At 36.7% G+C, this 132,568-nt stretch overlaps 1 protein-coding gene across 2 annotated transcripts; it reads right to left on the bottom strand.

Moving 5' to 3' along the window:
• Positions 1-10,880: 10,880 nt before the first annotated feature.
• GABRG2 (gamma-aminobutyric acid type A receptor subunit gamma2) lies at positions 10,881-78,977 on the bottom strand. 2 transcript variants are annotated; one of them, XM_052684832.1, is made up of 10 exons: positions 78,120-78,977; positions 53,134-53,282; positions 51,230-51,297; positions 50,069-50,289; positions 47,136-47,218; positions 46,306-46,443; positions 17,996-18,148; positions 16,073-16,278; positions 14,248-14,271; positions 10,881-12,860 (listed from the first exon to the last, which is right to left on the bottom strand). In XM_052684832.1, the coding sequence occupies exons 1-10, from the start codon at positions 78,224-78,226 to the stop codon at positions 12,585-12,587; spliced, it is 1,425 nt and encodes a 474-aa protein (XP_052540792.1). In that variant the 5' UTR covers positions 78,227-78,977; the 3' UTR covers positions 10,881-12,584. The 2 variants fall into 2 exon arrangements, with proteins under 2 accessions (XP_052540792.1, XP_052540793.1); XM_052684833.1 differs by lacking the exon at positions 14,248-14,271.
• Positions 78,978-132,568: the final 53,591 nt, after the last annotated feature.

The following is a 132,568-nucleotide window of genomic DNA, read 5'->3' as shown; positions in this document are numbered from 1 at the left end:
TCTTGTATGTTTAAATGACTTAAAAGTTTCAGTCTCCTAATGGCTACCACAATTGGAGGCTGGAAAAGGAGAATCAGCTGAGGAGCAAAATACTAATCCTCCAATCTGAGAAGTTAGAAAAAGATTTGCAAATTTCTGTTTTCCTAGCAATAGATCATAACAACATTTATGACCTGCTGACAGACTGTTTAACACAGAACATCTGAAAACAGATGTGTTTGCAATGTTATAAACTGATGTTAAATCTTCAGGGAGTTGCAGATGTACAAGAAGAGAGAGATGCAAAAGCAAAAATGTACTATGAACTTGGAGTTTTTGGAGCTAAGAGCATCAAAATGGTGCTTTGCATTTCTGCAAGAGGAAACAGTGATTGAGATAGAGATGGATGAGGTTAGGTTGCCTCCCAGTTGCAGGAAGTTGTCACCCCCAAAACGATGTGTTCCATATACACTTTTTTCAAAACTCAAAGGAAAAGGAGGTAACATTCTATCCGGTGTCAGGCAAGGTCTGCAGTGCGTTGATATCAGATAGCCGTGGTTCTGAAAAGAGCAAAAGCAATGATCTTGTCACCTCAGTAGTCTTATCAGCACTGTAAAATGGAGAAGGAACTAACTGCCTGTGTAATTTGCAAAACAGTTAAATTGTTATAGGGAAACAGAAAATGGTGTCTTGAGTCAGATCACTGCTTGTACTGTGTAGTGTAGTGCACAACTGAAAAAGTTCCACTGCATCTTCCGAGTCTCCAGATGATTTTAAGTAGAAAGCAGATCAGGAATTCTGGCTGGTGGTCTGTTTTCTACTCTTAGTGAGACTTACTGTGACTCCATTCTCAATCATGGTCTCAGCAGTGCATGTGATGCTGGCGTATGCTCTCAGCAGGGCTGCTCTGAGCATAACTTGTACTAGAGGTAGTAATCTGTGGGTTTCCATCCAGTCTGGCAAAATGCTGTTGTGGTCCAGTTTGTGTGAGAGCTGTTCGTCGTTAGCTGAGGTGAAAGGCTCCCTAATACACTGCATTTAAAATTCTTTTTGCCCAGATTTACAGGTTCAGACACTGGGAGTCTTAGTGTGCTTTTATCCATGAGAAAATTCTGTTTACTTTTTTTTTTTTTTTTCCATCCCATGCCTGTTATTAAACCTCTGTGTGACCTTAAGATACCAAGAGAAGGGGAATTAACTGCCAAATCAATATAATTGTGAATAATTTTAGGGTTGTTCTGTGTCCTTCTTTACTCCAGGAATAGTTCTGGGGGGGGGAAATCACAAGAGTTGCAGTAACTTTTAAAAACTGCTCATTTATTTGGGAGAATTTGCAGAAAATATTAATTACTACTTGGTAACGCATGACAAGATTTTTTCACTCTTTTCAATTAAACTGAAAACTTCCACATTTGAGCAATATGCTGCTTTACTCACTTGCTTGATAGCTTACTCTTTTTGCTTTTATGTATTATTTCTACTTCTTATGCAGGAGCCCTCTCAACACTTTGCTCTCTCGAAGCAATTTGTTGTTTTTCACAGTTTGATCTTCAATGACAGTTTCTTTGCTGTGTTTTCTGTGCATAAAGAGCAAAACATACATTTCATTCTCAGTGACTTTCATTCAAGATTAGGAAAACTAAAATACAAAGTGAGAACAAATAAAATCTTCATGAGAGAGAGAGTGAAGAATCTGTAAGATCTGCAGTTTAAAACCCTCTGTAAAGCCTTTCATCTTTAATCTTCTTATAATGCTTTCACTGGCTGACAGGCAGGTGGTGAGATTTTTTATTTTCTGGTATAGAAAGACAGATATGTGATTAAGGCATAGATTGAGTCTCAAAGGATTCTAGTTCAGTTTACATCTTTTGGTATAAACTTTGTATGTGTGTCAGTTCAGACTTCACATCATCTGTATCTTTTATTTCTTTTCCTCTCCTCTGTAATATGGGGATAATAGTGTAACTCAGTCTACTCAGATGCTGTAGTCTGCAAAATGCCTATGTACTGGAAGAGCTAACCTTGCTATAATCTGAAATTTAGGCCTGGTTGGCGTTGCACGATATCTCCAGTTCAGGGGAGCAATTGTGCACATGCTAATAATCCCTTCAGAATGTGTGGCTGAGGGCATACTCATTGTAGGTCTCTTCTCTCACCTGAACTGATGAAGTATTTCTGAATGAAATAAAATGCCAGATATGTCTATTAGCAATATGAAATCTAGATAGCACAAAGTAAACATTAAGCAGACTTCAGTGATGTGAAAAGAATGAGGATATGTTTGTATTTCAACGTGTAGATGTCTCTGATGTGTAAGCACAAATGAAAATTCATCTTTCTGATGCTGCACGGACAGCAGTGGCTATTTCAAGGGCAATATCAGTAGCATATAAACGCAGGTCAACATTTTAAAACACTCCTATTGGAAGCTATTACTTTTCCACTCTTGATATCTTACTGAAGGCAATTTATTTTATGCCATTCTCATTTAGTTATGGATTGATATCTCATCTGACTTTCATCTTGTTAAACTCACAATGAAATTAGATTCCTTTTCAGCTGGGCATTTATCTCTTGCTTAATTTTAACCTATTTTTCTTTTTTGTGTATTGGAAGTATACAAAAAATAAGAAAGAAGCGCTTTGGAAAACAATGCAGGAACTCTAATGGTGTTCAGTCTTCTGTACTTACAGCATCAGTCAAGTGAAGAGTTCTGTGCTAGTGAATGAGTGAACCTGTGTCATTCTACAAATAATTTTTTTTTTTTTCCCCAGCTGATGAAAGTAGGATGATGTTTTTTGTTGTACATTAAGCAATCTTAAACGACTGTTTGAAAGCCATCTGGTATTACCTGCTGACAGTTTTAATACCTGTAGGAAAGGAGAACAGTGTGTCAAGCTGACTTTTACCTTCACTCAGAGTCTGTGAAATATGCTCAGGAGGAAAAGAATCAACCAAATGAATGGAAAAAGAGAATTAAGAAGAGGCTTGAACAAATGGCCATTACATTTACCACTGTCCCCAGGAGCATCACCATCAGAAATGTTCTTGATAGGAAGAATTGCATGGCAATACAAACCAATTTACCCGCTTTTTACTTGCAGATTGGGGAGCCTATACAAAAATACAGGAGGAAAGCTCTGCACAGATGCACAAAATTGCTGCAATTGCTCTGTCTCCCTGATTCTTTTGTCCTGCCCTAGAAGGCTAGAACTAAATCATTATACTTCTGTGCAAAAAGCTTTTAGCCATGGATTTTCAGTTCATCATGGACTCTGAATGTGAAACTCAACATAAAATGAGCAAACTCAGATGATAGGTGTATCTTGCAGATCAGCTGTAGAGTATGCATCCTTGGTTTATATTGTAGCAAAACTAATTTTTCTGAAGATAACCCATACAAAGCAAATCAACATACAGTTTATAATACTAGCCAAGTGTGATTACTCCAAGGAGGATTCAGTTTTAAGCTATTGTTTCTTGAAACAGAGAAAATCTTAACATTTTAGATTTAAAAGGGATGGAATAATGCAGTATAACTTTATATGTTACCCCTCAACCTGCAAAAAACACAAGAAGGTCACAGCAGATGTTTCTGTAGTTCTGGGGTCAGTTTTGGCTAACGCTGGTCACATTGTTCTCATTCAGTTGTGTCCTGCATGCTAAGCCTCACTGGCAATTTATCCGGTACACCATAGATCATATAAATGGGCATGTGAGATATCGGGCTAATCATAAAAAAATGAATAGGTTCCTTATTAGTTAAAGATAATTTCTTTGTCTGTTCTCCAGTAAACAGAAGGTAATTTTTTTTGCCATGAGATTATTATCTTGATAATTAATAACTTATTGTTTATAATGTTTTGTAGAAAAGATCGAAGGTTGTTTCTGAACAAGATAAATCTGAATAAAATTATTGATAGGTGTGAAGTTACTTTCAGGCGGCAATGAATTCATTGATACTTGTAATATAAATGCAAGGAATCGGATTTTTAATTGTAATATATTTGAAATTACACCGAAAAGGAGAGCATGAAGTTTTTCAAGGGTTCTAAGCCTTAAAAAATGTAGCTAGTGACTTTTTCATCTTGCAGTTTCCATTATTTTACTGTATTTTCGGTCATACTTCTTTCTGCAAGCTTTCCTTTGATTTCCTTTAAAGCCACAGAATTGTAGGGGTTGGAAGGGACCTCTGGAGATCATTGAGCCCAACCTCTGGTTGGACTTTTTCATCTTTTTCTTATCAACAATAATAATAAGGAGCCAAGTCTGCATTTTATTTATTTTAAAAAGATATTGTTCTTCATGACTGTTAAGCACCTTTAGAAATTCACTGTTGCTACCTTTTAACAAGGAAAAAAAGCATTTTGTTCTTCTGCACAAACTCGCATGATTTTTGTTTAGCATTTTGATCAGTGCTTTGCCTGCTACCTTTACATTAAACAAAGCTATAAAAGTTAGTAAAGTTTTTGTTACTAAAACTGAAAACTGGAACCCTTTCATTCTGTTCTAAATGTTCACTGAACACATGCTCTAGGTAACATCAGAATGTCAATCCACTTATTAGAACTGTGACAGATTATTCAAGCAGGATAGGATGATTTTAATGTATTGGTTCTCAGAATGATTTAAAAACTAGTGTACTTGTAGAACTGGTCATAATGGTATTACCACACCAAGATTCCTTTTCTCAATTACTAGCTGCTCATTCTCCTAAAATTTTAAGGAGAATGCAGACCAAGAATTAGACTGCCAATGTTTTATCTTTCTTTATCTAGAAATGTTGAAGGCCACCTTGAAGTTTTTTTCCTTTTTAAAATTTCCTCAAGTGCTACTTTCAGTTCTGTGATTTTTTTTTTTTTTTTTTCTCTAAAATGTGTGTAAAGAAGGGCTGTTTTTGAAATTCGTGTTCTTCCTTTGCACTGTGTGTGAAAGGAGAAATCCCCAGTGAGCTCACATCTACAGAGAGCCTGGTGGCCAGGCAGTGTGAGGTGGTGGAAGCAATAATGTAATACTTTGTATTTATGGGGCAAAATCCTCAGAAGAATTTTTTGCAATTATCTGAGCTGTACATGGGATGTGAACTTCCACCTGCTAACGCAATCAATGCCCACAATCTCTACAACAGCATTATCATTGGTCCTCCTTTGTACAGATAGAAAAAAAAATCTCTGGGGGATAAATTATATGCTCACACAATGAGCTTGTTTCCAACTCATCCCTTAGGAAATTTTACCACAGTGTATCTTATTTCAGATTTGAGATGAATATTAAGACCTCTCTCAGAAAGGTCAGTGTTTTGCTCTTTAACTCTTTGTGAAGGACAAAAATCATACAATGAAAAAAAAAATGGGGGGGACCAAGTGATTCTCAAATCTCAGGCATACTGAACAGAGCTATCCACTACATCTTTACTGGGTGGACTTCCTGCACTTTTGTCAACTTTAGAATAGCTGTAAATATGCAGTTACAGAGAAAGTTATGCTTACAGAAAGCTGCAGCACACTGCATGTGAGAAGGCTCTGTAAAAATTGTGGCAGAAAGTTATGATTTTGGCTAAAACAGCTTCACAAACTGTTTGAGAGTTCTGTTCAGTTCTGTTCCCAGATATTTGGGGCTTAGCTTTGTTTCCTTGCACACAAGTGATAGGGGATGAGGTCGGCCACAGCTGGAAGGAGGAGCTGCCCTACATTTTCTTTGAAGTGAACGTCTGAAGGACAAAAATCCCTAAAATGTTATTTTGTTAAAACATAGGCTAATCTACTAGAACAAGATGACTCTTCAAATAGAATAATTTCTGATTAACTATGGCAGATCGTGCAGAGCAGTTTAAAGCAAATATCTTTGTGCATATTAGGAGTTTGCAAGGTGGTTTCTTCCACACATTTGTACTTTCTATGTAGAAATTTTCAGTAGGTTTGTACTTTGAAATAATGCATTCCGTATACAGTTCTGTAACAGAAGCTGCCTGTTACCTGTCTGTCCAAATGCTCTGATGGACCTTCTCTATGGGACCAGGACCAACAGAGATGCTCCTGCCACTTCCTCAACTTTCTAAAAATTCTTAGGTTATCTTTATATTAAATTTGAAATTAAATTATTCTGACAAATCAAAACAAGAGCCTTCCTTCATATCTTTGTATTTTTTAAATTTTTTTTATAGTATCTTTACAAAATTATTCTCAGAAATAAGGGGAGGAAAACTCTTCAATAGCTAAATGGCCATCCCTTGAGCTGCGCCTGTAGTATCACTCAGTAAACGTTCCTATTCTGCAGAGCTGATATTTCTTCCCTATCCCAGGTGTTTAAGCCAAACAACAAAAGTTCTGTTATCAGTTCACTGCTAATAGGGGAGCTCCCTAAGTCTTCTTTCTCAGTTGTCAATGTCCTCTGTCAAGGTGAGCTCTCACTGATCTAGTCTATATCTGTGATTCTCAGACACTGTGAGTCTCCAAGAGCCATCAGGGTGTGCTCACTTGGTGCACACTGTTCCAAAAAGCACTGCTGGAGACTTCTGAGGGAGCAGCAAAATTACAGGATCCACTGAGGGCAGCCAAAAACTTCTGATGAAGTGTCGCTCAGGTTTGGAAGGAGGTCATGACAGCTGTGTCTGTGTGACCACTGTCTTTGTTTTCCAAAAGTATTAAAGGAGTTAGAGCACCTGGATGTAGAAGGCATCTCCAGGTGCTTGACACTGCAGGAGTGCTGCTGTATGAGGAGAGTACAGCCCTGGGGAGCTTAGGCCACAGCAATGTGCCACCATGGTTTGTAGGCTGTGCAAATGAATGTATTCTCTGGGCTACCAACATTCAGTCTATAAAGACTGAGCCTTATCACTAGCTGGCATCAGCTCTGCTGAAATCAAGGAAAGTGAAGGCAAGCTTGAATGTAGCAATATGTTTGTCTTACTAGCTTCTTAGTATTAAGCATTAACTCAATACTTTTTTTTAAAAGTGATAGTTTGCAAATTACCAGAATTTTTCAGAATTGAAGTGGAGTCAGAGAAAAAAAGCTGGAAGAAGCTGTGAATACAGTGATTTGTGGGACAGAAAAAGGATTCTTCACAGTGAGGGTGATGGAACATTGGAACGGTCTGTACACAGAGGTTGTGGAGTCTCCTTCTCTGGAGATATTCAAGACCCGTCTGGAAGCCTACCTGTGCAACCTGGTCTAGGGAGCCTGCTTTGGGGGGTGGTTGGACTCGGTCATCTCTGGAGGTTCCTTTCAGCCTCTAGAATTCTGTGATTCTGTGATCGAGAGCTGTCAGATAAAGCAGGAAAGATATCACGTGCATGTGAGTGTTCTGAGAGGGTAAAAGAGAAATGCTTTTTTTCTGTGATAAAAGAAATATTAATCTCACTGTGGCAGTGTGTTTAGCAGCCCTAATATAAATAAGAGAAGAATCTCAGAAACAGAAAAAGTGGTGAAATCCATACAGTTTTATGAGATTATACAATAGGAAAAGCTATCTGGAATTGTTGAAATTATAAGTTCAATCTTTTGCTTTAAGGCTGAAGGGAAATACTGAAACGAATTTTGCAAATCTCTGAATTTGCATTGTCTCTTCAACACAAGGGTGCAGGTTTATTTATTTAGCAAAAATTGCAATTTTCATTTTCTTTCACACAGCAAAGTCTCCTACCGTGCAAAATTCTCTTTGGCAGGACTCTCTAACTTTCAAAGAGTTTGTGGCCTAAGCTACTATTTTTATATGCACCTTATAAACGTATAAAGTTGACAGATGTTCCTGTGCTCTTGTCTGTCTTCAAGAATGAAATGAAAAGATTGTGTGTTGTGCTGCTTTTTTTTTTTCTTTTTTTCTCTTTTTGTGAGTGACTTAATGTGAAGCTTCTCAAACCAAAATATTTGAGTTTATAATTAGGCTTATAGCACATACCTGAAAATTCTAGGGAAAAATAGGAATGTCAGGAATACTTGAAGCTCATCAGAAACAGATTTCGGTGTGCTGGTATCACAAGCCATGTCTCTGGTGGGAAGATTAATATTTCTAATATATTTCATTCTAGTTGAATTAAATTTATACTCATGTTTCTTCATTTTTTATTTTCCCTGTTCTCATTCTGATAATGGGTATGAATTTTATGTAAGTCTAAATGAGAAAATCTTATCCAGTCTCATCATACTGCGCCTTTTATTTTTCCTATAAGAAAGGCAAACTTTTTTAATATTTCTTTTTCTGAACTAATTCAGCATTCCTCAATGAAATATTCAGAGAGGCTTTCTGATACGTAAGCAAGGCTTTTAGTTTATGGCTGTTATTCAACATCTTTTAAAGGTCATGAACTTTCTTTTTCATATTCAACAGATACATTTTCCATTTCAAATCTTGAATTTAAAAAGAAAAATATGGTGATGTGTAAATAGGAATTCCAAATCTTATCATCTGTAGGATTCTTCTAAATAAGTAAGGGAAGTGCACTGGCTTTTAATTTTTATAAGTGGAACAATAGATCTCTCATGAGTTTAATAAGCTGATTTACCTGTGAAGTTTTACATAAGATTTAATTAAATTCTCTTTACAAAGCAATTGAATTTTTTTATGGAAGACAACACTTGCATTTTAAAATGTCACTTTTTCCCCTGGGCTTTAATTAAGTTTCATCTTGATGGGTCTTATATTTGCATCTTTCTTTCCATGTTCGTACTTGGAAGAATTCAATCTTCCTTGTATCCCTCAGCTTATTTTAGAACTGGCATTTTTTTTTTTCTTCCAGCTGCTATGAATAGGCTTCATTTTTTCCCTTAGTCCTTACACTGGACATCCTCATTCATTTCTAAATAACATGAACTTTCTCCTATATTGTCATCAAAATCTGGTTCCTCACGAATGTAGTGAAAGCCTGAACCCAAACTGTGCTCTAGTTGGTTCAGAGACCTGCACCTTTTGTGGTTCTGACCTTGACAATCACTTTCTCCTGCGGATTATATTGCTTCTTATCTCCTCTTCTTAGCTTGTTGCTTTCAATTCCCTATTTAGTCCATTAATGCACACAATTTTTCCATAATTCAGCAAATTCTTTGTTTTTTCTCTAATTCAGTTCTCAGCTGCAGGCAGGGCAAAGCACATTAGCTCAATATTGATTTCAGCTTTTGTGTCATTATCGTGCTTTAATTTCATGGTAAAAAACATGGTAAAAATGAAAAATTACAGCTGTGAGACACAGAGGCTTAAAAGTCTTCAGTACTGACTGTTTATGTTCTGTTCATATTTTTCTGATTGCCAAGTTTTGATGATAGGAGGTTATATAGAAGTTATATACAAACTGGAGACTATATAAATTTTATAAACTTTTAATTTTGAGCCTTGAGTGTATTCTCTGTTGATGTGCTATGTTCATATGCATATTTGCCATGATTTCTGGGATAAAAATGTGTTGTGTTGATCGGGACATTAGGTATACTTGCAACGCAAATAGCAAATAAATAATTGCACTGCTAACCTCTACTTGATTGAATTTTAACAACTATCCGAACATCCAGAGACACATACAGGAGCAGCTGTAGCAGTCTGCAACATGAGGAACTTGAACGCATTTTAATAAATGTGATGAGTCAGGAGAGTGTTTCTTCCCTAAAATGCAGCAGGGAAGGTTAATATATGTAAAATATATAAAAATATTATATATAAAAATATGTACAAATATTTATATAGCTAGCTTTCTGAGCAGTTTTCTTCTGAATAACAGCCCTCCTTACACCAAAAGAGCATTTTTCTCACTATTTTGTTTGCTGTGATGGCAGTCTAACCACAATACAAAAGTCATTGTTTGATTCTGGGCAGCATAGCTAGTGCTGTCGCTGTTCCGAGGAACATTGTGCTTCTTGCTCAGTCAGCACTGCATCATGCACTTCCCTGCTATAATTACATGTTTCAGCATGAAATGTCTTTTTCAGACTCGTGCATCTGCTTTTGGAGGAAATTATAAATTTCCTAAATAGGAGTGGTAGAACCTGAGGTATTTGATTACAGTTGAGGAAGGGCTTGTTTGCTCTCCTTTCAGTAATGATACATGGTAAGAAAATGTCACTCAAATCCTGAGCTGCAGAGTTGGCATGATTCCTTTTGTATACCGTGCTTTATTTCATTGGGGGTATTGTGATTTTTGAGCTGAACTGCTGTCCTGCTGGGGGGAGACGCTGCTGCACAAGCAACCTGATCGTTCGATCCTCATTAGTGCCTGCAATTTGGTTGTGCCGTGGGCCTTCCATAGGCATGTTCAGCCTGATGGTTGAACTAGGCTAATGGGTTCTGAGCATCTGAATCCTTCATTTCAGTGACCTTGACAGAAAAACAATATAAGCATGTTAACTGAAATCCACCTGGCCTGAGGGAATTAAAGGTCTGATTTAGGCTGAGACTCATAATGATCTTTGTACAGGCTATTTGGGAGAAGGGAAAAGATGCAGGTAAAAATGGAATTCATAAATGTTTGACGCCTGCCACTCATTAAATGAAAGCTGCTAACAGAAAGCTGCTAAGTCACTGACCACTGCAGAAAATAATTAGCCAGCGATCTGTCTGGCAGCAGCTGATATGCATTTCCTTGTGAAAGATGATTGGAACCCATTCAGGGAGTAGAGATACTCTGCTCAAAATAAAGAAGGAAAAGTTCTCTCTTTTCATGATGATAAGTCTAGCTCAGAGATTTTTTTTTTTTTTTTTTGTAGAATAAGGTAATCTTCAAAATACTTTTGAAGATGCTTATTCTCAAACCATGAAAATGTGAGTGGGCCATTTGACTACAAAATGAGACAGTGCAGAGGGTTACGAGGATTATTGTCACTTTATGTTTAGACAGCTGATGAATCGAACTTCTTAGGGCCGAGTCTAGTCCTTGACATGTGCTTTTAACAAACTAATCAAAAGAAAACTCTAGAGCTGAGTGCAGCAGTTTTATTGGAAAAAGTCCACAGGTGTGTGCAATTCCTTTATTAAAAGATTTTCAAATACATTGGACAAGAAGCAATTGATGATTGAGTTATTCCTTTTTTATACATTTTTTTTATTTCCAAAACTATACAAACATTGGAAAACTTTCATTTTCCTCCATTTCAGCTATTAGTAATTCTGTAATGATAATTAAATATCTCCCATTTCAGTCTGCAAACCCACTTCTCAGGAGTTGACATTTTACATCTTTGACAGTAAAAAAAAAAAAAAAAGTCAGTCATATGTACATGTGCTTAAGGTTGCATAATTGAGCATCATTAGGTGCTGAAAACTAGTGAGTATGTGGGTTTCAAGATTCACCCAGGAGGGCTGAAGGTTCTGAATACACATAAACTGCGTACATATGATTTAGTAGCCAAGACACTCTTTGTTCCCTTTTGTTTTCAAGGATATATATCTGTGTGCTAGCTATGGTTTAAGGGTTTCTTTAGTAAAGGTACTCACGGAGTGAAAAGCAGCACTGGCAACAACTATTGCTGATCAAGGACATGAATGGGCAGAGAACTGTATGCGTATACACAATACAAATATTTCAGAAAGAAGTTCTTATGTAAAAATAATATCTAGAATAAAACCTATTTCTTGGACTGGACTAAAGGACAGGGAAAAGAAAAGAAAAAAAAGCCTTGTGTGAATATAATAGTTCAGCATGGGAGAAGAACAATGTAAACACGTGGATTAAATTCAGAAGCTGATCTTGCAATGTATAATTACTGGAAATTCATTTGAAATATAGCAACATTATCGATGGAAAATGAAGGCTACAACTGCAGCAGACATGTACAGTATACTTTATGAGCTATTATATTGGCCATACAGATTTGTCTACATGTTATTTATTTGAATCCTTAAGGCTTCTCTAATGTCTTACATGAAAGTGCTGTCTGCTTGGATCTTCCATGCATGAGGGAAAGGGGACATTTTCCAAGGAAAAAAATATGATTTTTATTCACATTTCAATTACAATAGCACAGCCAGAGACACAAAATAAAAGACAATACTTTATGGTACCTTTGTTTCATTTATTTTGGCCCCCAAAAGATGCATGCACTAGACTTTATGTACTACAAGGTATTGAAATATTTACAGCAATTGTACATGTGCTCTTAAAGGGATGGCAAAGGGAAAGGTCTATTTTTATCTGGATGGGAGTAAAAGTTATTTTCCTAGCTTATTAATACATATTCAAAGTGAGAGATGACTCTTCCAAAAAGAAAAGCCCACAAAGAATAAAGCTATAACATAATTATAGCCAATGTTAACAAACTGTACAGTACTTTACCTGGGAATTCTGCTCTCTGTCACTCCTGTTTTAAATGGCAGCGCCTACTAGTGAGTGATGTTGCCATGCTCCCCTTGCCCTGTCTGCCCTGATTCTCCTTATTCCATCAGGTATAGCTGAGTATTACCTGTTTATGATATTTTTGAGATATTTTAATATGTTGAATGGACAATTAATTCTCAATAACCTGATGGCAATTTTTGGATAAATGATATAATTGGTATTTACTGGGTTATGGCACTAAAGAATTCATACCACTATAAAGCGCGTCCTCAATACTTCAAGTGGACTTTGGGAACCATCTCTCTAAGAAATTCAGTGAGTAAGGCTTGTATCACTGATCTCCTGCTTTTAAAGGTAAAGATATGATACCCAATACACCAAGTTAAACAAACAGAAGGCAGTAGGGAAGAAGATGCGGGCATAGGAGTCCATTTTGGCAATGCGGATATGTATTCTTCCATGCCTCCATGCTCCTGTTCGACAATCCTCAAAGCAGCAAAAAAAACTAGCACAGTCCTTGCCATCAAGACACTCATACCCGTATTCTTCGTCCCTTTCTTGGAGGTGTGTAGCATTGTTCATTTGAATAGTAGCTGATCGAGGTCGGATGTCAATTGTGGGTGCCTAGGATGGAATGGCAGAAAAGAAAAAGATGGCAGGAGGGAGACACTCTGTTATTATCACCAGACCAACAGGAAACAGAAATTAATGGTCAACATGGGAATGATGGTTCTACAGGGGTACATGGGAGACTGGTAATATTACCTTGAACTTAAAAATCAGCTTAAATCAATTGCATCATACACTAACTTTACAGGAAAGCAGCACAAATCAAGATCAAGTTGACAGCTGAGGACAGTTAGCTTTAATGCCAGACTAAGTAAACCATAGAGGTTAAAAGAAACAGAACTGATGATATTTGGAATTGTTTTATACTTCACGTAACTGCCTGATATATGAAGGCAATTTGGGTGTTGAGCATGGGTGGAACGAAAATAATCAGTTGGAAATGCAGGATTATTTGTGTTACTGGGGTTTGTGCAAATATATATATATATGGAAAAAAGGCACAATTAAAGTATTTTTAGTAAGGTTATGAAAATCTTGGTAAGACTCTCCAATAGTTAATTTGAATGTATGCAGTTCATCTATTAGTGTTCACCAACTAGAAGATTCATCATGTACCCAACTTTATATGGCAGGCATACATTTATTCGAGTGACTTGAATGAGCTATGCATCTAAAATGCAGTTAAGCACTGGTGAACATTACTATGATGAGTCTTAAAATTTGCTGCAGATTGTGTAAAATAATTATAGTTTCATTCCATGAGCATGTAAATGGCTTTCATTTTACAATGGTTCTTTGTTTTGGACAAAATCTCTGCATTTCTGAATGAAGATAAGATTTAGACATATTACAAAGTTAGATATATTTGCTAATTTTGCTAAGAATGTGTTGGTCAAGTGTCAGCATTAAAAAATATGTGCATCTTAAACCCTTTCAAAACTCTGACTTTTTTTTGCATAAGGAACAGCATTTGAGTGATCGATGATGACACTGAATTTCATTCATGTCAATATCAAAACAAATTTAGTTTCATCATTTTGAAGTTAAGTCATAAACTGAGGGATCAGATCTGAGTTCTAAAAGGGTGTATTGCGGTTTCTGGTGTAGCTGGTGGCATTGGATCCCATGGGCAATTAACAAAGAGAGAAGCAGAAATACTTTGAACAGAAACTCTCTTAATTCATGCGATCCAATAATGTTGGTCACTCTTGAACTTAGTGTAAGTTCAAAATCATAGTGAATCAATAATTGGGCTGCTGAATCAACTCTACGTATTATTTAGAGAAGCATAAACATTCTACTTAATTAGGAAGTTACCTAGAGTAGAATGCTTAGATGTCTAATTTAAGAAAACAAACAAACAACAGCACTCTCATATATGCTCTAATCGTTAAATTCAGCAGTCGCATGCAGTGAATTTCCATTCCAAAAAACATTATACCTTGAAGGAAAACATCCGAAGAAGCTTTCATTTTGTAGACAGAAAAGAGAATCAGAGGGTTTTGGTTTAAATTAAAGAAAAAAAAAAAAGAAAAAAAAAAAAAAGAAAGAAAGAAAGAGAAAAAAATAATGTAAATTAAAAATATGTTTCTAAAACATAGTAAGTCAAAAAGAACTAAATTTATAGAAAGTTTGGGGTAACAGCCATTTAAACAAGAATCTATGCTATGAAACCCACACTTCTTTATCTTATCTCTGACTTGTAACTACATCCAGACCAAAGACAAAGTGTATCAAACTCCATTTAGATCTTTTCATATTCTCAAGGTATTCCAGTCTTTTATGTTGAACTGCTTTGAAAGAAGAGACAATTCAGAGCTTATGAAAGCAAATTTTAGAAAAAGCTACCTGAATACAGAGTACTGAAGACTCTACTTTTAAGTTTTCTAGACTCTAGGTTTAGATTTGGAGAATTGTTATTTCTATTTGTCCCAGGATTGTCCCAGAGAAAAAGTGTAAGAGCAACTAATCTCTAAGCAAGGTAAATAGATCTGAGATAGTTAATCTTTGCTCTCTTAATTGTCTGTGACACAGGTTCACATAAGCAGCCATTTATTTCAGCCTAAGACAGACATATGTGCCACCATCCAAAAGTGCTTTTTGATCTAAACACACCTATGATGAAATCCAAACTCACCACACCTAAAGTAATGTGTAGTCTTACGGATGTTTAGCTGGCTGTTTATCCACTGCAGTGTATATCTGTAATTTTAAGAGTGTATTTCTCATCAAGCTTTAAAATTGAAATTATGACAAGTAAGTGTAATGAAAACTAGTTTAATTTATATATTTTACTATTTTTTTTCTTTCTTGCAAGCTTTCTTGCTTCTGTGTAACTAACAGAGAATATCTTAAGGACTTTAGCAGAGCAAATCCAGACACTTTCATTATTTCCTACATGCCTGAAGTGGATTTGAAAATATTCTTAACTAATGTAAAACACTTGCGTTCGTCACATCTTGCAGATGCATATTTGATTTTTCTTTGAAGAAGATTAGGCTGCTTTTGTTCCCTGTAGTATTCTACACTCATTCCTTTCACCTCACAGTTTCTAGACAACACACTTCTCAATCAGCAGCAAAAGGCATGAAGTCTGCCCTGGACAAAATAAGACAATACTTTTTCCCTACCTAAACATACTCTTAGAAATCTCCTAAGGGTATTCCTGGGTCTTTTCTTTTTACTGTGGTTATTATATACATTATTTATTATTGTGTAGCATGCATCAATAAGAAACATTGCCAATGCTGATAAATCACTTTCAGAAGGAGTGAAATACATAATGGAGAGAGAGAATACAAGAAAAAGAAGATAAGGAAACAATAAAAAGGAAACGGGTGCTTACGGGGGAATTAGAAAGAAAGCACAGTCCATAGTTTGAACTTAACGTTACAAAAAGCAGAATCATGCCAATAATACATATGTAAGTTAATGGCAGAGAATATTGCTAAAGATAAGAAAGAGACACTGAGAGTTCTTCCATGGCGGTCATAGTAAAAGCTCTATCTATAACATAAATAACAATTTCATTGATAGTTATTTGTAGAAGAATTTGGCAAAAAGGGTCCTTGTTTTAAGACATTTGTTTCTCTGCTGTCTAGACAACTGTGATATACGCATTGTTAATTATCGAGGTAAATGATTTTATTCCTATTAATACAGAAGTGTAGATATGCTCAAATGAGAGTACAGGCATAGAGAGAAGATAAGTATTCCTTCAGATAATGTAATTTAATTTTATACCTCACTGGTAAAAAGATACATACTGGATTTTTCTTCTTTTTGTCTTTATCCTTGCTTGGCTTTCTGTTGCTGACAAAGTAGTGCAAAGTTCCGTATTCCACCAGTGCAGAGAAAACAAAAATAAAGCAAACTGACACAAAAAGATCCATTGCTGTCACGTAAGAGACTTTTGGAAGAGATTTACGAGCAATCGTACTTAGGGTGGTCATTGTCAGGACAGTTGTAATACCTGGTAGACAGATAGAAAACATCAGAAATGTTATAACTTCATGTAACAAAGCCATGCTGCCATTTCTCTCTCTGACTGTTTCTGAAGGATGCCAGCAGTTCTGATAGAGAGCAAAAATATCAACCCATCCCAAGCAGTGAAATGTGGATTCAGTGGGAGCTTCAAGGATGAATAGGGAGTGTGAATCATTTTTGCATAGTCATTGCAAGTGTTGCCCTGCAGATGGATTCTAATTTTAAAAAATGTATTGAATTCAGCTTTGTTGCTTTATAGTTTTGCTTTTAGGTATCCATTTTTCATTTCTAATTGAGAAATGCAGTTTTTAGGGTTTATGTTCTTGAATCCCGAAACTGATAGAGAGAAAAGAACTTTTTCTAACAGAGTGAGAGGTCAGGTGGAGAAAAAAATATACCTGTCACTTTAATCCATTCTTTGAAGTACTCCAAAGGCTAATATAAAAGGCTCTAAATATAAATATAATTATAATTTATATTATATATTATAAATAATATATTCTCATCTATTTATTATGTATTATAAATAATATAATAAAAATATAATATAAAAGGCTCTAATATAAAACTTTCCATGCTGTCCAGCATGTGTCATTTATGGAATTCATATCAGTAATGACAACAATGCCAGTAAGAAATGTATTTACAGCCATTATATGATTTAGAAATTATGAAAATTCTTAAGGAAGCCTGTAATCCAGATGAAAATTCAGATCAAAAAGTGTATTTATTTGTATGTGTACTGTGTAAACGAGACTTTGTTTCCTTTCTCTTATTTTTAATGCATTCTAGTTGTAAGCAAATGATACTAGCCCCAAATTTCCACACTAATTCTCTGTTGCTGCTTATTTAAGTGATTTCTTGCAAATAAAGCTGGAAGAGAGTCTCTCAGGACTGTTTACAATTGTCACGCTGTGAGGTCAGATTTCTCTCAGTAGTGCCTCCTCTGGTTTTCAGAAGTGACTGTAGCTCATAACTAAAAATTATTAGGACAGGCCTCACCTTCCCTTCTCCTTTCAGAACATTATTGCCTGTCCTGTGATGTAAATAACATTAAAAATGCATCAGAATGGTTAAAATTCATCATATTTTTATGGCAAATTTCATACCACTGATTTTATCTTAGAGATATGAATAGCCAAATTTTCAGCAGAGAGACAAGTCTGCATTGTATGTCTAAGCAAAAACAAAAATAACAGCTGAATGCCTTTATTCACTTTATACTTTAAGGCACATTTTCTTGTTTCAGAGAGTGAAAAAAAAGCAATAAAACACTTAAAGCATTATGCGTTGGGGCTGTTGGTCCTCTATTCCTGTATTTCTTTCAAGGGAAATCTGTAATGAAAATGCTGACCCTCCCTGCAGTGCTCTATTCTGTAGTTCTTGAGGAAATAAAAATGCAGAAGGAAAAACTAAAATGATTCTTAGTAGCACAGGTTTAAAAAAAGAAAAAAAAAAATCAAAAAAGGTAATCAGAAAAGATGCAAAAGCTTTTGGAGATGATCGTCAGTACTCCTAGTTAGGTTGTGACATGGTAAAATGGAAGAGAGACAAATATAGTCTAAGTGCTGTTACTCCTTGGAAGTGATTACATTATTCTAAACAGGAGGAACTTGTATTAAATTCTCCCCTCTTGCATTTAGAAACTGGTGTCAGTTTAACATCATAATGCTGAATGAAAGCAGGAAAGTAAAGCAACTCACCCAGTGATGTTCTGGCTGGAACTGCATCCTTGTTAATCCAGAAGGAGACCCAGGACAACACAACAATAAGTGTGCAGGGAATGTAGGTCTGAATAGTGAAATAACCCATTCTCCTGCTCAGGTTAAAGTAAACAGACATGACTACATAGTCTCCTGTAAAATAAAAAGATACTGAAGTAGAATAATATGTTAAATAAGTTCGTAGAATTTCTAGATGTTGGCTAGGACTTTCCTATTCTATGTCTGTAGTATATATGAAAGCCATGCGTGTTCACTTATGTAGCTTGAACTTCAGATTTCAAGGGTAATCTCTTTTGCATAGCACAGCAGACTTCTAATTTACCACTTCATTCATCACATCTTGCAGATGTATAGATATTTCTCTTCAGGATGCAGGAATAAAGCAAAGCTCTGGATTTTGATGTATTTCTTCTAAGCTAAAAAAAAAACCAAAAAACAAAACAAAAAAAACCCCTGGATCTCATCTTTGCTTCAGATTACAGCACTTCTGGGAAATCTTGATTGCAAAAGAACTGCAAAACCCCAGGCTGCAAAAGACTTCATTGCAATTCTATGAAATGCGGTCTAGAGATAATTCCCAAACTCAAACAGAAGGTTTGCACATCCAGAGTGAGATGCTTTCCCGGAGATACCCAAAAGACTCTATGGCTAATATGCATTCTGTTTAGATCAGTACTGCTCCTTAACAGAGAAAGTTCTGTTTTCAGATGTAATGAAAATGTTAATTTGCCCACCTTTGAACTTAGTCACAGAAGAAGCTTCAAAGTTAATTTTTCAGCTGGTGTGGCTTTTTTTTTTGTTGTTGTTATTTTTTCCCTCCAATATGAATGTCTGTTTACAAGGGATTAATTGGTTTTTAATTTCACTGCATTATAAGGAAACTAGAAACTTTAAAAAGCAACTTATGTACTTGGGATTTACAAGATCTGGTTGAGCATGAGCAACCAGTTTTAACAAGTAGATGTCATCTGATTATCCCCTCAATCCACAGATAAACTTGTCTTGTATGTTTGTGTCATTGCGCTAAGCAAGACATTGACCAGGAGCACAAGAACTGGAGCCTGTCTCATTCTTCATCTCTGTGGTACATCTACTGACTTCTTGGAAAGTGTCTATTTTATCAATTTGGGCAACCAATTTCTTAACATAGGTTTTTCAAAACCACTTATTTTTTTTCCTATTTTCCTCTTCTGTATTATTGTAGAGATCACTTAAAGCAGTACTTGTGTTACTTCAAAGTGAACAGTCTCAGAGAAAAGGCTGTCTTCAAGTTTAGTGTTACTGTATTGCTTTAGTGAATCAACAAATTACCAGAAAGAAGAGATGGGAAATATAAAGCCAAAAGCATGTGACAACATAACAAGTTAGAAAAGATTAGCTCAGAATTGAAACAAAATTTGGTTGTTTTCTCTCTGCTCTTGCTTCTTTTTAAGTTCCAGCTGCAGTAGACCATCCTGGGGAGTAGCTGAGCAGATATATCAGATCTGAGCTAACTACTTCTTTCATATATTTTGCCCATAATGTTTCTCCTGTAGTTGGGCACGTCTGTTTGCCTGTTTTGTTGGTTTTATACTCTTGCTTTGTAGGTTCTTTTACTCAAAAGAACAAAAAATATCGCAGTTAAGTACAGAAGCCAGCACTACTGCTCAAAGGTGTTAGAGCCAAATCCACAACTCGGCACCAGTACTGAAAAAATGAACAGTAAATCCATCTGACCCAGACTGGGGTGTGCTGCAGAGACTTCATACAGAGACTCCTTCTTCAATAACCATGTGTGCAAGAGCACCAAGTGGTGTGAATAACACACAAAAATGCGTTTATATCAGGGAGAGGAAGCGACTCCAATCTTTCAGTTTTTTAGGTGATTTTCACAAATACTATTTCACTGTTTTCCCTAGGAAACCTGGTGGAGATTATCAGGTCTCCAGTGAGATTTATTTAGATTTTTATTTTGATGGAAGTCGTTTTTTTTTTTTTTTTGGTGAAAAATGGTGAACTATTGTACTGATATTTTTACAATTTACGCATTTATTTAAATTTAACACATATTTTGTCAACAATGTAATGCATACCAGGTTTTAAAATGCTAACTAACGTGTGAAGGTCTTGGTCCATTCCACAGCAATGAGTTATTACTTCGAAATCTCTGTCATCTCAATGACATGCTCTGAGGACAGTCCATTTACACAGAGCGACAGCAGTATCCCAAACAGAAAGCTTGTGCTACTGGAGACAATCCAAGTGGAAGAAATTTATATATAATTTAACACAATTCCTTCTGCTTTTTTTTTTTTTTTTTTTTTTTTTTTTTTTTTTTTTTTTTTAATACTGACCTTAACCAATTTAGAAATAGCATATTTCTGCTAGTGTGTTCTCAAAATTAGAAAGTGATGTAATTGTTCTAGATAATGCTCATTTCCCATAAATGTTATTGGACTTTTCATCATGCAAAGCCTGTCTTTCTTAGTGCATCTGTACATAAAAAATTCCAGCCACTCCAGAACAATATTTAATGGAAATTCTTTTTGTCAGTTTCTGATACTTGTAGCAGAGCCCACAGCACTGTTTTGGCAGACCTTATTTCATACCTTGTATAATCTGAAACATTCTACAGAAAGCTCAACTAAATAAACCCCTATATACTTAACAAGCTTTAAGGTTTTTACAAACCGAGCAGTTAAAGCAGAGGAAGTCAGGACTTGAATATCCGATATAACTTGCCCAGCAGCATGGAGATTTCCAGTCTGAAGAACTATTTAAGTATATGTAAATTCTTTTAAATTACATGTTGCTTTCTAATGTGAAAGCCTACTGGTGCTATAAATGTTGTGCTGTGGAGTAAATACTACTACTTCAGAGAATCTTACTAGAGAAAGGAATAACATTAAAACCACAAAGATAAATAATTTTTCCTTATCTTGCTTTGTTCTGATTTTGGGAAGTGGGATGTAGAGATGATTTTTTACCAGTATATGACAGGAAAGGCTGTGTGACAAGGCAAGCCAATAATTCTGTAATGTGTTGAATATTTCCTCCAGCCTTTGAGTAATATGAACAATTATAAATAAAGCAGTAAGGAAAACAAGATTGCCCCGAAGAGGCATGATGCTAAATGTTGCCTTTATATGTAATGGTGCAATGTGCACAATGTAACGGTGTAGAAGCAGGACTTCGAGATGTGTGGTTTAAAATAAGGCAAGTAGTCTGGAAATAATCAAATACGTAATGCTATAGAAGCATACAAAGTAATGCAAGACCAAACATGTGCCATTTAGGACCTAATACCAGTTGTCGTAAGATGTACATCCAAAAGGTAAAGCATATTAAGTCCTCTGTGAGACATGGACTTGGCAGCATTTTGCTTTAATCCCACTTTTCATGACTTAAAACCATAGCCTCTTAAAATGGATTCTTGCCTCAGTGCTGTTTTTATCCATATTTGTTTTATTTCTGACTTTATTCATGGTCTTCTCTGCTCTTCAGCTGGGGCCAGCTTAAACACTTTGTTATTTTCAGATTATCTCTGTGCCTGAGGTGGTTTTCACTCCTGGTGTGATGCCTGCATGAAGCTGTCAAGCTAAGACACTATTTTAGTAAAAAATGACCAGAATTGATACTTAGCACAGTGTTATTCACTAGTTCTCACTTGGTAAATTGTTATTTTTTTTTCATTATTACCTCATCCTTGTTCCCTGAACTCTGATTCTTGTCTATCCAATCTTGCATACTGCAGCTACAGAGATTCTCAGACTGCCAGATGGCTGTTGGGAAGACTGATATACTTTTGGACTTTTTTGGAAATGAATGATAATGTAACCTGGCAGCTTCTCTGCGACACAGCATACCTACATACTTAACATTTGGCACTATAATTAGATAATTATTGGATTATTTTAGCCTTTCACTAGAGATATTACAGTCCTACTCTTTCTATGGTTTATATACATTACTATATATGTTTAGAAAACACCTAGTGTTTTTTACTTGTAAAGAAATACAGTATTTCTCTGGCAAAAATAATCCTCTTACATTGAAGAGCACAAGTCATTCTTAATATATTTACACATCATTTCTTTCTCCCCTCCACCCTATGAATATGTATATATCTTCCATTCCTCTATGTCAGAATATATACATAGCTAGATGTAGTCTACAGATATGATAATCAGTTCAACCGTTTCTTCAGCAACATGTATTTGAATTTTTAACCAGAATGCAGTCTCTTGGGAAAGTGTTCTTCAGATCATGCTTATATTCATGTACAAATACTCATCACATTTTCTACTAAGTGCATATTCCTGTTATTTATTTTCTGAAGAGCAGGAGACATGAAACAGGATTCTGACTTCAGGCACAGCCTCTTCATGATGCTACTTCTAATTGGAAATAGGGATTTCTGTTGGTGGCAAAAATCCTTGTTACATATAGAGAAAGTGTGTGGGCTTAAATTCACATCTATAGAGCAAGAGATATTTTGAAATGGAGATCAATTTTCCATCAGTGTCAGATGATCGTGACTTCTGTGAGCCCTTACAAGAGGATTTTTTTTCAAACAGTCCTATACCATTCTAATATACACAGACTCAATGCTTGGAGTGGGAACTTGAATCTCTTCTTTCCATATACTTGTGTAATACAGCAATTTGAGTACTCAGATTCTGGCTCTGTTAGACATAAGGGGAAGTGAATTCCTGATTTGAGGAACCATCTGTGCGTACGTCCTGGCCTAATTCCCAAAGGTTCAATAGAAGGAATTAGTTGTGCCAGGAAGTGTAGCCAGGGGGAGATGTACATTGCACTTAGTTGATTTAATCAGCACAGTGGGTGTGATCCTTCACTACATCCCACTTGTGGAATCAGTTATACCTGTGCAAAGTGGGGGGGAAATTATACCTACTAGTAATGCATGTTTAAGTGACTGTGCAATGTGTGAGGTGCTGGGGCAACAAGACTCTAATTTGTTCTCTAAACCTATTTGGAAGCTGGTACAAATGCTAGAGAGAAGAACAGCTTTCTATCGCAGGGAATTGGTGTCTTAATTATAGTTCAGGTAGCAACACTTACAGCTCAGATTGCCTCACCCTTACTATTATTATAGGATCCCATTTTCTGTTGTTTTAAACCACAAGTTTAAATTATAAAAAAAAGTTCAGAAGAGCTTAAAAAATGTTATGTTAGCAATTTGATCAAGTTACCCATATGTATCATTTCAGTTCATTCCCATAGATAGTTTTGGAGTGGGTAAAATTCAGTGTCACTCCTGTTAAATATACAGAGTTTCTAGCAAGAAAATTCAGTTAAGTGAAGGTCTGGCCTTTTCACATGATGGCATTTCTGTGGAAATCTTTTTAAGCTAACAGTTTGGAAAACAACCCATGTGTCCATAGACGTAGGCAGTTGTTTGAGAATTTTTGCTAAGACTTGATTCTGATAAGCTTCATGCTGCCTCCGCTGCCTACCAAACCACACACTGCTCTGCAGGATGCAGCAAAAAGAGACAAAAAGAGATGGATGCTCATACAGTGAGATGGCTCTGTTCTCCTCATACATTCTTTGTTCCTTCAGACAGGATGATACGTAAAATCTCCAGAAATTCTGTAAGTGATGGAAGTTTACAGAGCAAGAGCTCTTCAATTCGTGCCGATTCCGTAGTGTAGGAGCAATTCTCCCCCAAGAACATGAACGTTCTGAACATGAATTTCCTTCAATATTTTGGTTACCTTGAATATTTTCATTAGGTATAACAGCGTGAAAATCCACGAGTGCTTTAGTAAATCTTCATATTATTTATAATTTTGTACTTTTCATGCTTGAAATACAAAAATCTGCGGAGAAAATATATTCCATAGCAGAATAATAATGATGAATCAGTATCTGGCAGAAAAAAATTCTATCAAGTAGCTACATAATACTGAAGAAAGCAAGGGTAATATATGAGCCAAATTCCCCCAGAATTTTCCCTACAGGCCGTCATTTGTTCTTCAAGGATTGCTCAAATGACTAGCCACTGGGATTTAACATAAGTCACTGTTTATACAGCAACTAACAGGCACAATTTTGTTTACGCAGCCAACAGCATCCACATGGTGCATACAGACCCAGACACACACCAGCTGCCCAGATTTCCACTGCTGATTTTCTTTTTTTCTCCTAATCTTAAAAAGAAACCAAATAGCAGATTTATCTGGAAAAACATACGTATAGAAATATAGATAGAAATGGAAGGTTTTGTCATTTAACTGGTATAAACGAGTACATAAATGAGTCATTATATATGGAAAACTCTGCTTAGCTCTGTCACCGGATGGACTGTACATATGGAAAAAAAAAATCATGCCACAGGAGGGCACTGTCACCTCAGACTGGAAATGAGCAGCGTTTCCAAGTCTGCCCGTGGAAAACTGAATTGTAAAAATTTCTGTGATTATTTTCCATTTGACTTACACAAACACTGGAATGGCATAACTGATTCCTACAGCTGTGTTAATATAGCAACACTTGTATGAATAAAACTAATTTTTGTACGAAAGAAATATTACCAGAGGAATATCACCTTTGTGCTACACGTAATGAGTGTATAAACTGCATAAATTGTTAATGAGGAACAACCATAGCAGCAGAATTTATTTTCTTTTCCTCATAAATAAGTAATAGAAACATCCTTGTTCTCTCTCTCTTTTACTGTTAACATGGCCAGAGGTCTCATTTTCAGTGAGGAGGAGATCATAGCTAATGCTGCTTTCTTTTATTGTTTTGTTTGCTTCTTTTTTTAAAGAATGAACAGGTAAATGGGAGTTTAGTGGAATAGAGCAGCTGTAGTGATAAGTTCATTGCTGTCAGTGCTCAAGGTAAGCTGTCTCTGAATTAATCTCCGTAAAAAAGACAAAGGAAGGCCATTCACATTGTGAGACATTTAAAAGAATACCTTTGAAAAATGTCTACAGTATTTTTACAGAATTGAAAGGCCTTAGTCACTGATTGGTTTCTGTGACGATTTACCCACACATAAAACAAAATGTTCCCAGACCCAAACGGGCCATTGTTTGAGATGCTCAGATTTCTAGAATATATGAAAACCATCTGTTATTTTTCTAGAGCTGACAGAATTGCACCTTGCTGTGTATTAATTCAGTGCTGTAAGTATCTGGACTGGAGATATATACTTAAATCCTACTGAATCCAGACGAGATTCTAATTCTCTCAAGTTCTTAAAAATTCAGTTTTTTTAGACCAGTACTTAGTATAAAAATATTAGCAAATGGGACCAACAGAGATTCTAAATGCATCTATCTTTTTTAAAGGACTAGGTTTTGTGCCATTTTTAATACAAATATTCAGATATTTGTATATTCAGATATTCAAATACAGAGGAGGCCATGAGGATGCTCAGAGGGCTGGAGCACTTCTCTTATGAGGACAGGCTGAGAGAGCGGGTCTTGTTCAGCCTGGCGAAGAGAAGGCTCCAGGGAGACCTCACTACAGCCTTCTGGTACTTAGAAGAGGCCTAAGGGAGAACTTGGGGGGAACTCTATCAGGAACAAGCATAACTGGGTTTAAACCATAAAAGGGTAGATTTAGATTAGGCATTAGAATAAATTCTTCACTCAGAGGGCAGTGAGGCACTGGCACAGGCTGTCCAGAGAAGCTGTGGATGCTCCATCCCTGGAGGTGCTCAATGGCAGATTGGATGGGATGCTGGGCAGCCTGACCTGGTGAGGGCAACCCTGCCTATGGCAGGAAAACGGAATGAGCTTTAATAATAATAAATAATATGATAATGATAAATGATAATAATAAATAACTAATTGGTAATTAAATTGCCTGTAAGATGACAGACTTCTGGTATATTATGTATACTTCCACTTCTGACACATTGGAGGACAGCAGGGCAAACAGACAAAAAGAACTGGTAAAACATGGGGAAAGCCTTTTCTCTTTCATGTCAGAAAAGCGATGGCAGCTGAGCTCTGGTGCTCAGCAGTGGTTGGGGCAGAGTGCTATCCCCAGGGCAGGCAGGAGAAGAGACAACAGGAGATGGGACTCCGGTCTCTCCCAAACCAGGCCAGTGTCAGACTGTGGGCTGCATTGCACAGTGCATCTTTAATCTAGAAAGAAATATCACGTAAATAGTTTAAGATTGGTGTACTCATTTCAGTGCTTTTGTTTCCATCTCTTTTCTTGCCTTGACAGGGTCTGTGTTTGGAATTCTTGCTAGCATTTATTGTTTTGTTAGGGGTAAGAGGTCAGTGAGATGTCTTGTGATGTTACTGTGATATAAGAAAAACATATTCCTTTCTCAGCACAGAATTTTTTGTGTGGATTCATATTTAACCTAAACAAATTACTCTTTTATATAACACCTAATATCACATATTTTTGATATGTTATTTCTTTCTTACTGCAGATCAGGATGTCCTAAGGTTTGCCTAGTCCTGCAAACCCATTTTGCTAATGGAAACGAACTTCTAAGAGTGGTTATTTGTCAAAGGAAGAGATGATGACATTTACTTATCTTTGCATTGTGCTTTTACATATATCACAGTAAAGTCATTTTGGCCAAAATATTTGATCACAGGAGCACTTGAGTGAATTTTCATAAAGACAGATACTTGATCACAGTGCTGATCATAAGCTGATAATTATAAGATTTATTGCTTTCCACAGCCAGGTAAAATAAAAGACTGGGGAAGAGGGAGAATCAGAAAGAGTACTGCACCCTAGGTATCTGACCATGACTCCTCATTATTTCATCCTTTTCTAGATACCCTTTCATTGCTTCTGTACTTTACAATTTTAGATTCTTTCATCGACTCATTTTTGAAATGCATAAGTGCCAGACAGCTTCAGAAAATAATTAGGTCTTTTCCTTTTCAAAACTGCTCAACATTCTCTTTTCCTCTGAGTTTTAGCAGTGAAATACCAGTATTGTGTCATAGGAAGTCATGATGTGAAATAAAATACAGTGAATGTTTAGCCTTTGGGGCAAAGAAAGAAAGGAAATCTGCAATGGCATTGTATTTGCTTGCAGCAGACTTGAAGCACTTGGAAACAGTCTCATTTTCTACCTGACTGCTGGTGCTTGCTGTGCCTGGGTGTTACATAAAGGACAAGGCGATTCATAGTCATCACTGATCCAATGTGGCAGCTGTACTAGTGACTTCCACCCCAACACTAAATATCTAAGCCATGATTATAGCTTGATTATGTAATGGGGTAAAACAACATTAAGACTTTCACAAAGCTTGTACTATAGTCCATTTATATAAGATTATCTCTGGGATTCAGATAGCAGCAAGCCCGGTTTTCAATTTACATTCCAAAGGATGAATCCTAACTACATTGAACAGCAGGGTGGAAGGCGGAAAGAGATTTCCTCCTCTTTTTTTTTTTTCCTGTTTTTAAAGAGTAACACATGTATGTCTGTGTGTGGATGTGCCTGACGTCAAACACCTTGATTTCCAGCAGGACCAGGGGAGAGGAGCTGGAATTAGTTTGTGTTTGTGTGAAATGACAACTCGAGCTGATGAAATTCCTGCAAAATGAGATGAATCATTATAGCTATCCAAAGAAATGGAATTTCTTTATGTATGACATGATGTTCTGACCACAGTTCTGAATTTCTTTCTGGTCCTTGGCTGCTCGTTCCACGTGACGTGCTGTTTTCTCTGTTTGTTTGACAGAATGTGTTCCACTTTTCATTAGTTTCTAATTATAGAAGGAAAGAATGTAATGACTCTAGACAGTAATTAAAATCTATTATTGTTGTTCCCACCTTCCCTTTGAATTCACAGAGACAAGCTTCACCCTAACAATTTTTTGTTGCTAAGAAATATCACTACACAGGAATGGAGGTAAAATTCTGTATGTTTCTATTCCTCAGTCCATTCTACAGTTTTGAAAGAAAAATGTATGATACAGAGCCTTTCTTTTTTTTAACATATATATATATATATATATATTTTTTTTTTTCCTGATTAGGGATGTAATTATGAACTTTTTGAATTTGTTTTGGAGTATTTGTTATGAAGGCAGCTTAGCTACTACAGCGGCATCAGCAAATGCAGGAGGATTTTTAGTGTGCAGGATTAGTGTTCAGATGTGGCAGCAGCATGATGTAATAGGTTGCAACTGCTGTGAGGGAGTCATTAAGTGCCAGTGTGCAAATAATCTGCAAATTAAAGAACCTTCTGCTCCTTTTCCAACTTCTCTCTTCTCCAGGAAGTGTTAGCCTAGCTCAGCATCTCATCTCATCTCTGGGCAGTTAGAAGTTGGGTTTCTAAATAACTTGTTTGATGTACTGTGGTAGGAAATAGGAACAAATAGATGAGCAAATGTGAGACTGACAAAAATTTCAACTAAAATGAGAAAGCAGACAGCCACAATCCCCACAGGCAGGCATCTTGTGTCCTTGACTCTTTTGGATGTCTGTTTGTTCTCTGAACAACCAAGTAAAGCCTGTTCAGTTCAGCAAATAAATAATAAAACAACACTCCAACAGCTGACAGTCCACGTGTGTTTAAAGCAAGACTTGATTAGTTTTGAATTGCCAGTGTTATAAAAAAGGTTTTGAGATGCAGTGAGATCAGCACTATAAGCAAATAAGAAATATGATTTATTGTATTTAATTCATTTCAAAGTATCCAAGTCATATCCCCTAGTATATACATTTCCTGGCAGTATCCAAGCCTGGCTGCTCTTAAACACAGGAGATAACTACCTATGTACCTAAGTACCTATGAGAACAAGTCAACCGAATGGTCAGTCAAGGGAGACAAACAGATCCCAAAGTGAATCAGTTCTCAGGTGGGCTTGTGAGACTTTCTCATCTGAGCTGACATTGCGCTTAGAGCATAGAGTCTGCTGTGGTCAGTGAATGAATCTCAGGGCAGAACTACTCATGACTGAACAGGAAGGTTCACATCCTATCATGCATTTATATACCCTACTGCAAAGTTCTCAGAATTTCAGAAATGGTAGAAAACTAGATGCAAGCCTATTTGATGAAGAAGATAGAACAAAGAAAATAGACAGAAATATAGAAGGAAATAAACTATAGAAGGAGATAAAATGATGTAATATTTCTGATCTAAATAACAGACTTACAGGCATGTTAGCAAACTCCCTGAAATAAGCATTCTTTAACAAGCTTTGTGTGTGTTCTGCTTGCTGAATTGACTGCGCAGGACTAATGTAGTTTTTACAGCAGCGCTTCATAGGTTTGCTTTTAAATCTTCCTAAATTGTTTTGCATGGCAAAGGTCATTTTGGAATTCCTCTGAAGGCCTTTCATTCTGAGAGAAGAGGAATTTGAGGATACAGTACATTTAATCTTTTCTCTTGATGTTTCCAGTTATTTTCAGAGCCAAGAGACAGTATTACATAACCTGGGGCTGCAACAACACTTGATGTTTTCTTCTCTTTCCTCTCCAGAGGAGAGAAGACATGAGTGCATGGAGGCAAAGTTCTGCAGGGAAGCTATGGGTTTCACAGATTCATTCTGTCTTAACCCCCCAGCAAAAGAAATATTTATAAAAAAAAGTACCACTTGAACACCAGCATTTCTTCCACTGAATGCACAGGGAGATCACTAGAAAGACAGTACGATAAACAAAAAGCCCAAGGGATGCTGGGAGGAATACAACATGCTTTATTGCTTGACTTCCAGCAGTATGTTTATTTTAGACTCTTAATTTCATTTATTTTTGGCATCCTTTAAATATTTTAGAAGATTTAATCAGCAAATATTTAATTTTAAACCCTCGGGAAACCATTCTAAGTAACAAGAAAAGACTAAAATTCGCCCAGCTATGAGATCCTGGAAGGCAGAACATCAAGGAACAAAAGTAGCATAGATCAAAACCAACTTTCTTCAGAGCTCAGTGTGATCAGCTACCAAATGTCAGGGGCTGCAGAGAGCTAAGGCAGCTCAGTAATAAGAGAAGATGACTTTGAGCTCAAGAACCCAACACAGATACAGAATAAAAAATAAACTGACTTCTTGAAAGGCAGCAGAGCCCAACAATATCTCCAGCAGTGTGGATTATTGTTTAGAACATTGAAGCAACAGGCAAGATATCTCAGGTCTAGTCCCAGCACCTCCATGAACAATTTTAGGGCTGTAAAACAGCTGTTTTTCTTCTCTCAACCCCATCTTTCTTCCCATGGAGGTTTTGGAACTTTTGCCCACTGTATGCTTGAACTACATCTGGCAGATTCTATTTTGAGCTTAAGTGAAAATATTTAATGGGAGTGGCTGAGAAAAAGAAGAAATAGTCATTGCATAATATATGATTTATATTTTATGTCTATATTTTTATATATTATATAATATCTTTATTTTTGCTTTCACACCCTAAGGAAATTTCTACAAATCTGTTAAACACTCTTGTCTTCCTGTTGACACTGAAAGCCATTCAATATAGGTATAGTTGAGCAAAGAAGCAAAATAAAATAAACTCACTGCAAATAAGGGCCAATCATTATTATAAGAATGGGTCTGAAACTTTCTCCATTTCTACAAACAGTGTTTTCTTAAAAATAGAAGAAAAAAACTCAAACTTTCCAGTTTTGTCATGTTCATTACACTGTTTCGAAAAAGAACAGTTGTTTTGTAATATTTATATATATTTAACAACGTGGAAGTAAGGTAACAACTACAGATAACAGAACTTTGTAAAAAAATAACACTGGCACTTGCAAAATGTTAGAATGGCAAGATGAAAAATGCCAACACTTTTAAATTTGCATTATTTCCTGCTGCTGAGTAAACTTAAAAAAATAAAAATAAAAATAAAAAAAATTCATAGCAAAAGATTATTCTCTCTTAAAAAAAAAAAAAAAAAGACAAAAGGCAAAAAAACACTATCAAACATAAAAACCCATGGTTTAATTATAAGGAGTTTCAGTGTTGAAAAGCCTGCTAAATTCTGTAGGAATCCTCCTCAGCTTCCAGTTCTGCTTGTTGGCATATTGAGTTCTTCAGAAAGCTGTTATTTTCTGAAGTATTTCACTAGACAGAGTCAGGAAGAGAGGATGTTCATACACTTTCTTAAACTGTGATCTAATGCTAAATCCTTGTTTAAAACTTTCTTATTTGACTACATAGTGTGTATGACTATGATGTATATGACTATTCCTGTGTGTATCTTAGTATTCATTTGCATTAGCAAGACGTAGTGGAATTGGTTTCCTGTTATATAAAGCAAACACCAAAACATAAATTGTCAATCTCAGCACTGGCTTTTTAGCATTTAGCACTACTGAGTTAACATGGAATAATAACATCTATATATTTAAAAAACAAACAAATAAAAAAAAAAGAGAGAGAGAAAAGCAAGAGGAAATGGCAGTATTTAGCCTGTAGCATTCAGAATTTGTTAATGAGGTTTTATGAGGTTTTTGCTATGAAACCAAAATGATCAGCAGCAGACACAGTTTCTGGGAGGAAACTTTTGACCAAAAATATTGCATTTAAAACGTTAGCCCAAGCCTTGCATGTGGGATGCCCTTTCGTGCCTCAACTGTGCTGGTCTGAGCACACAGTGGGTTACTATTTCCAGGTATTTCAGTGTCTGCCCTGTTTAAAGATTTGCTCAGTCCTGGCTACCTCTTTATGGAGCCATTCTTGTAGCCTCCTCAGGTCATTTTTTAATTGAGCTGCCTCCACTTCCCAGCAAATAAAGCACTGGAGTAAGCATGAACTTTTGACATAGGGTAATCTTGATTCAGCACTTATCAGGTTTGCTGTTGGTCTGTACAAGTTGCCTACACCAGGAAAAGCTGCTGATGAAAGAGATCTGAATGTCTGTGTATGTAAGTGGAAAGGAAGAACAGAGAAGAAGGTGGGAATTTTAAGTAACTATTTGTGAAATATTGGTACCCATCAATGTTCTCAGAATTAGTATATGCTATGGGATGCTCTTGCTTTCTCTGCCTATATTCAGCAGTATGCAATTTGTTTTTATACCAGGAAAGTGAGCTTTATGCTATTACTAATGCTGCATGGGCACTTTTCTGAACTTGCAGCCAAATATAGTTGCTGTCAGGGCTCCAGTTCTGGTACAACTCCTTGATAGGCTTCTGTTTAATGTCATAGAACTGTTTCTAAAAAGGAATGATTACTTTCTGGGGACATGGGCTTACCCTCATAAACCATTAACTAAAGAAGCACTGGTGTCTTAGACTGCCTGGAGCAAGGAATCTTCCCAGCTATGCACACAGCATACAAATTTCCTTCAGTTTTGAGTCCCACCCCCACTGGAAGTAGCAGTAGTTCCTATATACAGATAATCTCAGGGCCTTTTTGAAGCTGCACAGAAGTGTACTTGGCTTTTTCCTCTTACTGTAGTATGTGATTGCCTGGAATTGAAGCTGAGTTATGTTTAACTCTCATTTTTAAAAATGAGTTTGTTTGCATTTAAATTGTACAAATAAAACTAGAAATTAATGTGGTCTATGGTTCGTTCATTCTCTGAGATTGGTGATTCTGGGGAGAATATGTTTCTATTTGGCTAATGTGGATATACCTTCATATATAGATTTGAGCTTGTTTCATAGAAATTTGGCTAATAGACTTCATAGCAAACAGTTTGGATTGGTTAGAAGAGCACTTTTTGAAGTAAGAGATCAGGTGAGACTTGAAAGAAATCAGTTTTCTAATCTGAAGGATAGAAAACCTGAAAATATGCTTAATTAGGCTATTATGGAGGTATGCATTGTTCCAAAGACCAATACAGCTTTCTTTATCTTGCATGGTCTGTCCAAGGTATGGAAATTACAGTGTTTTCTGTCTCAGGATAACCTGTAGCTTTACTTTCTTTCTGAGCACCTACTATCTCAAACAAGAACATTCTCTTCCACGAAAGCTGTGCTTTTATCTTTCTGTACATGCAAACCTGCTATGTCAGGTAAGGTTGCTCCTGCTCACGAATATGTTTTGGGAAAGTATACACCTGAAAACTGCATTATTTCCAATGAGGAACATGGAAGAATTTGAGACACATTCTCTTTTCTGATCATAAGTAGATAAATCCAATTTATTGCTATAAGAGTCTGCCAACCTACCTGGAGTGATTTGTTACTTCAGAGTTCACATCTAGAAATATTAAAAGACATTTTGAATTGCATTATTTTTTTAATGACTACTTAGAACATTTTTAATTAAAAATATCACAAATGCATTTGTATTCCAATTTGCGACATTCCTCTGAAGAGGCTACCATGGATGAGTGCTTGAGAGGTAAACAGTAGCAGTCATTCCCCTGCTATCAATTTGCCTGAGGACAATGACTGCTCTGTGAACAGATTCAAAATTGTTTCTGGTTTCTTGAGCATTTTGTCTCACAGAAGCCAGGTGCAAGTCTTCAGCAATGTGCAAATTAATCTTGTTCACAATCACAGCTAATGTCACAGCAGAAACATACGCTGACAAAAGTAGGTGTTGCAAACTAGTCCAAAGTGTGATTGGTGAGGAAATGGAATGGAAATAACTAGCTCTAACAGAGCAGTTATTGATATGCTAAGAAAGGATATAGCAAATGTCTGGGTATATTTTTAACCTCTTGAGCTTTTTACGGGGATGTAATTGACAGTAGGTAGAAAATAAAATCCATGGAGGAAGGAAAACTGTCAAATCCAGAATCTCTTCAGCTATCAGAGAGAAAGAAGAAATAAAGGCACTGAGCAGAAGAAACTAGGATATAGTTAAGTGCTGATACAAGAAACTAAAAAACCATACAAGAAAATGGTAAGCAGTGAGTCAGTGTTCTAAAATTAGCTTTACTACCTGGCATGAGCATCAGGTAGGCCACAGGTCTGCATGCAACAGGCCTGTTGAGAAGAATGGAGATGAAGAGAATGCTTAGTTTGTAGATCATGTCTCAGAAGAAATAGCTCTGAAACATGAATAATTTATAACTAGTAGCACTATTTGAAGTCAAAGAGATCAAGCTTAGGATGAAAAAAACTTCTTTAGAGACTGCAGATACCATCTTGAAGTTACCGAGCTTTGCAGGGATAAAGGTAGAACTTCTAGATGCGTGTAATCACACTGGTTCAAATCCTACAAGGTATTTAAATGACTTGCCCTTTTCAAGAGGATACTTTTGAGGATCTATTTATTTCTCAAATAGACGTATTCAGGATGATGTTCATGGCTACTGCAGAACGGGCTCCCTTGGGATCCCATTCCACATCACAGTGTGAATAGCATCACACTGTATGTTTTCAGGCCATGAAGTACAAACTCTTAATCTTTTCCAAAATGTGAGGTTATAACATTGTGATTCCTGTGGGTTATATCTTCTTAAAACTTTCTTCTGTTAACATTTGAAAATGCTATATACCGTAAAGCTTTTTAAAATGAACTGATGATACTGGAACTAAAATGCTGTGTGGCATACAGAGAAGGTTGCATTTGGAACGCTGTAGGACCCTCACTTCTGAGTTGATCTGTGTTACATGGGCTAGGCCATACCCTACAAAGAGGTGTTGTAGTAGGGTCTCCTAGACTCTTCTCTAGAAAAATAGCTGCTGTGTTTGTAACTCCATAAAAAGAAAAGGCTGCAACTTGGGCTAAGAACAAGAAAATCTTAAACATGCCCCAGTTATCTGTTGTTTTTTTCACTTATCTTTCTGTGGAGGGTGCTATCATAAAAGACTTGAGAGATGAGATGTTAGACTACATGAAGAAATGACACAGTGGTCATTTCTATCTCACAGGGATAGCTTGTTATGGAGTACTGCAGATCAGACTTGAAGTTACATCACTTAGCACAAGGATGAAATCATAAAATCGTAAGCAGTGAGTCCTTATGCTCAGGAAAACAATGTTTTCTTTGAAACTGGCTTTTGAGTTTCATGGAAAGGATATGGCCATGGAAATACCATCCAGTTTCCTTTGGGAAATCATCACTTCCTCCCCACAAGCACAGCATTGCTCTACCACAGGCTGTATCAGCAGCAGTCTGCCCTATGGGTTCAGCTCTGTTAACCCCATGTCCTATCAGCACCTCACACTTCCTTTGTGCATACAGCAGCTGGGAGAGCAATTGGAGCCAAGATAGAATTTAGAATACTTCAAAAGAAGTAGAGTCAAAAGAAGTTCATCTTTTTCTTTTCTTTCCTTAAGACTAGCTTTTACTGTGGAAACGACAGCAGTGTTGTTATCAAATTGCACCTCAAAGAGTTCCCAGACACATGAATCTTTATTTTTTTTTTTATTTCCAGTAGTAGAATAAGTTCAAAAGAAGATGACTGATGGCATATTTCTGAAAAATCTGTTGTATGATGTAGATTCTTTCATGCCAAGCTATGTGAATGTTTGGAAGTATGAACACAAGTGTAAAGTTCTGTAGGCAGGTGAACATGATATAATTTGTTGTTCAGTTGTACTACCATGAGCTAGCAATCCTGACTGTTGACTGAGATTCTGCCATAAAAGATATTACATCAAGAAGAAAAGAAGTTTTTATTCCTCAAGTTTATATTACCCAGAATTACAACTTTACCATATTAAAAACATTAGTCCTTATTGCCCTTTTCTGAAGGGCTACTTATTCATTTACATTTAGGTTTATGTAGTGTCTTACAAATTTTGTGCTTGGGTAGTACCTCTGGTACTCCATTCAGATAAGAAAATTAGTAATGATCATACACTTGTCTTTGATTTTACTTAGTAGAGATGGAATGAAGTCTCTGCATTAACGTAATCTAATCTGGAGGGTAGAGACTATATGAATCACTTCAGCTTGAGCTGAATTTCCTTTTTTTCAGAGGTATAGAACCAGATATTACTAATTTTCTATTCATTTCTTTATATCTGCTAGAGAATTTTCATGCAAGCATTCAGTGACTATTTGAATATTACCATTCCTTTGATTCCACAAACACTATATACTGATACGGAAATATGTTTATCTGAACTGAACATAAAATGATTTCCATTTTTCAACCTACAAAGATTAGGCTAAAAACTCAAGTTTCCAGAAAGCTCCCAATTGTTTCCCGGTTTCATTTCAATTCCCAGTATTCTCATTGCAGCATTTTTGCTCATAGACCTTGAGTCCCATCTCGGGGCTGAAATTACAATGGCTTGTGAAATTTAATTAAAAATGAAACAAAGAGTGAATAGACATTTTTTAGAGCCTCAAAGCTGATATTGTTTAAGTTCTTGGTAAAATGAAGAGATGCATATTACCTTTTATCCTGTTCCCGTAAGAGAAATCAAGGTTATACTATCTCAGGACCTCCACGTTTATAGTTCTGAACACACTGATCAATTGTGACTATTAAACCAGAAGTTGCAAGATGTAAAAATACACACAGAGGGACTGGAGAGGTTGTCAAATAAGACTGCAGTGCTGCTTTCCATACCATCCACTGCTCCATACGTTTCTGCTCCCAAGAAAGGTTAAAGCATGAATTTGGCTCTTATCAGACTCCAGAGAAACTGAGAGAGCACCTGTGAGGAATGCTTCAGCTGCTGAAAAAGCTAAGTTGGCATTTACATGTTCATTAGACAGTGGGGAATTCTGCCACAAGATCCAAATTTGCACGAAATAAGCTTTCTGCTCACAGAACTATTCATTTTTCATTTTTAATTCTCTATATGTAAAATCTCCTATCATGCTGCGAAATGAAAATCCATTCTAAACTTTTCAGGAGGTGACTGCAAGAAAGAGGGCAGGCCAGAAGGAAAGAGATAAGAAGGAGAGGATTTTTCACCCCAGCATTACGTCTGGGATGTGGCTAACCAGGATGGGCTCCAAAGCTGACAAGCTCAGCAGGTTTGTCTGCTTGGGGTAGCTTCATTCTGAGTTGGTTTGGAATGTAATGTCCAGGAGTTGTGGCAGCTATACTGTGAGGACTAAATGATTTATTCCACTGCGTGAAACAGGCGTTACCATGTCTAATGGCATGGGTTATTGCAGGTCAGCCAGTTGGTAGGACACTCAGTGACAGTCTCCATCATTGCCAAGCTCTAAGACAGTGCTACCAGGATGGATGGATGAGAGAGCGCCTTTACTTTCTGGTGTAGGGCTGGGATTGGATCTCCACTCATAAAATGAGCTATTTCATGAGTTGGCAGAAATGTTATGTTTCCATATTTCAGAATTCTGAAGGTTGATGTTTTTCTCTTTCCTTTTTCTTCTCTGACTTATAGATCCATAATTACTTTTTCCTATTTGCTTAGTAAAACATAATCCCAACAAAGTTCCTTGCTGCATGCATGCTATCTGATTGAAGGATATCACAGATTTCCCATGCTTGAAAGTGTACTTTTTTCCTGCAGCACTGCTGCATCTAGTCATTCTGTTTTTGAAAATTCTGGTTTTTAAAATAATAATAAGCAATATAAAATGTAATTTCTTCAAATCAAATAAAATCAAATAAAATTGATTTTCTTCAAAACTGAGATTTTTCCAGAATGAAGACAAATGATGTTTTTCATGAACTCTTATTTCATTGCTCAGACCCTCAGCTCTATTATAAACAGCAGGAGAGTGACAGTTGTGCTCTAACAAGTTATCCTAATTAGTTATTTATTTAGGATATAGGAATTGGTGCTTTTGTGTATGATTTTTACTTTTTTTGATTATTTCTGCAGCTCTGTTTCAGAACAGCAGTTTGCTACAGTAATATACAAAAACAAATTGTGAAGAGTGGTAGGAATCACTAGCAATTTCTATTTTATTTTATTATTTTATTTTATTAAATGTTACTAGATAACAGTAAGAAATAAGAACTTGCTACTAGTTATTTATTGACCATGGTTTTGCATTTTGCATATCTAGAGAAGGAATGTTAAAGTCAAATAGTTACTGCTGCTGTAAATTGAATGGGCAAGGAATGGGCTTTAGATTTTTGAGCTGTACAAGACAAGAGAGTTGTTTGCTTTTTTAACCCACATACTCACAGAATGTAAGCAGCTCTACACAGCTATTGCTACTAATATAATGATACAGCTCTACTTCCTCTTCAAACTTATGTTCTCAAGGTTAAAAAAGAACTAACGATGAGATACAGTCAACAAGAACACAGTATTTATAATAAAGGTATTTTGTTTTTTTAAAGTAATTTTTTCCATTTTAAGAACCATATACAAAACAGACAGCAATTTGATAACTAGCTGCATGGTCATTTCTAGTCACTAGCATCAAGGAACAAAAAGGGTGTTGTGATACTTTATGCATTACATTTTGAAAAATATTTTAAGGTTCTTCTATGTAGGTCATGAGACAAGAAAGTATTGTTACATAAATTTTATCCTGCAGCTCTTTGGCTTTAATTATGCAGTCTTCTTGAAAATAGCAAAGAGCTGACTTAATAGACTGTATCACATTTTGAGATAAGTGCCATATTTATAGCTTCTGTAATGTACATCAAAATGAGGACAATTATGCCTTGTCTAAAAAAGCAATGTTGAAACTTGCTATTTACAATTAAGAATTTATTTTTACAATGAAAATGAGGGAGTTAATAAAAATTGATAATGACAAATATTTGAAAGCTACTACCATGCTCAATGTTACTCTATTATGTTTCTCTTTGAGAGTATGTTGTCAAAATTGTTTTATGGTATTGCAGACCACATGGATCTAACGATACAAATAGAACTTACATTCATAAGGTACTGCAGAGAGTTCCAAGTTTTTACGTACTGCACATATTTTCATTTACCACTTTGATCTATTTTCTTTCTGTTTCTTCTGTTTTATTTGATGCAAAAAAAACCCCAATGCTGTTTTTAAACGCAGTCATTTTACGTTAGTTTAGTTTTCTTTTTAAGTCGATATTTGTCTGAGTTTGAGTATTATTAACTCCTAGCAATGCATCTGACTCTGATGTTTACAAAGCCTGGCATATCTTTTCCAATCAGCCTTACATTTATATCAATTCAAATACAGTGACAACCTGCCCAAACTAAACAGTATCTTAAATACGTAGCTTGCTGAGAATGCAAAGTAGTGATGTGAGATTGAGAAGTTCAGAAGTGTGCTTACAAACTGAAGAGACTTAGCTGTGCAAGCACAGCATTTGAAACATATGTTTTTTTTTATTTAGGACACGTATGTGCCCAAGGCAAATGCAAACTTATTTCACGTAACCTATCCCTACACTGTACAAATCATGAACATTAAATTGTCATCACCTTCAAATATCCTTCCTGAGTTTGTTTCTCTGAAACAAATTTTGAGCACAAAGATAATAAGGAAGTTAAGACTCATGGAAAAAATAAAGAAATTATCTTAAAATCACTGGACTACAAATGTGTTTTTTGAACACAAAGAGGGATTACGAGTGAAGCATCAGACTGAAAATCAAGTGCCAGTGCTGTGCTGACCAATTCACAGGCTACTAGAATTACTTTGACTCTACCATTGAAAGACTTATGTGCACACAAAACCTCTAATTTATTGCAGGATTGCTTGAAGTTTAATTTAAATAGCACAATAAAAAAATTATTCAAATCAATAATTTAAATATACATATTGACTATGACAAAAAACTTCTAAAAATGTTTAATATTCATTTATCTTATTGCTAAAATAATTGTAAGTAGACGTTTTTTGTTTAACTTCTAATCTATCCCACAATTCATTGTAATTAGATCTAACATCAATTAAGTGGAATTACAATGATTCTCTCTTGTGATATTGCAAAAGTTTCTATGAATGTTAATCAATAGGAGGAATGTGATGATTTCATTACCAAACATAAATTTAAAATAGACCTGGTATATTAATATACTTTGTGTCTCAGACTCATTAGTTTTTACATAAATATATTCATAGATATACTAGAGGCATTGCATACATTTTTGTACTAAGATATTTGCAGGAAATCCTTTGAGAGGATCACTTCATTAATTTGCTTACTTTGGCATAAATTTATTTTAAGATTGCCATCATTGGTTATTTTTCTATCAAAAAAAATCTTAAAATTCCGAATTATTTTCTTGCTCTTAAATGGACAAATATTTTCCTTAAATGCATTGTTCTTTTGTACCAAGAAAATTTTGTTTCTAGAAAATCACTCCTGCCTTTTTTAGCATTTGTGCTCTTGCAATTACATTGCATTTGGTTTAGCTGAAGTGCTTGTAAGGTTCCACATTATCCCCTATTCTCTAGCTCCTTGTATATTAATCCTTTTTATCCTTACCTGACCTTTCTAAAGCTCAGTTTACATTGGAGCAAACCATACTTTCACATATAGGAAACCTTCAGAAAGCCTTTTTTTTTTTTTTTTTTTTTTTTTTTCAGAAAGACAAACAAACCTTGAGAGTCTTTGTTCAATTGAGAGGTCAAGAAGTTTTGGGCTCTAACAGCCCTTTTCTTCAGGGACAGTCACTGCTGGGTGACTCAATTGACATTAATGAGCCTTGGAAAAACTGAGAGTAAAAGAGCTGAATTTCTGTTACTGGAATGTTAAGAATGCTCCAAACTCATCTCAAAAGATTGGAAAAAAAAAAAATCCACAAGACATTCAACTCTAATATGTATCCCTTGCATCCATTTTTTTGGTATATGATTTGTGTTAAATTCCCTTCCATCTGGCCTATGCAGTTAAGGTGCCATGGATCTTCATATTGCTTAGCTGTCACAGGAGTGGGTCTATAGTTATTAAAAACAGCTATGAACCAGATGATAGAAAGAGAAGTGTTTGAATGGATAGAGAAAGCAGAAAGACAACTGTGCAGATATCCTTCAGATCTTTAAAAGTGCCACCAAGCAGCTGGCACAGTAGAAGAGCTGTCACTGAAGTTGGCTTGAATTCTTCCCAGCCACTCCAGGAGCAGCCTCTCTCTGGTCAGCCATGGTCCTGTTCCTCAGAAGGCCTTCAGCTCAGCCCTGTCGTCTTGTCTGTCTGGCACACAGCACATGGGGATAAATAGATATAAGGTGTTCTGACTTTGCAGTTTTGAAATGGGACTTGTGCATAGAGTTTGGTAGTATAACAGGAATGAAACAGAAACCTTGCTTACAGAATTAGAACACTTATGCAGTTTTGTGTGAATTAATTTATGAATGCTCATTTGCCACACAATTAACCAACTTGGATGAGAAAATGTGGAGTATATAATAGTTTTGGGAGGTAGGGATGGAACTGTATTATATCTCTACTCTGGAGATGTGAGTATGAAAAATAGGCTATTTTCAGTGACCAAACTTTACAACATTATAACTTTAGCAGACATTCTTTAGTTTGATGAATTGCTGGAGCACATGTGAGTTATCTGGTTTATCTGAATAAAGTTTGCTATTTACACTCAGAGTTCCTTGTAAATAATTATGCAGGAGCATTTACCTTGTCTATTTTATTCCCCGACAGCAGTATCAAAATTGTGAGCCACAGCCATAACAAAAACATCTCCCTTCTGCTCACAGATCACCTGTAACTCTGTAATGGTTCATAATGGCACTATGTGAAAGTTAAATAATTGTGCCAGTTCTGTATTTTTTCCAAATAGTTGTACCCTGGATATGGAACTGCTTAGAAGTGGTTTATGTGAGCAACCTTGAATCGGTAAAATAAGGGAGAGTTGAAATGGCAAAGGGAAAGAAAAGAAATCTAATTTACTCACTGGTGCTCTCTTTGTACAGAAGTGATAAGAATATTTATAATAAGAATAAAATGTTAACATTTTTTTAAGATATTTTAAGTGTTAAGGATATTAGCTTGGGCTTGTGGGTTTCCTTCAGAGCAGCAAACATAATTTCAGTCTGTTGTATCTGCCTGCTGCTTTAAATATTTCACATACACAGTGAGTGTACTTTTGTGAAAGATAATAATATAGCATTCATTTAAAAAAAAAAAACAAAACACAAAAAAAACCCTAAGATATTGAGATAAATACCCTGTCAAGTTATCAGGAGAACAATGAAGGTGCACAGAACAACTTAAGACACAGTGTGGTAGGTTCTCTGACTTACAGATCACATCAACATTTACTCCTCTGCAAAGCTGAGTACAAAGCATGTTCAAAAGCCAAATGCAGGGACTTGTAGCCATTCCCTGGATCAGTATCGTTAAACAGGGAGTTTGTCAGTTTTCAGACAAACATTCTCCCTGACAAAGCACATATTGGAAACTAAAACAGTTTTAAACTATCTCTAAGCACAGTGGAAATCCACATCCAGTCATTTTTTAATGCCAGGTCTGTTTCCCAACAGAGGGAAATATCTTCGAATATTCAATGTGCCTGTCATACCATATCTTGACTTTATGAAAAAATATGAGAAAGGGCTCCTGTTCTTTTGGAGTGCTGTGAGACTGTGTGCCTGCCAACAGTTCAATTCATTAATATGGCATTAAGATAAAATATAAAAGACTGTAAATTTATCCTCTTCCATGAGATAACAGCCTTGACCACGTTTTTTAGATAAAGCAGAAATCAGACCCACATCTATTTATGTAGCTAAATAGATGCAGAGCAAGATAAATATTTAATTACAAATTTTACACTGTTTATCAGTTATGAGCAATACAAAATCTCTGTTACACCACTCTGATTACCTCTGCAAAACACAGAGCGGAAAGAAAGTAAAATGGAATTTAGAGATGTAAGCTTACCAGAGTCATGGGTCTTGCGCAGCTTGTTGAATTGTTGTTTATTGATACACAATGACTGTGTATCTAATTAAATAAAAGTTCAGGGCTTGCTCTGTAGCTAAGGAATATACAATATCCAATCCAAAAAAAGAACTACTCAGTCATGGAGGTGAACTGGGAATAGCAGAACCTCCCTAATAATAGCACATTCACAAACGATTTTGCAAAATACAGTATTCAGGAACACAATATTCACTGCAAAGCACCAAATAGCCAGCAGAACTAGCCTTTGTAACAGTATCACATTCCATATCTTAATGTGGTTTTTGACTACTGCAGTCCCCAGACTCTTTTTTCCTTTCTCCTTTTTAGCTTTATCCTTATCATAAATGATTGCTCTATCACATCTTTTTCCATTTTCAATAAGCTCATTCGGTATTGCTCTATATTTTTAATTCAAATGAAGGAGAGTTCTTGTTTTTACTTTAAAAAATATTTTATATCTGGTTTTTGACATTTTAGATTCAATGTGGATTAAAAATAAGAAATAAATGAGGTGGGAAAACAGTGCAGCAAGTCCGTCACTTTTCTTAGCAGTTCCCATTATTATTGACAGCGGATTCCTCTGGCTGAGACATAGTTTATTGCTTGGTCTGTGACTTTTGAAAAACATGAGAGTTGCATTAGAATGTTCTGTGCAGAGATAAAGAAGCTGACAACTCTGAATGGCTTGCTTCAGATAAAATAAACAGACAGGATGGTTTGTCTCTTCCAGTTTGCCTTGTTTTCCCATCTTTGTCTTATTTTGACAGGATTTTCTAACCGACAGGTAGTCACTCCAGCAAGTCCATCCGATCTTGCAGAGCTTACACTCAAACAATTCTTATATGCTTTTGCCCATAACTCAGCACAAACCTCAAATATTCAGCTATGGCGTGACAGAAATAGAGGTGACAGAGTTTTCAATAACCAAGTCACAGCCATCCTTTCTGATTTTATTTTTTTTTCTTCAGTCACCAAGCCAGCATGGCCCTCAAAGACTAGGATGTGTTAGTCACTGGGAGATGTGAAGCCAGAACCAAAACGTTATTTTGAAATGGAGTAAATGAAGTTAGAGAAAGTTTACCTGATTTTCTCACATGCCTGGATACTACCTGTAGGCTCCTCCTGATTTACATCTGTTCAATCCCGTTCACTTTTAACTCCTCCTTCTTGTGTTCAGGTTTTACTGATTTCTGTTGTCAGCCAAATTAAGTTAGGAGGAAGAGCTGTGGGTAGTCTTGTAAAACATTGAAGTGGGACTACTGGCAGTTTGTACCTAAACTACATTATCCACAGCACTGTAATTAGTTGCATAAATGGTTGTATCTCATTTTGGTTATGCAGGCATTCAAACTTGTAACTTGCGTACTCAGGGTGCACACAGGTTTCATGTTTTTCCCTGTCTTTCATTTTAGGGAAACTGTTACAAATGTGTGTATGTTAGAGTAATTATAGGTAGAGAATTTGTTGGGCAAAGGAATATTGAGCTTAATGCAGTTCCCAGCATGCTAATAAGAACTTATGTAACAATGAACATTCTTTGGGCCCTGCAAGCTATGTCACAATATCTGTAGGGGGTAGATGATATTAATGACAATCCCTATTTTAATTTATTTTTTCCCCATTTTCTAATTATTTAGATTCTGCACCTGGATCAAAATCAAATCTAATTTTCTTGCCTATTTATGACTGTACAACCCAAAGGATCAGGGAAAATCAAATGTAGGATAACTGCAGGAGGAGAAGCACAGGCTAGTTTTGCAAATTTTTGTACTCTGCAGATCTTTAAGGTAGTTCAGGAGGCTGAGTAGCTTTCAGGAGTCTTTTTTAGTAGCTGAGCGATTAGAGTGACTTTTTGCTTCTTTGAAGGGTGTGCTAACTGGTAATTACTTTTTTCATTTAAAAGGTGTGTTGTCATGTGAAAATTACTGATGCAACATTATGGTAGTACTCCAGGTTAGTATGACAGCCTTTAATGGCTATTTCCTGAAGAAAGTTTTACCTTTGCATGAGAAAGTATTTGTGTGTGTGCTTTACTACCTGTATTTTCCGGTAAATCTCATTACACAACAGCAGAACATCAGAGAGTGCTTTGGATTCACCAGTGCAAGATGTGGATCTGAATGTGTAGCATATTAAAATTGTAGTGCTTTCTATTTCTGACCAAAATAAGTTTATTAGAGAATGGGTCAAAGCAGAAAAGGAAAGAAAAAGTGCAAATAAAAGAAACTCAAGTAATTGAAGTAAAGCTAGTGTTAAGCCTGGGCAGGATGAGACCTTAGTGGTTACTGCTGCTTTTGTGCTGTGATTGCTGCAGGGGAGGTTGAGGTGAGATGCATTGTTTTGTGTTTGGTTGGGTTTTTTTTGCTTAGAGAGCAACTTCAACATGTCATGTGCTATGGTAGTTACTAGCAGCTATGGCTCCATACACAAAAGTGCTATCGTGTCCTCTTTTGCACCTTTATTTCTCTGGGAAAATGAGAAAGGTCAAATGCTTTCCTAAATAGCTGACTAAATATTTCCCTCAGCTAAAATGGCAGAAGACGCCATAAGGCAAATGTGACTACAGCTGGGAGGCTTCATCTCACTTTTGCCCTGCTCAGAAGACTAAACATGCCAGTGGTGCTTAATATCCAGTGACTCAGGAGTTGGGAGCTGAATTAATTCTCAAACTCTTTGTTTGCACTCCAGTGCAATGCACAGCAGGCTGCTCTCAGCTCTAGTGTAGCTCACTTGCCTTTTGAATATAACAGTGATGCTGACCTTTTAGAAAGAATTGTGTTATTCTTTCCAATGGATGGGGATATTTCTCAGGTCAGACTAAACACAGATATCTGAATTTGAATTAATATATTTGCCAGAGCAATAAAATCAGGTGAAAATCAAAAGCAATCTGAAAGAAAAAATGCTTTCATTAAAGTAAGGAATCAAAGACAAGGGATATCATGATGTACACGAACATTAAAATGTTATTCTTCTTTGCATCCTTTCTCATATTCACTGATTTCCTTTCTGCTGACAAATAAAACAATACATATGTCTAGAAGAATGTACTTTCTGCAAAGCTAGCAGGATTCAAATTGCCATTTTTATTAAAAGCAGAGTCCTTCCTCATTTATTATTTTAAATTCCATTACTTGTTTCCAAGGAGATAAAAATATGCAGGAAAGTCATCTGAGATTCAGGCTTGCAAGGCTGTTTTCTTTACTGAGAGCTAAATGTGCCCTGTTTTAATGAACAAAATACACTTGGAGCTGCTATAGTAAAAGAGGCTGGGACTTTGGATTTGATTTCTGTCCAGGTCAACTTTCTGCTTGTGAGTGTTGGGAACAGGACTATTAAATATTCAAACCAGTATCAGATAATTACTTTGTGACTCAGCTGTGCTGTTCCCTATGCTGACGCAGGCTAGGAAGTTCTTTTGCCCACCCACCCTTCGCAGTAGTGGCTGTCTCTTGGCAGTGCCAGGTATTTCAGAAGCACAAGGCAAGAACTGATAGCAGGCAGCAACTTTTTCTTCCTGTAAGTTCCTCTTAGGAATTACTAAAGCCTAGATAGTTCCTTATTTAAAAGGCTGTATCTGTTCTGTGAATTGCCAATGTCAAGTTCCAAACAGTAAGAGATTTCTTTCTTCTTAGTTTCCTTCAATAAAATCATAAAAAGAAAATATACTGGTAAATAGATCAGGTGTCTTACCTGATGTTGTCTTCACCACCTCAGTTGTATTTCTTAGTCCCGTAAAGGAGAACTGGTAGAGCCTCCAGGACCTGGTATCTCCCACCTCCACTGAGCTGCGCTTCCATTGGTAAATGATCTCTTCCCTTGGGTAACCATCTTATTGCAATGGAAAATACAGAATGCTTTGTTTCATAGTCATTGCTAGGATTTTAATGTACTCTGGGGAGTAAAAATACTATTTTCTATTTCTGGAAGAAACTGGAGAAGCATATCGCAAGTAAATTTATATATATACATATATACTTTTCCCTCTAGTTACGTAGTACTAAATGTAGTAGTAATGTAGCATTTTTACTATTGTAAAATTTGAGGTACATTTTTCAATATTGAATTTTGCACTTTATTGTGCAATAGGATGTAGTTTTGACCATCTGTTTGTTTTAAGGCCCAAATCACTTCAGTTGGGCTCAGTATTCACTCTTTGACCTAAACACAGAATTCAAACCCTTGTCTCCATCTCTTGGAATAGCATAGCACCCATTTGCAAAGAGAAAGAATCAGACCACAAGCCTCCAATGCTAAAGATACAACATTTTACTTTTGTGCTGAAATTTAAGCATAAATATTAATTGCAATGTTTGCAGAAGTCATATCAATTTTACATAATGTTCTTAAATTATCTTTGTGCACATGTGATTTCCGTACTTCCAAATAAATACAAAATAAAACTGAAAATTATTGCATTATGTTTAGCAAAAACATAACCCTAACTGACTCTAAGTATATAGGTTTTTAATAAGTAGTTCAGCACGGGTCAGGAAAGAGCTATTTCTAAGCATGTTACTTACAGCTTGAAAATTCCAGGGGGCAGGAATGGGCATCCATTGGGAAGTTGTGTAACTGTAGCTGACATTCAGCATCAATCGTCAGTCTGAGGAGAAAAAGATCAGATATACAGAACATACATGAGAAGCTTATACTAAAAGCTTCATAATGGCTAGCAAAACAGGATTGTTACGAGTATGGAACCTGAGTATGAAATATGCATACATACAATGAAATAGAAAGGAAGAGGAAATTATTAGTATGTGTGTATTAATTTGTATTCCAAACTGTTTTTCTGCTTTTGAAGCAGCATTACTCATGATTAACAAATCCCTAAGTGGATACACAGATCTTCTCATGAGTAGTAGCAAATTTCTTTGTCACAACATGCCAAAAAACACTATGGAAACATATTTTACAGGAAAAAAAAAAAAGTACTTCTTAAGAAGCAATAGTCAGGAGACCAAATTCAGACATCTGCATCCAAGATAGCCATCTCAACTATCTTCTTATCTAGTGGAAAGAAAGGCACTCTGGGGATATTCTTGATTTCATTCCAAAATAGACATCTAAATTAAATCTGAAGAGGAATGCACCAGAAAGGTTTTTCTCTCTACTGAATATCAAGTGGTGTAGGTGCTGCAGATCTTTATGAGGCAGACACATGTACTTTTAGAAATCCAAAATTAAACAAGATGCATTCCCTTATTTGCCTGCTGAAAACTCCATTATTTTTCATTTAATTAGCCTATATGTAGCCTCAGTCATGCATGACCTGCATGATACCTGAATTGTTAAGCAAATAAGCAGCAAAAGAAAAGGCTTTGAAAAGGAGGAAGGAGTGGGAGAGAGGAAAAAGCAGTAGTGTTTATCTGCTCCTTGAATCTCTATGAATGGGTTGCCCATGAGGATCCTCATGTCTTTTCCTGCAAGATATTTTCCAGTTGTTTGACCCCCTTGATTTGTCTTAATGCATAGGATTATTCCTCTGCTGTTACAGAACTTCAAATTTTCATATGCTAAACTCCATCAGAGTCATCTTGGCCCATTTCTCCAGTGTCTTATGGACCCAGACTTGGGATTTCTGAAAGCTAGTCTTAGCAGTAAAGTCTGAGGCAAAGAAAGCCTTGTGTACCTTGACCTTTTCTATGTTCTTTGAGACCAGATCCCCATTCCCATTCAGTGGTGTGCCCACACTTTTCCTAATCTTTCTTTTGCTGAAGATGCATGTGTAAGGACTCTTAGTGCTTTCCTGTCCATCACTGAATTAAATTTCAATTGAATTTTGGCTTTCCTAATCCTGTATCTGGGTACTTGGGCACTGTCTCTATATTCCCCCAGCTTTTATCTCTTGTATGTTTTCTTTTCATGTAGGAGTTTTGTCAGGAGCTTTGTGTTGATCCATGCAGACCTGCTTGCTTGATTTGTTTGCTGGTCTGGATTGACTGTTCTTGAGTTTGGGAGAAGGAATTGAGGAAATCAACCATCTCTCTCAAACAGAATCCCAGATCTGCAATGATACTACCACATTTCTCCTCAGGATTAAACCAGGTTGAATCCTTACTGGTGTTTGCTGTGACTCACCAGAGAAACTAGGCATACATAAATATTTGATACAACTATAAGTTTTGTCACATATATCTCATTGTAGTGAAGGAAACCAAGAGGTCTGAAGAGAAAGGTGACAAAGTCCAAAGAGACTGTAGTGTATCTAAGTCCAATTTAACATTTCAAAAGTTGATCTAGGATCTTCTTTATCAGGCTTACTTTGATTTACCTTGGATTTCAATTCCAGTCATTCTCTTATCTCTTGCAATGTGATGCAATGTGTAATGAATGTAAAATAACTACAAAATGAAACTCTTTTTGTAATTCAAATATTTGCAACATTAAAAGGTTGTCTTAAGGAAAGCTTCAAATGATTCATTAGAATGCTAATGAGCATACTTTTCTGCTTTTTTTTTTCTTTTTGCCACCCAATAAAACAAGAGCATAAAATCAAAATCACTTTGTAAAAATAGTCTGAAACTCTGATGGTCTGATAGTCTGTCTTACAGCTAACATCTTTGATTCTGTATTCTCCTTTTAAATTTTGAATTCTCTTGAACAGATACCATCTTTGCTTTACATATCTTTGCTTTACCTAGGCCCAACTACTATAACACTTTAGAAAAACAACAAAAAAAACATACCTAGAACTTCCACATTTAGGAAATATATTATAATTGAATATATATTATTTAATTAGTACACATTGCATATGTAACATCAAAGTATAGGAATGCATGTAACTTCATTATTTAAAAGATTTGTAAAAGTCTCAAAATAAAAATTATCCAGGCTGATGAGAAATCTGAAGACAGATGTTTCAAATTTGGATTCATGGAAATTTTAGTGAAACAGGGCATATCTGAGAATTTGACCTAAACTATAAATGACCAATGAAAAAAAGTTATTCCTTTTTCTCATAATATATTTGAGGAATAAAATATTTTGTCAAGGTGAAGCCTTATCTATCTAAATAGTAATTGGTTCAGAATACAAGGCCTCTGCTGCAGATAATACCTCATTTATAACATCTCCTTGATTCAAGGACATTTCTAATTCGTTATTTTAACCCAATAAAAAGTTAGGCAATATGGTCCAAACCACAGGTAAACAATAAAACACATGAAAATGAAGATGTGTTACTTTAACCGTGCTTATCTTCTTTTAAGTATAGAAATATAACTATTTTGAGAGCAAGGCAGTAAAATCTATAAGTAGAAATGAAACTATTTTACTGTGTCAGTATCAAATAAATTGCATGCAATTAGTGTATTCTAAATATGTCTCCGTTTTAGGGTGCACACGTAAGGGAAAAACAATGTGTGTTGATGTCAAGTGACCTGTATTCACAGAACCCATCTTTTTGGTTTTCCCTTGAGAAACTGAAATTAAAGCCAAGTATAAATACCTCAGTGTGTATAACACTCTGCCATCATTCCAGATCCTGAGCATCCTATTAGGAGTTGTTATCCAATGAGCATCAGCTTTCTTGGAATTTCGGAAAAATGTATCAGGTATCCAGATCTTCCCAACCATGTTGCTGTTTAATCTGAGCACTTTTATAGTGCTGTTGAACTTCAGACGTCTGTCATACCACGTTTGGGCGAAAAATATATCAATTGTATATTCCTGTTGTGTTAACCAGAAATACTGATGAAAACATAGCACTCAACATTTCACATTGCTTCTGACATACTTTCCTTAACGTCATATGAAAAACAAAAAATTAAATACAGATGATACTAGAAGTGATAAAAACATTTTTTAATCAGACTTTTGAGAGGGTTGTTTAACAAAGATTATTGTTTAAAAAATATTTGTCATTATTTTCCTATTGACAAATTAACCCACATTAAAATGGAGTTATGTATCTACTATACATATTCTGTACCCCCATGCCTCAACCCACACTTGATCATGTTAGAGTACAATTACTTATTCCCTTGGACCTAGAACAGCTAAGATTTCAGCTGATATGATTGTCTTTATTGGCTGTGACTGTTAATTAATGTCAAAGTGGTGAAAGTCTCACTTTCACCAGCATCCACCAGGCAGCCAATTGCTGCAAAGGGAATTGTAGAATTGCAAAAGAGTCATTTGAGATTTCTTTCTGAACATTAAAACTACAAGAATGAAGCAAGTAGCCATTGTTCTACTAAGGCTAGACCAATTTCCATCAGCTATCCGAAGACATAATTAAACTTTGCTCTTAGGGTCTAAGTTTTCCTCTTTTATTTCTCTATGGCAGGAATGGTAGTATCACTGGTGAATGCTTTTGCCTCTTTTGTTGTAATCTGGAAACTCAAACTGATCGGAGCTAATCTGTCACAAAACAATGCAAAATACGGTAGTAGATTTGTGAAGATATATTAAAATTATTATTATTCACAGTTTAGCTTGTTGTCTCATCCAGATTCATAGCTCATCTAGTCCTCACATCGATAATAATGAGGTTTGAAAATAATTTATATATAATATGACATTAAAACTATGGAAACCTTGTAATGTCAAAAATGATGGAGGCTTTGCAACAAATTGAACATTGTAGAAAAATGTGGCATTCACCTACCATATTGATAGCATTCACTGGCCCAATGCTGTTCACATACATGTCAGTGTGAATTACTGTTGGTTTAACTGTAAGAGAAACAAGAGTCACTACTATGAGTGAAGGTCAAAGTCAACTGCAAAAGAGTCAAAATGATGAAAAGATTGTTTTAATACCTCTCTTGTATAGCTATGGATGCCTCACATTAAAATATGCTGATAGAATAAATATAATTTTACAGCAATGTCTCCAGGTTAAAATAAGTTGAACAATACAACTTATTGTATAATATCTATTCTTGTATAATATCTGTCAGATACATAATTATATCAGAACAAATTATGCTATGAGAACTAATACAGAAACCAGCGTCATTACTTTAGTGAGTCATATCTAATGGAGAGTATGTGTATTTCATGTCAAATCACAGCAACACATCAGACAAAACACTATCAACAAAAGTAAACTTATTCCTCTCACAGTGCGTTGCATCACTAATTTAACGTTACTATGCTGAAAGCAATGTGACTGCTGTTGCCTGCAGAGATAGCTGTAGATAAGTGACAATTTCATGAACTCCAAATAGTATTAATACTCAAAGTTCTAAAACAGGTAATAAAACCAGTCGTTAGAATAATTTATTCTGAAATTACTTCAGCTTTATTATTCTCACGTACCTTGACTAAAACACGTTTGGTTGTTTTCCCAGATGCTTTTTATGAATGCTTAATTTCTCTCAGCCTTCTAATGTAGAGAGAATAAGGCAGATTCCTCTGTTAATTTAGACGTACATGTGCTGGAGGTTAAATGTCTTTAGTTTATAAACCCCTATAAACTTGTTAGAAGATTATTTCATTAACCTGGCTGTTTTCTGTGTTCCTCTGCCTACCAGTGAATTCTCTTCTTGTTTTACTGCAATCTTGCTATTTATGTATCCTCTTCTACAGACATATCTTCTGGCTGTTCTGTGCTCACATGGGGCCTTCTCAGTCTAACTCCTGTGAGCTGAAGGACCTTTATTTCTCAGGTCCCTCAGTAATCAATGGAAACATCCCTGCAAAAGCTGTTTCACTTCAAATAAGATTTCCATTATGGGTCTGAGCTCCAGTTTATATACATGCATTAGTTGTGGGGGAAATCTAGGGAAATAGAGTAAATTTACTTGATTGTATTTATCTTTTGTGAAACCTCCTGAGTCACTTCTTGCTCTGCTGAGCAATGATTCAACAGATCGACATGGAGCTGTGTCAGTGGAGGGTCAGGTTGGATATTAGGAAAATGTTGGTCACCAGAGGATGGTTGGGCACTGGAACAGGCTCCCCAGGACAGTGGTCATGGCAACAAGTCGCTGGAGTTGAAGGAGCATCTGGACAATGCACTCAGACAGGGTTTGGATTTTTGGGTGGTACTGTGTGGAGCCAGGAGTTGGACTTAATCCTTGAGGATCCCTTCCAGCTTAGGATATTCTTTCATTCCACAGTTCTAAATGGCATCAGTCAATTCAGACCTTACTTAGGCCTTCCTTTCCAATATATATATCTTTTGACATATATATATATATATAGATAAAGGACATATATATATATATCCTTTCGATTTTCTAACAACCTCTCTTAGGCACACAAAGAAGAAAAAACTCTTCCTAATTCCCCAAAATCCTGTGCAGGTGCATGATTACATGTGGCCTGATTCAGCAAATCACAACAGTCTTAGTAGCTGTTTCAGGAGAGATTTAGGAATCTTAAAAATGTATGCAGATTTCCAAAATCATGGCTTCTTTTTGTGCCAGTCATATTTTACTATCTCTTGTCTTGTTCTCATAACCACTTTAGATGGATTCTGCTTCATGCACAGTATAATATTGTATGAAAATGCTTTCCCTTCACCACTTAATCAAAGTTGGGCTTAAAAGAAAACCAACATACCTCCTATATCAGGTCTTAATTTGTTGTCATATCCTTCCAGCAAGCCATTTAAAATAAGAGTGACATCACTCTCATGAACTTTGGGAGTCAGAACCCAGGTCTTATTTGAAGTGTAATCTTCATAATCATCATCTCCCTTTTGTGTGGAACTGTTAAAGACATAAAAATGAAGAAATGGAAAGCCTTGAAAAGTACGAATTTGCAGGTAAACTCTCTGGAAACAATACACACTTCAGATTTCAATAGTATTGTACAAAACACTGAAAAGTAGCCTGCTTTATAAATGGAGACTCACAGGAAAGATCACACATTACTGCAGAGGTTGTAGTTCACTTTAGCAAAATCTTTTAATATGGTTGAGCTCATACTCTGTATATTCAGAGAAGCATCAGTGCTTACCACCTTTGGCATGTCTGTTTTTCCTCTCACTGACTCAGGTGGGACCTATTATAAAACAAATCTAATTGTCATTTAGCTTATGCAACTCTCCACCAAAATATCACTTAGTATGTACACAGTGTTGTTGAATTACTTTCCTTTGAGAGAACAATTTGATGCAACACATTACTGACAAGAACAATAATTAGATTCATTCAGTCACACAGCTTCTCTCCACTCTGATGAACTTGAGCTTATTGCGCATTTGGAAAGTTCAGCATAAATTTTTTCTAGTGTTTTTCACTTTTGCTAACTAGAACACACACACAAAAAAAATAGTCCATCCATCATTTTTTTTCAGCTTCTGCGCAGTATGGCAGCAGATGTAGTAAATTCAGCCTTCCTTGTGCAGTAAAAAAGAAGTTCAGCACCAGAAACATGTAGACTAGCATTAATGGTTGTTGTGCTATCTTGAAGTCTGTGCTGCCAGGTCTAGAGAAGATGACAGAATCTAACTTAGAATATGACATCACCAGCTATGTCAGTGCTTATCAGAGCGGAATGGTGCTGAACAGTTGTAAGATTGTTTCTGGCAGAACATACCAGTGCCTTCCTTCCCTGACCTTCTTCTACAACAAAGTTTGAGCTCTGCTGGATATTGAAACTGTTAATGACAATACAAATGTCTTAAGCAAGTGGGTGGAGTTTGGATATGAATGAGTCAAAAATTAATGTTCCTATTAGGGACTGAGTTTGTGTAGTCTCTCCTTAACAGCACGAAAGTGGGAAAGTGCAGGGAAGCATATTTGTAGGGGGTCAAGAGCACGTGTTTGGCACATGTGAAGAAAGCAGACACAGCCGATCGTGTTCGTGGGAGTGATAGCGAAGGAATAATTAGTCCCAGAGTCTAAAATCTCTGTTCTTCTAACACAGATCTTTGCTCAGCTTTGGCCTTGCATGTTCCTCCATACAGTGCTCTCTGATGCCTCCAGCTTAGACCTACCCAGTGTGAAAAGCCTGAGGGCTTCCCCTGTCTTGAGCCTTTGGAGGTGTAAGCCAGTGGCACAACTACAACTTCAGTAGGAAAGAGACTTTCAGTTCTTTGTCCTCCATCAGCACAGGCTACTGAGAAAGAGCCATAGCACTGCCTGGCCTCATCACATAAGACTGCTTTTTCCCAGGAGGTGCTGAAGGTATAGTGAACTTGGAAGCAGCATGAGACTGTGCACAGGATAAAAGCAATCAGGAACACACAGCACGAATGAGAGAGCCAGGCTTGCATTGCACTGAGCTTGCTGGTGAAGCTACATCAACCTGTACCTTCATTGCCTGTACTAAATACCACTACTGTAGCCTCCAGGCATCACCTTACCCATCTTGCATCAGCAATACATCCCTTGGAGCTTCAGCATTCCATGTCAAACAATAGCCATCCAGCCATCCTCCCTTTGGCAACTCAGACCACAACCTGTCTGTAGTATTTTACTGGCAATCAGAGGCTGAATTCTAAACAGCAGTATGCTACATAGTAATCTACTGGTAATGAAAAACAGGCCAAGATAATTAAATTGGTGAGGGAAATTTGTTTATTCAGCTGTCTAGGGTTGAAAGATCTAATTGCAATTCAAAAGAACATAATTGAAGCGGGGTTCCCCCTCCTGAAGGAAATCCTTCTAAATAGATTCATTCCAAACAGAAGGCACTAGATTGTATGTTTTTAGTCTTCAGAGTAAATGAAAAAATGATTTGAAGTATAAAAAACCATACTCCTGTTGTATAGTCAGCTAAATATCCCTTCTCCAAGAAGAAATCATTTTCTAAATGGAAAAGAGGAAGCAAATCAAATACATCCTTTCACAAAGACAGCGAGGCCCTGAATATGAAGGTGCTGCAAACGTGTCCAAAGTCAGGCAGACAGGACTGAGTGCGTTATATTGGACATTGTGAAATGAGAAGATGAAAAACCACATGCTTGTCTGGGACACCTCTCAAATCTAGAAAAACCTTATTGAAGAGCAGCCTGCAGGCACTTCTTTCCCTTGGTATTGATTTGTAGGAAAATAATAGCTATTTGTTTGCTTATCTGTCATTCCAAACCATTTTGACACTCTGAATCTCAAACTGCAACAAATATTTTATGAGATTAGCATGGAAGAGAGGGAGGGGAATACAGCCAATGCAACTAAGGATAAAGCCACCAAATTCCATCTTTTATCTGAATTCCAAGTAGATCATAAGTCAACATGGATATCCAATTGCCTAAATGTCTGTCTTTGTAAAATTGCATAGCAGCCAGAACGATCAGGAGTGCATCTATATCCAGATGAGCAGAGCTTTTGCAGTGCAAGTGCCATTAATACTAATGAAAGTTATAATGACAAAGCCCTTTTCATCTCCTCAAGACTTTCAGATCAGTCCTTCTGATTATATGGCCTAAATTCTGCAAGAGCTTTTAATATCCAGAACAAATTTGGTAAAGTCCAGATTATACTTAAATACACACAGAAATCTGTTTTTATTTTTGACTGCTAGAAGTTTTCATGTCTAGCAACAGAGACAAGCAAAGGCACATGTGCTTCCCTATTTGCAGATAACAGTAAGTTTTTTGAAAGTTAATGTTTTGGACATCACAGTAAAATCTCACTCATTGAGATATTCCTACTTCTCACATTAATGTTGTAGTAAGATGTGTTTGAGACCAATGTAGGTATGCACAGTTTTGCTATTTGAAAAACAGACAATTTAAGGGGTTGGAATGTGAATCTGAGACTTCATATCAGAGTAATTAGAGTTGGAAGGTGCTTTTGGAGGTCATCTGGTCCAATCCCTTCTCATCTTGTTACTTGAGACTGCAGGAATTAGCTATGCTTGTAATTAGTAGGTATATAACTACTATTCAGCCTGAAGTTCAGAGAGGTTCTTTGGATGTGTCACATTACCTGAAACACCTCATCACAAAGCAGATAGAGGGCAGAAATGATTAGACATTTATAAACATTTTTTAGTTTGGATTATAAAGTACATTCCTTTAGACAACATGCTTTGTGGAGAGAGGACAGCACAAGACTGAGTCCCTTTTTTCATTATTTTGTGATAAAATGTGTAAGATCTGTAAATTGGTAAACCACTCTACATTTGTATATGAAAGTCACTGTGTCAGTGAAGCTTTTACCGTAGCAGGGTCGAAAAAGTTTCAACTCATGTTCCTTAGCTTCCTCAGCTCCTCACTATAATGATCCTAATTCTGAATTCAATTGTTACTTGATTTATAACATTTACATAGCTCTTTTGTGAGGCTCTCATTGGTGAGGTGTAACTTCAGGCAAAACTGAGATTATATAAGCTAAAATTTTAGATTATCATCTCCTTTGCTAGTGCACATCATCCATATGTGTTTTTTTTGCAGTACCATCTGGGCAAAATTTTGTCATTGTTCTTCAGGGAGCGACTGTCATCTCTTTAGGCAGAGCTATCTACTGCAGGTAGAAATGGGTTTTCCTATCAAGGGATGAAGAACTAATAAAGAGAATGCTCTATTTGATTGTCACAGACACTATTACAGACACCTTAGCATCAAAAGCATCATTTCTACGCTGGAAATATGTTGAAATAGTGGAAGATTAGTTCAGTCACTCTGAGATGATACTTCTGCTTTGAAATTACTGATGCTTTGGGAAAGTCTTTTTTTCCATCTTTTCTTAACCTCATCCAGAATAGAAAGCAAAGCCTGCTTGTCAAAAACTTCATTAATGTCCTATCTTCTTAGCAGTACAGAGCTACAGTTCTCCACATAACAGTTTCAGAATCCAGTCTTCCACTTAATAGACTCAATTTGATGGCTTTTTCATTTTTGCTTTTATTTCCCTGAAACAAAATTGAGAGCTACGTAAAAATTATAATTTTTTTTTTTTATTTGGCAAGTAATAATATTAATGGTATTTAGCTGTCCCAAATTAGTATGCTTTGGAGCCCTCTGGACTAAATTCTAAAGTTCAAAATTCAAATTAAGAGCGGATTATCTTTTTCAGAGCCACCATATTTATTTAATTGCTAACTTACAGTCAGTGTTAAAACTTTTTACAATCTCTGATGTTCTGTGTCTTTATATGAAAGACACTCTTATGTGGCTTCCAGAAGCACCATATGTAGCATTTCTTGGAACGACACCACCATTTGTCAGTAAGGATGCACTACACATCATTTAAAATCACAGTCAACAGCAACAATTTTTCAGTCTAAACTGAGAGACAGATTGGGCACATCTTTTTTCATTAGTTAGCAAGCGCTCACAAAGGATATTCCTCTGAAACAAGGTAGATATTTCCTAATCTACAGGATGGTGATTTTCACAACTCGGCACTGCAGAATTTGAATGGTGGTACAGACAATAAAAGGGACATAATGCTCTAATCTGAACAGACACCTACCATGACAGCTCCACCTTTCAGCACTCAGATATGAAATCTTATATTTAACTGTTTAAAATGTCTAGAATTTGCCATTCTGTGATTCTGTGGAATTTCACTGACTTCAACGAAGATATTCTGAGTTTTACCTGATGTACCTCTATATTTAACTTTTCTAAACATAGAAAATGAATTTTAACCATTTGCACGTGTTCTGGTAAGAAACTTCAAGCAAGTGTGTCTGTTATCCCTGCTGGAATCCATGTGCTATTGCATTGCTGTTTGCAAGTAGAATCACAGTGGTCACGAAGTGCCTGAAGAAAAAGAAAAAGTACTGCAGCAGTACTGAATAGACAACAACTAATTAGTTTAACTACAGTTAAAATTTATCCGTCAAAAAAAATCCGACAATTTTATCTTTTATACCAAACATCTATGGAAGCTACAGATCCTACAACAAAGGCTTAATAAAGCACTCACGCACACAGTAAATCTCCACTTACAGCGCCAACGTTTTCTACCTCTCAGTGAAGGAGTGAAACAAAGCTTGCTGGTTTACTTCACAGCATTGTTTAACTTAATGAATAGTCAAGCTAAATCCTTTCCTGTGCACAAAAATTCACTGCAATCTGTATGTTATACATTATTCATGATGATAAAATGGTCACTGGGAGGGAAGGATATATTCTGTGTTTCCCTACAGATAAAAGATGTGAGTGTTCAGCGAATAGCATATTTGCAGGAGATTATAGTTCCTGTGGAAATATAACTGTATCTATTCTCTCTTCTGTTGTCTGCTGATTGTATTTTAAGTAAAACTATTTCATTTAAAGTAGAAAATGTTTTCAAACGCAATGTACCAAATTTTCTCTCCCTGCTTACATCTCTGCTCTATCCATTTGCATTGTTTAAATCCTAAAGTCTTACCCAGGACCAGACCTGACATAGAATCATACAGGTTAGAAAAGGTCCTTAACGTCAACCAGTCCAAGTCCTCACCTAACACTGTCCACTACTAAACCATGCCCCTAAAGCACTGCATCCACACACCATTGCCTTATTTTCTCTTTCTTGTCACCTGACAAAAGAGATTGAAATGTCCTCACTACAGTGATTCCTGTTCGCTGCTTTATTATAGAGTACACTACAGGACTGAATCATTTTCCTCAGAATTGTAGTTCATTTAATGTGAAGAGTATTCTCAAGTAACTTGTCAATTCCAACATCTGAGACAGAAACTAAGGATGATGCTTTGCTTAGAGAGAAAGATGGAAAATACAGTTATCTGAAGTTGCATAAAAGGAAATGGAAAATATTTTGAGAGATTTGGACTGAGAGAAAGTGTACTGATGTCTTCCTCCCTCTCCTAAAGCACTGGTACTGATAAGACCATGATTCTGGTATTCAGATGGATCTTTGTCCCAGAAGAGCCACACAACATCTGAAATTCTAAGATTCAATATTTCTAGAAAAGCCTTGTTTTAGAGATGGCTTTTAGTGTGTTAGCTACTTCAGGCCACTTAGTTGTGTCATGAAGGTGGCTAGAGAAGTTCACAACAAGGAGAAAGAAAATGTTTTTTATTGTTACTTAATGGTTTGGGTAGTTGGATTTTAGGTAGGTCACCTGTGGAAGATTATTTCCTGGACTACAGTTACAGCTATCATTCCATGAAATATTCTAATCATTTAAATTACTGAATAATTGATCGTGAAATGATCACACTAATGACTTGGATAACTAATGTAATGTTGCTGGTAGCCATGGCAAATGACACAGGTCTGTGAGCTCCCATTCACAACTGGGAGCCCTGATTTAAACAGAAAAAATCAAGTTGAGTTTTTCCATCATTCTTAAGTCACAGAACAGGTGAAGCGTAGAAGAAAAACATGATAAAAGTAATACAGTAAGATGTGCAGTCAGCTACTACACCTTACCACATCATAAGTTTTAGCCCTTAGTAGTTGTATTTAAGTAATCTATTTTCCATTTTTAAAGATTCAGCACAAATTGGTTATAACAAGTGTTTATAAAGAACAGATGAACTCAGGAGTTAAGTTATGGAGATAAGCATCCATAACTTAAAATGATTGTTTTAAATTCTTTTTTAGCTGTAATTTTGTGTGGATTTATTTTCTTACAATTTGTTTACAGGCTATATGATGATGTCTCTTTTTACTGTGGTTATGGCAACGCACTAAAGTAGTAAGTGAAGGAGAGCATTAGATAGAAATGAAAAGAAAATGAATAATAGGCTCAGGTATTCTGCTGCATGAAGTTTGAGTTTAGCTTCTGCTTTATCTGAAATTGCCTAGGCATACCTAATTGTTAAAGGAGTAAACCTGGAATTACAAAAGTCTCAGAAGATATATTTTTTGTTTACCTCTATCTCTCCCCTTTCTTTTATTTCCCCCCCTTTTCTCTTAAAACAGTACTACACAACTCTGTGTGTAAAATCTGAGGAACTTGGGGCAGGATTGTTGTTGTTCAATTGCTTAATTTGATTTGAAGAAATGGAATAAAGATTCTTGTTCTGTAATACTCGATGAGATGTTTATATTTATGGCTTGTCAGAATACTTGTGCAATTTTTCTGTATTTTGCCAGCATGGTAATTTCAACCAGAAGGAAGTCACTTCTGGAATCAGTCATTCATGGTGTAGTCATCTCTACCTCGTGATCTGTCAGTGTTTAGAAACAAACATGTGAGATGCCAGAAATTTCAGCAGTTTTTCATATTAAATAACCCCCTGAACTTTTTTTTGAGATTGGGAGTTATTTTATTTTTGTCTACAGATGTAAGCTTTAAAATTCAATTTGAACTCATTATAAATCTTCATTAGACTAAAATATGTAACACAGAATGTTTACATTGTCATCTCACATGTTCAAGAACACAGCAAAACAGTATAGTGTGATGTTCCCCATACTGGGCAGGGGGGGTCAGAAACATTGTATGCTTATCCCAATTAAGGAACTACTGTCATTCTACTTGTTTTATTAACCCAGGTCATTTAAGAAATACTGAGCTAATAATATTACACTGTACAGGATATCTTCTGTTTTGTACCTGACAGTACTGTGATAAATGTTATTAGAAGAGCAAAGCTATAAGCAATTGCATTGACAACTGAGAAAATAAAGAATCTTGCCTTGCTCCATTAGTTTTTAAGTGGATTATTTAGCTGAAGTCAGGAAATAAAAACCTTAAGCATAGCCTCCCAACTTTGAGAAAATCTTTTTGCTGGACACAACAGTTGCTTTTCTAACTATGGAACAGGAAAAGTCTTTCTGTGAAAAACAAACTTATTTTGTGCTTCCTTTGCACATCGTCTTAATAAGGTAGCAGTAAAAATTTTGACATGGAGATTATCACTGTATCAATGCTATGTAAAACCAAACTATCAATACTGCAATTTGAGCATTCAGAATCAGATCCTGAATAGCCCTACACAGGGCACAGGAATAATAATAAAAAATTATAGACTTCTCTTTCAAGGCTGAACTGGGATGTTTCTTTTATAGCTTAAGTGAAAGAAGGTGAGAAGGAATTTCTTTTACATGAAGAAAACTGTTAAACTTCTGTAAAATGCTGGGCTGAAGCATCTTTGTAACAAAGGATATTAGAGATAGTGCTTGTCAATGGGAACCCTCTCGTCTTTATCAAGGGTGTATTATCAACTTTTAGGCTAGTCAAGGCTTTCTTTTTAAGTCTGGAGAACAATGGTAATGGAGGATATGGATTTTGGAATGTCAATAATCTGAACAACAACACTTAGACACAGATGCGTGGAAATGAAATGAGTTTTCTAGCAATCTGCATTGTCAACATTTTTTCTTCCTTTTAACATACCGATTATCAATCAAGTTTAGGATATCAATTAGAATACAGACATCTCATCCTAATTGCTAGAACAGGCATCCACACTCTGACAAGTCCTGTCCTCAGATTTGCTCGTTCCAAAATAAATACTTTAAAAGGCTTTCCCAGCAGAGTTCCTGCTGAAGTAAACTTCAGATGTCCCACTCCTGCTAATTGATTCAATTAGGTCATTGACTTATCTTATTCAGGTATGCCAGTGCAGTACTGTTGAAGGCAAATTTGTTTCTGTCACCTGGAGAAACCTTTGGACTGTATCTCCTGAGTGAGCAGACAATCTAATCTTGGAACCTAATTGCTTAGTAGCAAGTCCATTTTCTTACTGTAAATGTGCTTTTCACTGAAAGATGTTGGTAAGGAAAAGTTACATCAACTCTGCGTGTATGTGTGTATTTTTACAAAATAAATAGGCACATAAATGTGCTTTGTTATTTGTGTTTGGTAAAGACTAGGCATGATGGAAGACTAGACATCTCATGATGGAAGAAGAAACAATCACTAGCCACACCTTACTGGAAATCAGATTTCATTGTACTTAATAGCCATATGATAGCCCTTATCTTTAGTCAAGTGCATTAGGTAATTCCAAAATATTTAGGGAGCCAGGCAATAATAAATTATGAACAATACAGATATATTTGTTTCTTCTATTTTTCAGTTCTTGTTTCTTTTGATCATGGAAGTGTCGTAAACAGTCATTTTTGTCAGAAAATGTGTCTTGAAGTAAGGGCTCGATGAACAGAAAACAGTTGCTTGATACATAGCTCTTTAATTAACTCATCATGAAACTAACTCATTCACAAAATGAGTGTAAGCAAATAGTGAAAATTAAATTATTATTTTCTTAAACAGTCCTGTTGATTTCACTTCATTTTTTAATGCACAGTAACCAGTAGTAACTGATGTGCTCCCACTTAAACCAACTTACACCATGCAAGACGCTGTTTGCACTCATACTCATAAAACAGACTGTGCATGGGTGGATATGGAGTTTAGTCCTAATCACAGGGTAAATGTGTGATACGTTAAGAATGTAAGTGTTGAGCTACTGTCTCTGTGTCAGCTGAGTAGGAAATCTGTCAACAAGTGTGCCTGAATTTTCCCAGCAGAATGCATTTATTTTGATAAAATGGACCATGTTGGTTTTGTCATGAAATCCCAGTGGACTTTCCTTGGTGGTTGGTACTATCGACATGTTCTGGTCAGAATCTCCTTACTTTTATTTGTTGTACAAGCATCCTGGCTTCAATATAGGAATTTTTAGCTCCTCTGCTGTTATATGCACGTTAGGGTGAATATAGTGGTAATATTATGACCTGTACGCCTCTGGAGTAGCCCCTTATTTTATGTTTCTTTTTTTTTCTATTGAAGAAAGAATGACCATAAATAAATCTTTATCACATAAAGAGGAGGAGTAAAATTCTATAATATTGTTAGAACTACATTTCAATCTCTTATTCTTACATAAGAATAAACTATCTCATTCAGAGGAAATTGTCACATTTCTTCCCTACCAGCAAGTGCAAAAGGAAAATTGCATCTTATTTCCAGTGCATGAGAAGAGACATGGAGCTCAATCCATGGCGTATGATACTCATGCTACATTGCAGTGGAGAACTGACATATTCTCTATTTAATTTTTATATAAATCATTCAATGAAATCTTTAAAAAAAAAAAACCTTCTAAAAATGCTATTTCTTAAACCCTTCCAATTTTAAGTCACTTTTCAAAAGAAAATAATGCACACAAACATTCACAGATCATGCTTCAGTATGTCAGAATATAGAGTGATCATTATAATACCTTTCAGATTTGCAACAATGAGAGATGTAAACTAATGATCTGTTGGTGACTTTGAGCAAACAACAGACTACTCACAAACAGAAAAAAGAAAAAAAAAGTGAATACTCATGCTGAAGACTGTGGCTATTATGGATAGGGAACATTTTTCACAGAATTGTCAAAGGAGACAGTTTCATCAAGCAGGATCTGATGTGTACATGTATGTACAGAACTCCATTCCATTTTTGCACAGTAACAAATTATTATGAACCCAAGTTTCATTTCTACATTTCCATTGCTGCTTTTGTGATTTCATGATGAAAGATTTGCTTTGTTAGCCTTACTCTTCTGTCCCTGACAAGGCTGTTGTCTGTATAAGATTTGGCTCCAAGAAGTAGAGCTCTGAAGATAAACTCTCAAGTATCAGTGGAGATTTATTGCATGCTTATGTAGCTTGCAGAGCATTTTTAATGTGTCAAAACTAGATTCCTGTAGGAGGAAACAACTCAGAAGCCCCACTTGATTATGCACACAAAGTTAATCCTCAGCAAAGACACAAACAATCCATCAGTGCTTTGACTTTTGGGCAAATTCAAGACCAAGCAAGAAACATTTAGTTCAGGGAATTAGAACATATGTTTCCCTGCTTAAAAACACAGCAGTTCTGAAGGCGAAACGTTTTGGACACCTTTCACACCCCGACAGGGAAGAAACAAAGAAAGAATCCAAGTTTGTCTCAGGCATTCTTACTTCCATCAAAGATCCTTTGAAGCTGTGGTGTGAAGGAAAGTATTCTCCAGTGCTAGCAAAGTATCCAAACTCCATGAGAATCACGATTCTATTGTGTTCTTGTGTGTGGACAAAGAAGCACACCTTACTGAACGAGCCAAGAACTTGTAACACAAATCACAGTAGATCAATACAAGAATCATCATCATCAGTGCAGATGTAATTGTGTAGAGAAATAATATTTTTTGAAGAAAAATTTTCAATAATAATAATAAAGTTTTTATATATATGCTACATATTCATTCTATGCCTTTTCCTGATGTTAGTTTCAGCTTTTCCCTCCTCAATTAGGTCCTGAGATTGGTGGTGTCATAATGCTGGCAGTAGGGTGTTACAGTGAGATCTAGCATTCTTGTCTGGAAGGAATGTGATGGTCATGTCAGTAGTTTCTTGTTTCTCACCCAAATTATCTATTTGGGATCAGTTTTTTTTATGTTTGTTAACATGCTTTTATATCTTTTCTTTTTCCTTACCATCTACAGCTCCACATTAATCTAGGCTTGCCACATAAGGTATCTAATTCATAGTACCACATAAGGTATTAATTTGTGATTCTTTTTACCTCTAAGCCACATTTGCCTAGCTCTATGTCTACAATTCTTAAACAGGCCACCAGTGACATGTTTCTAGCTATGGGCTCTCCATTCCCAGCCTGTGCCCTATCCCTTATCACCTCATGCCTATACTCCTCTATGCTGTATCCCATGTCTTCAGTTCTCAAGGCCTCAGCTATAGTACTATACTTTCTCTGCACTGCATCACTTTGTAAATTCTTCATTCTTCATAGTCACCACTTGTAGCTGTTGTCTATGAAACCATGGTTATACCATACAAAGATAAATAAAAGTCATACAAGTTAGCCATAGAGATCTGGTCAATTAGAGAAATTGCTGTGGCAGCTAAACCAGTTAAAAGAAAGCTGTAAGCAGGTCAAGAAAAGTCCAGACCCAGCAGGCCTGGTGCAGAGCTTATGGCTTGTAATAAGCAGTGCCAGGGTACAGAAAAAGATGTAAAAAGAAAATAAAAATGCTTTGTATATCTATTGCATAGAAAGATAATCATTTGTATTAAGCTTTTTATGCAAGAAACTTCAGTTTTTTCTGAATAAAAAAGCTAGTTTAATGATGAAACTAATTAGATATCTCAGCAACTTCTATCAGTCTCCAATAAATAAAATGTTAGGCATGTAATATACAAATTTTACCTACCTCTCAAATTTCTGACATGTGAGTGGGCTGGGCATAATGATCACTGCAAAGCCTATCTTCCCATCGCTTATGTTTATATGTGACTATTAACTCAAGTCAAAACACCAGGAAAATAGGAGCCATTTCTATTTCACATACACACACACATACACAAACATGTATCTCTCAGACTTCTTCCTCCAGAAATATTTTGGTAGATCTTATTTCACTCTCTCTCATCAGTTAAGTAGGATTTTATTTTATAAATAAATATACATTGCATTGCTTATAAGCAGAAAAATCTTTCTTTGTAAAAGAAATAAAGTTTTTTAAAGATAAAGCTGCTAGGAGCATATTTTAGAGGTAAAAGATACTCAGACATAGAGGAATATGGATACTTCATAAGTCAAAAAGAGGGCAAGAATCAGAACAGTCGCAGTGTACAAGCAGTAGCTAAGAAAGTTGTCTCATTGAGTTTGAGTAATGTGTGGAACTGGCTACAAGGGTCAGAAATAGCAGCAGATGTAACCATGACAATATTCCAAAAACAGAGAAAATAGCATTGGGAACAAAGATTATAGAGTACAACTATTACTGATTTATTTCTGGAATTCTTTCATTTCTGAAATTCTTTCATGAGAGTAAACAATAATATTAAGATCTCTAATGAGACTCAGGTAAATAGATTTTCAAAACTTATTTGTCATTACGACAGTAAGAAGTGCAGAACATATCAAAGAGAATTATACAGAGTAAGGAAAGACATACAGAAGTGAAAGCAATTCTTTCATTTTAAAAGATTATATAAGAGGATATTTTATTTTTTGGTTTTCGCTGCAGCTAAAATGAAAGACCCACTAAAGATACTGCAGAGCATTTTTCAAATATAAACCAAAATTCCATGTGTTCAAGACCACTGTGTCTAGATCCCTAGCAGGTTCCTTGGCCCCTTCTCAGAGCTCTAAGTAACCTCCACTATGACCATGACAGTCATAAGTTTTAAAGCTGAACAGATGCAAAACCAACCAGTGATGGACAGCTGCTAAAATCTAACATTACCAGCTCATCTAGAACTAGTTCATTCCCAGCTGCTGGGTCTCTGTTTAGAAAATGTAGGCACCAAATCCTTGAGGTGCCATTGGTGGAGGGTATACTATTTGTGAGCTCAGAAGGAAGATCCATGTTAATACCTGGGGTAGCAGCAAAACCATCATGACGTTGAAAAATAAGGTAACTGGCAAAACGTGTTGTTTCATAGCCCATTTTCTATGGGTGCAGAGAAGATTCCACAATAAAAAATGTAGAATACTTGACAACTCTATGATGCTTCCGAGCTTATGTGGGTACTTTGCAAATGGCATCATCAAGATCTCTTAAAAACAAGAAGTGTTTTCGTGGATTGAGCAGATGCCAGAAGGGACAATTAGCTAACAATGGAGACTGTAAAACCTGAAAAGAGGGCAAAGCCTTGAAATTAACAGAACATGAGCAGAAGCTGAAGTAGGATGAAGATGTTTTACTAATCATAGCGTATCTTCCACATAGCTAAATTCATATTCAGTTTTCCCTGCTCCAACATCCTTTTATGAACAGACTTATGCAGAGTAACTGGCAGAGGACTGATGAGAAGAAATTCCCCTGGGAGCCAGCAGAGCAAGCCTTTTACATGCAGTTTGTTCCCCTGAATCCCTAGGTAATTTGGCAAATATGCCTCAAGATATTTTATTAAATGAAGAACAGGTGCTGTTACAAACCTTACCATTTTCCAGGATACATTCTCAGTAAAATGATTTAGAAGAAAGGACGTAAGCGGAATACACTGAACTGGCAATGTTGCCATTTTTGCGTATCTGCATCAGATTTTTCGTGATTCTGCTCTTCACACTGCTAATTGCTTAGCATCATGATTCTTGTGCAGAAAACCATACTGGTAAACTTGTCATTGGTAGACATGACAACTCTATCAAAGTAATAAATGCTTCACATGCTTCACATTCTTCACAAATTTGGATTTTTGCAGGTAAACTGAAATGAGAAGTCCGATTTAAAATACATACAATTTATTCATTATTGAGCTTCCATTCTTTTCATCAGAACCTTTTGTTACTATTTAATTGAAGAGCTGAAACCACTGTGTGCGCAGGTAACAACTGCAAATAATACGTTTCTCATTCTCTAATCTGAATGCATATGACAATGAATTTAATCACCTCTGCTGCTAATCTACTATAACGAGAATAAAATAAATATTGCTTTGTGTACTCTAATTGAAGAATTGATTTTACAGATATAGTACTTGTCCTCTTCCTTTTTTTTTCCTTCCTTAACAGCTGTTGTAGCGAAAGCTGCAAATTGTTTTCTGTTCTAAGTCTCTGTGGAAGTCTTGAAACACTCAGAAAATTCTCAGAGTTACCGTGTGAGCCATAGTTCTTAGCTTCTTTCCAAAGATTAATTTTACTACAAAACTCCAAAAGTAATGCCTCCTATTTATTTCCATCAAAACTGCAACAGATGTGAAGAGCACAACAGTGCTATTTGAAAGAGCAAATTCTCAGCTACAAAACACTATTTTTCAACATAGTCACCACCATTAGCTGTGCATTTGTGCTAGCGATGAACAAGAACCTGCATGCTGTGAGTGTAAAAATCTGTACCAGCGGAGGTGACCTGCTGTCACTGTTGCCACAGATGGAACGCACCACCCACCACCTCATTGTGCTCACATCCACTGTTTGGTCTCCATAAACATTTAGCAGGCATTTGATGAATGGAGGAATTCAATTCCACAATTTTGCTTTATACACACTTCTGTGTCAGACGCCATTTTGTCAGACTGCCCCTCTGCCGCCATCTGTTGCACAGCAACAACATGTGATGGATACTGGTGGAAAGGTTCAACATCTACTGCTATCCCACCAACATCTGCTTCTGATATAATGGGTTGAAATAATAAAATAGGAGGCATTAATTCCACACCAGCCCTTGTAAAATACACTTTTTGAAATTTGTGAAAATGAAATTGTTCTTATTCCTCTTAAAATGAAGCCCACATAAGGTTTGTTTTCATACAGGCATTCTCCGGATAAATGAATGGTAAATTCTGAAACTCAAAAAAAATAACCCTTATGGCGATGCCTATCCAGAGTAAAGGGTCAGAAGTTGTTGGATATTAATAGCAAATATGAACTTGGAACTGCTTCATTCTAACACTGAGAAGCTACCACTCTAGAGACGGTGGTGGCAGCTATAAGATGAAAGGAACACTGTCCTCATGTGTGGAAAATTCAGGTACCTTAGCTTTGTAACCTTTTTGACAGCAAGCAGGTAGGGTTGAAGAACTGTATTACCATGACCAGTGGAAGAAGAGAATGCTTTCATGTTACTCTTCATTGCCTCTTAAATATTGTGTTCATAGCCTGATTAGTTACGCTGGACTTGGAAGTTAAGAATTTGGTTCTAAAGATTTGTGGCAATTTAATCTCATGTGTTGTATTAGAGATTTAGTAAGGTTTTAAGTCATTTTAAGCACATGCTTTAAGTCTTTAATGCAGCTTAGTAAGGTTTTTGAGCTTTTCCCATAGAAACCAGGGAGAGAAAATGAATATATATATATATGTATAAAATTAATGTAATGCTGATTGTCCTTGCCCTAAGGAGTTTACAAATATCAATATATATTTATTCACTGTAAAGCAGTCTTTGACTATAGCTAACTATTTTGGTCCAACAAAAGAGCAGTAATATTTTGGATTGTCCTTTAAGGTGCTCAGAGCTTTTAACAACTGCAATCTTCCCCTCTTCTAAATCCCAATCTGCCAATAAGACAGAGATTCCTTTACTACCTTACAAAACAGTAATGTAATATATAAACAGGTTAGGGTTCATAGGCTTCGTTGGCCATAGGATCAAATTGCATCATATCAGTTATTTATTTATACAGAAGCAGAAATGAGGGTTTTCATTCTTAAGTTCATCTACTAAGATAGTTCTTGGCAATGCAAATATTATTACACTATCACGTGCCTTCTTTCTTCCAAATCCTCTTACCACATCACTAGATCTCCAATCAAAGTTGCATGCTGTAGTAATGGATTTGCTTTGCTTCTCATTTTTCTGCGCAACTGAGATCTACTGTCAGCCCAACAACCTAACATATCAACCTTCCCATCTGTGTTCTCATTCCACAGTGGCCTTTCCCTTCTCTCTAATTAAAAAAAAACAACTGCCCAACTTCACTTCATACAAAAGGTTGCCCTGCATTCATCATTTTGGTCTCTTAATTTGATCATAATAACCCATCCTCTTGAATCCCTGCATCTGAAGTAACGCCAGGCTTCTTGCCGCTCTGTTTGAAACACTGTGTAATTCCTATTCATAATTCATTTCCATATCTCCTTCGGTTCTACCTCCAATTCGTAACAACTGTGCAGCCTTTCTCACAGTTAAAGCCCTTGCTCTCAGAAGTCTTCCTAAGAGCTATCAATGATTCATCTGCAGAAAGTCAGGCTGACTGTAATTTGAATTATATCAATTATTTGATTATATTCTTCATTCACTGGCATCTGCCTGCTTGTTTGCCTTAAGTGTGATATCTGTTTGGGCAATGGTTTCTCAAATGTTTGAAAATATTGCCTGTACCACAAATAAGTATGAGCCAGTAATCTGCACTGATCTATATTATTGATTTATTAGTGTTTTTTGGTCAGTTGAGTACATTTCTGTACACAGGCACATTTTGAGCGCCTAAATTTAGGTAATAATGACTCTTTGATGTATAAAAGTAGAAATAAGAGATTTAGTTTGGGATAGCAAAAGGAGAAAGATGCATGAACTTTATGAACTTAATGAACCTTAATCAGCTGTGCTCCCTTGCCTATTTGATGTACACCTAATCAAAGACTTTTAAGTGTTAATCTACAGTGAAAAGTTTTTTGTGCCTTCATTAGGTTTTGGAGTACAAAAGTAGAGTATGTCCTGTACCATCTTTTTAAAGATTGTACAAGAAGTGAGCAAGTGACTGATTTCTTTATCCGACCATTATGAGACTGGTTTGATGAGTTCCTTTGTCTTAGCCACCAATATGCATGGATCAGTGAGTTACAGAAAGAAGTGCAGCAGCACTTACTAGCATATTTAATAGTAACAAGTCTTTTTAACTTTACCTTATTAATGTTAATTTTTCTTAATTTTTTCTTTTATCATTCTTTTTATTTCTATCTCTTTTCCTGCTTTCTCTTGAAAAACAATCTGAAGGACATTTTTTTACAGGATAAATTAAGTGAAAGTGCAATTCAGTACATAATCCTCAATCTGTTGCAGCAGGCAGATTTCTGTTTATATCTGAAGATATTTCACTACAGATTAACAAAAGCTTCATATAACCAGAACATGCTATTTGTGTTACACAATACAGCACTGAATCACTATTGAAGGAAAGCATTTTCTGATTTCATCCGGTGTTTTCCAAGGAATTCTGTCAGACAGTTATTTTTGGGTATGCATGAGAATCTTTTTGAGATGCACTTATCAGTCTATAGTGCCATAACTATTTTTCTGTAAGAATAAAAAGCTCATAAAGCTTAATATAAGTGGTTCAGAGAACAGCTGGCCTTTCATCTCAAGAGTTCACACCAACATCCAAGGTGGCATTCAGTAAGAAAATATAATTTCATATGTGATTACCTGCATCATTTGGAATAATGCAGGCATAAAAAGTAAATATCTACTCCTCACATTCCATTCTTTCCAATGCTTACTATTATCTTTCATTTCTTTTAAATGTTTTTCTTTCCATGTACTGATATTTTATGGTAATAATCTGTATACATTGGCTTAGGTTTTATAAAAGTGCTATTTCTTTTATGTTTTGCTATTTTTGAACATATGAAAGTTCTATCTTGTAAGAGCAATATTTAGTTTGATATACAATGGCCAGATTTCACAGTTAGGCCTACGCATTGTGTTGTACATTACAGATTATGTGTGAAAATGTCCTTCAACTAAATCTGAAAAAAAATAGAACTGATTCTGTAGTGAAGAAAATATGACACATAAATGATTTTCTTACTTAATTGTTTGCTTAATTGAGATTCTTGTATAAATTACTGAACTTCTATCAGCTGCCGTCACTTTGCAGGCATGAGGATAAAATAACGATTACTCTGGGTCAGATCAGCTATATATCAGGTCATGTATTTTGCATCTGATATGCCAGTAGCAGAAGAGTGAAAACTGTGGCAAGAACATAGCAATTCTTCCCTAGTAAAATCTCTCTGCTTTCAGAAACATGCAGCTAGAGATTTCCTGTAATGAAATCTTGCACTGACTTTAATACTCCTTGGTGTATTTTTCTTGGTTTTGATTCTATATAAAACTTTAGACTTTGCAGTTTCTGATTAGAAAGAAAAACATTTTGTTAAGTTTTCACACAGCAGTGATCATTTCTTGAGGTGCTCTGTGCCTTTTATGTAAGAGAACACAAGCGCTGCTTCTGTCATGAACTTTTTTGATGTTGCTTAGAACATCATATGAAAAAGCATTATGCAGCTGAGGCAGTCATTTGAATGGGAAGGTGTTTGCAAGATTTCTTCTCTGCTTATGCAGTCACTGAATTACTTCTCCTCAGTGATGGCTTTCAGCAGCAGTAAAGCCTCCTTTTCATGAAAGTAGTTGCATTAAAAATATTATCCATTCAGATAAATAAGAGGATATCATTGTGTGCCAGAATGAATGCCCAATATTCAGTCTGACAAGATTCACATATTAATTTCCTGTCCCAACTATACAACCAACCCAGAATCACACTAACTGTAATCCTCACTGTTATCTCTACAGCTGTTTTCAACCTACTGCCTTACCCCTCTTTCACTTTGTCTCAGTAAATTGGCAGATGCTGGATCTTGTGAAAATATCTAACCGCGATCCCCCTCTTTTTAAATTCTTTTTTGAATGAATAAAATGAAAAATATGTTTTATATATAATTTTCTCACTTGAAATAGTTGCATAGTATGTTATAAATGAATTTCTAACCAAGAGCAATCCCTGCTCCTTAATGAAGAAATTATTTTATGGCCAGAGGGTCAGGACAAGACCTGTGTGCCACTTCAGATCAATTTATGTTATAGTTTGTGGGCAGAAGTGCAGTGTTAAGTTTATGCTGATATTCTATTGGGAATAAATTTCACCCTGGAAGAAAAAAAGCCTGTTTGTAGCTATTGTAAATCAGTTAGCAGGAATGTAGGTTGAGATCTTTTTGTGAAGAGTAAAAGCATTGTAAGTGTAAGAAACACTTCCTGAAGATTCTTTTAAGCTACAAGTTAACTTTGGGTTATTCCCAGCTCTGAGCTTGAATATAACTAGCAATAACATTTCACATCAAATAGGTCCTGGCTTTTCTCTCAGCAGCAGACTGACTTCATTTGGTCAAGCATTGCTGAGAGGATTAAACTAGGTCCATTATATGAGGCTGCTGAGATGTTCAGAATTAGATGTAGAATAAAGTGCTGAATTCTTAGGAGACATCACTGCAATGAAATGAAATTGAAAATGCAAAATCAAACCTTACTTATGATGCAATAAATCTACGATGCATCAAAACAAACAAAACTCAATTCTATTTTCCCTGAGTCAATCTTTCTGTGTGTGTGTGCATATATTGCAAGTCTGAATCTGTATTAAGGGAGCCTTTAGCTAGCATTGTATTCTCCACTGCCATACAGTAGTTTGTAAAGCAGCAGTTTATACTGCACTGGTGATGCAGAGGACGACAGTGCACTTTAGTCATTTTGTTGTATGTTTTCAAATAACAATCAAATGAAAACTATATTACAAATTTATAAATTATAAAATTGGTATCTAGCAATGTGTAAAACTTTTATAGCTGAGCATAACATGAGAAGGGCTACGAAGTACTGAGATAACTTTAAATGAACTAGTACACCTCTCTGGTGCAGGACAGAGCTGGAACAGTCTCAGCAGAAATATGAGATGAAAATATGAAAAAATCAACCTTCCTATAAGCATGTGTGTCAGTTGTTTCTCACCTATATCTAATGTTTTACCTACTCCTTATTCATAATTTACAACTCAGTTCTTTGTAGGAGCAAGAAGTGGTCATTACTTGAGTACAAAAGTGTTTAAGCATCGCAGGACTGACACTTGCAGTGAGTTTTCTTTGACCAAATATGTGCTTCCTTTCCTTTAATGCATTTGCTCCTGATGGTCTCTCTTTTAACTTTTTGTGCAGTGTTACAGTTTCTCAACCAGCCAACTGAGCAAGAAACAAGAAAACAAGACCACAGTCCAAATCAACAAGATATTTTTTTCCAGATCAGTTTAGACTTAAGACACAAAGCTGTGATTTGAATGGCCACTGAGAAAATATGTAATACAAACTGTATGGGAAATAGTACATTTAATGAGTAGATTCATTCCTAAGGCTATATTTTCTGTAGTTTGTTGTTATTTTTATTAGGAAGTTTTGCTTCTCAGATTTTCAAAGGCTTTCTAATATTACTTTGCATATTCATCACAGTAATTTGTAATAAATTAATTTTAGCATGCAAGTTATGGCTAAGTGGTATAAGTCACTAAAACAGAAGTTAGTTACAGGGTTTAATCTACACTTCCAAGTGCAAGTAGGGAAATTATGTCTACTATTTTTTACGCTCCCATCAAGATATCAGTAATGAGCAAGGGAGAATCTTGTTTAATTAATTGTTCAAATCTAGTTTATGTCGTTGCTTTTTGTAGTCTTTCTATTAGAATCATAGATGTTCCACGTTCCTTCTCTGAAACAGTTTGAATCCTGGCATTATAACTGATGTTTGATAGCAGTCAGAAATACAGTATGGCTGTAAAAACTCAAAGGCAGTTTTGCCCTCCTTGCTGCCCCCCACTATTCCAAGTAGAGTTCAGGTCCTCTTCCAGACAGTCTCACCTCTGCTCAAATAAACACTGTGTTATACAGGCCGGTCAGCACTAGATCTTCACTTTCACAGTAGCATGGACAAGTCACTGTTTAATGGCACCTAGATTCACATTTTCTGTCCTGATGCCTCTTTAGAAAGGACCATTCCTTGTTAGTTGAGAAACTCGCTCTTGCTGAACTACGTCATATTCCAGTAACTCTCCTGGTGACTTCTGCAGTACCTCTGGCTTAATACAAGTGCTGTGCACTGTGTGAAAGCATTGGAAGCTAGTGTATAAATGACTACATTTACCAGATTAATACCAAACTGATGTTAGCAATCTTTACAGTAATTCTAAAGGACTGTTCAGCTCAGGGATATTCATGCCCCTTTTAATCATTGTTATTGTATCACTTCTCACACAGCACAAGAAGCCAGCTGACACTGCTAGTGCTTTGCAAGAACAATTTTATTTATATCCATGCTAACAAATATGTGCACATTCACATACACATCAAAATAATTTGGTGTTAAAATGATTTTCTGACTTGTGTTTTTTCTGACCAATCTTGACAGTTTTCAATTTTAGGTATCTAGTGCAGCATAGAAACATTGCTGTTCCACTACTTGGGCACTTATAAGAAGAAAAATAAAAGTAGTCAGTGTCCAACATTTCACATCTAGGCATTGCTCTGTACTGTTCTCATGTGATTTTGCTGACAATTTGTTAGAACCAATGGCTGTGCAAAAATAACAAATAAAACCTGCATGTAAACAGTATGCAGGGTATAGCTCTAAATCTGTCTGAACCTTTGCTGGTCAGCAAGCTCTATTAGATGTAATAAGCATTAAATACTCACTGCATGTTTGATAAGTTTAATCAAATATTAGTTCCAATTAAACGCCACACTGATATATGCAAATCTTAAAGTATTATCTGTACATTTTTAAAACCTGTTCTCAAACACAGGATTTTGGTGCACATAACTTTGGAGTTTTGTTTGGTTCATTTTCACTAAAAGAGTGTTTCAGTCAAGAGGGTGGGCTGCACAATGCGGTGCACGTGTTTGAGTGATGGGACGATGGGGAAACTCTATGCAGTTTGTTACAAACATCATGAAACATGGAAGGAAGTGCTTCCTAGAACTTTTCTGTGCACAATTATAGGGATGTACTGTGCAGGTGTGATGAAACTAATTATATTAAATTACTGCAAAGGTAATATGCTACTGTGCAGTAATGGGACATTTATTCTGAAATTATTGAAATCATGGTTTATTGTTTTCAGTGGTGCTTGAATGGTTTTCTCCAATGAATTTCTCAAGAGTATAATCTTTTTATATTGAATTGGGAAAATACTCTACGCAGTATTAATCTGTGTAACTTCCATCAGATTCTGCAAAGACTGAAACTTTTGCACATACTGACTATAGCAACACTTTTGTTCACACGCATAACACGGAACATGTTAGTGTTCAGTTCCATAGGTCTGTAAGAATTTCAATGTCCAAGACAAGTGACACATATTGCAATTAAGTTCCCTTACATCTGAACTGTTTGATGAATTTTAAGAACGAAAAAATTTGCTTCTGAATGATGTCTATAAAGAAACACTATCTAAAATCAACATTCATAACTGTCAGTCCATGACTTTCCAAAACTAACACTGAAGTTTCTTCCACAACAGGAGGAGAAAGGTATTTTGATTATTAGAATTAGAACATCTTCATGCTGATCCATTGAAAATATTTTTGTAAAGCATTTAGAATTTTCCCCTTCAACTATATTTACATAATGTTTCTTCTCTGTCTGCTATTCTTCTTTAAAATATGATGTAAAGAAGGTGTTAGAGGAAACCATCTTGCCAATTAGATGATCATGAGCAGAAAACAACCCTTTTCTGAGCTGAAACTTTAATTTCTACTATAAAGAGTTTCTTTTAAAGCTTTTGAAATAATTTTGGCAAAATTCCTTGAAGGTTACGTCAATCTGTAAGATGAGTGAAAAGAAGGAAGTGTGTTGAAATAACTATCAGGGATTATTTTGGTGGAAGTTTTATGGCAAAATGAGACTGTGTTTGTGTAACCTGAATGCTTAATAATGAGAAAGAAGGAATAATCACACAGAGCCATAGAAGCACAGGTCTAGCCACCTCAGCTGAAGTCCTCAGCATTGTTCAGCTGAAGTGCTTTCTTGAAATCCTCTAAAACCTCATTTTCCATTGCTATATTCACATAGTAATCTTACTATGAATTACATAGAATTCTTACAAAATCAGAGAAGCCTTAAGCTTTTCCTACTTCTGATAATGAAGTATTTCTCCTAGTGGGCTCACCAAGTTTTCTTTCACTGTCTACTCAATTTTCATCCATTTTACATATATCTTTAGAGAAATTCTTCACAAAGTTCTCTTAATGTGATGAAAGTTACCATAAAACCCAGCAACTTTAGTTTTGCTGGCCATCAATTTTGGCCTTTTGTTTTCCTTGAAAGTAAAATCCTACCCCAGTAGCTATAAAGTTCAATTGTTCTTAAACAGAAAAACCAGAAAGAAAAATGAGTAAAGCCACGTTTTAGTACAGCAATGTCCAGGGAAAAGAACTGAGATAAGAAGGAAGGTAAATTTGAATGAGGAGACTGTATGAATACAGCATTAATAAATTAAAAGTAGTGGGTTCTAACTTCTGTGATGTATATATGACAACATGGCTTGTGCAGCTGTGAGGAAAAGTCTATTACCATTTAAAAGGCCAGGTACTTTGCAATGCAGTGCTACTTTCTCCTTCAAACTGTTAAATGCACAGTCCACAATTTTTTGCAAGAATGCCTAGTTCAGCGTAATGCTTGGCACTGCAGCTTTACTCACTCCCCCCCCATCCACTTTCTGCCCATCCGTATATAAACTCCTTCTTCCTCTGCTATAAATTTTTGGCTCTTTACATTCATGTTTACATTGCACACATGCAACATGCAGAGGTTATCTTCAAACACAACATGTGCCAGCCTGTGGGGGTAAAAGCTATTGTAAACATTCATCCAATCTAAGTGCCTGTGTGATTTGCAAACACTTTATTACATCCCATTGCTTGTTCCATCAGCATTAAAAGCATCTCAGAAACCTGGAAATGTGGGCAGCACCCCACTGCCTGCCCTGGGAGGGTTGCAGAGATCTGCATCCCTGTCCTTGGTCCTAAATCCTCGCGCTGGCTCCTTGCAGATGGAGCAAACTACAGTGCTTCTGAGCCCAGAGCCGGGGCACAGCCATGATGCGGCTGCTTCGGTGGAAACAAACATGAAGGCACAGACAATCTGCCCACAAAACACAGCTGTATTGTAACTCCTTGCACTCTAGCAAACAATAATTCAGAGACAGACGGCTTCATTAATATGGCATCAAATTCCATGAAACACCCGGCATGTACCATCGCTCACACACCCGCTGCTTACCCTCCCCATCCATTTCAGAGCAGCCACAATTGTAACAGAAATAAAACATTCTAAGATCTAGTCTTCTAGGAGACAGATGAATGCAATGCCGTTATACAAACCTCCGGCATTCTCACTATGGCTCTGCAAATTTGCAAACAGCATCTTCACCCCCCAGCTCTCCCTCCCCCCCCCCCCCCCAACAAACAGAATCAGAAAGCACATCTTACCACTGGATGAGAGAGATGAACACAAGTGCCCACACCATCATTTTGAGAGAAAATGCAGGATTCAAGAGTGCAGTGCTCCCCAGGCTTGTTGGATTTGAAGGAATCATCTCTTTCTCTCTCCCCCCCAACCCTGTTTTTTCCCCTTTCCTCTTGGTTGCAGATGGATCCGTCCCCTGCTTTAATTTTTTTTTTTTTTTTTTTGGTAGTGGTTCTCCCCCCTCCCTACCAGGTCCCGTCAGTGGGATGATACATTGCTCCCAGCTGCGGGAATTAATATGCAGGGGGGCAGAAATTAGATCTGCACAAGCCCTTTGCAGATATAATCAAAAAACGTCAGCTCAGGCAGCAGGCAGCAGCTTCTCGATCCAGGGGAATAATATAATCGGGAGAAAAGAACAGAAAAAACACACACACACATAGGCACTCACAGAATAAAAACAGTCAAAGGAAGGACAAACACATACACATGCACATATCTACAGAACTACTCACATACATGCAAAAAAAAAAAAAAAAAAAATCTGAAACAGCAATGGAAAGAGTAAATGAGAGGAAAAAAAAAGAAATGAAAGAATAAAGCAATGGAGCTTCTGCCTGAATGCAGATTAACTCCGAGGTCAAAGTGGAAATGATGCACTCTGCTGCAGCACAGATTAACACATGCGTGGTGTCAGCCGTGGTGCTTTTTAACCTTTGATTACACATATGCAGGCAGCCGGGATTTTCGTTTTGAAGGCGAGAAGGATTTGGCAGGCATAAAAAGGGAGGTTGGAAGGAAAAGCTTGCCCTGTGCTGCTGAGCATCCTCATTTTTCTAAACAGCTTGAAAATCGTGATTGCAAAGCGAAAAAATAAAAGGATGGATGGGGGAGTGGAAAGGGGAGGGATGGTTGTTGCTAAGTAACTCAGGAAATAAGGAAAGCAGCATTGGTGGAGTCAGTATGAATGAGGTGATTTAGTGTGTGATAGGATTAGGGAGAAATGCAAGGTTTTCATCTCCCCTCCCCCTAATAAAATCAGGTTAGACTAACACAGGAAATACTTCCCAGACAGAGGGGAAACATTCGATGCCCATAAAAGCTGCATATTGCCAAATTTTGGAATCCCAAGTTCCACTGTTCAAACCTGTAATCTAGCTGCTTTTTTGGCAGTAAAACAAATGGAATCTCATGATTTCCCAGAGGCAGGGCACTTCTTGCTAACACAGTCACTTGGACCACTAACAAATTGTTGACCCTCAATTTTTTTTATGCCTAAAAGCAAAACAAACATAGACAGCACTAAGCTTCCTCAAACCTGCTTAGGAGCTGGGAGACTGATGTGCAAACATAACAAGCAGGAAGCGATAAGTGTAACCTGATGCGATCTCACTTCCAAGCCCATCCCTCTAGAAGAGAGAAAAAAAAGAATTGTTTTAAGGAGCACTCAACAGAAAGCAAGTAAAATGCTTCAGATAGGATAAAGACATCAGCATTTACTTCAGTACCAAATTTGATGACTGAATCCTACTAAAACCTGCCAATATTTGGGCTGATGTGGCAACTCCAATGACCAAATGCAGAATGTATTTTATCCATGAAAAACAGACAGTAATTGTTCTGCTGACAGCTCAAAAAACATAGATCCAGCACTCAGCCATCAAGCTATGTATTTTTGTTTTTCATTTCCAAATACTGCATATGTAACTATAATAGGAGATAGATCAATGTCATCAAATGAATGAAACACATCTGGGAACTAGATACTATCTTCCATGATCATTCATGCCCATATCTAACATTGTCTCTGTATGTTCATCAGTATTTCCAAGCAAAGTACCAAGTTAGGAGCTTGATTCTTAATATTTCCAATCACTGATCTTATTTTTCATTGTCACTTCACCAATCTGTGAAATATTCACAGATAAAAAGCTATGATATATTCCAAATGCTCTCCCTGTATTCCTCTATCAATATATGTGTGTAAATATATGTGTATGATGTATGCATATTCAAACATTAACATTTGCTCATCATTCATTTTATTACTTGTCAGCATGACACTTTTGTGGTTTTACTACTGCAGTCTCTCTCATTAGTAACCCAAACATACCTTTGAAGGTTAACAATAGTGTGTATGTTTTGATGTGGGAGTCAGCGTTGTTTATAGTTGATCTAAGCATCTGAACTCTGCTCATGTTATCATTTTCACTACACTGTGTCTGCTGTAACATAGGGAGTACCAACTTTACACTACAGATTATTTACTGAAATTTGTCCCATAGCAAAATCTTTCATAACCTTTTTGTCTGAAAATAATTCCTCAACTCCCTGCAAAATTATTCTGCATGTTTACTCCGGAGGTGCAGCTCATTATGCTCTGCTGGAGAGGCTAAGGGTCTGCAAATGGAGAAAAAAAACTCCTGGTGTCAAGTCTTAAGGTTTTATGGGGTTTTTGTGTGTGTGCAGGATTTTTTTATTTGTTTGTTTTCTCCTTGCACTTCCCATCACAGATAGGGTATCTCAAAAGGAGTTATAAAGTGTTATATTAATCCTCTACCACTTGGAATTCATTAAGATGTACAAAGATATAGTCCATCAATAATATTATTCTGATAGGTGTGATGTTAACTGTACCTTTTATTTATATTGTTGATCGGCTGTCATTGCATTTTGATGAGTAAGTGTGTCCTAAAAATTGTATACATTGTTCTGCATATTAAAAGCAGCATCATTTTATGACACATGATGATTTTCAGACTTGTGCAGTTGACTATGGACATCAACTTAGGTAGTGGGAATTAAGGATTTAGCCTCTGGCACAGTCAGTGGACCACAAATCACATTTCTCAGAGCTCCGAGAGAGTAGATATCAGAGCTGACATCATTTCAGTACCTGAATATTTGACCATGATTCATAAAACATACCCACTGTTAATGTTGGTTGTAATTAGTCTTGAATGCAAAATCATCCTACAGTTCGTAGCCTGTCTTAGAGAAAGGGATAGCAAAACCAGGTTTTACACAGTGCATTTAAATATTGTAATTATATTATAATTCTGGATATGATGACAACCTTTGTGGGGAAAAACATTGTTTTGCAGCAGATATAACTGCTCCAGCAAACAAAAATCTAGTAGACTGTTTTCTATTCAAGTACATTGCCTTTGAAGCTCAGGTTTCTGCATTTTATATCTGCAAGCTTAAATCGTACAGCAATCTTCCAGAACTGCATCATAATAAATTATCACAAAGGACCAAATTTACATGAGGATGCTGCCTGGTGTCAAATGTTTATCTGGCACTTTGTGTGTGATAAATCAATCCCACATATTAACTTGTCCCTGAGCACAGACGTGATATCTTCACAACAAATGACTTAAAGGTTTTGTATAGAAAAAGATGTCTTATGAAAAATAACTGAACACAAATGTGATTGTTCCAAAGCATACTTTCTGTATCAGACCAGAATAATACAGCAGCATCCTACTATCCTTTAGCAGACATTTTGTTCATTTACGTATAGGTTTCCAGATCCCATTGATTTCCAAGGTGTCTTTAAGCCCAAAGAAAACCTGGCTCTTCCTTACTATTGAAATTATTTTTTCTGTGTATCAAATACTGTATCATACATTACCAGAGAAGAGAAAAGGATCCAATTTGAAATAAAAACAAAGTATTGAACTCAGGTCAGGCCCTCCATTCATTCCCTGCAGCCAGAGCAATTTCTTCCACAGCTGACAGCACCCCTTTGGATTCCGGAAAGAAATAATGGGAGAGAAGGAAGGGGTAAAGTGAAAATATACACACTGCCAATGTCAAGAGATTGCCATGTTATCACCAGAAAAGACTGCATTTATCTTTTCCCTATCTGGAAGTCCTTTCTGTATCAGCTTGTCATTTCTCATGACATTTTAGAAAAGAATAACAATCAGACAAACAAACAAAAACCTCCACAACAAAATATTCGTGAAGCTCATTTGCTACTTTTCAAGTGGCATAAAACTGGGATAAGAGGTAACATTGGTTTATATGGGTCATGATAAAGATGTTTCTTAAAGTCAAAAAAAAGAAGGGAAACATTGTCTTGGCACCTAAGCTGTCTAGTGATGATTTAGCAGACATTGATAACTACATATCAACTAATCTTTTGATCCTTAGAAAAACAGATGAAATGTTTAAAGTTATTTTTGTTTTCAGAAATATTTTTATTTAAGATATTTCATCAGGTTTCTATTCCAAGCTATCGATTTCTGAGCATCTGACTTACAATTCTGGTAGCCTAAATGCTGCCATAACACAATCCCAAAATACTGGCTTTGTTTATATGCTTTGATCTTCTGTTAGAACAGAAATATGTTTTTAACTACAAGCTCACTTACTGTACTTAGATCTTCGAGTTTCTGCCAGCAAAAGCCATACCAAAGGGTACTTTTTACTATAAACATCTACTATTCTTTGATCACCAAACCCTTTCAGCAAACTGTGTTCCACATATCCCAGACACTGGCCTTGAGAAAGCTGTCTTCCCTTGCTGTAATGTTCAAAGAACCTGCTCCATTACACTAACTCTTCTTGGAAAAAAATCACCATATCAAGATATGTTCTAGGGAGCACAATAATGGTTCTTTTCTAAACAGTATCATTAATGCCTAGGAGATATCTCAACTCCACAAGTGTTTCAGAAAAGTACTATTTTTAGGAGCCATATATAGATATATATTTATATATGTGTTCATCTTTAGCAAGGTTTCTTATACATAGTATTTTGAGTATGTTTGTATTGGACAAGCTTACGTCAAGAAACTGTGTTCGAACTACAGCTTCCTCAACATACCTTGTGCTAAATCTCTAAGTTAAAGACCAATGTGTTTTGAGACCACCTCAGGAAGGCAGTTCCTGCTTATGCTAGTCAGGTACTGAAACGAGGGGGAAAGGAATAAACTAGAGTTGTCTTCATTCTCTCATTCCTGAAAGAACAGCAGACAGGTAATGTCACTGCTGTCTCTGGGATCATGCTGGAACTTTTATCTGGAGTTATGAGGGAACTCTATGTTGGAGGGCTGCTCCAAAAATAATGCCTTCTATTTTGTTATGATGGCCCACAACATCAGAAGCAGATATTGGTGGGATGGCGAGAGAGGCTGAACCTTCCCAGCAATATTCCATTACATGTTGTTGCTTCAGAAGGGCAGTCTGACAAAACGTCATCTGACATGGAAGTGTGTATGGAGCAGAAGTGGGACAGTGAATTCTTCCAGAAAAAAATGCACCTGCTGACATTCATTGATTCTTATTGAATGTGACCAGACAGCGAATGTGAGCATGGTGAGGCAATGGGTGGTGCCTTTCAGCATTGATCACATAGATACGAAAGACATGCCATATTCCAGACAGCCATGCACAGCTGCCCCACCAAAAATGAAGAGCATCTTGATAAGGTTATCCATGCAAATCTGCAGATTATAATCAGGGAACTGCATACAGAGCTGAGTATCAGCTTCAGTGCATTGGAAATGATGGTAGTAATGTTGGAATATCTCAAAGTTTGCACCAAGTGGGTCCCACAGATGCTTACAGAGGAAGAGAAAGAACACCACGTGCAAGTTTGTCAGGACCTATTGAACCAATATAAGGCCGAAGCTGACAGTTTTCTGGATTGCATCATTACTGTTGATGAGATGTGGTGTCACTGCTGTGAGCCAGAATCAAAACGGTAGTCCACTGAGTGGTGAGATGTGAATTCCGCACTGAAGAAAAAGTTCAAGATGGAGCTCTCAGCATCTTGTGATTTACTGTTTTTTGGGATAGAAAAGGGGTTATCCTTCTGGATCTCCTGGAACCCAGACAAACCATCAACTCTGACCACTACATTGAAATGAGGACCAAGATAAAGGCTTGAACTTCCAGAGTCAGGCCAGAGAAGAAGGCAACCTTTCTCTTGCAATGTGATAAAGGCAGGCTTGGTAATTGTTTGAAGACCACAGACCACATCGTCAGACCACAGACCACGTTGTCAGTCTTGGCTGCACTTTCCTACCACACCCACATATAGTCCAGATTTGACACCTTCTGACTTCTATCTCTTTGGGACAATGAAAGACACACTGGGTAGAAGTGGGCAACATTTTCCTAGCAATGCTGCTGTCGTAGCAGCTGTGAAACATTGCATCAGCTCTGCTTGTACAGCATGCAGGCTCTTGTTCATTGCTGGCAAAAATGCATAGCTACTGGTGGTGACTACAGTGAAGAATACTGTTTCCTAGCTGAAAAACTGAAATAAATAGGAGACATTATTTTCAAAGCAACCTACGTACTTTCAGTGGGATGAGTTCCAATCAATCATTTCCAGTATAATTGGGATCAGTCATCATTCAACCTATTTACATACTTTTTTTAGAAGTTTGCTTTAAATATGTGCATAGCATAAAGTTCTAACTGCATGTATACTGTACCAATTAATTAAATTCAGAAAGAAAAAATGTAAGTCCTATGGCAGGAATCTTGGAACACTGGAACAGTTTGCTGAAGTCAAACAGGTATATAAAGGTCCCTTCACTGTTGTTTCTAAAGACTGACAGAGAAGTGCTGTGTATAAATTGTAGCTGAAGGCTTATATTAAAAAAACAGACTGAAATTAAACAAACGAGAATTTCTCAGATAAGCTTTTAAACATAAAAGTAAAAAGCCAATATCTTTTTATCTGTAGATTTTTTTCTTTCTTTGTTGACCCATAGAAATTCCTTCCTTTAGTAGGTTAAAGGGCAGTGAAAATATTTGAAGCCACTTAAATATAAAGATGTATTTTTGATGATTTAAATGAGAAAAAAAATAAGAAAAACAACACATATTGAAGGTAATGAGAAATTGGGCGTATGAGATAAAAAGCAAATGGAGAAAAAATGATGGGAAATGGGGAGTATTGTGAACAAGATCAAAAGAAAGTGAAGAAAAAAAGTGATTTCCTAGGATGTTACGTAAAGTCTATAGCTTCTTTTCATCTCTCCCTCTCAAGCTCAGTTTTCTGAAATGAAAGCCCACTGCTAAGTAATGATTTTCAGGATAATATTTCTAAAATAAACTCACTGTGTTTCATGGTATTTGGTCTGGCATTACTTACAACATACTCAGAACTGTAAGTGCATCAGAAATCTCTTCAGATCATTGTGTCTGCTAGAGAATTGCAATACACTTATTTCCCTTCCCTGTTTGCTTGCCTTTTTTTTAATAGTAAATATTAGTAATTTTTAATAGTGAATATTCTTATAGTAAATTTTCTATTACATTATCCTCCTTAGCACCTATAAATTATACAGACTGTATAACAATAAAATAGAAGTGAGCTCTGAATTATCTCTTTTCCACTGAAATGTAGGTTGTTTGATGATCTCAGTTGCAGACTTGATTTGAGCTTTTACATATATTTCCCCATAGAAGTTTACAAGAATACTATTGCCCCCAAATATAAATACAGTGCTATAGTTCTAAATATAGTGCTATATAGTTCTATGTCATGCATATATGTCACTCAGCAAGTCTAAGGTATACTGCAAGAAATGTTTCCCCTATTGGCTGCCACAGTTTATTTTTTCATATGAAATGATATTTTGGGAGATGCTATGACTCCGTACAGTAATAGGAAGATAAAAAATCATACTAATTCAGTATTTTACTCTCTTCAGCACGTCAGCTTTCACAATTGGGACTGAAAACACAAAATATTTCTGAAGAGCTGCTATAGAAACTCTTAACAGCTCAGGCTGAAATCTGAGGTCTGGGTAAAAAGAAAAGAAAAAAGAAAAAAGAAGAAAAAAAAACCACAAAAATAATTTGTAAGCTGCCTTCAGTTTCAAAGCTTGCTAGTTTAGTTTTCCAGTTCTCTTACTGCAAAGTCAGAGGAGCTGTTGTGATTAGAACTAATGGATTAATCTATCAACACAACCCCTTTAGTACTCCAGTGTAAACAAAACTAATTTTAGAGCAGAAATAACTGCAAAAATACAAATGTTCAAATAAATTTAAACATATTAAACACTGTAAGGTCTAGTCAGGTTAGGATAATGATTAGCAATGTTGATTATTAAACAGTTGAGCTGTTATTAAAATTGATAACGTCATAATCATGATTAGGTAGCTCCGCTTATTTTGAAGTCTGAAGGCCTTGCGATGTGTGTTCTATTATTCCAAAGGCTTGGACTAAATCAAATATTAATTTATATATTAATAAACACTAGAGCAAGACAATAGAAATGGATTTAAAAAGACTGCTATAAGAAAGACCTATTTTTACATTCCATGTGTCTACTACCACTCTCAAATATATAGGGTCAGAAATTAAAGTGGGAGAATCCCCAGATTTGCCCACTTGAGGTAGTACTGATCTGCTGCTGAACTGACACTGCAACAGGACTTTAGGAAGCTTTCAAGTACTTCTTAGTTATTGGGTTAATTGTACACACTCCCGTTAATTTAGAAAGATGTCTCAGGAACTAAAACCAAGATTTAATATCTTAATACTTTTGAGCTATTTCTTTCAGCAAACATTGATTTAATTCTTTGCACTTCTATCAAAGAAAAAGCCAAGAAACTAATGGACTGCACGCTTTCATATTTGTCAGACCACATCAACAACATCTCAGAAGGTATCCAGGAATAAATGCTATTTTGCTGCTTTTCTGTCTGCATGTGTAGCAGCAGACGCCTGTGTCCTTATTTAAACTAGTAATTCAAAATAAAGTGGCTGAATTTTTTCAGAGATGCTTTTTAATTAAGTTTTTTTATAATTTCAGAGCAACGCCCTCAGCAACAGAAGCAACGTGTTGTGCCTCTGAGGTGGCATGTTTGCATAACCACCGGCAGAAAGGCATTTATGTCTTTCTTTATTAATAATTCATCAGGTCCTACAAAACAGATTCTAAGAAAAACCCAGAGAGGTGGGGCCAAGCTCACAAGTTCACATCTAAAACTGAAATTTCCCAGTTCTCAGTGGGAAATAAAAAATTCTGAAGTTTTAATTTGTTTTAAAGCTAATTAGCCTAATGTCTCTGACATTAGCTTTTACAAACAAAATTTCTTTCTTTCCAGTCTTGAAACAGATAATCTTATCTTATGGCCCAGAGTTTGACTTTAAGTGCCCAGCCATGGAAATGGGCAGCTGCCCCAGCACTTCTTTGAGTATTTTTGCCCTGATGGATGTGAAAAAGCAACAAGTCAGCCCTGTTCTGCTGGCTCCCACACGTCTCCAGCAGAGCTAAACTGCTGGCAGGGAGAACAGAAAGTGGCCTTTTTTGCAGCAAACAATATTGTTGAGGTATCAAGGAATTTAATTAAAAGCCACAGGTTACGGTGCATTAAAAGATGCACTCTTTATGTGTATAATCTTCCATACGAAGGTAGATCTATTCTTATTCTCAATTAAACAAACACTGGTATTTGAAGCTGCTCCGTTCAGTTAGGTTTCCTAGGTGCTCCTTCTAGGCTTCTGCTGCATAGTGGAAATGGAATGTATGGACAGCTTTCCCAGGGAGGAAAAAAATTGCTTAACACTGTTTGAAAGAGACAACAGATGGAGAGACTGTTTCTCAGAATAATCCTCCCTAGTGGACGTTGAAGTCACAATCCTGCAGAAAGACAGAGGGCAAAATTTCTCTTGCAACATCTGTGAAAGGCAATCCAGGGAAAACAAATAAATTAGCCTCTTTTAAATGACAGATGACCGCACATGACCCAGAGTTATTTATATATGACAACATGTTTGCTTATTTGCATCCTTTCATTTTGTTTATGGATGGTTTAACTGAATTTTCAGATATGTTTTGTCAGATCACGCTCCCAACCCTGGTTCTTTTACACTGTTCAAAGTAGGGACAGAAAATGTACTTAAGCAGCTGGGGAATTCTTGGCATCAATATCTGAAAGGTAATTCCAGCCAGGTGTAGGCCAGCTTTTTTTTTTTTCTTTTTTTTTTTTTTTTCCCATTTATTCTGATCCTTCTCCCCAGCATAGAAAGCAAAATGCTAGAATAGAAAATTCTCCCTCCATCTTTTTTTTTCTTGAAATGTCATCCACATATGCAAATATTTCTCATCATTTCTGTTCTCCTTTTGGCAGTGAATAAACGATTAAACTGTAAAACTTTACAGTTTTCTACCTCTATCTCCATTCATTTTTAGCATAATTAAATATTTTTTTCTTTATTCCATTTGTTGGTCTGGGCAGTGTATCCTATATTGCTTTGTAGCGTCTAGAGGCTAATTACAATATTCATTCTCCTTTGTAACATTCATTACAGCTGCTCTCTAACATTTTGGTTCTGTGTTTATCAGTAGATACTTTTTCTTTTTTTTCCCCACAGTTCTTTTTCAAGTCTTGCTATTTCCAGAATTTGAATATTCATTGTTTGATTGAGTGTATTAAATTGTTTAGAAGCAAATATGGGTTTTCCCTGTAGCAGAATGTCACAGAATGAGTTTCAGTACTGCTAAAACGAGTTAAACTGAGGGAATGCAACAAAAACAAAAAAAAGTATGCTGGAAATAGGAATAAGAACAGATGGCCAAAGTTAGCATTTTTAGATTCTGATATTACATAAAGTGGTAGGAGGAAAACTAAAAAGGTCAATAGCAAGCTTTTCAATAGTAGAAAGATTCTGTTGATACTCTCTTATCCAAGCTCATTTACAGTAATGAAGTAAATAGATAGCCTTTTAAATGAGAGTTGTTTTCTCCGTGTTTGTGGCAACTGAAAATCTCATTGCGAAAGCCACCAGTTTCAACATGAAAATGCTTAATCTGCTAAATTGGGATTGCAAGGAGATCTATAGCTATGACTACTTGCTCTTCGTGGTTTTTTAAGGCTTTTGCATTTATTTGAAAGAAATTACTAATCAATTATTTCACATGATCACATCTGCAAATTAAATCCCCAGCAATAACCATCAGAGACACTGCCACAGCCTGTCCCCAAAGGAAAGACAAGTGTCTCTAGTTCCTGGCTTGAAGCTGTTTACCGCACTTCACGCCTCATTTCTCCAATATCAAACACTTTATTTGGGAGCTCAGTTACTATCCAAAATTTTGTAACATTGCCAAGGAACTTTCACGTGAATTCAGGATGCACAGTTTATTTTATTGTGTGAAATAAAACCAGAGTAGACTCGCTTGTATAATCTGTGCTGTGAAACAGAGGCTGTAATGAGACAAAGAACATTTAGAAAGGGATATTACTAATAGCTCACCTATTTGTTTTTTATATATTCTTTTAATTTTGCTAAATCACAACAATATATATTATCCACTATAATGCCTGATGAAAGAATTATTCACTTAACCCAGAATTTTTATTTACTTCATATTAAGTAGTTGGCAGTTCAGAAAATATTGGAATAAATTTTGCAAAATGATCTGATAATAGGAGACTTCCTAAATCCCAGAAGTTAATCATGTGTTCGTTATTTTTTTCTAGAGGATACAAGGCAGAGTTTTGATCATTTTATTGCTCAGGTTCTTCTCTAAGCTACTTTGACTCCAGCTTATAGAACTGAATCCTACTTACAACTTGAAATTATTTTCTCAAAATGTGTTGAAAAGGTTTGTCAGTGCCAGATCCTGTATTTTAACAAGTGAATTTGTAGATATTTTGTTAATTTTACTCAGTAAGGAAGAATTTATCCGATAAGAATAAAACACATGAAGCATACTCTGGTGATTCAGATTTGAGAGGGAGAGCTTTTTGTTACTGTAGTGTGTTAACAAAGATTATGCCTTCCATGACAGTGGAAGCTGCAGCACCAACAACCTACTGCGCTATGAAAGCTGTGCTGATGACAAGGGAAATGTTACATCACCTACCAGCCTCCTTCACTAGCTCTTCTCAGCACTTCAGGAGAGCATTCCATCTGCACAGCATGCCCAGGATGGATTGCCTTCTCCATCTTGGTGCACTTTCTTCCAGTCTGAGTGTCTGATGAATGAAATTGTGTTTGATATTAAGATTTTGAAGGAAAAGAAGCGCTCACTTTGTAGGCAGTCCCAGCTTGACAAAGAATGAACAAGTTTAGATAGCAGTATTACACAGTGATATGAGTTGCTCACTTCAGTTTTTGACTGGATTTGGACCTGCATGCCTGCTTGAGAGAGCAATTGCAATCTGGGATGTTTTTTGAAGTACTGTACACTTCAGAAGTGTGCAACAGGTGCTGGGCAATCAGGAAGATCAGGGATTTCTTGCTGACAGCATCTGTGCTGCATCAAGCTCCCAAAAACTGAATGACTGTGGTCAAGAGTTACTTGGCAAAATAAAAAGTGCCTCCTCTTAAAATCAAAGTTCACTTTAGGTCTTCCAATCCTTTCCCGAGTCTGGAAAAATGCACTGAAAATATAAATAGAACAGATGATGAAGAAAGGGGAAAAGAAAAGAAAAAAAAAACATTTCCAAAATATGCATTTACTTGCCCCAAAATTGTGCACTGTAGTGAATCTACTGAGCCATAAAACAGAATGAGTCTTTAGATGGTAAAATTTAATATCGGTGTCAGATGATCTTCACTCATTTACTAGCTAAAAAACTTTTCTTGCTTATTCATTTAGTACATGTTTTCTCTCTATTCCTGTCTAATCTAATTTTTATACAAGTATAAAACATATTTCACTGTCCAATTTAGTTTGTCTGCAATTAGAAAAGACCAAAGCAGCTGTTCAGAATATAGCCATAAAGCTCTTTATGGCTGCACCTATCTCATATGGAAAATTAGTTTCATTATATTCACAGCTTTTGGCGAAGTAATGCTCCCTCACATTACAAGTAGCCATTTTCCTTTACCTTTTGATGTCTGCCATTCAAAGAATGTCATTTACAAAAAGTTAGTGAAAATGTCATAGGAATCAACATAACTTCTATGTGTAACTCTGGTGGGTCAGTTTCATCCATGCATAAATAATTGATTTTTTAATGTCATTCTATGTTTTTATTTGTTTGCTTTTGTAGTTGTGTAGTATTGTGCTCTTACTGAACATCTTCAATGAAGTATTTTCCAATAGATATCAGATCCTTACATTATATAATCTCTTAGGATAACATATTAAAGAGTACTGTGAATGAGGCTCATCATTAACAGATTAATCTGCCTGAAGAAGCCGTCTCTTTACTTTTTTCAGGAAAGTAATTAAAAAATCATTTCCTCTAGGTTGCCAAGATAGCTGTGGGTACTCCATCTCTAAGGATGCCCAAGGCCAGACGGGCTGGGGCCCTGGGCAGCCTGATCTGGAGTTGGGACTGGATAGGCATTGAGGTCTTCTGCAACCCAAGCCATTCTGTGATTCTATGAAATTTCCTCTCTCAGTGAGCTCTCAGTTCTCCCTGTCTGATGTGCATGCCACATCTCAGTTGTCTCCGCTCCCACCTGCAGGGAGCACTAACTGCCCTGCTGCACTGTACGGAGGAGCTGCTCCTGGGCGGAGCTCTCACTGCAGCGCTGCCCACTTGCCAGCAGCTCTCACGTCCCCGGAGCCGGCCCTGTAAGCAGCAGAGGCCAAGGCCCAGCCCAAGGCCTCACCTCCTCTGCTGCCCACTGCGCTCCCTGGTGGGGTCCTTGGGGCAGGGAGGGGCGAGCAGGGAGGGTCATTTCTTCCCCTCTTCTTCTCTCTCCTCTCCTCTCCCCTCCTTTGAGACCTCTAGGGTGTTGCTGCCTCTTATAATTACATGGTGGGCACCCATTGCAGTGGCCAGGCAGAGGCAGCAACCCAGACTGAGCGGACACAGCCTCTCTGGGTTCATGTGGGCAACCCAAGGGGTCATGTCGCAGTCCAGACTGTTGACTGTGAGGAGCTCTGGAATCTGGAAGTCCCCCTGGGTCCTCAGGAAGGAGAAGTCTCTCATGGGTGCAAGTGTGTCCTGCTCAAGGAGCTGCCTGAGCAGATGGCCAGGCTGCAGTGAGAAATCAGCAGCATGTGGGGCTCCTGCGAATGTCTCAGGGAGACACATAGGAGGAGGAGTGAACCTCCACCTACTGCAGAGTGGCAACCTTCTCCTAAGTCCACGCAAGTAGAAGTAGCCAATCCAGCTGCTCACCTGCAGAACAGAGGACTTGACAACCCATGAGAGGAACAGGGCTGGGCCCTCGTCTCTGCTCAAAGCAAAAGGAGGCGTCTGCCCCCAACAGCCACAGTGCCACCAACGCCTGCAGTGTCCCTGAGTAACAGATTTAAGGCTTTCAAGCTGGAAAGGGATGATGGTCTGGAAAGCTGTCAGAACCCAGGTCCTAAAAAACACATCTGGGGCTGGGGGGGAGATCCCACCTCCACATCCAACTCTGAAGAAAGAGGTATGGAGGCTGCAAGCAGGCATCGGTGGGCCTGGTATGAGTACTGAGGGGAGCTCTGCACTTTCTCCTGTGATTCAAACACATGGAGCCTGAAGGGGATGACAGCCTGTGTTCCTGGCAGGGAATACCAGGTTCCCCCTTAAACATGCCCCAGGCTGTTCTGCATCTTTGCGGATGCTGAACCTACATGTGTAGCACATTCCCACTGCACAGATGCCCAGATGTATCTTACAGCTTCCGAGATATACCTCTGTCTTTTATTACAGGGGTCCTGCTTTGTTTACTTGATGGAATAAACATCTAATTTTTAATTGTTTCATTATACTCTATTCCATCTTTATGGCCATTCTTGTTACTGATGTCACCTCTCTCTCTCTCCTAGCCCCACTCCTGCTTTCTGCTCATTTATCACTTCTCAGCTCCAACTCTGCATCCTCTATCACCATATTGTTTCTCTTTGATGTGGTCAGCCATCCTTCTGAGTGCCTCTTTCCTGTCCTGATTCACGGCAGCTCAGGGAACCCATTTGGACATCAAATCTCCCTGGCACATCCAGTCTGGTGGGTTAGAGCCTGGTGGCAGCTGTCTCATTCCAATTATAGGAAGAGGAGGAGATTCTTTTAATGTATGTGTACCCAGTGGCGAGATTAAGACATAAAGGGTCAAATGTTAGCCCAACCAGTTTATTATAAATCCCAGTTGCTTAGAGAGATGGGGAAGGGAAGCCGGTTGATAGAAAAGAGATAGGAAATAAAAGCAAGGAGTCCTTGCAGAAAGCAAGAGAGTCACCACCACGGATCCAGTGTTGTTCATAGTACAGATGCTGATCTGTGATCTGATGCTATGATCAGCTGCGATGGGTCATCGGAGGTTGTTGTTTGATTGAAGACAACGACAACTTTGTGCAATGACAGTTCAAGCTTATTTGTAAGTCCGAAGTGGTCAAGTCAGCTCCTTTTGGAGTGACAGCTTCTGGCTTTTTGGAACTCCTTTTGTTCCCATCTTCTGGGCCTTGCCAGCAGATAAGAGGGAGCAGAGAGGTGCGCACTTGTATCTTGCCTTCACAGGATACAATGGTGTCATCCCCCAATCTCCCATACCAAGCTGGAGTTATTTGGTCACAGGCGAGATTTTCCACCAGTAAACACTCTGAGCACTCCCTTCAGAAGGCAAACAGCTCCAAAGAAATAGTTTCAAATGTAAATCTGTCCACAAAGTGATGCTGACTGCCACATAGCGACACCCACCTCTCACCTTCCACCTCTTGTCTCCTAGATAAGTTGGAGGTCTTACTGCAAAATATGGATGTCTGGAGAATAGCCACCATCAATACAAGAGCTGCTGGGACATGCTGCTAGAGATGAGGCGTCTGCACTCATGTTGCTGTAAAGCTGAGTGAATTCTGGTGCAAAAGTGCTGGGGTATGGGCTAAGGCTGTTGTTGATGTTCTCATCTTCTTGGGTTAAGAATATCATTTTGTTTCTTCCCTTGACGCTGCCTCTCCAGTTTGATCTTGTCCAAATGAGGCAGTGTCAGTGTTAGCTTGTCCCGGTGCTGTCTCTTCTTTTTCTTTCATTCTGTAAGAATGGATTCCAGAAAATACTACTGATCATGTGGGAATTAAGAAGCCAGTTTAAAAAATCTTACAACAGGAATTGAGCAGATTACTGCCAACAGCTGACTTGGCCAAGCAGGATACTGTAACTTCAGGGGTTTCATTGCCAATTGAAGCAATGAGGATTTTTGGGGAAAAGCCAACTTACAGTTCTTTTTTCTTCTGATACAATTTGCGAATTAAAAATGTCAGACGCAAAGACAGCATCATCATCGGGACCACTGAAGACATTGTAATATACAACCGCAGACGTTTGTCACTGCCTGCTTTTGTGCTCTTCCGAATGTCCACCTCTAGAGGAAAAGGGAAAATTCAACTCAATATCGAGTTCTGTGCTACAGATAATCTAGCAGTCTGTTTCACATGTCCAAAAGATCTCACGCAGTAGAGGATTCCTCCATCTATGGTGGCTTGGTAACAAAGGACAAGAAGGATCACAGTGGAAGGCTGCACCAATCTGTTCCTCCAGTCTATGGGCTAGAGCTGGGTGTTGAGAGTCCAGTCTTCATCCAAGGGGGGAAGAGCTGGAGCAGAAATGCTCTCCAAAGAGCACATCTCCTGAGCCCCCTCAAAGGATGCCTTCCAGGGTGGAAGCTAGACTCCAACCTGGCAGCAGCAGAGGGAAGGCTGACCCCAGCGCAGAACAGCTTGGGTCATATCCCTTAAATTGACCAGTTCTTAAAAGAGAGCATTCCTAATGTTCCCAAGACCTGGGAACTGAGTATAGTGGGGAGTTGAAAATGTCTAAGCACTCCACATAGGTCTACAAGCATCTATAGCTCACTGGTGGCACTGATCTCCACAACAGCCATTCTCATGAGCCATTCCTGGCTTCTTCTACAGCACTTGCTTCATTCAGGTTTAGATGGTGACTTGAGAGGTGACTGGGGCCAGGGCCAACTGACACGCAGTAATTCTGATTTGTGACACTGGGTAGCCAGGGAACAGCACTTACCAGGTATGCTAGCTGCATGCATTGCCTTTCTATCTACATCAGAAACTGGTGGCATTTGACGGCTTCCTTTCTGCTGTATAGTTTCTGCAGATCGGTCTTTAGAAAGAAAGCATGAGAGTTGGATTATAAGTATCTGTTCCACATCAGGAGGATGCTATCTTCAGGAAGCAGGTCTTCCACAAATACATCCATAAAGTTTAAGAAAAAAAGATTTGGAACTCACCAAAGTCTACCTGCACCAGTTTATTTACAGTTTTGTCTAAGATTTCGGATGTCTTTTGGGACTTTTTTCCTCTTCTAGCTGTATAACGTGCTCTCTGAGTACCTTAACATAAAGTATGAAGTTAAATTTTGCATGAAAAAGGTATAGAAAAGTAGTGCTTATTCTGTTAAGTCAATAAAGATTTACTGCCTAGCTCTTGGATGCCAGTTTGGATCCAGCACAGGAGGCTGCGGAAGAGCTGGAAGACCCTTCCTTGAGGGCATATCTGTAACCAAATATGAAAACATAAGAAGTTGCCATCACATACTGTGATCACCATCAGCATAACTGAATAGCAGAGCATATCAGGGATCATGCAGTGACAGGACACACACATGCAGATGCAATTTTCAAACCTGCAGAGAACCTGTCTTGCATTTGGCCTGAAAGCTCTCAAAGGAAGTAAGAAACCACATATCCATGTGATTTCCTGGATGTTGAGTGCTGGAACGCAGCTGGAAAGCTGGATAACCATCACCTACTGCCACGTCTTTAAATAAACACGGGACAGAGAATTTCCAGTGAACTATGTCAGTAGAATTCTTCTGATCAAAATAACAGTGAATTCATTTCAAGCACAAGATTGTTCTACAGTGCTTGTCTCTCTCTTCTACTGACAAGCATCTTCCAAAGAGTTACCTTCACTAGCAATGTACTGGTACAAAACTAATCACGTGGGATGCCAGAAGCTTTAGGGAGCCCACACCAGGTTCAAATGCAACTTCAGTATGCCAGCTGTTTTTTAGCAGGTGTTGGGAGCATAAAAGTACTGCAGTGGCTAGCAAGGACATTTTCCCAAAGTGCTTGGCAAATCACCAAGATTAACCTGTCCTTAGTCTGCTCCTTTCCATGTCTGTACATTGGCCAAGGAAAGGTGAAGTTACATTTCGCATGAAAGGAATACTGAAATGCTCATTTCTTCAAGCAGCTTACCTTTAGAATCACCCTGAGGCTTGCCGGGAGGAGTAGGCCACAGAACTCTGTACTCATCACCAACAAGCACAACTGTAATTAAGCAGAAGGGAGAAATGTTCCCAGTGTATGTTGTGATCTCCTTCGTCCTTAGTGACCTGTCATGAAGTGGCTGGGTAATGACAGGGGGTGCAGATGTGGGTTGACTACCTACTCTTGGGATGCCAGTTTGGATCAAATGCAGGAGGCCGTGAAAGGGCTGGTAAAGTCCTCTCTGGAGGCACATCTGTAACCAAATATGAAAATATGAGAACCTATAATCAAGCACAAAGGAGAAATACCCTCACTGTATATTGTGATCTCCTTCATCCTTAGTAACCTGTTATGAGTTGGCCAGGTAATAACAGGAAATATTTATGTGGGTCAGGATTTCCAAAGCTGCAGAGCGGCCTGGTGGCTTGTAGATGGCATCTTTCAGAAAACTCTTGCAGGCTCTGTGCTACACCCCTCGAGGACTGGATGGACATCCAGCCCTCGTACCACTGGTACAGGGAAGTAACGTACACGAAGTAAGGCCTAGTTAGAGCAATAGAAAATAAAACGATCATCCATGCTTCTTGTGGGGAAGACTTGCACCTGGGCAGTGCGAAACTCCTCCAAAGCTGCCCCTGACTGTTCCTCAGGCCTGCAGCAGGGCCTCTATATGGAGGGCCTGGGTTTCATCCACAGAGAGCACCGCAGTGCAACCTGCGCTGCCCATCGATGGGGCCTCATCTCTACTCACCTGCTCTCAATCTTTGCCATGGAACAGCCTGCGTGCCAGAGGCCTGCAGGGCCACGACGAAGAGAAGAAGAAGGAGGTGTCCAGGGACCATGGTCACCCACACACATGCGACACTGCTACCACCACTGCAGCAGCACTGCAAGTGCCGGAACAGTGCCTGTGCCCCAGCACAGGCTTACTGTGGTGCTTTGTGAGCTCACAGAGCCTCACAGCCTGTCATCAGAACATGGTGACCTCATAGAGGGTCTGCAGGCACAGACTCCTGCCTTACACCTTTACCTGGTGTAGGGAACCTGCTTTGGCAGTGGGGTTGGACTCGATGATCTCTGGAGGTCCCTTCCAACCCCTACAATTCTGTAATTCTGTGATTCTGTGACTCAGAGGCATGAAGGAGCACTGGGGAGGCCCAAAACATCCATCTACTCAAAAGGTATTTGTCTGATTGTGATTCAAAAGAATTAACACAAAGCCTTACATAATCTTTCTTGTGGTGTGTCTCCCATTTTTTTCTTTATTAAGAGTACATTTCAGAGTTTGATGAGCATACTCAATGACAGCTTGTCCAGTGGCAGAATGGGGAATGCCTGTAACACGTGTAACTCCCCATTCTTGAAGAAAAGAAAATTCTGAGTGGCCTTAGAAGTATATGCAGGGACATTATCTGTTTTTATAGTAGGTGGGGTTAACTTCTCTAGACTCCAGGAGTCTGGCATGTCATACAGCCCACACAGGACAACGTGAAAAGCTGTTGGCAAGAATCAAGGAGAAATTCCTGGGTCTGTGTTAAAAACCATCTTTGATTCTTTTTTTCTCTCAAGAAACTGATTTCTCCTCCTCTTCCACCTCCTCTCCATAATCTTGAAGACTTAGGTGTAATTTGGTTTGCTTGATAGCAGCCTTGTTGTCCATCTGCCTGAGAATCAGGATTTTGTCCCAAACCTCTCTGTCAATCAGATGCTGGAAAATTAGGGACATTTTTTCTTGTCCATTAAAGGAAGTTGACTAATGCTATGGCAGATACAAATCTGAGATTTTAAAATCTTCTGTAATACTTCCTAGATTTACTTGTTGCTCCTTAGTGAATTTCCCATGGTTCCCAACTGCTCACTTTCTGTCCTGAGGAACTGATCCTCCAGTGGTTCACTCAGCCTCTGCATGTTTTTGCACCACACGGTGGGTGCCATTTGCAGCCACAGACTCAGATGTGTGAACTATCCAAATCCTTTATTGTGGGTTCTAACATCCCTTATATACATCTCTAGCTTCATCCCCTAACTTTCTATCCCCCTACATATCAACAGAACACTTAACAAGTCTTCTTCACATAACTGCCCCTGCAAGTGCTTATCCAATCGGAGCCACAGTTGCTTTTTCTATTCACATGCTTCTCCTCCGGTCAGGGTCGTCAACAGGTGGGGATTACCCGCCCCACTTCTACTCCTGTCTCCTAGAGAGAGCCTTTGTTCTCACTATTCTGTTCTACACCCTATCAAACTTGTTTTTCAGCCTCTATTCTGAACGTTGTCTTGAATCCCCACAGCCTCATGGCTCCTCATAGCAGAAGACGGTGATCTGCACAACCTCATAGAGGGGCTTTGTGACCTCACGACCCTCTGCTGCTAAGCAAGGGCTTCCCCCAGTCTGCGCCTCTCACACTACGCCGCACCAGGACTGCATGGGGCCAGCGCTCGTGGCACCAAATCCCAGGCAAGTGCAGGGTTGGGGAGATCCGCAGCAGTGCACTCCCAGGGAGCTGCCAAAAAAGCTGTTAGGCTCCAGTTTCATTGTTGGGTAACACGGAGTGAGGAGCTTGCTCTCTATTTGCCCTGTGTGATGATGTTAAATATTGTCAATTCTTTTAACTAAGTTGAATATCTGTAGTGTAGTCATCAGGAAAGTCTCTTTGTTTCTAATTCTCAACATAAATCAGATAGAACTAGAAAAATGAATGGATCACCTACCTTCTTTGTAAGTCTGTGATGTATTTTCTGCTAAATACCCCTTTATTATATACCTCATTTCTGGGCATAGCTAGTTAAGAAGCAAATGAATGGAAGCAAAGATGTCCTGCTTTCAGGATTGATCCAAGAGTAACAAATGAAGAAGTTAATGTACAAGTAGGTGAAATGTGATGTGTTTCCATAGGTTCTACCTATTCTGCTACAGTCTGCATTTTCATTTCCTTGTCTATAAAACGTAATTAGAATGTTTCTCTATCCCTTCAAAATGGACTATAATGTCTCAGAGGAAAAAGTTCTTGATGCGTGTATGAACTATGTATGCCAGTTCTGATCTTAGGTGTGAGCACTGCTGGAGCACAGATAAATTATCTACCAAGGGCTTAGACTAGGCTTCCGAGTACTAAAGGTCAGCCATTTGTATTTTCTTGTGCACAGTATCACAGTGGCTCTATCTAGCTCAAAACCAAGCTGGATCCTCTTAAAAACCTATGACATCATAACAGGATTTACTGTATGCAGATCTACCACTTATAATCAAATTATCATTTCCTCTATCAGTTTGGTAGTGTTATTAAGTGACACTTATAAGTAATCTTGATGATTAAATGAGCTGTTCTTCACAACAAGCACGTAATTTTCTGATTTCCATGAAGAATGCAAATCAAGACATAATGACAGAAGTTCTGTACTTGGCGCATTTATGGCAGGTGTAGTAAGATTGGTTCAGAGTTTTGCTTCCTTCTTTACCCACTTCTTAAATGTTTCCATAACTTGTAGCATATTTTCTCCGGCCTGCTCATTTGATTGTGAAGAATTATTTTGATACCAGAGGCAAACCTGACAATTGTTATGAATAATTACATTCTTTAGTAGAATAGGAAAAGCAAGTTGAATATGCTGATTCAATTATTTCTTTTGATTCCTTTCGAAGTTTTCAGCTGTCATTGTGATATCAGGTGGTATCTCATTTTTAAAAAATTGTAATGCAAATGGAAGCATTATTCTTTTCACTTAGTCATCAAAATGTTATTCATATTATGTTTAAAGCTGTTCACAGCAACGAAAGTCTATGTTGTTACCTTTGTTCAATATTTGATTGAAGATACTAAGAAAACATGGCTAGTATTTGTTATTATGTTATCTTTAATTAATCACTATATGACTAATTTTCATTGAAAACAGAATATATTGCCTTGTTACCCTCTCAATTATATGCTGGAATGACAGGACAGTGTATGAGATTTTTCAGGTTCATAATTGTTTTCCTTCAATGCACAAATGTTGAATTTTACTTTCTGAAAAAAAAAAAAAAAAAAAAAGTTTTAGCTGCTGCAGTAATGGATTCTGTTTGTTTGGCAGGGAAGATGTATATTATGTGTACAATATTCTATTATGTATATAATATTCTATCTTTATATGGAATAAAAATAGAAACATTGTGTCTGTAGGTAACAATATTCATATCTTCATTTATATATATCTTATGGCCTTTGGGTATTTCTGTTTCGTAGATGTTTATGGGGTTTTTTTGTTTGTTTTGTTGCTAGAAAAGCTAGAATTTCTGTTTTTAAAAAAGGAAAATATATCAAACTCTCAGTCCTATTTGAGAACAGATTCTTGTCATATAAAGGCAGTATACATAGACAAATGCTAGGAAACTGTACTAGGTGTTCAGAACCCCAAATTCTAAATGTTCCTGTCTGTAGCGATAATATTTGCAACATTCATAAACTCAAGTATTATTCTATCATTCAGTATTTATATTGAAATAATATTTTCAGGCTCATCTGAGTTAATTTCTAATTCATTCCCTCCCATAGTTTAAAAAACCCCCTACACTGGAACATGTGGAGTACTATTCTAGCCATGTTTGTACTAGCTAGGAGTTTGGTTTCATTCACTGCCAATAATACTCTTCTACATCACATAATCCTAAATTATCTAATAATCTGAACACCTTCATTTTTATTTGTGCGTAACAGTATGTTTCTTTTCCTGTTGCTTACTCAACCCAATTTTTTTTCTTATTATGTAAACACAGTAACGTATTTCAACATAAGCTTTTGGAAATCTCCAGAAATGATGAGAGAAATTTCCAAAGCAATAAATGTTGGCATGCTCACCAGAGAAAACTTTTATCAACTTTATGAGTTCAGTTTCTGGCATCATCAGTTCTTTTAAAAATGAAGAAGTATGCGAATTCTGTTCTGTTGGCTGGGAACGTACTATTATCGTTCAGATGTCTACAGTGTGTTACCTACTTGTTCATTTTGTTACTCAAATTTAATTTTAGATTATGTTTAAAATTATCAGCTCTGTTCTTGGTATCAGCTGCCAAGCGCATGATATTCTGGAAAGCCAAAACTGCTAGGCCTCTCATGAAAATTTTTGTTCTAAACATTATCTCTAATTTTAGCACCGTTAACGTTGTCATCTTGCAACTACACAGGGGCATATACAGCGCAAACTGAAAGTAATATATGTGTAAAGGGTTTTCCCTCCTACAGTCTTCTATTTCAAATGCTTCATGAAATCAGAAGGTATATAAAAGTTATTCTAAGCTGGTAGCCCACCTACAGCATGTCACTGTGGATTGCCGAACAGTGCTGTTAAAAAATAAAGAGGGTGAAGGAGATTGACGTCATTATTTCATTTGTTGTGATGGAATTTGCAAACTATTCAGCTTTATAAGTCAGTTAAAAGCAAAAGAGAGAAATAATGTAGTGTATCAACCCACAGCTTCACCAAAGTAATTTCATGAGTTAGAATTCTGCCAAGTGCCAGACGGTCAGTGACTTATCTGGGGGCTTAGATAATTTATTGAATATCACATCCTTTATTTTTTTTCCTAGCAAAATTCTGTTCGTCAACAATTTGAGGTCTTTCTTTCTTCCTATGCAGTCAGCAAGTAAATGAAGAGATTTTACAGTGTTTTTGGCTGCTTTGTCCAGTACTTGGGCAGAAATTAATAGAGTCATTTGAACTTGTTGATGGAAAGACAAGATATATTCATTCACAATGACTTCCCAGTTCTGAAGCATTAGGAGAACTGCTGGAGAGTAAGGAAAAGAGTCGGGCCTAGCTGGTACAAAATTTGATACCATATTATTCAGCAAACATTGGCAAGACTAGAAGTTCTCAGTTAATTGAGAAAACATGCTTCTGCACAAGGGTAATTTTCCAAACAGTGGTGCAGGTGACTGTTTATGGAATGGAGGGAACAAAGAGGCTCTGTATGACAGCTAATGACAGCTAATCTTTCTTCTACTACCCTTCCAGCTTCACCTTTTTTTAAATTATTCTTGTTGCTGGAAAAGTTTGGTTTTTTTCATTCCTAAGAAGCATGATCCCAGCACTCTTGCTGCCACAGACCCTAGAGGTATAATGTGTAGTAAAAGGTGGAAATTCAAAACACTTAAGTATCTGAAACTAAAAGTCCTGGAGTAGAGATAATCTTTCAAGGACTGAGCAGAGATAAGAAAGTTGTTAGAAAAGTCTTTTAATTTCCACTTTTTCAAAGTTTACTCCAGATTTCTTTCTTAAAAAATCCCCCTCTATAATAAGGAACGTTACTGAGGTTTTTTAACTGAAATTTAGGAGATTTCAAAGAGAAATAGAAATGGTCTTTACAATGGTCTGAAACACATTCACTGCACAGAAGATGTAATTTCATCATATCCAACTTAACTGTTGCTCCCTCTCTCAGCAGTACCTTTGTTGCCTGGGTGCTTGCCCACCTGAACTGTGCTCAGATAGTCATTGATCTTGCTTGAACTTGGGAGGTGATGTACAAGGAAAGAAAACGTGGGGATAGATAATTAAATACTCAAAAAAAAAAAAAAAAAAAAAAAAGAGCAGATTGGATGTGCTAGCTGTCACCCAAAATCCATGATGTTTTTAAGCTTAGCTTCATATTCAAGTAACACAATTGTCTAATAGTCTGTTGATCTGTTGAAATCAATGAGTTAGACATCAGACTAATGCTGGATATTCAGAGCAAGCATCTTTCCTTTGGTCACCAGGAAGTAAACAGAAGGCTTGTAGTTCAAATCAGGCTTCTCTGGGCCTAAACTAGTAATTGTTATGACAATTATAACTTAATGAAGTCTAAACAGAGGAACTTCAGTGAAACAGTCCTAGCACGAGAGAAAGACATTGCACATTGTCAGCGGGAACTGATGCAGGTTCTATGAGGGCTGCTCTGAACGTAATGCCTCCTGTTTTATTATGTTGGCCCATGATGTCATAGGCAGATGTTGGTGGGATAGAGGTTGAACCTTCCTGCCAACATTATTTTACGTTTTGTTGCCTTGCAACAGATGGCAGCAGAGGGGCAGTCTGACAAAATGGCGTCTGACATGGAAGTGTGTATAAAACAAAAGTGTGTAATTGAATTCCTCCATGTGAAAAAGTGGATGTGAACACAGTGAGGCAGTGGGTGGTGCATTTCAGTATTGGCAGGAGAGGGTTTGCTGGTGCAGACTTTTATGAGCACAGCATGCAGGCTCAGTTCATTGCTGGTGAAAATATATAGCTAGTGGTGGTGGTGATTGTGTTGGAAAATAATGTTTCAGAGGTAAGAATTTGCTCTGTCAAGTAGTGTTATTTTGGTCTTTTTATCTATTGTAGTTCTATGGAAATACATAGGAGGCATTACTTTTGTAGCAACCTACATATTAGAAGTAAATTGGTCTGTTTGTGTTGTTTATGTTACAGCACATTGCTTATTTCACTGTGATTGTCACAATGGAACTCTTCCTTGTCATGGACACTCAGTGCAAGAATCCTGCTTATGCTCTAAAAATTTAAATCTTGCACTCACCACAACAGATTGATTACTGAATGAAAAGTGGAATATTTAACTTAGATCAAATCCATTGAATGTCTTATATCATAGCAAAAAATACAAGGAAATGAAAAAAAAAAAAACCCAAATCTTGGCTCTAATAAAAAGAGAGGAATTGAGAAAATGTGCTGGCTCTAAAATAGCATTGTAAAATAGAAGAAGTAAAAATATTTTTCTCAAAATGCTGTGTAAATTTACTGTTCTGTTAAATTTGTATTCTGATACCTGTTTTAGACGAAGCATTCTATGCCTGTTTGGTGTATTTAGTGTGATAGTTAATTTAAAGCTGTGATTGACTTCTGGAAAATCTAACAAGCATTTAGTTTCATTTATTAACATCTGAAGATGCAGTATTCATCATCAGTGGTTTTAATTAATGTTCCCCTTCAGTAATGATATACAACAGTTAGGTGACCTTGACAAGAGAACATTCCACACTATTAAATAGTAGACATCCAAAAGATTATTTTGATTTCTGCCGCTGCCTGATTCATTGGTAGAATAAAGCCATGCGAGCAGCGAGGCAGTTCTTTGAATTTTAATCCATTTTGCTTTAACTATAAATTGTGGTTTAATTTTCTTTAGGTATATTTATTGTTAAATATTAAAGATCACTTCCTGATGAATTTTTTTTTTCCTGTGATTTGCTTATGCTCTGGAATTTTTCTTGTCCTTTCCATATCATTCTTATAAAACATAGTCTGTAAGTTCCAAATAGTAGTAACTAGATAGTACATATTTCTAAGACAACCTGTGTAGGTACTTCTCTATGATAGTCTGGAGGAAACTATTCAGTGAATTTAATAAAAAGACCAGGAGAAAAAATACTTTTGTCTTCCACTTGATATGGAAATGATCCAAAGATAGGAAAAAGTTCTGTAAGTCCGAGGAACATTCAAAGAAAGCAATTTTATCATTAAGGATTTGATTTAACAAGTAATATCTACCGCAAAACTTCACGGAGAAATAAATGATTGAGCATTGCAGGAAGAGACTATTTTATCTTGAAAATTTATTCTTATTCCAAAATCTTCAACTTCAGTCCATGGTCAGTTCCAGCTATGAACAGCATGGAACAAATTTGTTGTGTAGTTATAATTTCTGTGCTAGTCACATGGAAAAGAGAAACCTAATTCTGCACACAAGTGCATTGGCCTTAATTTTCTTCTTAGAGTGGGCTCTCTTCTGTATCACTTCTGTATCTATCATTGAAAAGCTTGAAATAAATATGCCATGAATGAGGAGGCACAGCACTGGCTCTGCTGTGCTGAAAATAATTTTTCAACCCTTTCAGCTTGCCCATCATCTGCTGAAATAAAATGTATTAAAGATTCTACATCAAGGCATGTTTAAATATTTGCTCTTAGTTATATCAGGATTTGCTTTTATCACATTTCCCAGGAAGCCATTTCTGAATGTATGTAGGTTTTACTCTATTCACAGTTGATATTTATTGATTTATTTAGTGGTGATACGGATAAAGAACAAAATCAGTGATGGTATTCACTTAATACCATAATCAATCACACTAACAAATTTAATAGCAGCCATATTATTCTCTATTTCGGAAATGACAACCTCGGAGTTTATATTAATTTCAGTAGTGGATAATCTTGTTTTTCTCCATGTGTGTTTTATCTTGAATAATTACTGTGAGCCATAACTGTAATCAAGGAATGCATGATGAAATCAGTAAGGTTCTTTTTTCTACATTTAAGACTATCTTGAATTTGACCAATTGAGACTTCTTCTAGCAAGCAGATTTGATAGAAGAAGAACAGTGAAAGTTCTTTAGACAAATTATTGTTATAAGGAAAAAGGATATTAAGATTCAAAAGATAGAGAAAAAGAATTTACCAAAAGGAAAAGTGGAGAAATTAATACCTTTTCACATATACTTTAACTACTGCTTTCCTTTCAGAGTCTCATGAATTAAATTTACTAGGGTCATGAAACATCTGTTCCTTCTTGTTGAACTATAAGGTCAATATGAAATAAAGATGAGCTCTTTTTGCTTGTTAGAGCTTGAAAATGACCTTTCATTAGAATTGCTTACATTTGGGAAAACATCAGTCCTTGTTTTGCAGATTACTTAATTAATGATGCTTCAAGTAGAAAGTGCTTTTCTAAATACCTTTGAAACTCATCCTGTGGTCATTTTGGATGAAACTGGTCTCTTTAGAGTTCTGATTTATATATGAATTAGAATTTTTAGTCTCTAATTAAGAGGTCCTGTGTACAACAGTTGTTTGTATCCTCAGTGAAAGTGTGCTCAGGTGTGTGGTCTTTAGTAAAAACTTCAGTGCCTATAAAAGTCTGGTGCCAGAAGAAGCTGGTTGGCATTTGGGTGTCAGGATTTAGCTTCTGAGAGGAGAAGGAGGTAAGTATTGTAAATGCTGTGTGAGATATCTGAGAATTTGGCTAGAGGCTGTTAAAAGAAAAGCTGTTAAATTTCTGTTGTCATTCTATGATAGTAATTAGTAGTTATATAATAGGAAGAAAAAAGATACATGATGCTACAATAAGAAGCTTTTTGTTATACAGGTCTGCTCTCTATTTTCCTTTGTACGGTAGCTAGCACTTCTGATCTGGTTTAGCTTTTTTAGAAATTGATATGTGAATCTCTGTTATGGTTTCTTAAAAATGTAGTTCTCTGCCTATAATCAATGGCCTAATCCACTGTGAGGTACTGAAGAAAGTTCAGTAATAACATACTTCTGACAAAACTGGCAGTAAGATAATTATTTCTGTTAAAATAGATTGCAAACTAGGTTTTTTAATGGTTGTTTTCAGAAGTTAATGTGTCATGAGCAAGTAAGACTTTTCATGGCACACTTAAGTGGTTGTCAGTCTGTTAAGAAGTGGTCAATCATATCACTCAAGTTGGATGTTGAAGAAGTTGCTATCATGTGTTCAGAAGACATGGGAGCTCAACATTAGGAGTTTTATACAGGTAGTTGAAACAAATGAGTTCTATGTTATGATGCTGGATTATAACTCTTCAAAACAGGCTTTTTGATTTAACTTCTCTCTGTTCTGGCAAAAGTTTAAGGGTAAAAGGGTTTAAGGAAAATAAGTATTATGTAGAATTTAGTTAATACTTGTAATTGTGGAAGAGTAGAGCTGTGTGATTAATATTAATGGTGAAACAAATTCTTTGAAGGAGAAAAAACATGCTTCATCAGGTAAATAACTGACTTGATTACATATTTTCAGAGCTAATTCTGTAGGTTTTTTGGTCATGTTTTGTATCTTTGGCTTCACCATTTAAAAAAAAAAAAAAAAATGTAGCTGGAACAATTTTGCTTTAGCTACTGAAGGACCATGAAAAATTTCCCAAGTGACTTTTTTTCCAAATATCTTTAATCTATTTCAGTTTTCTCTATCTAATCTTCTAAGATTTTTCATGCCGTTCATGGGATTTCATATGGAGGCAAATATATCAGAATGAATAGTGGAGATATTTAAACTGCACTTTTCATTGCTGTTGAATTGATTCCTTGTGAGGGGAGTAGAGGGACAGTGCTGAGCTCTCTTCTATAACTAAGTACACTTGCACTCTTTAAAATAGACAAGCTTAAGATAAAAAGTTAAGACTTCTTTTTTAGCTTGGGGAATAAGTTCTTTGATTCTCAGTACTTCAGTTCGTGATACATATTTATACTGAGCCCTTTTCTCAACAAGGTATGTCCAGTTAGATAGCCTTTAAGTAACTGCTTTAAACTGTTTTTTTCTACTTTTAAAATTCGTAGCAAGTATTAGTAGGAATGTAATATGTCAAAAACATTTAGATGTCTACAACTGGTTGTTTAAAATCAGCATGGCAAATCTTTCCAGAAGAGACTGGAAATGAAAAAAGATGGTGGCAAGATACAAATTAGGTGTGGGATGTTACCTGGAGGATGTAGCAGTACTGTCTGGAATAAATGGGGTTGTCTTCTGGATTTCATAGGTGATTGATTTATGGTTTATTTGAAATGTGATCTCACCTCAAGAATAGTGACTTGTGTTTTTGTAAGTCTTTCCAGCACTACAAGAAATGTGGAGTAGCTGCTTTCTGAAAGACTGGCTCACAATTGAGTTTTGTGATTAAGCCTGCCGAGTTAAAGTTTAGTCCAAGTTTAACTTCCCAGTGAATTACTCGCACTTTAGCTCACTCCACTTGAAGAGCACGTGGGTATTCATCCTACTGGGGTTTTCGTATGCCTCAGAAAAAAAGACTAATTCTTTAGAGTTCTTAGAAAGCTGAACGGCAGCAACATCATCTGTTATGACAGTGCTAGTAGGTTAATAATTTCAGTGTGGAGGGAATTATGTATCTAAGTGCTTGACAAATACACTTTGCAATGTGGGTTTGAAGGAGGAAAACTAAAAATTTAATTAGTGTTTCTGTTGGAGTGACATTTGAGAAGGATTGGAACAGGAGTATTCCAATTATTAACAGCTTTAGGAATGTTTGATAAAATATTAGATATTTTTATGCATTCATTTAATTAAAGTGAAATATTTCTAATAATTATTTTAGATTTCACCTTCTAAGAAAATGAAAAATGCACAATATCTTCTGTAGCTGTGGTAGTTGGGTAGGAATTTTATTAAGAGAGGGTGTGGAAAAAGGCAATAGGAAACTTAAAGAATTAGCCTTTTGATGAGTAACTTTCTGAAGCTTTTACATGATGTCCTACGTATAGATTTGGAAGCATAGAATATTTAAAACATATAAGCTGTAACTTTAATTATGCCTTCAAAATATGTGTCATCGTGTCTATAGTTTTTGGTTGCTTTTAGCCAGTGGCTGTGCAACAACTGGATACTCCCATGAGTATCCATTTGTTAAAATATCCATTGCTGGAGATTTTGCAGTATGATTTTTGTAACGGAACTCATTTTCTATCCTGTGTTTTCAAATCTTGTATGTATACAAGCTGGCTGGTGTAATACAAGCAATCATGTAGTGATGTTTTGTTAAACCTTTCATGTCATGTTTAGGCTAAATTTTAGGATGAGGAAAATACAGAATAGTACTATAGCCACTGCTAAAGAATACATACAGATCAATTGCTCATGTCTGGGGATTGTGACTATTGTAATGAAACAACTCATCAACTGCATCTAATCTGCTACTGTTCACCTTTCTAGTTTTATGAAAGATTGTCTAGCCATTAGGATTAACAATATGAGCAGTATGAAGTCACACTGGATGAACAGACAACTCTTGTTTTTTCTTTTCTTTTCTTTGAAACATTGATCTACTACAGTTTACCATTTCACTTGCTTTACTTGAGCAATGTTCCTTTTCTTGCGCTTGCAGTCCAAAACAAACAGTAGACTCATCAGACTGTTATTTCTTATAAATGGTTACAATTAATGAAATGCTTAGAAATAACTGTTCTGAAAGGTATCTGTTTATTTGTTGCTAAGTAGTCTGCTCATCTTGTTCATGGTACACAGATGCATCCATTAGAATAAACTTGGACACTGCTAGTGTACATACAGCAGCTATGTGATATTTTATATCACTTTTGTAATACAACAGCATGGGGGTTTTGATCTCTCAAAAAACTTCAAGTCAAAACATTAGATATGGGTAGTAGTTAGATAAAACTGACTTACAGTAAGTGTCTTCCAGTGAAACAATGGGGGAAAGATAAGCGCTGTAGAAAGCAGCTCTGTTATAATGCAATAATATTGCATTGTATGCAATCAAATAGATAAATGTGACATTGAAAAATGTTTTATTTACCTATTTCTCAATAATGCAAATATAATGTGCTATTTGTCACTGTCACCTCTCAATTTTTATCTTATCGTTCTCCTGCTTTGCTTTTTTCATGCATTTTCTCTCAAATTTTTATTCTTTTACTTTGGTCACTCCATGCCATATAACTGCAGGTTATTTTCTGCAAACACCCTCTTCTCCTACCTCTGGAATGACAGCCTTATGTAACTTCGCTGGCTCAATGTGAAATCATGTTTTTCTGACTTGTCCTCACAGCCAACTCACCACCTCTTAGACAAAAGTACACCCACCATATGCTCTCTCCTTTCTCAGAAACTGCAGTTTATCTCTCTTGTGCTTCAGGTTTTGCTAATTTTCGTACTTGCACAACTTTTAAATATTTTTCATACTTATTTCTGTCAAATGTGGATTTCAAATTTTACCAAACCGATTATGGGGTGTGGTAACTATTGCAGAGAAAAGTTTCAAGCTTAAAGATCCCTGATTTATTTCACAAAATGGTTAACAGGAACACATGAATGTTTGCTGAAATACTGTGACTACTGATGACTTTGGCTAATGTTATCCCTTTGGTGGTTTCTGTCTTCAAGGTTTTTCAGACTGAGAAACCTTGAATGATGAGGTATTGTTATGTTTATGTATTTTGAATTAGGTTTGTAACGTCTCCTGTAACTGTGTTCATCATTGCTCATTGAGACAATCACTCAGTAGTGTAAATAATTCCAGTAAGTCACTAAGCTGTATTTTTCCTAAGCTTCTGCAGGTTCTCATGATAGTATACTTTATCATGCTTTGCCGAAAGCTTTCATTTGTCAAGAAGCAGCAGGGTATCACTAACCTCTTCATTTTGGAGGATACTTGCTAAATCAAAACGTTATAATTATTCTAATACTCATATGACTGAATCTTTTACTTCCATAGTACTTGATGTTTGACAATGGCACTACATATATAAATCTAATTAGAGAATAACCCTGATTACAGAAAGAACAGGGCTATTCTTTTAACTTGTCTCACAAGATACAGTCTCTCATTAGACTTGTCTTTGTGAAATATTTATTTAATTAATGGAAATGGAGTCTCTGAAAATATTATCCAGCATAAAATTAGCTTGGATTTTCAAAGCAATAGTAGCGAGTCAATGAGAAAAACAGCTCAAAGCAATAGTAGCGAGTCAATGAGAAAAACAGCGCCTCAACCATCCACATTCTTCATAACTTGTCATGTAAAAAATTATGTTTGCTTTAAGTTGAATTATGTGAATGATTCAGAACATCTAACCAACGTATTTGGAGATTTTTAAATGAATGGGGCATCTGAAAGTAATCAACATTGTTGTTGTTGTTATCATTATTATTATTTATATATTCCAGATTACAAAAACTCATGTTAATATTTAAGTCTTTGCTATGAACTAGCAAGTACAAATCAATTCAGTGGGAGAAGTATAACATATTATTCTGGTCTTAGTTATCTTAGTAACTGGTGCACTTCAAAGAGGCTTTTGGTGGTTGTTAGCTGTGGAGGGGAAAAAAAAGCAAAACAACATTTATCCTTTAGGATTATTAAAACATACTTTTGATAAAATACACCTTTGGTATTACAGACATTGTTAGTTTTCTTGCTGCTTTTTCCTTATTCTCTTCATCTGCAGAAAATGAAGAAATAAGTTTAAAATGCTTTTGTAAAAGTATACATTACAAAACAAAGAAGAAATTTACCAGGAAATAAATTTTTTAGAGAGTTACAGTATCAGCTCAAAAGCAGAACAAACGAAAACACCCTTAAGCAGGTCACATATAAGAACTTCCAGTATTGAAAAGTGGTTTTGTTTTCTGGGGGAATCTTTTTCAGGTTTCCTTAGTATGAATCCTTATTCTGACAAACATAACGTAAGCATTTACAAACAAGAGTTAACAAAAATAGCAGATTGTAGTATTTACTGCTGTACCAGGATGCATCATTACTCCTTTGTATAAATACATTTTCACTGTTGTCTTGGTTTTATGATCATAATGTCATGTAGTGTACTAGGAGTTAAAGCAGTATTGCCCATGGATTGTCAATGATTTTGCTATTATATCTGGTAAATCAAGTTTTTTTTGTTGTTTTGTTTTTGTTTTGTTTTGTTTTCCCATAGTTTGTTGTTGCTTTTTTTCTTGTCTTGGCCCATTTTCCTACCTTTCTGCTGCTGCTTCCCCAGTTTTCTGGGGCGTGGGTCCACAGATCCCTTTGTCCCTTGTCATGGGACCTAGGCTGAACTGTGACAACTGTGGTCCCACAAGGAATATGGCTCATGACTGACTCTGCCAATATCTTAACACTTTCATGTTCCAAGGATATGTAGGTGATGCCATTTTAGGACTGGTATGTTATGGGAAAGTCTGAAAGTGTGCCCTGAGACAAACAAATATCAGAACTACTGTTAAAGCAGGTTTTTGTATTTCAGCTATACAGCTTTCATTAATATAAAAGCTTCTTGAAGTGTAGTCACCCTCATTTTTAAAGGCAAGTATATCTTTTCTGACTAGGTAATGATCAGTTGGAGTGTAACCAGATTAACTAGAATCCCATCTAGGCCAAATACTGCAAGAGCTCCTCCTAATGGAGCTAACAGTGAGGGGGGAGGTATAAAGGAGAATTTCCCAGTGTCTTTTTTTACTTTTTTTTTTTTTTTTCCTGGCAGTACTTCTCTTTTTTCTAATCTGAATGCTCTGTTGTGTTGTGGAAAGACTTCAGTGTATATATTTGAGAATACTTCATAGTGAAGTATTAATTATCCCTGAAAATGATTTTAGATTGAAATTCATACCTTGTTACATGGAGAGGAGTGTTCTACTTTTTCTTCAAGCATGTATATAAAAATAAGTTGGTGCAGTTTTCCTTTAGAAAGGTTTTAATGGAAAGAATGAGTGACACACTAAGCTGACCACAAATGCTCCTGTCTCTATGATTAGCATGCAGGAAACTAAATGCAAAGCTATTCTTTTTGTAGAGTCAATCTGTATGCAGTGATTATTTACTCAATGAGAAGTTGGTTGGGCTAAGTTCTATGTTTAGCTTGTAATAAAGTTTTAAAGATTCCAGTCCTCTTTCACCTCTTCAGTTGACTGCATCCCTCTGCTCACTGGTCTGTGTGAGGATGACAAAACAGAATCTTAATTTAAATTGACAAAATGTTCTCAGCAAACAGGTGAACATGTTTAAATTCAAGCAGTCACCAATAAATAATGAGCTCTCTGGGTATAGCAGCCTGTGGCAGGTTGATAGGGAGAGACTGTTTTTGTTCCATTTCTTTATTTTCTTTAGCATAGGGCACTGTCACCTTGAAACAAATTTGAGATAATCACAGCTTGATTAAAATGAACTGTCATTTCAATAGAATGAATTATCATTAAGTTATTTCTACAGGCTGTGACTGAAGACTTTCATTCTTTGTATGAAAGAACTGTGGTACGTTTTGCCATCTGAATCAGTGGATTCTTCTTCTTGGGAAAGAAGTAGGGTAAAAGCAGTTTTTTGTCATGATGTTACTGCTGGGCATTTCAATAAGAAGTGCGAAGGAGCAAGCCCTGGGGATTGGTGTTAACATTGTAGTTAACAGAGAGCTATAGTCTCTCAGAGGCTATTCTCATGTGTATGTGATGACTGAGCTGCGCATACCTGATATCCTCTGTGCCTAAGGCTCTCTAAAGGAGTGTGTATGACTTTATGTGGAGATTCTCCACCCCTTTTTGGATCTTGTGACATTATTCAGCTAATTGCTGCATTTAATTTGTGTGGTTACATCTGCTTTTTACTTTGCACAGATCTAACACAAGCAAAGTCTGTTCTACAACTCTTTCTGTGGGTATTTTTAACTCCCTGTGCAAAATGTGTGCATATGTTTGGTTCTTGCATATTCCAGAATGGCAGCCATGATTAAGTAAAAATGGCATATATTGTCAACATGAAGTTTGAAGAAAGCTGGTAGTAGTCCTCAGCTAAGGCATCATAGGCCTAACTATTTTCAGGATTTTGGAAATCCAGAGAAATGACTGAGCTATGAGACAACATGAGGGTATGACCATTTCTCTAATGATCTAATAGGTTTAAAATGTGTGTATACAATTAAATTAAAAAAAAAAAAAAGGTGAAAGAAGGGCTAAATTCAGGGTAGGCAGATTACTCGTTTAAACATCTAATGGCTTTTTAGCAGTGCAGCTCTGTAACCCAGAGAAGTAACAATAGTATATTTTTTTCTTACCATCTGAGTCAGAATTTAAGAGTAGTGAGGAAGTGTAATTTTGCTAGCACTGAACAAGGGCTCCATACAGCCATTATGCATTTCTTTAATATTTTTTCCAGCAAGCTTTAGTCCTTAAAACTTGCCGACTCTTGTGAAACGAAAGGCTCTTCGTTCATGGAGTGAGTTCTGTGCAACAGAATTCATCAATTTTATGTAAATTATCTAAACTTGCATGGCATATAAGCTTCCTCTCAAGTTGTTTTAGAAGAACTGTTTCAAAAAGAATTAGGGTAGATTGTCATTTTACAAGTCGTTATATCCTAGGTGCCTACATAACAAACTTTAACATTTACTACTTATTCAGTGTAAATACTCTGCACAAAACATTTGCTGAATTTTAAGTGAGCAAATTTGTATAGCTTAGATGTAAGTTCAGTTAATTCATCTATTATTTTTTGTAAATGAATTAAACTAATATTTGCTATAATTAACTTGTGCAACTCTAGTAGTGATATGAATCACTAATCAATTCTAGAATGAAGAAATACGGAACTTGCTTTCACTTCAAAGCTAATATAGCAAGAGATCTACTATAAACTTTAATCAGTACTTAATTTCTGTAGACTTCTCATCCATGTTCATCCTATGACAAACATAGTGTCTTCTTTTTTCTTTCCCAACTTCTATTAGGACAGTTTTTTGGTTTTTTTTTTTTTTTTTTTTTTGCATTTTGTTCCTCCATTTGGGCAAAGGATCTTTTCCTAGTTTGCATTTTTTACTTACCTTTGTTCTTGTGCCACCTTCCTCTTGGTCAAACATTAACTCTTTCTTCCCATCTAAGATGCTTGTATGACTTGCTGCTAGGCATCTGCACTACAACTTGGGAAAAGATGTTTAATTTTTTTTTGCAAATGTTGCTCCTGACTTTTCATTTGGAAATGAGCAGTCATGAGGAAACATGGCTATTGATCACTATTCCAACAGCACTTAATGTTTTGTAAGTGAAATATTATCCTTAAAAAGTATTGATTGGAAAAGAGTTGAGGCGAGCAAAAACACTGAATTCCCAAAGCAGTGTTAAGACAAGGCATATGCTGTGTGATCACGTTCTGTGTGACAGTGAGCTGCGTTCAGGATCTAAATGCCCCTGTGGTTCTTTCATAAATAGTGGTCTGAATGGGGACTACCAGTGTTCTAGCTTTGAATGTGGTTAAAAAAAAAAAAAAAAAGCTGCAGTCTTTGACTCTGGATATTCCAGACAAAATATTTTCCAGAATGTTTTATGCAGTGTTTTCTACTCAACTTCTATTCTTCCTCATTAAACTCAGAGAAAATGTCTGCAAGAGGTGGGCTTGGCTCATAAAGGGCAATGCAATACATTATATTGTAGACATGAGAGAAGATCAGATTGTCTGATTCTCCAAAAAGCATGAGCTGATTAATAACGCTGCGAGTTTTATATCCATAGAAACACTTTTACTTAAAAAATAATAGTGCTATTAACTTGACAAAAGCAGTGAACCTTTTTAAGGCTCTAAGTCTATGTCAACATTTTTTTTCCACAAGTCTGCAGTTTGCCACCTACTCCTGGTGTGATTATATTTGCCCTTTTATTTTATCTTATTTTTCCTTCTATTTATATCACCTCTGCAGATGATAATGACACCCTTCCCCCCGTCTGCCCCCCCCAAACCAGTTAGAAGGGAGTTTTGTTTTATCCAATGTGTCTAAATACGAGATCTACAGGACAGAAGTCAGCTGGATGTCTTAGTTTCTGCCTGTTACAGGGAGCCTTTACAATCAAAGGAGGGAAAGCAATACTGGAACACTGTTGAGTTTGTTGCTTGGTTCACCCTGACAGACTTTTGGATTTTGTTTCTTTCTATCACCTGTAGTGTAAGAGGCAACCCAATTTAAGAGCAGTCAATGGGGAGTAAAGTGCCATGCAGTACACTTCCATTTCTCACTTAGTTGGAGAGTCTCTCCTCAAAGTTACTGTTTTCTGCATTTATCTATTGTTGAACCAGCCCACTTATTTAGACATGCTAAAAATGGAGCTCTGTGTTGGTCTTGCAGGTAGCACACCGTCATTGTAGTTTGCCTTAATTTTTAGGAGTTGATTTATACGTGTAAAGGCATGTATTGCCTTCCTATTTCCAGATATTTAAATACATCTATCTGTCTCAATTATCTTGCAGGGTGAAGTCTTATCAATGCCAGATTTGACACATTTGATACGTTTTAGCGTTTGCATTAAGACCTAATGGGTCAGAGCAGTGCTCTGAGTGGGACTCTACAAACTTTCTTTTGTAGTACTACTGAACTTTTAAATAAACGTATGAAATGTGATTTTGAAATAAATCATCCTCATCTGTGTCTTGACCCTATTCCTGGGCATTCCCACCAGCTCTATGCAGCGCCACTGGCCAGGGTAAACCTGGTTTTGATGTTGATGTAAATTTGCAGCTCACATGTAACTAAGCAGATGTTCCTATTTGTGAAATGCATGCAGTGTGGTCAAATTCAATTAGTGTAGCCTATCTCAGGACAGCTCTCTTGGTGTGTGGTTTTTTTTTTTTTTAAAACAGGCTTTTGGGGGGGAAAAAGCATCCAGAAAAGCTGGGGGGAGGGTTGCCTGGCTTTTTATTTACCATTATAATAGCTACTTCTAGAGTGCCATACTATAAGATTCCTGGCTTAATTTAAAAGAACAAAAACAGAATGGCATTTTAGAAGTTTATCTGCTCTTTGGCAGTTTGTCATAATGTCAGGAAAATAGATTCTCTTTTCAGAGTACAAATTTCCTCTTCCTATCAAATTCTCTATTCTTGTTACATCATGCTTTCATTTTCTTAAACAAATGTAAATATATCTAGTCTTGTTTAGAGACTGAAGTTTGCATTCAGGCACACACACTCTTAGGTTTTTTGTTTTGAATACTCTGAATTGACAAATTAGGACTACAGCAAGTATGATGTGTGTGTTTATTGAATGTCTGATGCTGTGACAGTTACTAGCCCAGTGGCAGTAAGCTGAAATTTTTTGGAGAACTGGAAAATGTTCAGGGATAATTCATCAACGGGTAGCAGCAGGCAACCATCTCCACAGCCACGTGCTGGGGAAGTGAGCAGGTGATGTGTCTGTACGGAGCAATGAACAGTCATATGGAGGTGACTATCACATCACTTCAAACCCACGAAATAAGGATTAGTCACTTATTCTTTCAGCACAGCTCATTCTTTCCCCAGTCTATGAGATGACAGCTGTTTGGTATTAGAGACAAGTCATCATGTTTCTAGCAGACGCCAGAGGAGAACACGTTCTAAGAATAACGATTTTTCATCGTGAGCATCATGCCAACACCTCTCTTAGACAAGGATGCTGCAGTTCAGATAGCTAGCTGGTTTTTTCTTTGACTTCGTCAGCACAATTTCTAGAAACTGGGCGCTGAAATATCAGTGAACTGATGTACAGGATTCTTAAGGATAGATTCACTGTCAAGAGTGGGCAGAAGAATGTGGCATTTGATTTGGCTGTTAAATAGGGTTAGACAGCTAAAATGGAGCTGGCAAAAATATAGTAACTGTGCTGAGATTCTTATCAGCTTGCAAAGCTTCTCCCCACCCCTTTGCCTTCCCTACCGAGAATGGAGAAAAGATTAATCAATTTTTGTGGAGACAGCTGTATGAGGAAATACCACTTGAATCACCTTTTTCAGTATTTCTTCTGTTTTCATTCAACTCATTTACTGGACCTTTCGAAGGTCTTTCTTCTACAGACTGAAAAGCTCAATATAATTTTTTCATGCGATAATTAAAGGGGGTTTGGAAAGCTATGAAACACTTCAGAAAGAAAAAGGTAGATGGAGCAGCTAACAGTGAGAAACTAATTATGTATACATAGTTCTGAATACAGGGGACTAAGCCATGAGAAATGCAAGGTGTAATGGCACAAACTCAGCTGTCCCCTGTTGGCATTGTTTTTTCTAACATGTTGGATAACTAACCTCTGGAGAACCTGTCTTGGTAAAACAGTGTTGATTTTAAGTATCCTGAAGGTTTGGAGTATTTTTTGAGAGGAGAGTGGTTGAGCGTAAAGGAGAGTTTGGGTGTGTTGCTTTTCTTTGTGCTTTTCTTTTTTAAACCCTTTGTTTGATTTTTGAAGGAAAATCAGAGGTCCCAAAGAAATTACACGCTTGAGGTAAAAACACATCAGAAAAGCTCTATGGGTGCAGTTTTATATAGAAGGACAAAACTGAAGTTATGGCAGTCTCTCTGTACTCTGAAATCCTTCAGCACGTTCATTCATTTTCCTACAGTTGAAACTCAAGGACTTTCAAGAGGCATCATTTGCTACCTAAGCTTTTAAACTAGGAGTACAGATAAAGAGAAAGCAGCCTCATAAGTGAGCAGTACTAAAATCCTTTACTCACGTGCAGCTATGGGTAGAGTTTTTTGACTGGTTCATAATGAGAACTGTGAACACTCTAACTCTCCAGGTGGTCTGATTTGTGGCATAATTTAAGATGATGCCAAAATGTTTGTTACTGCTGGTTTCTTTGTCCTTCTGAATGGCAATAATTTCCAGTTACAAACTGAAAAGCTTTGAGAAGTACACATAAAGAAAAGGCTGTATTTTTTTATTTTTTATTTTTTGACACTAGCAGCTGGATGCCATTTGAGTGCTTCAGTTTTTTCTTTAAAAGTGTGATTTATTTGGAGGAGATTTTTCTGTGGCACTTTGTTTCCCCTTGGGCTGTCTCTGAGTCCATAGCACTGGAGATGGTGGTTAATGAAGATAGATGACATTCCCAGCCTCCAGGCTACTGTTTTCATTTTTCAGCTCTAGCCTTTGCATCTAGCAGTGCAGAGTGGCAGAGATGTTCTCTGCCAACAGCAGGGTCTTTGTTTTCTTTCCCAAGGTTTTTCCTTAATAAAAAAAAGTTTGTGTGCTGTAGGATCTTTAAAGGGCAGTATTAGTTATAAATAGCATGTAGAATATAGCAATGTTGAGCCTAATAAATGAGCATGGGCATGCAGTTTTTTCTTCTTGTTCAGTTCCTGTCATTATTTGTGGTGGTGCTAACTGTGTAGAGGCTTGCCTGGTGATTGAGTTTGGCATCTTTGTAGTCAGTGAAGCTACACATTTTTTTTTCTCTTCTATGAATGTTCAAGTAGTTTATTTTTCTGAGAGGGATGCAGAAAACGTGTGTTTGCAGAGCAAACGTCAAAATAAGGGCTTGGGATTTAATTAAATTGTTGAAATTTTGCTTTGAGAGGAATACACTTATTTTTCAGAATGTCGCTGTTGACCACTTCATGAGTCATTGGGGTCTCTCACATGATGCATATCCCATTACTGATACCTTTAATTTGGCTTAGATGAAATTGCAGTGGAACTTATTTTAAACAGTAGACAGTGGTTTTCTATGCCTCTATTGAAGCATCTGTACAATACCTTCAATTACATTCTTTAACTTTGGTTAGCCTTGGAGTGGTCAGGTAGTTGGATTTGATCAAGTACTCAAGATTTCACGACCTCATTTCTATAGTATTCCATGATGTTCATATTGATACTCCTGCTGCAGTTTTTCTGCTATTGGGCTTATATGCTATAATATCTGTGATAAGCAAACACTTACATAAGTGAATGCATTTAAAATACAAAAGTGTTCATTTAAGAACATGAAACTTCTATTTGTTTTGTACAGTATAGGTTTTTAAAGAAAACAAGGAAGAGAAGAAATTATTTAAAATTTTCTCCTTTATTTTTGTAGCTTTCTGTAATCTGTTTTCTTAAGTCTTCTGCTGTACTCTAATTTCATACACTTTCTGGTGTAAGAAGACAACTTTAAAAAAAAAAAAATATATATATTATTGGGATAGTTCAAGCCATGTAGAGAGTAATCTTATTTGCTCCCTTGAATCTAGCAACTTCAAAGTTAAATTCAGAAACTGTTATTATCTTGAAGAAGGACCATCAAGAAATATGAAGGTCAATCCACCTGTTACTTATTCTTCCTGTTCCTACAGAGATATGGGAATTTTGGGAATAGCATTACATAAATATGCATGTAATCATCTTTCAAGCATGAAATCCTCTTGAAGTCAATGATAATTTGTAGCTGACTTGAGTAGAATCAGTTTTTTCCACTTCTTGAATTGTATACTGGAAAAAGACTATCTCAATTCAGGGAGGGGTGGAAGAAGGGGAACAGAAGTACTAAGTTGTATTAAGTTATATTTTTTCAGAAAATAACCCATAGTAAGTAATAATTGCAATTTTGGGGAGGGGGGAGGAAGGAACATCCTTTAGATTCTTGGTTAGTTTGGTCTTTTCATAGCATAGAATTGTCAAATAATAAACTCTGAGGAGGAGGAGGGAAACTGAAAATGGCATTCTGCTGGTGATTTCAGTAAGGTGTTCAATTTCTTAGGATTTCTGTGCTGAAATGGTGGATCTCATCCCTAGCATATAGCTTTTTAGAGCTTGTGGCAGTTAGTGTACAAAGTGTCTTTCTGCTCTGTACTGTAGCAAGATAAAGTCTGTGCTAAAAAGAATAGGTTTATTTTGGGAAAGGCCACATCTGTTTGGAGAAGAGTAAAAGTAGCAATATCCACAGGCATATCTTGTGGCTTTTTTTTTTTTCTTTTCTACTCCTGAAAGGGAGTTCTAATTTAAGAAGCAAACCAGGCAACCTACCTGGCACTGCCAAATGCATTTGTAAAATCTTTTTTTCCTCCCTTCCTTTACACCCTTAAATCACCTTTTCACAATGGTACAGTGTATATTCTTATATATATATATGCTTGTATGTCTTACTGTTTTTCTGTTTTTTAGGGAGCTCTGTCTTGTTCCGTAAGATCACTAGTGATCTTATTCTGTTTCTCAGGGAGGAAGAAAAGTTCAAATTACGTGGTTACAGTACTGTATTTTCCAGCACTGCTTTCAAAAAATTTTGGAAATCTGTCTTAGGCTTCAGTGGGAGCTTTTTGCAAAGTTACTTTAATTCAGCAATTTTCTTTACAGTGGAAGTAGTTGGTAAAATTTAAACGCATAGCTTAGAATGTTAGTTAAGATATATATACATATACACATAGATTTGGAGTTGTATGTATAACTTTATATTTTTAAATATATGTAATATATTAATATGTATTTCAAATAGTCTGCACAAAACATTCACGTAAGACATACCGTACTACTTTTTGCAAGTAAAACTTCTGAGACTGTTTTTCCCAGCTGGTCCTCAACTGCGTGTTAACTCTTTTCTCCCCATCTCATCAGAGTATGGAGCTAAACGGTGAAGTTTGTCATGACCTTACCAAGTGGATGTGCTTGAAGGAATGGAAACAAGGCACACATGGAGTCCCCCTCTCTTGATTAGAAGTGGCAGTAAGCCATAGTACCAAGAATTCCCTGCCACTGGAAAAGCAAAGCAAAGCTGTATTACTGTACGAGATGAGGATGAGAAATAATGTGAAGTCAGTGGAGTTGTGCCTGCTTCAGGACTGCAGGGAGTAGCCAGTGTCAGCAGAGAATAACAGTGTGAAAAAGGTCACTGATTGTTCAGCTTTGGCTAATGCAATCTCTTTCCAATTATTAATAGAACAATTGCACATTAAGCTTGTAGAATTACAAACGTCTCCTACATATTTGAGGAATTTTGTTCAGGGAAAGATCACAATAGATATCCTCAAATAAATCTTGGCCTCTTCCAAATTCTCTGAATTAATTTTTTTAACTCTGATGTTCCCTCTTTCTAAATGTAGGAGTATTGAAATATATACTGTTTGGGATAGAAGCAAGGCAAAATACAGTTCTATTTAGGCCTATGTACATAGTGCTGTTCTCATAGAAATATGTTCAAGATCATAGTTAAATTAGATTTGTTTTCCTTTGATTATCCTTTTCCTCTGTCCAATATTCAGTTTGTATTTTGTGTTAATAGAGTTAATTACTCCCTCTTTTTTTTTTTTTTTTCCCCCCTCATTACTCCCTCTGCTGCGTGCAAGTTTTGCTTTTCTATGTTCAGTATGTACCTGTAGCAAGGAGTTGAGATAAACTGGGAGAATTGCAGTTCTTTTCACAAGCATGCACCATGTAAATAAGTGCTTTGCAACTTAGCTGTGCTGTTTACTTCTCAGTGTGACCTTTCAGGGTCTATCTTCTCTGGAGGGTAAGAGTTTGTATAGCTATCTGCTAAGCAAATCTGTAATGCAAACAGGTCATAGTTATGCAGCTAGTATTGTGCAGTTTTGTTTTTTTCTCAGAAAGGTCTTTAATGTAGTGAAAGAAGGCTACACTGAATATGCCACAGTAAAACTCTAAACCTCAATCTAGGTCATGCAAACTAACATTCTCTCTGAAATGAAGTAGAATGCTGCAAATTTTATGGATGAGTTCCTAATTAAAATAAGTTGGTTTCCTTCTTGTGATGTTTTTTCTTTTGTTCCCACCCAAAGACCAAAATAGTCTAAAATGTCCAGAAAGATAGACCTGTCAAAAGCTCAGAGTGTGTGCTTCAAGAGCAAGAACTGCAGAAATGTACCTCAGTTCTAGGAGATTTTGCTCATGGGGAGGAAAAAAAATTGTATGAAAATTTAATACAGTTTTCTGAAGAGCTACAGAAAGTGTAAATTGTTTCGTACAGAGCTCCCTTGTCTTACTGGGCTTGTGTGAGATAACATATTGTATTTTTAATTGGAAGTTATTAAAATTGAAACTCAATATAACATGCTTGAAACTGATTTTTTTTTAAGTACAAACAACGCAAATGGAGGAAAAAACATAGATCATGGTTTAGATGAATTTATAAAATCTCAAAGCAGTTATGTACCAGTGACTTACAGCTTCATTATTTTCTTGATCAAACAGAATATAAAACTATTACCCAGAATGCTTTGTACAGCGGCTGAAGGTAATGCCTCCTGTTTTATTTTGTTGGCCTCCAGTCTCAGGTGGATGTTGGTGGAATAGCAGTGGAGGCTGAACCTTCATTTCACCAACATTTCACTACATTTTTTTGGAGTTTGATAGATGGGAGCAGAAGGACAGGCTGACACAATGGCTTCTGATGTGGAATTGCACATGGAACAAAGATGTGAGATTGAATTGCTCCATGTGGAAAAAATGGCACTCATAGACGTTAATGCTTGCTGAACACTAACAGAGATCAACCAGTGGATGTGAGCATAGTGAGGCAGTAGGTGGAAGCAGTGGCTACAGCAACAGCAGGATACCTCTGCTGGTACGTATTTTTATGAGCACAGCATGCAAGCTCTTGTTCATTACTGGCAAAAAGTGATGGTGACTCTTAAAAATGGTGTTCTGTAGCTGAGATTTACTCTATCCAATAGTGTTGTTGCAGAATTTTCCGTCTGTTGCATTTTTCTATGGATATAAGTAGGAGGCATTACTTTTGAAGTGACCTACATATGAGACAAAACATGGAAGTGTAGTAAAGGAAATATAGAAGGACTCATCAGTACAGAAATAATCAGATGATGGTTATGAAATAATAGTATAAATTTTATTATGGTTATTTTAAATACCTAGCAAAACAAATATACTAGCAGAATTGGGTGCTGTCTCTGGAAAAATGCTTACTTAAGAGTTGTGGTGGATGAGTAAGGTAACATGGTAGGCAGAAAAAATTCCATTAATGTAACTCCCCTGTGGTGACTAAATTGTACCTCTGTATCTGTCACTGATGTTGGCAAGCATGAAGCTTCAGTAACAAAACAAAGTATAAACATCGGGCTTTAAGTGTCTATAGTTAACTCTGAGAAAAGAATATCAAAGCTTTAGGGCAAAGCAGCAGCACAAATGTAAAATGAGAGTTGCTGAAATGAAATGCTGTGGTAGGAAAGCCATGGCTCACTGAGATAAAGGTTGTTGTGGAAGAATGGGCTTTTAGGGGAAAAAAAGAAAAAGAATAAGGTTGCAAAAGAATGCAGCCAGATATGAATAGAATATGCTAATAAGCATGAACTAAATGACAAAATGTTGATTTGTTTGCATGTGGAAAGCAAGGTAGAATGTGGAGGCAAATAATTGACTGACTGGGCTTCCTCTCTCCCACTGTGCTGCTGACCGATTGCACAAGAGTTTGGCTAATGTCAGCATCCTGGTTGTGTTACCTCCTGGAGCAACTGGAGTACATGTTTTCAGGACATTGCATAAACTCATGAGGACTGGAAACTTAACAATGCTTTTGTCTCTAGTTGATCTCTATATTTAATCATGGTATGAAAATTTAATATCCCCTTGAAATAAGAAAGAATGAGCATTCAGGTGTTGTGGTTATCTAGATACTGAGGCTTCAGTGGGAAAAGTGAAATTCAAGTATTCTACCGTACCATTTTTGGCTAATTTTCTTTTTTTTTTTTTTTTTCCCCCTCCAATGGTTACTGTTGGGTGTTAGAAATGGGGGATACTATTTGGGGCTATTGCAGCTCCTCAAGTTCTGCTGGTGTAGGACATTAGGAACAGTATGTCCTCTCCTACTGTTCTGTCAAGTGGGGGAGAAACGGAAACATACTCTATGTTTAGCATATGCAAATCAAGATATTATAATTTACATGATCAATTGTTGTTTATGTACTTTCTTCAGAAGTGACAGCTAACAGCTTGATTACAAGTGTAAATGCTAATGCAGTAGCACAAAGTGAGTTTTAGGAGCATGGAAATCTGTTATTGATGAGTTATTAGCTTGCCTGTTCTATGCAGTCCCTGAGGCACCCTCGCAGTGGAAAAGCCATTGGATGTCAATGTCTTTTCTGCTTGCTTTGACATATGGATTGAGCAACAGGCAGTAGATCCAATTTCATTGCTACTGATGACATTATGGAGTAGGCTTTAAACTCTGGCCCTGATCCAGTCCTATAATGTGACTATTCCAACCATAGAGGTGCAGGTTACCTAGCTGAAACAAGAGCTGTCATTGATCTGAAATGTTTCTTGAAACTTCAGACTTAAAAATTTCGCCGTAGATAATCTCAGAACTTTATCTAGGACTTCAAACTTGGTGATGGGGTACTGAATGATCATGCATAATGCATCTGATAATAGATGTTGCAGTATTACTAGCATCTTTGAAAACTGTGTGATCTGTATTAACTACATTTTGGTATTATAGACAGAGCTGATTTATATTTGCCTTTATCTGAAAAAGAAAAAAAAACCAACAACAAAAAAACCAAAAAAACAAACCAGGTATAAACAATAGAGCTGCTATAAGTGAATTATTTTGTCTTCTCATGTTCTGGAAGTAGCCAGTCCTCCTCAATTCAAACATTTCTATACTCTGGTTAGAAAAAATTCAAATATTTATAAATAACTATATTTATTGGGTAACCTTGTAGCATATTTCTTACCTACTCATTTCCTGATGGTATCTTCTCTTAAACACCCTTAAATACCCGATTCTTAACTAATATGCTCAAACTCAGATGTTAGGAAGTATGTAGCTTACCATCTCTTGATAACACAAACTATTCTAACTTGTTCTACGCTGAGCCTTAATTATAGGAAAACGAATGACTTATTTACTAATACACTATTGTATCTCTCTAAGAATAATTAAATTCCATCCTAATCTCCTATCAGTTAATCCTCCCCAGAAAATGGGGAGGATTATTAAGTAGGTGTGAGAAGTGTACTGTGTGTCCAAAACCATTCCCCTGGCTGAGTAAACAGAGCTTTGTTTCTGTTGCTGAGGAGCAAGATTCAGAATGTCTTGGTGATGTTTTAGCATCCAATAGTCATAATGATAGTTAAGAGCTCAGTGAATCAGCACAACGAAACAAGACCTTGCTCAATTTTTGTCTAGTTGTTGCATTCCAGGTTACTGTTTTCCTGTCCTATGTGAGAACACGAGGAAGCGAAAGGCAGGCATAAGTAGTTCTTAAATTCCGAAAATGTTTTTGAGGGTCATTATTTTCAGTCAGACCAAAATGATCTGAACTGCGATTTCTTACTCTGACAGTTTATCTGCTAGCTTTGAAGACCAAGCTGGTTCTTGTGGACTAGTTGATGGTGGTCAAATTCAGAGCCCAGCACTTCCAGAATATAGCAACTCAAATGCTACTGTGTTCAATGAGCAAATTGTTGCAGATGGACAATTAGGGATGTGAAAATGCATTTGGCAGTTGAAAAATATTTCGAACACAACAGATATTTAATCTTAGAGTTTAACTTATTTAATCTTAGTGTTTTGTGATGTGCCAAAACAGCTGTCACTAGTTCTGGCCTTTGGCTTGAAAACTCAGTAAGACCATATATCTTTTCAGCCTGTTTGTTCGACACCTGGTACACTGCAGAATGGGCTTTGGTTATGCTGTAAACAATAAGAGGAGGAAAAAGAGAGAATCTCAGGGATGAATTCTGAGTCATGAAAGAAGAAATGGTAGTTCCTGCTGTAACCCCCCTTTGAATACATGAATATATTGCTTTATGCAGGAGAAGATACTGTTCTTTGAATTTGTAAAAACTGTATGATGAGTACATATTTACATGTGTTTTTTTCTTGGCAGTTAGCTTTTCTGTGGCTTTTTTTCTTCCTTACTTTCTTCAAATATCTGGTATGTAGAATTCTGAGTATGAACCAGTCTGACACCTGTCACTCACAAGCTACTTGGCATGTGCAGAAAACATAGGCATATTATTTAACATAAAACAAAAACTTTAAGTCATAATAGGAAAAAACGTTAATTTTTATTTATAATATCTATGGTTGTATTGTTAGGAATGTCCCTGTTCCGTGAAATAAATAAATTCTAGGAAAGAAAAGTTAAGAAGTTCCCAGAGTACATGTTTTTCATTTATCAGTATGTCAGGGGAATACCAATAACCACTGGAAGTGTCTCATTCTGTAACAAGGCTGGAGCCATTGTGGGTTAACATAATTTATGACGAAACCTTCAGGAGAGTGAGATTATCTGGCAGAGTGATGCAACAGTGAGCTGAGGTCACTTGAGTTTGAGCTGTAGCACTTTCATTATTATGGAGATTTAGGAGAGACTTGCTTTGTATTTCAGAGAGTGGTAGTGTATGTTCTGGAGTGGGGGATGGTTGTAGAGATTAATTTTTCAGAGAGGTTATACAACTTTTTTCAGCCTTTCAATTATTTGGAATATTGTTCTTACCCAGCTTGGGAAGCAAGCCTCCAATCTGCAGTCTTCCTGTATCTCACAGGACAAGGAGGAAAAATAAGAGTTATTTGGGACAGGGAGAGAAAAACGGAAGGGGAACTACTGGTATTATGTATTCACAGTGTGATACATGCAGTGTGGTACTGAGAGGAAACATTAGGCAATGCCCAGATCTGCTTCTCATTGTAAAATTAATCTGTCCTCTTATCTGTGTGTGTGATTCTCCCTTAAGACTTTATTTCTCTCACTATTTTAGTGCAAGTCTATTGCAGACCTCTCATTTTGTTTAGAGGCTATTCCAACTGAGTCACAGTGTCATCTAGGGCTCTGCGCTGCTTCTTGTGCTGGATAATTGTCATATTTCTCCCAGGAAGGACCAAATGTCTTTTGGACATGGAGAAAAGCATTTCCAAATCCCTCTTAATGATGATTACCTGTCATCCACCAGTATGACATACAGTTTTTTCGATGTGCTCCTCAGCAGTGAAGTGAGAAAGAATTTGCCTGTAGCGGTTCACACTTGGCTTGTCAGAAAGATTTGACTAGGAGGTAATTTCCTTCACCTTAGGTTTGGAATGTGAATTTTTTGATTAGCAATAATTCTACCCTTAAAGAAAATATCCCAGTAGGCATATTAATTTGAATTTGCTTATAATTATAATTGGTCTAGTTAACTAGTTTGATTACAACTTTGTAATGAAACAGGTAACATTTTCTGTTTCATTTCATACAATTGCTGAGATTGGAAAAGACTTTCAAGATCATCATCCAACCTCAACCTAACCATCTAGTAACCCACTACTCTAGCAACCCATTGCTGAGCAGACTTTCCTTATTCTTATCACTTCATTTTAAACTTCGCTTTCTACTAGAAATGTATTTATTTTTTTACTTAAGATGTTTTAAAAATAAATTCTGATTATCTTCAAGTAATGTGATATAGGTATGTTGCTACTGTCACTGCTGAGTAACCTTCATTTCTTATTTCAGTTGTCTATTTTATTCTATTATTTAGAAATCCTGTTCACTTCTGAATGAGACAACACCTTTTCTTCTTATTTATATTCCATTTCTGTCTCTCTGGAGCTTCACTTCTGACTTTCACTTTCCTCTTCCATGATAGCAGTGCATTGGGGTGAAGTATGTAAGTTTTCCACCAGTAACCATCAAATCCCTATCCTGATCAGTATGTAGCAGTGAAAACTTGGATTTCATGTCAATATTTCCTTACTTTTCCAGTTGTGGCTTGCAAGCTTTCCTCTTACTGCTAGAGAGAGATATTGTACTAATCTGCTATTTCGACTGCATAAACCAAGGAAGCAAAATGATGCCATAATCCACTTTGAATCTGAACAGTCCTTGTTAGTTCAGTTTCGGTTTTTAGTCACCTCATAATATTTATCTTCATAATCTTTGCCTCAGAACTGCTTCTACAGTCATGAATAGGCCCTCTGAATCTGCAATACAGCCTTGAAATCTTATTTATCTACAGTTGAAAACATTGCTTTACAGAAAAACTTTCATTTGCATGCTGGAATCGGGCTGGGAGACAGGGTTTTTTGTGTTTGTTTTTATTTCCACAAATGACTCAGCATCATACTCAGAGCTTGCGAACTGTTTCACATTATTCAAATCTCTCTTCAGCGCTGAGGTGCACAAAGCCCACAGCTATAACCCACATAATTTCAGTCTCTGAATGTGTAAAGGTCTGTAGTTAGTTGGTTTGAAATGATTTTCCTAATTAGGACTGTAGTTTCTCATCAGATCTTCTGACCAGACACGAGATGATAGTAGCAATTATCTTGATTAAAGTGCAGCTTTTTCTTTTTCCCAGGCATCTTTCCTCCAAATGAATCTGGAATTAAATTCTGTTTGGATTATATGTGTGTTGGTTCAATTCCTATAATAACCCAAGTTTTGTGATCTGTCTGGAGAGAGACCTGAGTACTTAGCTAAAATCACTGCTTAGTTCTTCATTTCTCTACATGAAATGAAAATGAAGATGTACAAATGCAGCTAAATAATAAAGTCCTGGATTTCCCTTTCTTACATGCAGGGCTTCTTCATTATTATTATTTTTTACTCCCAATCAAGTCTCCAGAATCCATTACTGTTACGCTTTTTGCCACAGGGGATTTCACTGCTTATCACTTTGCCTTCTGCACATAATACACTTTTTTGATGTATTCAGACAATACAACAAAGACAGAAGATGAGAATTTGTAGCAGAAGTTATCTATCTCTTACAATAAGTTTTATTAATTTGAGGGAATTGAGGGAGTTTTTTTGTCAGCTATTCGTTCCCTGTGAATCATTTGATGCTGTATTAATATTACTGCATTATCATCCTCGAATTTTAGTCATCGTATTTAGACTTTCATATTTCTTTTCATAGCATATTCTATTCTTTACTCACTTGGAAATAGAATTCTTAGTTTTTTATTCTTTCAGTTCTTTTACAGCAAGAATATATTGCTGAAAATAAAGTACATCTGTATGTTTAAAAGCCTGCAGGATAAAAATCTTGTGAGCATAGTCAGATTTTATCTTCCAGTATTTAACAAGCTATTTTTCATATTGATAGATGAGAACTTTACAGTCCATATAATATCCCATGGGGTACTTTTTCTGACTGGAGCAATGTTAGAATGATGTTCTTAAATCCATTTCCTGGCTTTAAAACAAACTGTACAGTATTGATGCAAAAACACTTGGTGTTCAGTAAGCTTGATGTTCAGAGCTGTATCAGAATTGCATGTTCAGAATTAAATCTACCTTGTCAGTAGATATAATTTAATAAAAGAAAATTCTGGTCATTATGGACAAACTGATTTCATGCATTAGGAATAAAACATTCTGAAAGATCTAGTGAGAAATATATTCTCTTATCCTTTGTTAGAGCAATGAGTAACATTTTAAGATGTTAAACTGCACCAATCCCTACAAATGATGATCAATGAGACTAATGCAATTGCTGCCCTTACAGTGAGGGACATGAATATTACTAGATCTCAAATGGCACATGAATAAACACATGAATAAACGTTCATTTATTTTAATAATTTTAATAATTTTTAATAATTTTAATAATAAAATTCATTTTATTTTAATTCACGCTGGGAAATGGAAAGCACCCTCACCTTCCTCCCTACTTATTTTTTTTTGCAAATGGCTGCTTCCCTTGCTGGAGGCTTGTGGGAGGAATGATCATTTCAAGGATAGTAGTCATTATGGAAACAAGGTTAATTTTCCAGTATAATCAAAATGAAAGATGTGACCTTCCCCTCCCTTCCCTTCCATTTCTTGACTGCAAGTAAAATTGACCATATAGTAGAAGATAAAAATCAAAAAGGAAGTTGAAATAGCTCTGATGCTGAAGATCCAATCTTCATGTGTCATAATATCTTCATGCCTTGCAGAGAGTAGAAGTCATTTAAAAGCTTATTTTTATTAAATCCAAGGAAGTGACAATATTACTTAGAGATGTTAATTCCATTGTTAAGAACAGGATATGGGCAGTAGCCACTTGATTATTCCTTTCTGTTTTTCTGTCTACTTTGAATAGATCAGAGATGATTAAACACTTTTTGTCACTTAGGCCAAATACAGTTGTTACAAGTCACAGCTGTGAGGCACTGCTGTCCCAGGACTATTGCTTTCTAGTTCTGACATAGGTTGCCTGCAGCTACTAATCTTCCCACAAGCTCCTTGTGGTTTTAAATCTAGCAGTCCCCTATGGCATAAAACAATCTGTCATCTCAGTTTTGTCCCAAGTCCATTCCCTGTAGCTAGCCCTCGCAACTCTTGGCAAAAGGAAGAGGGAAACAAAAGCAGGTAATTCAAGCTTTAGAAAGCTAGAAGAAATCTGCAAGGGATTTCTAGTTTGTGTTCCACTAATATCTCATAGGACTGCATCCTCACCACTTATTTGAACAAGCTGCATCATGAATTGAAAATGAAAACTCCATTTTAGCCAAAGGGGTCTGAGGCACAAAATTGTTCAGGCAATTCCATCACAGTGATTAACAGAAAGGGAAGAGATACCTGGGGATGATTTGCTCTGCTGTCATGTTTGGCCACCTTAACTTTCATACTTCAAATGACTCAGTTCTATATAGGTGAATGTCACTTGAAAAGCGGGTTTGTAGGAAAAAGCTGAAGATGTTCAAACCAAATATACCTCTCATAAAACAGTTATCTTATAGAGACTGGAGAAGGAAAAGGTAGTACAATAGAGTACCAAAGCAGAAAGTAGAGCTCTGTATATTTCACAGGTTGTAAAAATCTATTTAGAAATAGGCTTCCAGAATAGGCATGTAGTTACGACTCACATGCAAATAACTTGCCAGTTATAGCCGTGGGAAAATTGGAACCAGGATTTGGGGGTATTGTGATGTGCATCACTCATGGAGTGCAACTCTAGCTCATTTAAATCTGTGGTCACAGCTCAGGCCGTGAATCTAGAGTGATTTATCACAGTTGTTCCTGCGTTCAGAGCTAACTCACCTCAACTCATAGCGAATCTGAGACGTACTCCAGGCTGAGTGAGTGAAATGGGGTTGGTGTACATTGGCCACACAGGTTGTCAAGCCTGCATTTTAGTGGCCCTAAGCAGTTAGTTGCTTGTGTGCTCTTCTTAGGTACTAAAGATGCTTACATGTACTGTACAAGAAAAAGCACCAGATTGGATAAATTACTTTTACAAGACCTTTTATTTTGTTATCAAAATGCTAGTAATTGGAGTGGGACAAACAAGTTTTCAGTTTGTGGTGTAGTGCACCATTAAATTCTTTTATTATCTTTTATAAAATTTAGGCTAAATTTTAATGAATTAAAACTAACTATCCTAACAGCTGTCATGTAGTGGTGTGATGTACCTAAGCTTTTAGTATTTTTAATTATTTTTATCAAAGAGGAAAGTAAGTGCGTACCAAATCCAAGACTTTTCATTGATTTCATGAAGCTTAGAGGGAAACTGTGGCACTATTCACAGTTTTCTAGAAATTACATGTAAGTATTTTTTTTTTTTTTTACGTGAAGGCTTCTGTGATAGTAGATAACTAGGCAACGGAGCCTAAGCAAGTGAAAACAAACACTGAAGCTAAGGCAGAGAGAAGTACCACCTGATGTTAAGGAAGAAGTTCATGCATGTGTATGCGTTCGTGTATGTTTTTCCCATATGAGGGAAGGCTAAGAGATGCTGGGTTTCATCAGTCTGGAGAAGAAAAGGCGAGAGAGGATCTCAACTGTTTATAAATTTCTAACATGTGGGAGCCTAGATAGTAGGTGTGCACTCTTTTTTGGTGGTGTGCAGCAATAGAAGAAGGGACAATGGGCAGAAACTAGAAGGCAAGAAGCTCCATTCTAACTCAGGGAAGAAATTCTTTACTGTCAAAGTGATGGAGCACTGGAACAGACTGCCCGGAGAGCTTGTGGCATCTCCTTCTTTAGAGATATTGAAGACATACTGCTATGCAACCTACAATTGGCTTCCCAATAGTAGGTTTCCACCTCTGGGCCCCTACCAACCCCTATAATTCTGTGAATCTGTGAAAAATATATGTAAATGCTGTGTTAATATATATAAACTACTGACAGCATTCTAATAAATTGATTGGAGGTTTAGTACTCTAGCAGTTTCATTAGAATCGAGAGAATCTCCTCATTATCCTGCAATTTGAGCTCTAAATGTACC

This window comes from Tympanuchus pallidicinctus, unplaced genomic scaffold (assembly GCF_026119805.1).
Source record: "Tympanuchus pallidicinctus isolate F22 unplaced genomic scaffold, pur_lepc_1.0 scaffold21, whole genome shotgun sequence".
Lineage (NCBI taxonomy): Eukaryota > Metazoa > Chordata > Aves > Galliformes > Phasianidae > Tympanuchus > Tympanuchus pallidicinctus.
The sequence above is the reverse complement of the archived record's forward strand: the minus strand, read 5'-3'. Positions and strand labels throughout refer to the sequence as shown.

Excerpts from the sequence above, each read along its gene's own strand:
- GABRG2 (XM_052684832.1), bottom strand. The coding sequence starts at position 78,226 with ATGATTCCTTCAAATCCAACAAGCCTGGGGAGCACTGCACTCTTGAAT. Across the intron at positions 47,219-50,068 it reads AGAGTGTTATACACACTGAG|ACTGACGATTGATGCTGAAT; the intron begins GTATTTATACTT and ends TTTTCTCCTCAG. Across the intron at positions 14,272-16,072 it reads ACAAAAAGAAGAAAAATCCA|CTTCTTCGGATGTTTTCCTT; the intron begins GTATGTATCTTT and ends ACAAAATGAAAG.